A 144,179-nucleotide genomic window follows, 5' to 3' on the forward strand; every position below is an offset into this window, starting at 1 on the left:
GTGTCTATTGGGATGGCAGAGAACATTACCTCAGCCACACCAAGTGTACTCCGCCTACCAAATTAAGATATGACAAGTGGTCCTGCGGTCATCTCTGAACATTGAAAAGAACAACTATCACAGCGGTGCTTCCAGAATGTCCACTATTGGTTTTGATGGCCATACAGCAAACTATTAAAGTTTTTTTAGTTTTTTCAAAAATAAACTCCCAAAGCCAGAGTCTGTTTTTGAAAAACAAGGTAAATAATGACCTCATATGTTTTCTTCCAGGATGTGGGGGTCATTATTGTGTTTTACTTTGCGCACTACCAGGTTTTTTCCTGGTGGTGACTGACTGGAAAGCAGGTATTACACAGTGCACCCTAAATAGGGCAGATGATGTAATGTCCTTCTTCTGACAGCCCCTACTACTTCGGACACGTCAGAGGAAGTATTTTATCGATGGAGCTTACGGGGGCTCAGTTGATGGATGGAATACTTAAAGTCTGCCTGTCTCTAAATGAGGTGGGTGGACTAAGGGTTTAGTCAGCAGGGTACTTCATTGTGTTTATTGTGGTTGTGAGTACCTAGTCTGTCAAACCCTTGGGGAATATTTACAAGGAATTGGCCCAGAGCAGCTCCACAAGCCTTTTCTGTGGTGCTGCCTACACCAATTCAAAAGGGCAGAAATGCAACATATTTAGAAGATACAGTGCATTTCCATTCTTTCCCCCTGCCCTGGTATGCCTCCCTGGTGCAGTGTAAGGCCACACAGCAACTTGCATTGCATTGCCCTACACCATATCTACAAGGCCATGAAAGGTCTTGCAAAGTGTCTTTGCATGGCCTTGTAGGTATGGGTCTGCACTATGCATCGCCAGTGCATCACAAAAAGTGACAGACCAGTGTTGCCCAGAGCTTAAAAATATGCCTCTAAATCTGGTCCTACGATTCTTGTGCTTCAAGACTGGTGAGGACAAATGACCAAACCACCCATATCAATGCTTTGAGAAAATTATGTTATTTCACCCCCTCAGACCAAGAACTCTATCTTGAAAATGTTCATCCTGATGAAGTCACCTGCTTTACAGTTATGAATGCCATTGACATACTCTCCTTTTCGAATAATGAGGATGGTAGAAAGCGTGAGCTAATTATCACCACATAGGAGAGGACGTTCGACAAAAATACGAACCTGCATTCTCAGTGGTTCTTCACAAATATTCAAAAAATAGGATAGATTGTAGATCCTTGGGAATTTCTGCAGCTGACAGGCTGAAGTCAGAATAAAAGTTTGAATATTAATACAAGTGGGATAAGATTGCTTAGAAAAGCAACCTAAACCACTGAAGCTCTTGGGCTGGTAGTCTTGCTGTCATGATATGTCTGACCCAAAGGGAATGACTAACTATCCCCAACACAGGCTAGAGATTAGGTAATACTTGATCAGCCTGTACACTACCAACCCAAATTTTCTATAATCGATGAGCATGACCAGGAGAATTGACTTAGGCAATTTTTACCGCAAAAGTCAGCCTATGGTCCCCAAAACATTAGAAAGCCACTTCACCAGATTTGTATTACAAATTTCTGATACAGTGGGAAGCATCAAGGGGTGCAATGAGATTGCTTTTCAAGCAGCTAGCTTCAGATTTTTTATTTAATTAGTGACATGATCAAGTGGTTGAACAACTGATGAGATTGTAGTTAAAATATTTAACTACTGGGGCAATTGCCTGAAAGATAGCAACCAAACACAGTTCACACATATACCAAGAACTACAACTCAAGAAGGAATTGCTATCTTCAGGTATCATCATAGTGGACCGCAAACTGATGCATGGTGGTTTTGTATAAATACCACCATATTGATTGTGCCACTAACTGGGATAGCCTTTTAAGTGACAAGTGAAGCAGACCAAATCATTAAATAGAAATTGAGGAAGACAATCATGAATGCATGATTCGATGCAAGGCATTGGTGGCAGATGTTATTCATGTTATTTATGATGATAGACCTAAATGTCTTCTACAGAAATATCTATGCACCAACAACATGTCAATGTCAAAACAGCAAACACCAGAAACTTTGCAATCTATGCTTAAATTAAATGACCTAATATTTATTAGCAAAATATACACTGTAAATACATTTTTCTACCACATTAAAGTACTTGTTTAAAATAGAAGAAATTGCTATTACTGTTGCAAAATATCATTAAAATAGGCCAAAATGTAATATATTTTTAATTAATAATAACTAAGGCCATGCTAAATAATTTAAAATTAACCCTGATTGGCTGGTGATGTGGTTCATGGATGGGCCAATCCTTGTCTATTTGTTTGTCCCGTGCAGGGTGGTATCTCTGCCCTTGCCTGAAATTCCAGCCTGTGGCCTGGTCACCCAAGTGAAACCTATTGCTTTAGCTGCCTCTCACTGCGGATTATTGCAACTGTTCAAACTAGAGGGTCCTTTTACTCTGCCTTGGTCAGGCACCATTTTGCCATGGCAAGGGTAGCTTGCTCTGCCTGGTGTCTGAAGCCCTGACTGAAGGGACTGGCCTACACGGGTGAGTTCCAGGGCTCCTCCCACTTCTCACTTCAATTATTGGAGCTAGTTGCCCTGGAGAATGCCCAGACTCTTACCTAGTCTTACCCCACCCTGCTCTGGGGTGGAAAGGCCACTTTGTCCAGTGCTTGCAGGATCAGGTCCCATCTGGCATGAGTGCTGGCTTCACCCCAGCTTTCAATAGCAATTCTTCAAGCTGGTTAATCCAGATGTCTAACAGCACTCTGCCCTGGGTAGGGAAGATTGCCTGATTTCCCTGGCTGGCTGCTGCAAATCAGTCATTTGGATTAGGATGTTCAGAGTTGATAACTACCTTGTTAAATTTTCAGCCCTGGTTATCTGAGACGGTATTAGCCCCTCTGGGCCTAGTAAAGAAGGCAATTTGATTGACTAATTAACCCCACAAAGTGAGGGCTTATGGAACACAAAGGAAGCAACAAGATGAAACTGTCCCCTGCTCCCACAACTACAGACTAGATGGACTGGACCGACCATATGACACAGGCACATGTGAGCCACCAACCAGAGTGGTCATGCACATTGCAGACAGGAATTGGAAGCCTCCATCCCACAAGGCCTTACCTCAAGCCAACTACTTTCTTCCCAGTACCTCTGCTAGTTCCTACTCAAGCCATCTGGTCATCCTGATGACCAGCAAAGAGCGATAACTCTAACCTTGCATTGCTAGGAGGTCCATGCACCCCATGGCATGTGGAGACAGACCTCCATGGAGCCCCATTCACCAGCCCTCTCATTAACAACAGGAGAGGCACACCAGCATTCAGGCACCCACAAACAGAGACAAAAGCATACCTCAGCTTTGTTACATTGCCTGATTTCAGGTGATAGCCAGATGTAAAGCTTGGGGAGTCGGACCAAACTCCTGGGTGCAGGGGATTTCCACCAAAGGGAGGAAAACCCTTTCACACAGTGGTTGCTTGCTGCACACCGTTTCCAGGATTGGAGGCATGGGATCACACAAGCAGTGTGAAACACTATAGACAGTGATGTGTGGCACTCAGCTAGTCAAACCAGGGGTGCAATACCCCAGGGGAGTTCAGGTATCTGTCCTCCAAGAGGAGGATAGGAGCCGAGGTGGCATAGCTTTGCATCAAGACCAGGGAGACAGTTCTGTGATGGACGATTAGGGTAGGACCATGGGGGGGAGAAGGGAGTAGAGCCTTATGCAACAGCACCAGCCATGCCCTGACTAAACTGAAATGTTGACAGAAGTTGCGAAGAACCATGATCCTGTGTCAAAAGGAGACCTCAGGGGCAGAGGAGCAGTCAGTCCAGAGATAGCAGGTACTCTTTCAAAAAATATTGAAAAAGAGTGTGGCTCCCCTCACTTTGAGGGGGAAATGACTGATGAGCAAAGGTCAAGAGTGGGGCCCAATGCAGTGAATCTGGGAGAAACTAACTGTAATGTAGAGCCCCGCAGCTTAATTCTGGACATTACCTCACAGGAAAATGAGGACATGGTCAAGTCTCTGTCAATATCTGGGCCCAAAAACCTGAGCCTAAATCTGCGGGGGAAGGAGGAGCAACTTATAGGGATCAAAGGTGGTCATGGACTGTTAGATACAATTGAAAGCTTTTTCTCCTTGTCCGATCAATCAAAAGACTCAGATTCAGATGAAGAAATCCCACTAACAGAGTCTGATTTAGAAGGTAGCTCCTCAGCTAACATCTGGGCATCAAATCATCTGACATGCAGAAGGAAATCTTTTGAGCAGCCCAGCTCCAGGGGCAACTTGGGGACAAAATTTAGCGGGGAGCCACCTAACACTCAAGATGAAGTTTGTGAGATGCAGTGGGACTATACCACCACCCAGCAGGCTTTCTTGAAGGTAGATAGCACTAATAACAATTCAATGGGCCCCGGTGTGGAAGGTCCGGCTGAGACCCCTTCGTTGGAACCTATTTACCATACTATGGTGCATAATCATGAGCAGACTCAGAAGGAGAGCAGGAAGGGGAAACTGGCTAATAGACAACTTCAATTATCTATCAAAAAGGTGGTCAAATCTTGCCAGTACATAGGCACACAAATTGCTTCAATGGAGACTCGCACTGAGGAGTTGGAGACAGAAGTTAAAGCTGCAGCCGCGCAGACGGTGACACAGGGACAACAGATTTTGGACATCCAATGGATACTTGAAGATGCAGAAAACCGCCAGCGACTGAACAATTTGCGGATCTTGGGCATCGCAGAGGGGCAGGATACCAGGGCCTATATAGTATCACTCTTTAAGAAAGCCTTCCCAGATCATCTTGAGTGGAACTGGGAAATAGAGATTCAGAGAGCACATCGATTTCCGTTGATGAGAAAGAAACAAACGTTGGACGCTAGTAAAGAACAGAGTTATCCAAGGGCCATTGTTATTTAGGTTGGAAACTTTTTATTGCGGCAGGTGGTGTTTGAGAAGACTCATCCCAATTCGAAGATAACTGTGGAGGGGGTGTCTTTCTTTACCAGACCAGACTTTGCTCATGCCACGGTAGAGAGACGGTGGCGACTCAGGCAGTTGATTGCACATTTCAAGCGTTGGGGGCAGAAGCATACCTGCTGAGCTCCTCACGTTTGAAAGTCATTTATAAATCAACTATGAGATTTTTTTTATCAGAAATCAAAGCAGGGGAATATGTGCAGCAATTGAAAGATAGTAAAATTTAGAAATGGTGCTGTGAGGCTGGGGGACAAGGTCGATTAGGGGGTTGGTGGGTTTTACTCCCTTTGAATGAGGTTTCTTCTATTCCCCTAACCTGCAGTGCTGGCCCGCTAGCTTGTGTGGGTATTGTCTCCTCTTTTCAATATGGATAAGGCAGGGGCGGGGTGGGAGCGGTCATGATGCTATAAGTATGTTTGGGTGGGCAGTTTTTTCTTTCAATGCACGGGCGGGCTGATGGGGTGGACGAACTCCATCTTACAGGCTTAGCGGCCTGGCGATTCCAATTGTAGGGGCCTTTAGGGAAGGGAGGGCTGGTCCTAAGGGGAGGGGATGGGGGGTTTCCAGGGGTGGTGGTGGTGGTAGAGGGTGTAAAAGGACACACAGCAGGAAGATTGGTGATGCTGGCAAACAGCTGCAGGGCGTCTTGAATGTGGAATCAGGAAGATTGATTGGTTGGCCTAGGGAAGCTATGAGGGATGAAATGCAAAATAATGGGTCGGAAAAGTGAATTACGCATAGCTACAGTTAATGTCTGTGGACTTAATAATGGTAAAAAACGTCAGAAGGCAGGGGAAGTTTTTAAGTCCTGGAAAGATGATGTTATTTGTATGCAGGAGATGCATATTGCAGGTACACAGAAGCATTTGATGGAATTTTATGGTTGGAAGTTAGTGGCATACACACGCCAGAATACCACTACTAGAGGGGTGGCCATACTTACACAAGTTAGATCTCTGGTTATCCACAAACAATTGACGGATAAGTCAGGCAGGCTGGTTTTGCTGGAATGTTCTGCTAGAGGGTCAATGTTCACTATATGTTCAATTTACGAATCAAATGTAGACGATCCGGAAATTTTGGAGTTACTTGATCTGGAACTTGCATCATGGGCAACCCCGGCCATAATATGTGGAGATCTGAACATACATCTGGACAATGCAAGTCCCATACAGGAACAAACGATATATCAGGGTAGAAAACACAAAGTTTTTATGGCACTTCAGACATTAATTGTTAATCATGGTTTGATCGATGCTTGGCAGAGGTGCTGGCCGCAGGATCCAGGGTTCACCTTCTTTTCCTTCCCACACAAAAAGTTAGTTAAGCTAGACAATTTTTTTGTATCAGCATCCTTGCAAAAGGGAATACGGGTTGATAGATCTCCCAGAATCATATCAGATCATAATCCATTGGTCTTGGCGATGGAGGTTGGGAAAGAGGGGCCCCAAGTTAGGTCCTGGACGTTTGACAGGACATTATTAGCGGACCCAGTCTATGTACAAAAAATTAAAGAGTGGATCCCGCAGTTTTTTTAGGTGAATCAGGGTTCAGCCCCCCGGCACGTAGTATGGGATACATTCAAAGCAGCCGCTAGAGGAGAAACATTGAGATATGCAGTAAGGAAAGAGAAAACACGTACGGATCAATTAAAATCAATACAGACGAAACTGAGCATAGTTGAGCAACACTTAGGGGAGGCGATCTGGTGCAAAGCGGAGACTCCAGACATTTTGTGTGAATTAAGGGCCTTATTTATACTTTTTGGTGCAAAACTGCACTAAGGCAGTTTTGCCCCAAAAAGTTTTGCACCGGCTTGCACCATTTTTTAGCACCAGCTGGGCACCATATTTATGGAATGGTGCAAGCCGGTGCAAAGGGTAGGCTAGCTTAAAAAAAAATGACGTTAGGCAGTTTTGAGTCAAAATAAATGATTCTGACCAGATTAGCATCATTTTTTTACGCTAAGGGGCATATTTATACTCTGTTTGCACTGAATTAGCATCATTTTTTTTTAACTCTAATTCAGTGCAAAACTAACTCCATATTTATACTTTGGTGCTAGACCCGTCTAGCACCAAATTTATGGAGTTAAAGTCATTTTTTGGAAGTGGAAACCTACCTTGCCTTAATGAGATGCAAGGTAGGCATTCCCGTGCAAAAAAATTACTCTATGGCCTTAACACCATATTTATACTCCCATGTAAAAATGGTGCAAGGGAGGGAGGAGGGGTCAAAAAATGGGGCAAAGCTTGCTTTGCCCCATTTTTTAAGACCTGGGTCAGGGCAGGTGTTAGGGGACCTGTGGCCCTATTTCCATGGTGGAACACCATGGAATAAGCCCAGAGGTGCCCTCCCTAGGCCCTAGGGGCACCCCCACCCACACTAGAGGGACTGCAAGGATGGGGGACCCCATCCCAGGTAAGTACAGGTAAGTGCATTTTATTTTTGAAAGTGCCATAGGGGGCCCTGAAATGGGCCCCCATACATGGCACCGGGTGCAATGGCCATGCCCAGGGACCCCTGTCCTCTGTGCTGGCCACTGGGGTGGTGGGCATGACTCCTGCCTTTTCTAAGGCAGGAGTCATGTGGCATGGTAGGTTTAGCACCATAAAATGACGCTAATCTGGTTAGAGTCATTTTTTTTTACTCTAACCTGCCTAAAGCCATTTTTTAGTGCTAAACCCTCTTCTTCTATACTGCCAGCCCCATCCGACTAAAGTCATTTTTTTAAAACTCTAGCCTACCCTTTGCACCGGCTTGCACCATTCCATTCCAGAAATGGTGCAAGCCGGTGCTAAACTTTTTGGTGCAAAACTGAGTTAGTGCAGTTTTGCAGCAAAAAGTATAAATAAGGGCCAATATTTTGTAAGTTTGCGCCACTTTTGTGTCATAAAATGACGTTAATGCAGTGCAAAAAAAGTTTAAATCAGGGCCTTGGTGCTAGATGGGTCTAGCACCAAAGTATAAATATGGAGTTAGTTTTGCACCAAATTAGAGTAAAAAAAAATGACACTAATTCGGTGCAAACAGAGTATAAATATGCTGCAGAGTATAAATATGCCCCTAAATATGGCGTTAAGGCCATAGAGTCATTTTTTGCACAGGAACGCCTACCTTGCATCTCATTAAGGCAAAGTAGGACTACACTTTCAAAAAATGACTTTAACTCCATAAATTTGGTGCTAGAGGGGTCTTGCACCAAAGTATAAATATGGAGTTAGTTTTGCACCGAATTAGAGTAAAATAAAATGACACTAATTCGGTGCAAACAGAGTATAAATATGCCCCTAAGTGTTATCAAAGCGGAGGCCGTTAAGATTTTTATGGAAAAGGCGGCTGCAACATTTTTGGTACATCGGCAGGAATGCTATGACTATAGCGGGAAAGTTGGGCAACAGCTAGCATTGAAAATAAGACAGACTACGCCTATAGTAGTATTAACAGCTTGGAAAATGAGGAGGGGCAGATAGTACATAGCGGTCCAGAGATTATAGAAGTATTCAGACGATTTTATCAAAAACTATATACACATGAAGGGCAATTTCAGGAGGATGACTGGTTTGGTATTATGGGCAATATGTCACTAGGCCAGTTACAAGAGGAAGATAAGGAGGTACTGGAAGCTCCTTTGCCACTTAAAGAACTAGGCATAGCAATTCATTCTTTGGCAAGCGGTAAGGCGACTGGGGGAGATCAAATTCCACTTGAGTTCTATAAGGTTTTCTTCTTGGAACTACGTAAGGAGCTATTCAGCTTATTTAGTGAAATACAGTCAGGGTCCCCCCAACCGACCTATTGGGAAGAGGCCAAGATCATTTTTTTTTTTTTAAAAGGACAAGGAATCACATCTTCCTGGTTCATATCACCCGATTTCGCTGATCAATAGCGATGCCAAAATCTATGCTAAAATTTGGGCCAATCGATTAAGTTCAGTGATTTCTAGCTTAGTATCTCCATTGCAGCATGGCTTTATCCCGGGGAAAAGTACGGCTGATCACGTGAGACGGGTTATTACATTGCTTGATGCCAGGGCTGTGAACAAGCTCCCAATGGCAGCCATACTGCTCGATGCAGAAAAAGCGTGGTATTGCATTATGCACAGACACTTTATGTCATGGATAGATCTTTACAAGACACCCTCACCTCAATCTACACATTAATCTTGGGTAAAAAGGCAGATGCAGTTTTCTCACGGATCTTGGAACCAAGCTATTATAAAAAGGATAAGTTCAAAATGATTAACTCTGCCTTTAAGGTTTGGACGCAGGTTAAGCGCAAGATAGGGATGGGGTGGGTCTGCTACTGTACACCTCTTTGGAATACCCCAATGTTTCACTCAATATTTAAAGATCATTATTGTATGAGATGGGCCAGCCGCGGTATTCAGAAAGTTGGGGATTTTTTCCTTCCTGGCGGCTACCTTAAGTCATTTGAAGATTTAAGGACAGAATTTGCTCTAGATAAAAAGATTTTTTTAAATTTCTACAGATTAGGAATTTTTTATGAACTTTTCCGAAACAAGGTATCTGTGTTGCCAAGATCAAGCTAATGGAGGTTAGCGGTCAACCCACCGGCTGTGTATTAAGAACTTGTATCCGCTTCTTCTAAATTCAGTACAGGACGACATGGCCCCCCTTGTCAAGAAATGGAAAGTACAGGTAGGTGCTAATGAACTTGAAGTTTGTGATTCTATAGAAATGGCGCAGAATCTCTTATTGTCGGCCGGCCCTCAAGCTCAGCATTACATGTTTCTGTATAATTTATACTACACACCGGCTAAGATTGCTAGTTGAGGGAAGACTCTTGGTACTACCTGCCCGCGATGTGGTAGCTTGAAGGTAGACCTTTGCCATATGTTTTTTGATTGTGTGAAATTACCAAGCTTGATCTTTGAAATATCCGAATTTTTGAAGAAAATTATGAAACAGTTTGTCGACCTAACACCTCAATTGGTCTTGCTGGGGGTTGACCACTCGGTTTGTAAGGATCAAGGCAGATACTTTGTGTTTGTTGCAATGTCTGTATTACGCGGATGCATTGCATCTGATTGGCGGAAATCAGATCTCCCACTGTATAGTCAATGGCTGTTGCAGCTCTTATCTATATGCCATTTGGAATATAGCTTATATGAATTAAAAGGTTTTAAAATTTGGGCACCTTTGGCCCTATGGCTTCAGGGCTCCAAGAATGGCCTAGTTAAAAAATGAATTCTACACTGTACACTGCTCTCTGTGCATGGTATAGATGGTAATATTTGATTGTGGAGATTTGTTGTATGAACTATGACACCTATTTATTATGATGAAACTTTGTGTACTGCTGTGTGACCAGAAAATTAAAAAACAGTAAAATAAAAAACAAAAACAAAAGGAGACCTCAAAAGCATGAAATAAAACAAGTTGAATTGGAAAGCACACAGGATATTGATTTTGACTTTTAATTGACTTGAGATGAGTGCCTTGGATTGTACTCAATCAGTCACTCACTGTTAGCGGAATTTTGGGGGGAGTTGGGTGGTTCTTCCCTTCCAGGAGCACTGTGTACACTTATGTGCATTTGAGACCTTGGTGAGATATCGTGAGCGCCATTACCTATAAAACACATCTCTGTATTTTCCATACTAATATGGAGGAAGGCCACTAGCCTTTTTATAAAACATGCATACTGGACTACAAGGCAAACATTTGAGTAGATGTATCCAACCTTTTTGAGCCCTGGCTGGACTTGAAGAATCAGGACTTCTAGGCATCCCAGAGGAAGTCACCCTATTCAGGATGTTCCATTTTACAATCCCTGCCTGTTTTCTGGGAAACCTGTTTCCAGCAGGCTTATCAGGCATGGTAGGAAAGCAGCTGTGGGCCCTACCACTGGATGCCTGGGATGGTACAGCCAGGGCCCTTGCAATAGTCATGGATAATCACCAGATAACCGACAGGTCCTGTGCACCTTGTCCTTAAAAGAATTGGAAAACTTTCTAGCCTTTCGTGTAATCTATGCACACCATGTGACAAAGGGGGACATTGGAGCAAATGTATCTGACCTCCTGGAGCCCTGGCTGGGCTTGAAGCTTTAAATCAGCCCCAGGGCAGCTCAGACATTTGGTTGTGCCATTTATTCCTATTGGGCAGGCCACACAGTGGCTCTGCCTTAAGAATGGCCATCTGGTCACATCGTGCTTTCTGGAAAGCACTTCTGCTTAAAGTAGAGGGGTTTGAAGGGACTTTTTCTGGAATGCCAAGAATCTTCTGTGGAACATCATGAACACAAGTCATCAACTTTCACCTGCACACAGAGTTACTCTTTGAAACAAAGATTTATAAAGTGCTCATTACCTCTATACACCGATGGTGCATCAGGAACACATGTGATTTGTAAACGCTTACACTGATTAGCTAGAAAGACTGTACAAAATTAGTTAGAAAAGTAATAATGTAGCATCCTGCCACTATGTAAACTATAAAAAAAACTAATACACTCATTGGATTATGTCATTGATAATGTAATTTGAGATGTCATCTGTGATGTCATAAATTATATCATAGAACATGCCATGAGTGATGTAATATGTGAGGTCATAAGCAGTGCATGGTAACTATAACCGGTCAACTTCTGTGTTATTTTAAAATCGGGGAGGGGGGCAGTGTGCCCCCTGAGCCTTATTAGGCCCTGGGAACCTCATGAAGAGGGCCTTTTTTATGAAAGTGGTGTGGGCACCATAGCCCTCCTCCCCACAACTTTTTTTTGTTTCACAATTCTTTATTCAGATTATTCTAAAAAAAAAGACAGTGCAGAGAACATGACACAGTAAATGGTACAAGGTCATGGCAGCTTGCTAACCCCAGGTTACACATGGGCCTCATAGTGACAAGGTGGTGGGAATGGTGAGCTCATATGGACAAGCCTGGGGTGGGCAGCAGGGTGCATGCTAACCAGAGGGTCAAAGGTGGGTGGACATCTAAAGAAGGGTGGTCGGTAGGGAAAGGATGTGGAGTGGCAGGCTAAGGCTGCAGAAGAGGGAGAAGGAGAATAGGAGAAGGAAGAAGAGGAAATAAAAAAGCAACAGAGGCAATAAGAAGTCAAGCACCAGTCAGGTGGTAGCATCAGTGGTCACCACCTTGTAAAAAGGGTGCCCTGTTTTGTCATATAGATTGTAGATGATGCATTAGTAGGAGGCAGTCTGATACATGGCTGAAAATCATTTCTTGTGAGTGGGAGGAAGTGGGGAGTGCCATTGCTGCAGGACACAATCCTTGGCCATTGTAAGTACCATGTGGAGCAGTCAGCCATCATGCCGGGATAATTCACAGTAGTTTGCTAGATCGTGGAGCATGAGGGGAAAAGCCAGGGGTACTGAGACCGGTAGAGTTATGCACAGCTTGGTGACTACCACCCTTCACAGGGGTTGGACGGTAGGGCAGTCACAGAGGAAGCAAGTCAAGTTGCAGCAACATTAACAATTGGAGTGGGGGAGCAAACCCACCGCCAACAATTTAGTCGGGGTCCAGTGCCACTCATAGAGGGATTTAAAGAGACAAAATGTCAACTGTGATTCCCTTGTTCAGTGGCCAATGTGCTACCAGTAATTCCTTCCAGTGTTCGGGCTCGTGCTCAACCTATAGACGGGTTTGCCACTGGATATAGAGGCCTTCTGCCACGAGTAGGGAGTAGAGCTGGTGCATCAGTTGGTAGCAGAGACCGGATATCACCACTCAGAAGCAGCCCCCAGTCTTGAGGCAGGAGACCACAGAGGAGGGCTGGAGAGACTGCGAAGTCACGCCAAGGTGCCGATTGAGTCAATGATGCAAATGGAGGAAGAACCATGACTGGTGGAGTGGGAGGCCATATTCCACTTGTAGCATCGCAAAGAACTTAAGGGCACCATGTGTTAGCATGTGGTGAAGGGAGTGGATCCTAGCAGCAAACCCCACAACCCAGTTAAGGACCTTGCAGGGTATTTCCGCATAGAGGTGCGTGGTCATGCAAGTGGGTGTCAACTGAATAGGGGTGATTTCTCTTGACCAGGATTTATCCATTACCTGGAGCACCGGGTTTCATACTTGTAGAGTGGGTGAAGACATCATGGGCACCTCAGAATGTTGCATTTGATATTTACCCACAGTGGTGGGGCCAGGATTTGGGGGAGCATGTAGACCAGTTGCACCAGATGCAGCACCAGGGCATAGTAATCCATTGTCATAGTTGGACTCTTGCTGTAGGCAAGGTTGCTGGTTTAAGAATGACAGTACTTATGTTTGTAGGCGACTATGCCTATCCTGCAACAAATCGCAACTGGCGTCCCAACCCTCGAGGCTTACAAGCAGTACCTAACCAAAAACCAAAACAGTAAAACTTGATTTGTGGCAGCCTTTACACACGGACTCAAGAGTGTGACATCTCAGGGAGTGTTGTGGTTAAACGCAGATTACCCCTTTCTCACATAAACACCATGTCTCAATCAAACACAGGCAAGAATAAGATGCAGTAAGGTTTCAATATGTTTTATTTAGCAAAAGCTGCAATCTGCAATAAGTTGTTTGGGCTGCAATGATTAGGATAATGAACAGTACAAGAAACAGAATGGTAAATACAAGAGTCATTAATATAAAGACCCCCACCATCTTGCAATAACATGAAATGCCATGAGATGTGAAATATGTCCTAATACCCTAGCATAATGAGCCTAACCTCTAACCTAAAAGAGACCTAGGTATGTGAAACCTAATCTGCCAATGCCATGTCCAGGAGGAGAGCCCCACAATCCTCGTTACCTTGGAATGAGGTCTCTAGCTCAGACTCCATAGGGACACAAAAACTGGGTCAGCATCAGGGTGATGTGCAGCATCGATAGCAGCGATGGCACCTGTTCGGAATCCCTCTGACTATCTGTTTAAGTGAGTAGATTTATACATATCTGCTTGCACCCCTGATATAGGTCCGTTCCCAAACAATAGATAGCAAGACATGCTTGGGACGGTAATTTAGATAAACAATTCCCTCAAAAGCTCAAAGAGGGAAAGTACCTAATGTGAACACCTACAGTTTGTTTATCTTTGTTGCTTGATATTGACGCCTTAGCAAGGAGGCACTGATAATGCAACTAAAACATGGGTCTAACTAGAAACAAGGCAGCCATTTTGAAAGACTTAATTAAATAAATGTGTTAAAACAGAGCAAGCTAAGTAGGGTAAAAGTCACTAGGTGACGGGCACAAGTCTGCAAGCCAAAGGCTAAGCTAAGTCCTGTTTCCCATTAAAACAAACTAGGATTCACTACACCATGAAGGGGACACCCAGGAGCCCCACATAAGAGGTGGCAGTTGAGTCTACCGCTGGCTACTCGGGGTCGAGATGATATCCAAATGAAAGATCTGACACTCTTGTTCACAGTTTTCTAAGAGCAAGAATAGTACGAGCAGTGGCAGCATGCCCAGGACATGGGTGAACTGTGTTAGGCTCACGGAATGGACTTCCTGCATTCTGCCCCATAATGAGGGGCCCAGATGGGACCACTTGTCATAGTTTAGGGTGGCACAGGCCATCAGTGGCTCAAGGTTGTCTGCCACCATCCTCTCTAGGCCCAGGTTAATAGAGATCCCCAAGTATTTTAGATGAAGTAAGCAGACACAGTCGCACAGGTAGTCACCCAAGACATTGGCAAGACCTCACGCTTATCAGAATTTATCCTGTATCTTGAAAGGGCTGCAAACTCTGAGATTAGGTCTAATTGGGCTGGAATATTGTTTTGTTTTGTTTTGTTTTTTTTAACTCTTCATCAAGTCTAAAATGCCCATGTTTTAGATGGGTCATTTCCATTTGAACCTAAAGATCACAAACATTGTGAAAAGTGTATATATTGTTGTTGGATACGGAGATTTACTATTGTAACTCCAGTCCAATAAACACTGGGGAAAGTGCTTATATTTGGAGATCAGCTTTTCTTTTCTTATTTCAGTCCAACAATCATTATTGAGAGCACATGTAACTGAGGGTGGGCAGATTTATTCTTCTGAATCAAGTCCCAGGATCATTGGGGAAAGTTCAAATATATGAGATGGGAGCCAATTTAGTATTCTAATTCCAGTTCCTGGTACGCTGGGAAAAGTGCATTTTATTGACATTCTTGAAAGTGCATACATTTATGTTTAGGTAGGTATGAGTCTGATTTACACATCCAATTCTGCCAAAAGTAACTTTGGGGAAAGTGCATTTAATTAAAGGGTTCCAATTTAGTACCTGATTTAGAGTTTGTTCAACAGCGAACCCCACCTCAAATGAGACACATAAACTGACAGTGTGCCCTACCTATTTATAGTTGTCCGGACCACCTTGTTTTGTGATTCCCTTGCTGACTACAACCATTGTTGCAAACCCTAAACCCACAGCTCTATAGAGCTAGGGCCATCTGTGTAGATATATTAAATAGTCTGCCCTATTTATTGTGGATATTCTGATGTAATTGTGTTTTCTGTCAGTACACCAGAGAGACCCCAAGGCTGTCAGGACATTTTTATTTTATTTTACAGTTTGGGAGTTTGTTTTTGGAAAACAAAAATGATTGGTGAGCGGACATTTGAAACATAGTGGCCACTCACTAAGCATTCAGTGTTTTCAGAGGAGCCACTATGATAGTGACTTCTCTGAATGCAGAAGATGTCTGCAGGCTTGGCGGAGATCTTAAAATATGGTGGGCAGTAGAACAAGCAGGGTGGTAGAGTAAAGAAATGGCCAGCTAGGGCTCAATGATTGCTTGTCCACAAATGGCACAACTTAAATAGGAGGGATAAAAAGGACTTTCATCTGATACTCTTACTGCTCTCTGTGAGAACATGCTGTTTTAAAAGAAGGTTATTTCAAGAGTAATTCTTCTAAGAAACAATTAAAACTAAATTATGTAAAATGTGTAAAACCTTGTTTAATTGAAATTGTGGAATAACTGAGCTGAATGAGGAAGTCCCCTAATGTTTTGACCCCATTTTTCACATATACTGGTGTTTTTCTGACTCTGGAGGTTTCCTGGGCACTGCTTAACAGTCCCAGGGCCTTTGCTCTGATTAAAATGGATATGCAAATTAGGCTAATTATAATTGGCTGTGTCAACCTACCTATAAGTCCTTAGAATATGTTAGGGCATGTAGGTTTAGGGCTCCAGCATAGGTAGTACACCCATAGGTGTACTGCTGGGGTGCACAGTGTCATTTTACAGCCATGCCTGCCGTGCTGCCTGCTTTTAAGTTAAAGTTAACCCTAAATTCGACTTTAGAATAAAAAGTACTTTCAAAGTCCTAAGCTACCTTATTTTTACATATCGGACACCCCTAAAGTATGCCCTAAGTGCCTCCAGGGTTGAGTGCAGTGTAACTATAAGCAGGGACTTTGTAAACAATGTTGTATAAGCCCTGGTGAGGTAAAGACTACTACATTTGTTTCTCCTCATTGTAGTGAATGGGATCCATTGGCTCACATTGAGAGACTTAATTTTAAAATAATAAAGTCTTATTTTCAGTGGGAATTTGCTAAATTTGGCATGTTTAGTATCAAATTAAAAGTTATAATAAATTCAACAACTTTCCACTGTTTAATTTAATATAACTTGGACCGAGAAAGTGTTTTAGATCTCTTATGAAAATTTAACAACTTCAGCCTTGTAGCGCCCTTCTCTGATTGCTCATCCTCTGGCTGCCTGAGCCAGGGTGCCTTGATGAGGTGTGGAGTGTCCTGGGCTGATATAAGGAAGCATTTGGTGGGAGGAGATCTGTCTTAGCAGATGGTAGACCAGGATGAGGGGAGAGAAGCCAAACTGGCTTTCAAAAGAGGAAAGGACATTTGAGACAGCAACTGTAACTCCCCCATTTCCTGCAAACCCAGGCAGCCAGGTGCCTACTGATTAGATTAAGGAAAGGGTGTGTTAAAGCAATCTTGGCCACACCAGTGGGTGGACTTAGCCAGACCTAAACTTTAAGATTTAATATTTGCCATCTTGGAATTTGGAGGAATGTTGCTCCCTGGGATTGATTTTTGCCACACTTCCCAGGAAGAGGTCACTCAAGAGGGTGATGGCTTGCTTGTCATTGGACTGAGGTCCCCCTTGCTTTCCACCCCAGGAGCAATGACAAAATTGGCAGAGGTGCACTCCACCTCAGATCTGTACAGGAACAAGACAAAAAAAAGAGGGACTGCCCTGCTGGACCCCTGGCCTGTACCAGGACCTGGCACTCAGAAGGACTGCACCAGCTGCACACTTGGGCTTCACCACTAAAAATGACTTTGCCTGTCTTCTACTGCTTCAGGAAGGGACACCCTGTACGCTACAGGTTGAAAGTAGCTGACCAGCATCACGTGCATTAAGCCCTGAAGAAATTGACCAGCTGACCATTGGCCAGTAGTCATTTTGGGATTTGAGCAAGGTGCATTCTGGGAGTTGGGTCCTAACCTCCAAGGAGCAACTCAGAGCTTTCGGAACCTTGGGGTGAGTTGTGGACACCTATAGAATCTTAGAAGAACTTCTGAAAGAAGATCAAGACGTTTGGAGCAACTTTGGAAAAAAGCTCCTCAAATGGATCGACCCGACATCGGGAGTCAAGCTGGCTTACGTTGACCATGACCTGGCCTGACTTGCAGGCTAGTCCCGCTGAAAAGTTCCTGAGCCCCAGACTTCCAAGATTTCAACGGAGGCTCGAGGACAGGCAATTCAATGATGCTGAATCAAAATTGGACATCGGAGAGAAAAAGCTCCAAAAACATTTCTAAGGCAGAACGTAAAAAGTTGACCAAGGCTTCCTGTGCAATGGATCCAAGGAGGGGTCCGGAGAGGTCGGCTTCAATTTCAACTTGTTCCTGGAAGAAGATTTCTATCCTGAAAAATTGCATAAGTCAGAACGTAGATTCCTTGACTGAGGTCTTCTGCGACACGTATCTGAAGAGGGCTCCAGAGGTCGGATTCGACTTGTGACTTCGTCCCGGTCCAGAAAATATTTAACAAAAGACTAAGTCCGAAGGTAAAACTTTAACCAAAGCCTCCAGCTCTCTGTAACCGAGCAGGGCTCCATTGTGGTTGGCCTCAACTTTTGCCATTGTATGACTAGATGTTCAGATTGGCACTTTTGATTTTATGTACTAGAAAACATATAGGGTCATATTTATAATGCCCTAGCGCGACCTTGCACCACATTAACGTAATTATTTTTTAAGCTAATGTGGCCTAACGAGGCCGAAATCCCCACGCCTTATTTACAGTGTGGCGCAATGCATGCATTGTGCCACTCTGTAACCCTTTGTGCTACATTATGCCTGCACCAGGCATAATGTATGCAAAGGGGCATTCCCCCATTAGGGGAGCCGGAAAAATGGCTTAAGGAAATCTATGAGATTTTCTTGTGCTATGGTTCGCGGTACTTTCAACGCCTGCTGAAGAGCAGACATTAAAAGGGGCCTTCCATTCTTTAGAATGGGACCCTATTTACCCTGCAGGAGGAGTGGCAATATTTTGGGGCTACTCCTACGGAGTACATCAATAGCGTCATGAAAAATTATGCTATTGCCCCCTACCCTGCACCATGGTGCGCCGTATTTTAAATACGGTGCACAGATGGTGGCTGTAGGGAGTGCTAAGGGGCGCAGGGAAAGTGGTGCTGTACTCAGTGCAGTGCCACTTTTCATAAATCTGCCCCATAATCGTTAAAACTTAATATCTCTGGTTCCTTTTAGTGGATTTTTTTCATTTTTGTGTCCTTTTAAAGATAAAAATAAAATCTATGCTTATAAATTGGTGTTTGATTTTTATTGTATTTTGTGTTGTACTTGTTTACTGTTTTGTGATTTTTAAATGATGTACACACCTGTGTCCTAGGTTAAGCCTAACTGCTCATTGCCAAGCTACCAAAGTTTGAGCTAGGATTAATTTATTGAGACCCTGACTTGACCTAGTCAGGGTTTGTGGCCTATTGCCAAGTGTAGGTACTTGCCTGCCCTTACCAATAATCCACTTTCCAACAGAAATCATGTAAGGTTGTAATGGTTTAAAGCTTGTTAGAAATTTAAAATCCTCCAGTTGCTGAAATAAATGAACCATCCTGAACCAAAATGTGGAAGAAAATTCAGCTGGAGGATTTCCCTATGTATTCTGCATTTCATCCAGAAAACGTGGGACCCAGAAAATGAGGACTATTATTCACATATTCAGATATTGTCTGAGGCAATAATACAAATATCTTTAGTTGAAAACCTAAATATATACCTGTGAGTAAGAGAATATGTATGTACTGTGCATGTATAAGAGTGTGCATTTTATAAGAAAAGAACAGTTGCAAAATTTAGGATGATGGGTGAAAAGAAAAAAATAATTTAAGATCATAGATTCTTGCGTCTCAATCAAAACAGGGAATAAGACTGGCATTTGTCATTACCACTTTTCCACAGATAGCACAGCTGTTGGTGACAATTAGTATGCCAGAGCAAAAATGTACATTCTTTCTCCTTCCTTTGACTGCAAAGGAGTTTTGCTTAAGTGATTTACTCTTTTTATTTGGCATTTTGATATTCACAGACTGATTACCTCGTAGGGGAGAACATAGACCAAAATTATTGTTCGCGTATAGAGCAATAAAAAGGCTTCACAATCGTGTTGATCTATTTCTAAAACCTGTCACACGTTGTTTAAACATGTATATTTAAGAAAAATAATACAATAGAAAGTTGAGGAAAAATTGTGTGTGTGTCAGTATATTTTAAAGGCACTTACATAGTGTGTCTTCTTAGGTTTCCAAAGATCATGTAAATGAAATCATTTAAAAAGCCAATTATTGTTGAGGACGTTTTTTAAGCATGCTGCATCTCTTTTCTTATGACCTGCCTGTTGGCAGTCATGACACAACCCTGGTACCTCTTGCCTTTGGATTGGGAGAAGTCTCAGGGCTCACCGTCCTGAGAAGTTTTTTGGCGGCCTTTAGAGAACTCCTTAGTTTGTTGCTCACCTCTTACCTCTGCTGGAAAGCCAGTGAACCCTTTTTCTGGATCTGACCCATTTATCAGCTGTATTCCCTATCATATTTGCCCACTTTATTGCATTTGACCTAGCCTTCTACTATTTTGACTAAAGAGTCCACAAAGTCCACCCATGGTTAGTTCTGACATTTCTGAGTGTGTCAGCATGTTACCCTGTACTCTTCTGAAGTGACTCCATATCATTCTGTCAATGTCCTCTTCTTATGCTACTCCTCAATAGGAGTCAGAAGTTTATCTCTGCTCCAATGTAGGGAGCCCAAGTGTTGGGATGGTACCACATTCTATAAGCCCTCTCAAAGGCTGCAAACCATTTAACTATATAATCTCCATCTTCATCCGTAGGCATAATCCCTTTGGGGATTTTAAGGTCAAAGGATTCTGCCCTCTCCCAGTTATGTTGATTGCTGCCACCATCTTTGGGCCTAGGGGCCTTAGGACCCAACTTAGCTCTCCTTTCCTCTAGAGCTAGTCTCCTCTCATCAAGTTTGAGTATTGTCTCCTTCAGGGAGAGTAAATCCAAATCTTCCTACCACCGTACCAAAAAGGGGTTTGCTAGAGTGAATTCTGTCACTTCCCACTGGTGAAGGAGAGTATTTGTTTCACCTTTTTACCCTGCATGTGATGGGTCACTCTCTGAGGAAGTGGCCCCCTTCTCTGCTCTCTCCTGTGATCTTATTAAAAATGTTGAAAAACGTTAAAAACTTTTTCCTAACTTACTAAGCCTATTTGAATGTCTAGTTGGATTTGGGTCAACACAGAGCCCTGACAAACCAATTATAACAATCAAAGGATTTATGTAAAAAAACATTTTTTATGCTAAAGTCAATTTAGTGGATTTCTCATGCATGCACAAATCCCTTATGACCAAGTAGTAATGCAAAACACAACATCAATAGCCCACTGCTGTCACCAATGCAGGAAAGTGGAGTACTATTTGGTCTGGGGGTTAGCCCTCTCCATGTAATACTCTCACAATACTCCAAAGATGGTCCTTGGATTCACACTAACAAATCCTTTACTCAGTCCTGGTAGTGTGGTAAATGGCAGACAGGCTTTACTAGAAGAACATATTAAGCATTTCAGAGCACCAACATGAATAAGTAATTGACACCAAAATATGACACCAATTTTTAAAAATAGAGCTTATTTCTAGCCTAGTTTAGACACCAAAATGAGAGAAATTGCATCAAATCAACTGGAGTTATGGATTTCAGAAGAAGCAAAATTAAATCAAAACCAAAATGCATATATAAAACTTAATGTTGTGGTCAATGGGAAAAAGAACTAGTAAGGATGAGTTACTTGGACTCCTTATAGGGGTAAGGTGGTGCAGGCCCTAGGACCAGGCCACAACAGTCAGTTCAATTTTACCTGGCCAGTGGAGTCCGGGTGCAGAGTTGTCTTGGCTCTCCAGGGTGCTGAATGGGACCCACACTGATGCTGAATTTACACTCACACTATACAGCAAGGAACAATGTGGAAAAGCACAGATGGGGCTGGGTTGTCAATGTCAGACGCAGGCTCATGGTGTGCCCTGCAGATGAAATGTCAAGTGTGGGGGTCAGGTACCGGATTGGCAACCTGGAAGCCTTGGAAGCTATAAACATAAAGAAAAACATTGTAAACTTCATCGGGTCTGGCGGAGTGTTGTAGCAGCCTGAAACTTTGGAGCAGGTGAGACTTCAACTCCAAGATGACACTGGACCTCCTGGATTTGGCCTATCCCACGGAGGGCCCGATGGTCGGTGAATCTTCAGATCCTTTGAGTGTTTTTACCTGCAGTTTGCAGGGGACTAGTTCCTCTAGTCCATGAGAGACGAAGGGTGCTACAGGCGCCCACAGGGGTCTTTTCTGGCTGGTAGTGCTGAGTTTGAGCAAGGGTCAAGAGTCATTCACACAGTTCCAAGTCTGTTGCCACAGGGAAACAGAATCCCTCTTTTTCTTTTCTGAAGTGGGCAAAGTCTTGTTGTCGGTGACACGGCACTCCTCTTGATCATTCCTTGCAGTCAGTTGTTCCAATCTGAGTTTCTGTTGTCAGGAGAGTCCCTTAAATCCTGAATTTAGGGAAGTTAGGGGTGCGAAGGCTAGTGGCCAATGGGCAGCTAACTCCTGCAGCTAATCCACCCCTAAGGTGACCACATATGGTGGGGTTGGTCACCTTTTACTATCCAGAACCTTCTATTCTGCACTTCTAACAAGGCAGAAATCTAAAATTAGTGCGCAGACCATGCTGCTCCCCCTTGAGGTGTGGTCACCCTTCTGGGGGTATGCACTACCCTTCATAGCTATATTACCACCTGTCCATGAGCAGATGTGCATGGGATGGGAGAAGGCTGTATCCTCCTCTGGGTGATAGTACAGATGCCTAGCAGGGGTGCAGAAGCCTTTGAAGCTTACTGCCCAGAAGTGCTAATTCACTGGCCCGGCTGGGGGTAGAAGGTGTTAACTCCTTTCTGCCTCAGCCTTTTTCTCTGACTCCTGGGGGTGTTTACCCTGCCTAGCAGGAGGTGAAACTGCTGTCTTGGTGGCAGCAGGGGGGGGGGGGGGAAACACATGCTGACCAACCAGAGCACAAAGAAGTTGGGCAAAACAGGTGGGTAACCTCTATGGTGCCAGCTGGCACAATGCCCGCCATCCCTCAACACCAGATGTGTGTCAAGGGAGAGAAAATGTTGTTTGACGCCAAACCTGACATAGCTAGGTGTTACCATATTGGAGCGAGCAACCCAGGCCTGACCTGGTGCAAGTCCCATGTTATCCTATGCACTGACTATCACTTATAGGGTACTTTAATGATAAAGACACTATAGAGACTAATAAGCTTGTGCTTTCATATCTATGCCTTAAATATAATGCACCCTGCCTCCTGGGATGAGGAGGCCTCCCAATAGGGTGTCTGACATATATGAAAAACAGTGCATTGGGCTGTGCCACACATGGTGAGGGCACAGTTAAGGTCAAACAATTTACACTGCTCCTGCAGCCTACAATGGCAGGCCATCTCTCAGTAGTTTGCCTAGGTCACCCAGGATGGCACAAACTAATGCTGCAGCACTGGGGACCCCCTTACTACCCATGCTGTGGGTACCACAGGGACTTAAAAGGGGGTGAAGCCTAAGCCAATTAGAGAATTACTAAGCCAACAAATCAGCTTTGGGTGAGTGAACACCAGCATTGTGGTCTGGACAGCTGGCTCCAGTGCTCTAACAGAGTCATAGCCATCAGCAATGAGGCAAAAAGTGGGGGTGACATTACACAAAGGGGCACTTTCCTACAATTGCCAATTATTAAACATGGTCAAATAGACTTTTGGAACATAAGGTTTCTTAAAGCCCTTCATTGCTCTGCACCCCAGACAAGGAGTCTGCTAGATAGGTTTGTCTAGAATTATCATTTCTTTCAGTACTATGAAGGACCTAAATAAGGCTTTTTCACCTTGGATCTGCCAAAGTGTGTTTCCCCAAGTGCTTTTCTCATCAACATTTGCTTTTCAATACTCATGTGCTTAAATAGCCAAGTTTTCACTAGACTCAATAGCATAAACAAGCTTGGTAGTGATAACATTTTTCCTCCTTCACTTTTTCTACTGTATTTCTCTTTTCTTCTGTACACAAATCAGGTCACCCTCTCTGTTCTTTTATCTTCAGTGACCTGAAAACGATGTCAAGAGCAGCTCTCAGAATACTGATACCATTCAGGCTTTTTTATTTTCTTGCTTTTCTTAAGTTATAACCACCTCTGTCTATTTTTGCCCTTCTGTTTCCTTCTGTTGCTGATTTCTCTTCAACTGAACCCTCAGTTTCATTTTCGGGTTGAGTACCCAGGGTATCTCTGCCCACAGGGGTATAATGCCTGTGATTATTTTTGGTGCTTCCCGTTCACTATCTTGAAGTTTCTGACGCATGGCAAGAACTGAAGCCTCTTCCTTGAAATTTCTTAAGAGGATAGAGGATATTTTAGAAAAGTTCCACATTAATTTACTTCCCAAATCCAGAGCTGAAGCAGCTCCTTGCTCATTTTGTACTTATCTAAGTTCATTAGGAAGGACCGCCAATGAAGGAGTACCATGCTTACCAAATCCAAATGCATGAAAGATGCCTCCACAGGTGTTAGACTTATCTATAGGAGACATCATCCAAAGAGGGAGACACATACTCAATATTCTGTCTTTACCTTGAGGGGTAGTGTATGGATACACTGCTTCTAACTGATTGTCGTACAAGCAATCCAGGAAGCCAATTTGTCACTTTTCCCAAGTGATTTTCCATGATAGTGTTAAAAGTCTGTAAGCTAATAGTTTGCATTTGTGTGGGAACAGCAGTTCCAGCTGTGAGAAACTGTAGTAGTCTCCTTTATTAGTTGACTGTATCATTTAACCCACTACCACCTCAGCATGTTTTAAGTTATCAGGGTGAGGAACAGGAGAGTAGTCAGCCAAGGCTGGCCATGTAGCCCAGTCATTGCTCAGAGCCCCCAGAAGGACAGTTCTCTGCTACCAAACCAATTCTGGTGTTCTCGATAAGTTAAAGGGGTTTCCAAGTCTTGTTAAGCCCTGTAGTGTACCAGAAGATATACTGCGTATATTCTTAAAACTGCCCTGAGGCAGCATCAGAAGGCTCAAACTGCCTCCATGAGTAAAACCATTCAAATGCATACGCTGGATCTGCAGATATTACAACAGTTCCTGCTCCATCCTGCATTGGGGACACCTTGGGCTTTGAGATGCTAAGTGATTGCTTACGTACAACTGACCCCTATCACAAAAGGTAGTGCCGTTATGAATGGATTCAATTGAACATTGGAGACAACAAATAAGAAAACCCACAGAATGGGGAATAAGCTTTCATGATAAATCTATGGCAATAGGTACTTCCTTATCCCCAGTAGGAGATAACATGGATTGCTATGGATTTCATCATAGTGATGTAATAATGCTTCACGTGCGTGTGAATAAGGAGAAAGCTACTCAAGGAATAACTGTTAGAATCAAACTGATGCTGGTTACTTTCTGGGTTACGTGACAATGTGAGCATGATGGCATCATGAGTCCAAGCTTTCCTTGATGCAGCATGATGACTATGCACGTCTGAGAGCCCTTCAAATTAATGTGTTGTAATTGTCAGACCAGGTTGGGGGCCCAGAATTGTTTGGAAAACATTGTGGTGATTACCTTATTCATTACAAAAAATAGTATACTTAGAAGTGACCTTATCCTACACGTGTCACAGTTTAAGTCTTCTGATCTTGCTATGAGATGCAGTGCTTAGTAGTGTGATGGATGGGGAAATGTGAGACACAGATGCACTTTTTATAATTATGTTGAATGCTGGTAGCTTTGTGGGTCCTATTATCATGCATGTTCACTTGACCAAAATGAAATGACACTGGTATTATTTTTATGTTGACTGCATTAATACTTTTTATAGGGAGTGTTGCTCCATAGTACAAGGGTACATGTGTTGGCGCAAGGCAGCACATTGTGCGCTAGACCTGGGAAATGACAGGAATGTGTTGTACAATGTTCAGTATGGCACATTCCTACCCTTTCCGTTTCTGTATTTCACAGCTCAGCAAGATGACTTGCTGTGCTGCATGATACATTGGTAGATGTGCCCCATAGGGCTTGTTTTACTAACAACAATGTTCAGAAATGCAGGGCAGTATTTACCTTTTTGTGCTTTGTGCTCTGCTGTCAACAAAACATACACTAACTCAAATATATATTTAGTATTGTAGGTGCTCAAGACACCAAAAGAAACTCACAGATCCCCTTGGAGCTGGCACAGCCAGGAAATTGGATCATAATATGGCCCAACTCAAGTTTGATTGTGTTTTTTGTAGCAGCTGCAGCTCCTCCACAATGGCGGAGGAGAGTCGCCCTACTAACTAAGAGCCAGCAGAAAACAATTAAAATGCTATTTTATTATTTTTTTATTTTTCAGCAGCTGGCTGAGCCAGCGTGAGCAGGGAGGGGTGGGGCTGGACCATGGGAGGTTGGAGGGAGAGTGGAATGTACTTAAAAGTGTGCATGTCAGTTTGGCAGGCTGTGTTGTGCGTCACAGGAGTGCTGGGGACCTGGGCTACACTGTGCATGAATGATTCATGGAAGACGTGCACAGAAGCCCAAGGAGCTAGAGAAGATGGGATGCACAGGGGTACTATCGCAGTAAGGGGAGGCAAGCTCTTACATCCACCAAATTCGGACAGCTGGATCTTAGGGCAGTGTGGGTCACTTTGGTCCACCACCTGTGTTCCAGGGAGCAGGCTCATGGTCATGAGAGGAGTCCCAGAGTACAGGTCATCATCACTGAAGGGTGCCTGAAGAAGCAAGGAAGCAACTCTGTCACTTCACAGGAGATTCCTTCAGTTCTTCTGGTCCGGGATGAAGACAGGCTGTCCTCAGAGTGTGCACACCTTGGAAACTGTTACAAATGCTGGCTGGAGCTGAAGTTGCAGGTCACAGGAGTCATCCTGGATACTTTGTTGCAGTTAAAGTGGATCCTGGAGCAGTCTGCGGTTGATTCGACGGTCAGGGGCTGAAGCAGAGGATGCAAAGGATTCCCGGAGGAGACATTCAAGCTGAATTTGAGGAAACACCCAGTGGAAAGACCCTAAATAGCCCAGGTATGCACCTATCAGGAGGGGTCTCTGATGTCACCTGCTGGCACTGACCACTCAGAGGCCTCCAGAGTGTCCCCACACCTTGGAAAACTAGGTGGCTGAAGTCTGGGACACACTGGAGGAGCTCTGTGCACCACCCCTGGTGTGGTGATGGACAGCTCAGTGGTCACTCCCCTTTCCTTTGTTCAATTTCCTTCCAGAGGAAGGACTGGGGGTCCCTGAACCTGTGTACACTGACTTATGCAAGGAGGGCACCATATGTGCCCATTCAAAGCATTTCCAGAGGCTGGGGGAGGCTACCCCTCCCCAGCCTGTTACAGTCCTCCCAAAGGAAATGCTTTGTTCTTCCTTCCTGGGACTGAGCTGTGCAGACCCCAGGAGGGCAGAACCCTGTCTGTGAGGTGGCAGCAGCTGCAGCTGCATTGCAAACCTGAAGAGCTGGTTTGGCAGTACTGGGGGTCCATGGTGGGGCCCCCAGGATGCACAGAATTGGCTCCCCAATACCAGATTTGGAATAGGGTGATAATTCCGTGATCTTAGACACCTCACATGGCCATATTTGGAGTTACTATTGTGAAGCTAAATATATGTTTTGACATGTGTGTAGTGCACGCATGTAATGGTATCAACGCACTCACGAAGTCTGGGGAATAGGCCCTGGACAACGTGGGAGCACCTTTGATAGTGCAAGGGTGCCCTCACACACAGTAATTTTGCACCTAGCCTTCAGTAAATGAAGGTTAGACATATAGGTGACTTATAAGTTACTTAAGTGCAGTGAAAATGGCTGTGCACTATTTCACTCAGGCTGCAGTAGCAGTCCTGAAGAAAGGTTTGTCTGAGCTCCTTATGGGTGACAAAAGAAATGCTGCAGGCCATAAGGATCTCCTGGAACCCCAATGCCCTGGGTACCTAGGTATCATATACTAGGGACTTATAAGGGGGGTCCAGTGTGCCAAATAGAACTGGAATATTGAGTCACAAAACTATAGTGACAAATGTGGTAAGTAGAGAGAGCATAAGCACTGGAGTTCTGATTAGCAGAACTTCAGTGACACAGTTAAGCATACTGAAAACACACACATAGGCCACAAACTATTAGCACTGGGGTCCTGGCTAGCAGGATCCCAGTGAGACAGGCAAAACATACTGACAAACAGAAGGAAATTGGGGGTAACATGCCAAGAAATATGGTACTTTTCTACACATGGGCATTCCCAAGTGACCATCCATGGGTTTTGATGCAAATCCCTAACTACAAGGAATTGAAGATAGGGATTTGGACCAAAATACTGTGTCTTAGTGAGGCAGGCACTTATGTTATGAGGAGAGGAGTTTTCATTTCTGCTCTTTCCCACCGTGCATGTGTGCTGCATTGTACAATATACATACATAGTGGGAAAGGTCTTAAAACATACCTTTTGTTCTTTCAAGGGATCCCTTTCAGCACAAAACCTATGCTCCCAAAGCACAGACACCATTGTACTGTGGTTTAATGTCAAAGCTGATGTAGTATCGCTGGTCAGACTCAACCTGTTGGCCTTCACTGCTGAAAAGACTTACATTTCCAGAAAAGTCAGAACATAGAGGGGTTTCACTAAGGCCAACATCAGGCAGCATTCCACCATTTATGAGAACTTCCTGGTTACAGAGTCCAGACTTTGCCCACTGGATGCTTGCTTTACCACTTTCAACAACAACCAAGCCAAGTTTTCTGCCGGGGTCAAGGCTCCCACTGACGACCTGCAATTCACCATGCTGCAGGCATCAAGCTTTTCTTTGGATCCTTCCTGCAACCTGGCCCACCGACAACCTTGTTGATGAGGACATTTCTCTAGAAAAATAACTAAGTCAGAAGGTAAACTCTCCACCAGGACAAACCTGGTCCCTGTATCAGACCCATACTCCATTGTTGTTGGCCTTAACGTTTGACTTTTAAGTGGTCTAGTTTAACTGGATGCCCAGAATTAGCACTTAGCTTTTTTGGTGCTAGGATTAATTAAAATGCCTAAAAATAAAATCTCTGGTTCTCTACATTTGATTTTTGCCGTTTTCATGTCTAATAGCTCATTAAAATGTACTCTTGTTATATACTGGAGTGAGTTATTGTGTTGTGTTGGGTTATTTATGTGTTAACAGGTTTGGTACTGATAAATGCTTTACACATTTCTCCTAGGTTATGAGTGCCACCTCTGTTCTACATTTATCAAGGGATGAGCTTAGGTGTACATTAATGAGATGTAAATAGACCAGGAATTGAATTGTGACAGTATTACTTGGTGAGGACTCACATCCCACCAAAAAGCAGATTACTTCTCCTCAGTGCTTGAAGGGTTGAGGACAGATTTGTCCTTTGGGGTATTCAAAAATTTAAATGATGCAGTTTAAAAATGTAGTTAAAAAAACAGACATCTATTTATTTCTTTAATAATGTCAAGATCAAGGATATTTTAGAGAAAATAGGACAGAAAATTTTAAAATCTTTGAGATGACTACAGAAAAAGATTTGGACTAATACACAGAGCTATTTTAAACCTAGTGGTTCCGTAACAAGAGATTCAGAATCACAGGTCGAACACGGCCCTCATAAAATGTTGTCATTTTTATGGATGTACCAGTGAATATAAAATTGTGTATGACAGAAGGCTGCTTTGTAAAACGTTTGACAGTGCAGTCATGATAGAATTAAGGTTGTATTTTATCTTACAGAAATTAAAAGGCACCACTGCCTTTAAGACAACATTCAGAGGGGCTAATGTGATTTCGGATACCATTTATAGGGAGTTTTTCAACTCAAATCTCATCAAAATGAAAGGCTGTACTACTGTGTTGAGGTCTTAATGAAGAAAGAATGGTTTACCTCCCTATATTAATCTCTTTTGCAATTGAGCACTCTTAGACACGTTACTTCTGTGATATTGGGAATGACATTTTTAGGGAGTGGGTTTTGAACCACCTAACCCCCAGGATTTTTCTGATTTTGGATCACTGGGATTTAGACTCCTGCTTTTAGTGAATCTCGTCTATTGGGTCACACTCATAATAAGACCCTGTTAAGAACAGACTTGAGTGATGCCCACCCTTATTAGCCTTTTAAAATAAGTCCCTCTGCTAGATAGATGGGCTAAGGGCACTGAGCAGGTCACATGTGAACATGTGTACGCTAAGCGAGGAAGACTACTATAGGAAAGTCCTCCTTTTTGCCCTGGTCACTACCAATCTTTTTGGACAGATACTGTTGGTTACTGACTCTTGGCCAGTGCTGTGTGTAAATTGGATATGCATTTTAGGCAAATTATAACTGGCAATATTAACCTACCTATAAGTCCTTAGTATATGGTAGAGCATGTAGGTTTAGGGACCCCAGCATAGGTTGTTCACCCATAGCTGCACTGCTGAGGTGCCCAGTGTCAATTTACAGGCAGGCCTGCTTTGCTGGCTGCATTTAAACTAAAGTTCTATTCAACTTCGACTTTGGTGTTAAAAGTACTTCCAAAGCCTTAAACTACCTCATTTTTATATATATGTCACCCCTAAGGTGTACTCAATGTGCCCCTAGGGTTGGGTGCCATGTAACTATAAGAAGAGACCTTATAAAAATTGTTTTATAAGCCCTGGTGAGGTAAAATAGCCAAATTCATTTTTCCCTCATTGCAGTGAATAGCTGCCATAGGCTAAAATGGGGAGACTTTGTTGTTATTAACAAAGTCCCCTTAAGTATCAGATGAAGCAAGTTCGGTATCAAATTAATTGTTATAATTAATCCCACAACTTACAATTGTTGGATTTAATTTAACTTGTTCAGGTAAAGAGTTTTAAACTCTACCTAAAAAGATGACAACTTCAGCCCTGTCGTGCCCTTCTCTGATTGACCAGCCTCTGGCAGCCTGGCCAGGCTACCTTGATGATGTGTGAAGTGGCCTGAGCTGAACACAAAGAGATGTGCTGGAGGAGAACTCCCCTCAGCAGATGGAGAAGCAGGAAGTGGGAAGGGGTGCCAAACTGGTCTTCAAAGGCAGGGGAGGTCATTTGGAGCAACCCAGCACCTTCCTTACATCCTGCAAACCCAGACAATTAGGTGGCCCTTTAATTAGATTAGGAGAGGGCAGGAGAGGGGTGTGCCACACTAGTGGGTGTGCTCATTCAGATGTATCCTCCAAAAATCAGTTTCAGCCATAATGGATTTTTAAGGAATGTTGCCCCCTGGTATTGATTTTTGCCACACTTCCCAGGAAGTGGTCATCACAGGGTTGAGGACCCTGCATTTGACTGGAGAACCAGGACCCCTCTGTTTTTCACCCAGGAGCAAGGATAAAACTAGCACAGCTGCACCCACACCTCAGAACCCTACAAAGAAGAACAAGAGAAGAAGAAGGACTGCCATGCTGAACCCCTGACCTGCACCTGGACACTGCACTCTGAAGGACTGCACCAACTGCACACTTGGACTTCACCACAAGAAGGACTTTACCTTGCTTCAACTGGTTCACTGAGGAACTCATTGTGTGCTGCAGGTGAAAACTTGCTAACCAGAGTCCCCTGCACCAACTCCTGAAGAAACTGACCAGCTGACCACTGTTCAGTTGCCAATTTGGAGTTTGTGCCAGGTGCACTCTGGTAGTTGTAGTCTGCACCCTCAAGGAGCAACTCAGAGCTTCTGGAACCTTGGGGTGAGCTGTGGACAACAAAAGAACCTTAAAAGACCTTCTGGAAGAAGATTTAGAAGTTTGGAGAATTTTTTTGAAAAAAGATCCATAAAGGGGTAGACCCGCGGCAGCAACTCTAGCCTTCTAGCCTCAACCGTCACCCGGCCTGACTTGCAGGTTCATCCCAGTGAAGAAAATCTCTGAAAAAGTGACTGAGTCTGAATATAGGAAGATGACCGGAACCTTCCGCACAGGGTAACCGAAGATGGCTCCAGGGACACTGGATCAAGATTCAGGTTTGCCCTGGTCGAAGGATTTTCATCTCGAAAAATCATCTAAGTCCGAACGTAGACTTGGTCCCGCTGATCAAAATCTTCAAGAAAATGACTAAGTCTGAAGATAAGCTTTTGACCAAGGCCTCCTGCTTGCTGTAGCCGAGCAGGGCCCCATTGTGGTCAGCCTTAAACTTTGACTTTGCCCCGGTCGAGGTGCGACCAGATGACCAAATTGGCACCATTCATTTCTAAGTGCTAAAAAACATTAATTGTTTAAAAATTCATATCTTCGGTTCCCTTTATCCGATATTTTTCACTTTGGTGTCGTTTTAAAGCTAAAGATATTTCCTATTTTTATAAATTAGATATGGATTTTTAAACTGTTTCCTGTGTTTTATTTAATTACTGTTGTGACACATGAATGCTTTATGCTTTGTCTCCTAAGTTAAGCCTTGCCGCTCGTTGCCAAGCTGCCGAGGGTTGAGCTGGGGTTAATTTAAAGAGACCTAACTGAACCTAGTGGGGGTTAGTGGCCTTTTGCTAAGTGTAGGTACTTACACGCCCTTACTAATAACCCATTTTCCAACAACTACTTTCTTACTTGTCTTGATATCTGCATAATGGAAGCCTAGATAAGTTGGTTATCATCTGAGCAGGCCTCATAATTCAATGGACATCTATAAGAAAGGTCATATTTTGTGTTGACTAGAGTGTACTTTTTAATCTTTTACTGTGTTCACACTATGTGTGGAAACTGTCTTAAATATTACATTCGGACTGTCTCAACATACATAAATGATTAACATGCCTTTCATGTTTCTAAATGTCCCAGAAACAAATTAGCTGTGCATTTGGCAATATTTGTGCTTCTTCATACTTTATTTGATGCTATATTCCTCTGAGCCAGCCCAAAGGGTAAACTATGGTGGCTGGATAGAACTCCCTTGTCCTGTTTACTCCTGCCTCCCGCCAGCATCACATCATAGAATTGGAGAAACTTTTGCAAGGTCGGCATCTGCCACATGGGTATCAAGGGTAGGTATGGAGAGGGGCACTATGACTCTGAATGAATTTCTTCCAGCAACACCAGGGTATTATCATTTGTGGTGATTCTCCTGATAGCCTGGGGCTGGGGGATGGAAGCTAGGTATACATGAGGATACTGTGCAGGAGGCACGTGACCTCTGCATGCTCATCACATTGGGAAGTCCCCAGCCACCACAAAGGCCAATTTAGTTGGGTGGCTCCGAAGTAGAATTCAAAGTTAGGGATGCCAAGCCCTCCCATCTGTAAGAGGCTGTGCAGTTTAGCAAGGGCAACACTGCACTGACCTTTGCCCTATATTAGTTCCACAGAAAATGATCGAAGTTCAGAGAAAAATGTGTGAGTACATGAGCAGAAGAGCAGAGAAATAATACAAACACTATGGCAATACCGGCATCTTTACTATGGTCACCTGGTGAATTGTTGATAGAGAGAGCAACATCCAAAATGTTAATGATCCACGCACAGAGCCAAGGGTCTTGTTGATGTTCCTCTCTAGGAGTTCGGCATTGGAGCGGTATACTTGTAAGCCTACGTATTTAAAAGTCTGGCATTGCCAATGGAGATGTGCTTGACGGAGAGCACTCCTTGCGGGCTCGGGAGTGGGGGGGAGGGGAAACAGGCAGGATTTGGCCCAGTTTACACACAGACCTGAGTTAACTCCAAAATAGCCCAGCATCTGCATCATTCTTGGTAGTGCAAATTCCAGGTCCCACAGATAGATTAATAATTCGCCTGCATATAGCGAGAACACATGGCGAATGCCCTGCACCTCTATACCCCACTCCTCTGCATGAATGTGCAACTGACAGGCGAAGGGCTCCATGCCTAAGGCAAAGAGCAAGGGAGACAAAGGGCAGTCCTTCTGGTTGACCCTGCAGATATCAATTAAACCAAATACATATTGACCTTTTTTTTACCTTAGTGCATAGTCGCTCATAAAGAGTTTTAACTCACTTGAGTTCTAGTCCCAGCCATATTGTTTTGAGTGTCACGAACTGGCAGTCCCATCCCAAGGTGTTGAATGCCTTTTCAACATCAAGCGACATCACCACCAGAACACCAGTGGCACTGAAATCCATGTGCTTCATTCACAATAGCGAAAGACAGTGAGGAAAGTATTCCAGCCCAGTATGAAACCATTTTGATCACTATGTATCAAGGTGCCATGGAGGGGATTTTACAATCTAGGTGCAGCATTGAGAGTGGTCTGTAGGACCGCACATCGAGGGTATCCCAACCTGGTTTCTGGAGGACCACTATAAGTACCTCGCTGAGTGACAGAGGAAGGTATCCAGCATCTCTTCCCTCACTGTGTACCTCCAGGAATCTGGGCATTTGAAGAGCAATGTAAGTGGAGTAGTATTCAGGAATCCATCAGCACCCAGCATTTTGCTGTGAGCAATTTGCGATACAGCCAAGCGCACTTCATTGAGATGAAGAGATGCATCTAACTCCCCTATCTGTGCCGCATTAAGCTCAGGAAGTGGTAGCTCTCATAGGTAAGCATGCAGGGTGTAGTTGGAGGGGCCCGGTGCTGCCACGTAGAGGGAGCTGTAATAATCGATGAAGGCAGTGTTGATGTCATGTTGCATGTCACCTGTATCACACCTAGTTGGGGATGTCAGCAATCGCGCACAATCCACAGTAGTTTACCTCCGTGATCTCCCTCCCCACAGTGTGGTGGGATAGTGATTGTAGTCAGGTCTTTGCAGTCTCTGTTCTAATTCTCTCTGTTTCTATTGCAGCAGTAATAGGGGGTTCATTCTAGGAGGGGATTGAGGCTAGGCTATATCCAAGCTGCACGTCTTGTTCTTTTGACAAAATATTAATGCCCAGCATCTGCTGAACCCCTTAGGCAGTAGCAATGCAGAATCCATGTATCATAACCTTGTGGGCGTCCCATTCGGTCACCTGTTTGGAAGCCGAGGTGGCATTGGCCTTGAAGTACCCTGCAATCTGTTCAGACAGTCCTTACGGAAAAGAAAGGTCAAAAAGTGAGTTTTTATGCAGCCTTCACGTTGGAAGGCAGGGGCAAGTCTGGCCCCCATTGAGCATCAGTAAGTGCGGGCAATTGTCTGAGAGCGTGCTCACAAGATATTCTGTGCGAAGGACCAAGGGGATGAGAGGCAAACTTCAAAGAAACAAGTCCATGTTCTGGTTGTGCTGCAGTACTGGTGTCAGTTTGTCCATAAAGGCCGGATGGCCTGCACTGGAGGCACATACCTTCACCATTGCCTGGGCCTGCCACCAAATCACCCTTTGACTCCAATATAGATAAAATCTGAGTCAATCATGTGCATGTCTGGGACAAATGGAACTCCCAAAAGAAGTGATACACCCCCAAGTGGAGGGTTTGGATAGGTTAGGAAGAGCCAATAGGGAACAAGTTTATTTTGTGGCACCCAATGAGGAGGTATGCAGTCAGCTGGTGAGTGTTGCTGAGTCAGTCATTCCTAGGTATCACAGAAGAGAGGGGTCGGGGCTCCTCTCCTCACATCTGGCTCATGGGACTCCAGAAGGCCCTGTGTTGTGGCTCCATCGCCAAGCTAGGCATGGGCAAATAGATGCTCAGCAGGACCCTCTAGGTGTACCGCATGCACAGGGGCAGCAGACGAGGGCACAGGACCAGTCTTACAAGGGCCGCAAATGTTCAGTGCTGGACAAGAAAGGTCGCACTACAGGCGTCTGCCAGGGCCCCCAGGAGAACCAGAGGCAATATGGCAGAGTCACATGGAGCCCTCCCACTGGGTTGCCCACTCCCGTAGTTGGGTCGATGGTAAGCGTGCTATAGGAAGGTTGTGACCACACTTCAAGGGCTCAGAAGTGGGGGCTCCAGTTTTGCACAGTACCTGTTCGAAAACTGGGTGCAGGTTATGGCCCTGCTCAATCAAGCCCCACCACTGCTGTTGGGTCTGCGATCAGGGCCCCTGCTGCAGGTCTACTTGGCAGTACTCCTTCTCTGGACTGCATGGGCCACCAGGTGTGTTAGGCCACACCTGCATCTCAGACCCAAACTGGCTGGCGGAAGGGGCACAGGCAAGTGCCAGAGCCAAGTATTGAGGTAAGTAAGACAGATACTACACGCGGGTCCCCAAATGGCAGAGGGACCCTCTAGGCCACCTCACAGCTCTCAGGCCACCACTTGGTGCACCACCATAGCCAGGTTCTGGCTGAGGCCTCCACAACCATGCAGGCAAGTCACCACTGCACTGATAAATGCTCTCAATGCACATGGTGCCCAAGTATGTGGGTGTTGCCAAGCACCAGATTGAAAGATTGTGCACCTTTCTGCTTTGCAAATCAAGCCAGAGGGCCCATGGATGGTGTTAGATAATGCAAGTCTCGAACATAGCTCAGGAAGAGTTGACTGCCTCGGCAGTCATCTGGGCGAGGTCACCATGACAATCATAAAATTACCTGGAATAGAAAGGGATAGGATTGGTAAACTTAAAAGGTGTGCAGTGGCAGCTGAGAGCAACATTATCACTAACCACTACATGGTGGGATGACACTTTCAGGGCAACACAAGCAAAGCATATGAATCTGTGTTGCAAACACAGTTCTGTGTCTGGCAACAGCTTGAAGTTTTATGGAACTCCCCTTTTACTACATATAATTCACCCCCAAGGTAGGCCCTAGCTAGCCCTATGGGCAGGGTGCTGTGTATGTAGGAGGCAGTACATGTGCCTGGTTGTGTTGCCTAAACTGTTAGTGACAAACAGTCTATTTGGTTTCTCACTACTGAGAGTGCTGCTTTGCTCATAAGATTGCATTGGAAATGCCCTCCTTATGTCTAGATGGTATTGTCTGATCTATGAGGGGTAGCATAGGAATGTTTGGTATGGTTGTAATGGTAGCTGGTGTAGGTGGATTTTTTATTACCATTATAGAAATGCCACTTCTAGAAATTGAGCATTTATCTGTGCTTATGACTCTGGTGTTTTGCAGCTTGACTTCAATCCACGTCTGGGGCAGAGTGACAGCCGGGCTTTGTGCATATTTTCAGACAGCCTGTACACAGGGAGGGTGGAGGTGTCACAGAGGTGCATCTGCATATTGAATGATCTTCCTGGACTGAGAGAAGGGGAGGCAGGGCACGTCTACATTTGTAAAGGCTATGCCCTGGCCTCACATAAAGGGTTCATTTACCCCCAACTGATGTCTAGAGCCTGTGCAGGAAGGTAGAGGGGACACTCCTAGAACCAGTTGGAACTGGGTGGAACCTCATCTCCCCATTTTTGTAAAAGTTGTGCAAAATTAAGTATAATTACAGGGGGTTTTCCCTATGTTAGAGGGACACTTTGAGACATTCTTGAAGAACCAACCTGAACATAGAATACAGCTAGAGGGACTCACCAGGAACCACACTGAAGTGCTGCTGTCGTGCTGACTTGTAACCGGCTGGGTCACCAGAAGGAACTGCCACTGACTCCAACTCTTTGTGCTGGCCTGCTTGTTGGGCCCACCACCCTGTGCTCCCTTTTTCTGTCTCCAGGCAGGGGCTAGGTGCTGTGGCCCATGTTCCCCTGCCATTTTATTGCTCAAAGCGCAAGGACAGGTCTCTGTTTGAAGGCTCCTGTGCTAGAGCGTATCGCTTGCTGCTGAAAGCACTTCCTGAGTGAGCCCTGGAAGTGCAGGAGGAACGCTTTGTTGCCTTTGTTAAAGCGCGTGCTGAGCACTTTACTTACTAGGAAAGCATGTATTGGAGCACTTTTCTTCATTTGTTTAAAGTGCATTGGAGCACTTTCTGCCGTCTCCCCAAGGGAGTAGTCACCGCCGCAACATTGGCAGGCTGCGAGGATCGAGTACGTCCAAAACACGCTTTGCAACGTATCCCAGGAGCACAGGAGAATGAAGTCTGGGGCGAAAGCACTCCCTGTAGTACCCCGTAAGGGAGGAGCGCTGTAACCTGGGAGGGCTATTGAAGGAGGATCATGCACGATGTCAGGTACTGGCGCATCAACTGGTGGGGTGCAGTTGCCTGAAGGAGAGGAGACCTAATCGGAGGTCCTTTGCTCCCGGGCCCCCATGCTGTCATAGAGGCTCACGAACAGGAGGGAAGCCCCATTGGAGGACCCTGGGCCCCCATCCCCTGTTGTTCTGGAGGCTTGCGATCGAGAGGTAGACCTCATCGGCGGTCCCCTCATTACTGCTGGGGCCCCTCCTCCTGATTGTATTTTGGTGGCACATAGAAGGCCGGGATGGTGTCCCTTGATGGAGGTCCCCGGTCCTACTACAGATAAATCGACCACACCACGGGTGAGAAGATCAGAGCAGAGGAGCGTTGTGAAATGTTGTGTTTCCTTTGTGGTGGGGATAGTACATCATGTGTGTTGTGGGTGTTGTACAATCACTTTACACATTGCCTCTAGGATAGGCCTGACTGCTCGTGCCAAACTACCAAGGGGGTGAGCAGGGGTTATCTTGGGTGTGTAACTCCCTTGCCCTGACTAGAGTGGATGGGTTCTGCCTGGCTTAGGTACATACCCCAGCCAACCTAAAACCTAATTTCTAACAAACTTTAACTTGCACCCTCAACATTCAAAGTATTGTCACAAATTATGTATTTGCAGATGTGGAAATGATGTTATCAATGGTTTCATGGAACATGTGATGAGTGATGTGATATGAGAGTAAATTAGCAGTCCAGGGTGAGGGCATGTGTTGAAGTTACTTTAGGACACAATGGCATCACAGGAGCCTGAAAGAGGCTCAGGGAGTGGAGCCACGAGCTCCCCCTCCTTAAATATTGACAAACCTGCGGAATGGGGTTTCTAGGGTATCAGGGAAGGATCCATGAATGCCCTTTCTCTAATTATCAAAATTGCCCTGGGGGCTGCATTCCCCTCTCACCAAAATAAAACTATGAACCTTACCCCTGGGCTCTTACCAACCCCAAGGGGATTTTAAAATAAAGATGACAACCTCAATATTTTTCTTATGGGATTTGCAGAGGCTCTGTGGATTCATAGCAGCACTTCCAAAAATGCAATTTTTACCCCCTCTGGGACTGCCTGTGAGTCTTATGGAGAAGGGTATCCGTACCCTGCCCTTCTGTATTTTGTTTGTACTTTTTCTAGAAAAGGTGACCCAGGGCCAGATTTGTCATAGTTTTGTGTTGCCCTTGCGCCATGCAAAGTAACACAAGGGCAACACAACACTCAAGTGACATTTACCAAGCAACAGAAGGCCACCTAAAGTGGCCCTGAGATGCCTGATAATTTGGAGGAACACAAAGCGAACACAAAGCAGCAAAAGTCGCTTACGTTGCTCTGCCCGATGGAGGATTTTGGTGCATTCCCAAATTTACCAAGTGTGATCGACATGGGAGGCATTCAATGCCAGACCATGCTTGGAAGGATGGATACAGGGACTGGCTGCAGGCAAGAGTCAGCAGCCAACCCCAAGCCATGCATGGCTGAAGGCTGTACGTAGCATGGGGGTGGGCAACCTGCAGGGGGATGATTAGATGCAGGGCCAGGACACTACTAGGCCCAGTGTCCATTCTAACGTTGTGAGCTGCATGGGTTTGGCTGCCCTTGGGGCATTGGATGCAGCCCCTGCATGGTGTGAAGCTGGCTTTAAGTCTGGTAAAAAATATTATATTATATTTTCAAAAAATATAAATCAACTGGAAATAAACATAAGTTAAAGTGACCTTATAGCTAGGAAATGTAAATATATCATACTTTACATTAAAAACAAACCTTTGAATTATTTAGAGCCCAAATTAAGGAATACACTTCCCCTCAGACTTAGAACCCCCACCTTCTTGGAGCTCGTTTGGAGTAGCTGAAGACCAGTCTAATTTAGTTACCTGATGGCTCCCTCTCTAATTTGTCTGCATTTTCGCTAGAAGAACTTTCAGGCAGCCACATGCTTTATAAAAAAAAAGGAAATAAATAAACTATAACTTGGGCCCTACAGTAACTATAGCTAGTGCTGCTGCTATACATAGCTAAATATCCCAAGTATAACTTCAATCATCACATGTTCTATAACTTAATTGATAACATCAACACATCATGAGAAATTGAATGATTAATGGCAAGACTGAGCATGGGGGGTGCATGGGATATAGTTACTTTAGGACATGAGTTGTAGTTACTAGAGATAACTGTAAATGGTGGATTTCAGTGTTTTGTGAGTTTAAAATGTTAAGTTGTTGTTGAAAATTTCACCTAACTAGAGCCCTGCTTTAATCGTTGTTTTATTCAGTCAACACCCACACACACATATGTTGGCACTGTTTAGTTATAGTTAGGTCAGAGTCCATAGGCCACTAAACACTGCCATTAGGTGCACCTAGGCTCTTAGATAACTGTCTGTCAGTTGCCAAAAGCCAGAGCTTGGAAGACAGGGACTAAGGGACATATATGAGAAAAATGGCACTGCACACAGTGCGCCGCCACTTTTCTTGCATCCCTTAGCTCCACCCTAATGCCACTATTTTTGTGCTGTATTCAAAATACGACACACGATATCTGTAGTTAGGGGACTGGCATCAGAAGTTTTGGCGCTAGTCCGGCGCTTTGCAGGATTAGCATCAAAAAATTTTACGCTAATCCTGCAAAGTACACAGAGGCCCATTGTAACCAGTGGAAGCCTCCTTTTAATTCCTAGTCTGACCAGGCGTTAAAAGTGCCGAAAAAATGGTGCAAGGAAATCTCTTAGATTTCCTTGCACCATTTTCTTCCCCCCCAACAAGGAATGCCCCATTTGAATACATTATGCCTGGCTCAGGTAATGTAGTGCTAATGGTTACAAAGCAGCACAATGCATGCATTGGGTCACTTTGAAAATATGTTAAAGTGTTTTTGGCCTTCTAACGCCATATTAGTATAAAACAAATGACGCTAAAGTGGCGTAGGAATGGCAATTGGGGCTCTTAAATATGCCCATAAGAGTGATGCATCTTTAAGACTAGGGGTAAGGAGACCAATGGGGATCTCTAAATCTAGGCTTATCCTAAAAGTATCTGAAAAAGGGACTCATTTGTAGTTTGGTGGGTCCTAAAGGATTAGAAGCCTCACAAACTTTTGCTTAAAAAGAGGGTGAACCCCAGCAGACAAAGCAAAAACTGGTGAGATGCCAGTTGTACAGATTGGTGAGAACTTTTGTCCTTACATGCACAATGTGTATGTAAATGAACATTCTCAAACTTGTGGGTTTGTTAGTACGTAAATCTCTTTTGCTGGAAGGTTCCATCCATGCATGCAAATTCACTTCTGCGAAATGCATGAACAAGTGAGTTTCCAGTTGGAAATGTTTTATACAAGTGTGCACAAAGAAGTTTCTATGTGATGTTTCTACATATTTAAAAATATATTCCCTATCAAATGCAAATTTGCTTCACATTTATGCCTGGAGTATTTTCCACCTGGAATCGTTTATAACTCTGATGAAAGTCTTAAATTTGCTCCAAATATAGGAATACTACTATGGAAGAAAATGACTCACTAAATGCACAAGCCCTTTGTTACTGGAGATTACCTTGTGGAAGCAGTCTTTTTTTCATTTTGCAATCTGTCAAGTCGGGCAGGTTTTACTTTTCGGCTGACTGCTATCTGCTACTATATGAAATGACAGATTGATTTTAGCATTAGGTATCCTAAAATAGATTATGATGAAATGATCTAGCCTGTTGTTACCCTGAACCTTCTCTCGTTTCTTCTCGTCCCTTCGCTTTCCCCCTTTCTTTTTGGTTCTCTCTCTTGCTTTCTCTATTTCGTTTACTTCCTGTCTTTGTGTCAATTGTGTCAATCTCTCTTTCCATGTCCCATTTTCAGACACATTTGATAAGAATTTGGATACTTTTGTGAACGGCAATGCATATGGTAAATATGTTATTGATGTAAAAGAAAATATCACAGCATTTGTAAGAAACCATATCGTACTGGTGGCTTTTCAGCTTTCAAAAGAAAACTCAAGTGTTGTGCTATGGACAACTGCAGTTTGTGATGCGACCTTTCAGACAAACATGTCGTTTACACTAGCCTGGTAATTAACAACCCCTGTAAAAACATATATTTGCTTAGTTGTAGCAGTTACAAGCAGGTCGAGGTTTACCACTCCTGATAATTCCCAGGTGTGATAGAGAACACACCCTTCAAATAAATTTTGGGAGGTAAAACATGCCACATTTTAACTAAGGGTGGGTGGAAATGGCGAAGTTTAATTATGTGGAATTCTGCATAATTACATTAAAATTCTGCAAGAGTCTGTGTAATTTCGCGGAGGGTAAGAGTAGGCACAGCAATGTGCAGTGCATACCCTTACTTGCCCTTACATACTTACGTAAGCGCATTAAAGGGTATGTGCTGCACTGCGGTGTAGTGCATACCCCTTAGTGTCCTTACATAGGTATGTAAGGGCACCGAGGGGTATCCACTCCAATGCATACCCCTCAGTGCCCTTACATAGTTATATAAGGGCACCAAGGGGTATGCACTACAGTGCAGTGGTTTAAACAGGACTGGAACAGGAAGCAGTCCTTCTATATTTAAATCACTGCAGATTGAAGTTTAATCTGCAGTCGTATTCAGGGACTTCTCCCTCTTCAATCCCTGTTTAAAAATAAATTACAGTGCTGATGGATTCCACCTGCAATCGGCGAATTACTTAGTAATTCCGCTTTACATGAGTAACACGGAATTACTAAATTCCTCCAATTCCATCCACTCCTACACCAAATTTAAAAAAGGGAAAGTGTCTGAGAAATACTGGGAGATTGGGACTTCAGTGTGGAAAGCATCCGAATCGGCACATTATTCCCAATTTAAATGGGTAAAACTTTTAAAAGGCGATAATTAGTGTATTCATTAAATTCCGAACACGTGCTATTGGATTTCATTGGGGTCCCATAAATATCATATTTCCAACCGGTTAATTCATATGGAGCACTATGTAGCAGTACCGCGGCAAGTGTGTCATTAGCCCTAATGTAAGGAAGATGATGTTTGAACTGTAAAATATAGCAATATTCGGGGTTCAGTGGGTCCATCAGACCTCTAAGGCCCGGTGCCACAGCACCTGTTGCAGCAGTGAAAGCTGTACCCCTGTTATGCAGTCAAGGAGGGAGGGCATCTACATACGAACAACCTGCCTTCTGCTTCAAATGCCTGATATTTCTTTAAAATGTTTTCTTGAGTCACATAGCTCTGCAAAAAATCCATTACATATATCAATGCGCTCTAACTCTGTTTTTCCCATTTGAATATAAGTTAACTTTAAGCTAAATAATTTTAGGATTTCAAAATCAAGGAAATAGCAGTATATAATAAAAGAACATTCTGATCTTAATTCGCAAAAAAAATGTTATTTTGTGAACTAAATTACTTCTGGCCAAGCAGAGGCGCATCCTTCAATGATGCCTTGTTGGACAGAGATTCAAGTTGAGACAGGTGAGCCGTCTATTGATGTGCTAATCAGCTGTGACCTACTTGTTATTGCTACATAGATTTTGTGAAAGCAAGCAGAAATAATGATCCACTGAACTTTGCCTTAGTGCGTTGGAGATCGCGAACAGCGATTTCGAAATGCAATGACCAGATCTAGTCTCTTTAGCCAGGCTGATTGCCAGCGTGCCTTGGACATTCAGCTTCTATCTCGATCCAACAGACCGAGCAAACCTCTGGCACCCGGGCTGTGCTCATATTCTGTTTCACAACTGATAAGTTTAAACTAATGACAAATTGTCTGACATGCTAAAAGAAGTACAGAAATTGTGATGGAGATTGTAGATTAGCAACATACAAAATTCATTAAGGCAATTTATTTTCTGTTATCGCCACTGCACACAAACTGGAGCAGAGGCTCCATGCAACTCATGGCAAAATAAGCGGGAGCGAAAGTGCCGCTGAAAACAGTTGTGTCAGTTTCGCTCAGTATGATGTAAGTTTCATGTGTTTTAGAAGCATCATTAAACCAGAATGAACAAAACTGACACTAAGTTATAGAGGGCGTGCCAATTTCAGCTCATAGGTTCCCTTAATGTTTTAAAAAAATAAATACAAAATAAAACTAGAAAACTAGTAAAGCTGAAAAAAATCGAACCCCTTTGGTTGAAGCCATTTGATTGCACGGTTTCCAGTTTTATTGATCGCGGTGCTAGGCCAGTTGCAAGTTAAGGGAAATTTACTGCACCAGGGTAATTGCCAGGAGCTATGAAATCTGCATCCCCCGCCTTCTGGATTTATAAAATGGCAGGTCAAACCTGACAAACCTGTAGCATAGGATTTTGGCAGTAATCCTCTTTCTACCAGTGTTTGTCAATAGGGATTTGTTTTAAAAACCATGCGTGGTTGCTTGGGAACACCCATGGAATGACACCTTGATGCAAAACGATGGAAAGAAGCACATAACGCAACTTTGCATTACATTGAGATACTATCCAACGCAAATCTTGATTTGCGTTGGCTAGTAAGTCCCAGATTTAAGAGGACCTAGCGCCTCCTTGCGCCACATTAGCGTAGTTTTTTAGGCTAATGTGGCCCAAAGAGGCCAAATTGGCCGCGGAGATATACAAAGTGGCACAATACATGCATTGCACCACTTTGTAACCCCTTGCAGCACCTTATGCCTGTGCCAGGCATAATGTATGCAATGGGGGCATTCCCCAATTGGGAGGGGTGAAAAAATGGCGCAAAGAAATCTAAAAGATTTAGGGGCAGATTTATACTCTGTTTGCGCCGGATTTGCGTCTTTTTTTTACGCAAATCCGATGCAAAACTAACTCCATATTTATACTTTGGCGTTAGACCCGTCTAGCGCCAAAGATCTTGGAGTTTGCATCATTTTTTAGCGTGGACACCTTCCTTGCGTTAATGATATGCAAGGTAGGCGTTCCCTTCTAAAAAATGACTCCGAGGCATGTGCGCCGTATTTACACTCCCGGGCAAAAATGACGCCCGGGAGTGGGCGGGTCAAAAAAAATGACGTCCAGCCGCTTTAGCGTCATTTTTTACTGCCTGGTCAGGGCAGGCGTTAAGGGACCTGTGGGCTCGGAAGGAGCCCAGAGGTGCCCTCCCATGCTCCCAGGGACACCCCCTGCCACCCTTGCCCACCCCAGGAGGACGCCCAAGGATGGAGGGACCCATCCCAGGGAACTTAAGGTAAGTTCAGGTAAGTATTTTTTTTTTTTTTTTTGGGTGGCATAGGGGGGCCTGATTTGTGCCCCCCTACATGCCACTATGCCCAATGACCATGCCCAGGGGACAGAAGTCCCCTGGGCATGGCCATTGGGCAAGGGGGCATGACTCCTGTCTTTGCTAAGACAGGAGTCATTTAAATGGGGGTTGGGAGTAAAAAAAAATGGCGCAAATCGGGTTGAGGTGAAAATTTTGCCTCAGCCTGACTTGCCCCATTTTTTGACGCCCAAGCTCCATTTTCCCCTACGCCGGCGCTGCCTGGTGTAAGTCGTTTTTTTTGACGCACACCAGGCAGCTCCGCCGGCTAACGTCATTCCATAAATAAGGCGCCCGCATGGCGCTTTGGAATGGCGTTAGCCGGCGTTAAATTTTTTGACGCACAACTGCGTTGGCGCAGTTGTGCGCCAAAAAGTATAAATACGGCCCTTAGTTGCACCACTTTTTTGTAGCATTTTTAACTCCTACTCAAAGCAGGTGTCAAAAGGGGGCAAACTATTATTTATAATGGGCCCCTAGATACTGTTCAGGGTTAGTGCCAAAATGTTGGCGCTAACCCTGAACAAATGATGACAGCTAGTGCCCTGCATTCCCTCTAAACAGACACACACAAAGGAAGGGTAGGTGTGACTGAGAGGCCATCTGCATGTTGATGGGCCATTCTGAGCAGGATGAGAGGGAGGAGCTGACACACATGAAAGGGTTGTGTCCTGTCCCCACACAACCCATTGTAGTGAGTCTGGAGTCAGGTCAGGAAAGAACGGTGCTTGTGCCCTTCAAAGGCCACTCTTTGAAGTCTCCCCCACTTCAAAGGCACAACTGGGTGTAAGTACTGCACGGCAAACACCAAGAACTCACTACACTTCTGGGCATGAGGACATTCTGCCAGGGAGAAGGACAGCTGTGCTGCTGAAGAGACTGTCACTCTGCTTTACTCTGCTGGACTTTGCTGGACTCCTGCTCTGCTGTGTCTGCCCTGCTGGCATCCTTGCATGACAGTGAGAAGGACTTGCATCTCTCCATCCCCAGAACCAAAGTGGCTCCTAGGCTTGCTGGATTGCCTTCTGTTCTGAAGTCTCAGAAACCTCGAAGACTTTTCTTCAGCCTACAAACAGCACTTGGACTTTGCTTGCTACAAGTCCTACTCTGCAAGTGGTGTCAACCCAGTCCAGGGCCCTTGGAAATAATTCTAAAGTGCTGCATCTCCCAGAACCTGTGCATCGATGCCATTGTGCAATCACAACCAACAAATTGCCTGCTGGGAGGTCAGGATCTCAGCATCACAGCTGCCACAGGGACCAAACCAGCACATTGCATTGGGAACTGCTGCATCGCCTCCATAACCACCACTTTGGAACCAATGCATCGCCATGAATGCCTGGAAAAGATTGACGCATTGCTCTCTGGCACAGATTAACCCAGTACATCGCATTCGGAAACACCGCCCTCGGGACCAGTGCTTTGCTCAATGACACTGGCACATTGCCTCTGTTGTGTGTAGACATCTAGCCAAACATCCCAACTGCATGAGGATCATCAATGCATCTCGTGCAGCAAAAAGGATTAAGGTACTGTTTCTCGCCGGGCCCTGCATGGGTCCTGTAGCCGGCCTATGCTCAATCGCTGGTGGCCTGACCTCTTAACTTTGACACAGTACAGGGCAACCAGATACTCCAAAAGATGCTTAATGCTTCTAGGCGCTATTTTAACACTCATTCTCTAAAAATTCACATCTCAACTTTTACTGGTTGAATTTTGTTGTTTTGGTCGGGTTTTATTCATAAAAAATATAATCCATTTTCCTAGCTTGGTGTGGAGTCTTGTGGTGTTTTCACTGTGTTACTGTTTGAACTGTTGAACAAATACTTTACACATTGCTTTTTAAGTTATGCCTGCCTGCTATCTGTCAAGCTACCAAAGGGTGCATCCTGTTTGGTCAGGGTCCATACCTCTACCAACAAGAAATCCAATTTCTAACAGTTTTCTAACAAGGTACCCAAATAATAAATAACTAATTCAACTATAAGCTGAGGCTGCATGGATATTTCACTTTATATCTCATACTTTAAATTAGTACTTTGACAGTGAAAACTCGTCCTGCCTTTAGTGTATTTAACTGCCTCTGAAATCCGGACTTGGGTACATAATTAAACCCAACAAACAAATGGACAAAGCTGTGAATTTGATTCCCACAACTAATGAGGTGATTTGTGTCTGCTAATTGCAACACAAAAATGAGCACAAGTGGTTCTAATGCTCATTTGGTCAGAGTATCAATGGTGTCATAATGATCTGATGCTTCCTTAGGATAAAGCTCTCGGCAAAAAACAAAAGACGCGTTTTTCAAAGAGAGGAGAACATTTGAGCAGGCGTTTGCTTCAGTGCTACCAGCCATATTCCAGCATAACCTATTTTACAGCGCACGAATATGATCCCTTGAAATACAGTATTCTGTCACAAAGCGGTACCTTTGCTTTGTGAGATTCAATCCTCTACACCTATCCATCACCAAGTGTTTTCTTTGAGCACATCAAGTGCTGTTCCAGATATAGCAGCTCTATTGCTAGGTGAATAATCCCACTGAAAGGAATTGCAGGAGCCACTCAGAGCCTCACTTTTCTCAAAATGAACCCCTGACATGATTCTGATTACATGTTTTCGGCCTAATTTTGTGGCTGCCAGCAGTGTTGAAAGTGAAAGGGCATCACCTGCGCACTGCAGACATTGATTAAATGGACGAACCATCAGGAAAAGCAGTAATCAGTGTTTTCACTGCTTGCTTTGACAGTGAATTTCTGAGAAGCAAAGGGATATTTTAGTTTGTTTATTGACCATTTTCCACTTTCAGAGCGTTGTACTTGTTGAATGTATATTTTCCTTTTTGTGAGGAGCATATTTGCAACTGAAATACCCTTGCAAAACATTAATATTTTGCCACCAACTCAAAGTAGGTAGTAACCCATTTCCGTTGGTGCCCCCTTCTATGGGAAGCCGTTCATGTCAAAATTACAGCTCCCTATATAGGATACCTCCTGAAATGCATAGCGTGCTGCAAAATGAATATTACCAGAATTAATGTAATATGTGTCAAAATAAATATGATACCTGGCAGAGTGAATCTGACTTGAACCAAAACAAATATGAAACCAGGCAAAGTGAATATGCTACTTAGTGGTTATTATGAATAACTCACACTCAGAATTGATTAGGAAATACACTGAAATATATATAAATCATACTGAAATAAATATGGCTTTCTCTGTAAATAATAGAGCAACCACTGAAGCACATATAATATTCATAAAAAAGAATGAGACATTTCTTGAAATGACTGACACATGGCAAAAGGAATATGACACACATTGAAATGAATATAAGGTACTGAAATGAAAATGCATTATTCTGAAAGGAATATAATGTGCAATGAACATTATATTTAGAAAAAAATGAATATGGTTTGCATTAAAAGTAATATGATACACATTGACATGAATATGATATGTGTTGCAATTGGTGTGAGTCATGTTAAAATCGATATCATGCGTCAATATGAATGAGACATCTATTGAAAGGAATATGACACATGCTAAGATGAATATGGCATGCATTGAAATGAATATGAGCCCCTTTGAAATTAATTCAACATGCCTTAAACTGAATATAACCAATGCTGAAATTTAAATGAAACTTGTCAAAATGAATGTTATGCTTTGAAGTCAATATGATACACATTGACATGAATATTACAGCTATTGAAATGAATTTGACCTATGTTGAAATGGATATGACCCATGTTAAAATTATAATGTCAGTTGTTAAGATGAATATGACATCCATTGACACAAAAATGCCATTCATTAAAAGCAATATGACACATGTTAAGATCAATATGAAATACTCTTAAATGAATGACATCTGATGAACTTGATATGACCCACATTAAAATTAATATGAAATTCATTAAAATTAATATGGCACTTATTGAAACGGATATGCAACTATGTGAAATAAATATAGCATGCTTTGAAATGAATAAAGCACACATCGAAATGAACACAAGCCATGTGTAAATTAGAATGACCACTGTTTAAATAAACATGGCTTGCCTTGAATCGATGTTGATTTGCTTTCAAATTAACATTACACATTGAAATTATTATTACATATTCTCAAAGGATATGATATGAAGAAAAATGTATTAACTAAAATAAATATATGTTTCCGACTATGTCCTACATTTCGTTTTTTCCGGCTTTCGGACTCTGAGCACTTTACCACTGCGGACCAGTGCTAAAGTGCAAGTACTCTCTGTCTAAATTGCACTAATGATTGATTTATCCATGATTGCATATTTGTTTTACCAGTAAGTGCCTAGCATAGTGCAACATGTGTGCCCAGGACCTGCAAATTAAGTGCTACTTTTGGGTCTGCAGCACTGATTGTGCCACCCACATGAGTAGCGCAGTAAGCATGTTTCAGACCTGCTACTACAGTGTCTGTGTGGGTAGTTTTAAACTGCCATTTCAATCTGGCAAGTGCACCCACTTGCCAGGCCCAAACATTCCCTTTTACTACTTGTAAGGTACCCCAAAGGTAGGCTCAAGGCAGCCCCATGGGCAAGATGCAGTGTATTTAAAAAGTAGAACATATACTGGGGTATTTTACATGTCCTGATAATGAAATACTGCTATAATCGTTTTTCTCTATTGTAAGGCCTCTCTCTCCCATAGGATAACATGGGGATTGCCTTGAAATGTATTTTAACTGTAATTTCCCCTTTGGAGCAATGTGGAGTTTGGGGTCTCTGAACTCATAATTAAAAAAATACATATTTTGGTGTAGTCGGTTTTCAAACTGTAGGTTTTAAAATACCACTTTTAGAAAGTGAGCATTTTATTGCTTAACTATTCTTTGTCTCTGACTGGCTGTGGAATACATGTCTGGGTCAGGATGACAGTTGGGCTGTTTGTGAATTCACCCTTAACAGCCATATAAAGGGATCAGAGGTGTGCCATGCATATCCTGAAGGGTCTTCCTCAGCTAGGATGGTGGGAGGACCTGACACATGCACATGAATGCGGCTGTGCCTGTCCTGAAACATAGCAACTGAAGTGTGTCTGGAGCCAGGGCAAGAAAGGCAGGGTCCTGTGCACTACACACACTTCTCTCTGACATTTTCCTACTTCAAAGGCAGAAATGAGTAAGAGGACTGGACCTCTGACACCACAAATTTAGAATCCTTCTGGACTCAGGACATTCTGCCAGGAAGAAGAGCTGGATGCTGTAGCAGGGACTGCCACTGTACCTGTTGCTGTGCTGTGCTGGCCCACTGCTTTCTGCTTCTGTCCTGGGATTGAAGGAAATGGACTTTGCTTTCTACATCCTGCTTCCAAAGGTTCTCTAGGGGCTTGGACTGAGCTTTCCTCCTGTTAGAAAATGTCAAGTTATCAAAGACTTCATCTGCCAGCACATGGGCTCTCTTGCTGAGAGTCATGACTTGCTAAGTGGTGCCAAATCCAGTTCCTGGACCCTTGGGAGTGAGTTCTGATTCAACCAAGATGAAACCATGTACATTGACTCCAGAGCGACTTTGGAACAGGTGCCTCTGTCTGACTCCGCTCAGCTGCCGAGACCCGAGCTGTGGCCCCCACTGAGGGCAACAATGAGTTCCGAGTGCAATGTCACTGACACCTGTAACACCCAACTCTGATTCCACTGCAGTACCATTGGCCCCATGGTGTGATTGCTACACCATGAAGTCGACGCCTCATGTCTTGACCTGCTGGATTCATCGACCCCACCTTGTCGAAAGGAAGCAATGCCTTGCCACTGATGTCACATCACCTCCCTACAACCGTAAGGAACCAATGCCTCAACTCCCCTGCCTAGCAGTAAGGAAGCAACGCCTCCTTTCCACGATAGCAGTAAGGAACCGATACGGCACTGACTCCAGTGACGCCTCACCTCTGTGACTCTATGAAAAGTCTTTGTTTCCTCATTTTCCAAGCTACTGTACCTGGGGTCCGTGCGACTCAGTGACAAGCCACAGTCCCACGCAAATGGCGTCGGACTGTTGCAAATGATTCTGTCAAGATGTTGTGGTAACCCCAGTTGGAGCTAACGGCTATACTAAGATTTAGGGCCTGATTACATGTTTGGCGGTCAGGCCACCAGACCGCCATGTTGGCGGTCCCAAAACGATCACCGCGCTAGTGGTTCCCAGACCACCATATTATGATTCATACAGGCAGGACCACCATCCGCCAAGCAAAAAAGACAGACTGCCAGCAGCGCAACAGCTTGGATTTAGGTGGTCTGACCTCCAGTGCAATAATTGCAGCAGCAAACACCAAGCCTACTACAAACACACAGTTCCCGCAGCAGTCAGCCAGTGGTGGTCAACCACCGCAGTCTGGATTCAGCAAAGTAACAGACAAGTGCTCTCTGGATGTTGGCTAAGTGGATGCACCTGCAAAGGACGCTATAAAACCCCCTTCACAGACCACAATCGTTTGCATTTCCACTGCAGCACAGCAAGACAAACCACACATGATTTCGTCCATTTATTGTCATAAGGCAGCCATTTCCCCAATCCCATTTTACACCTTTCACGCAATCGTCTTTTTTACCCCCATATTCACTTTCTTGTTCAGTTAGTCGCTGTCACCCTCTTTAATTTCCAGGCATGTCACGGGCCAAAAACCCATGATTTTCAGAGGATGAGTTGAGAGTCATGGTGGATGAAATCATTATAGTAGAGCCAAAAATATTAGGAGCCCAAGTGCAGCACACTCCTCTCAGCAAGGAAATGAAAATATGGGACAGGATAGTTGACAGAGTGAATGCTGCAGACACCACCCTGCGCACAATGGAGGAGATTAGGAAGAGGTGGAATGACCTCAGGGGCAATGTCAGTTCCATGGTCTCCAGGCAGCAGGTAGAGGCCAAGAAGACTACTAGTGGCTCTCCCATTGCCCTGTTAAGACTCTTTCCCTGGGAGGCCATCCTGCATCCTCAGGGCTTGACAGGAATAACTGGGGGAGTGGGGTCTTGTAAGTCACACACAAATAATGTCACAAAACTGTAATGCCATGCATGTTCACAGCTGAGCTGTTGCCACTGTCTTGTTAATATAACTCACCACAATTCAATGCCCAGATTATCTGAGATTGTAACACTGTCAGTCTGTATAATTGAACCCAACATCACAGCTACCAAGGCCCATCCCATGCCATATGTCAGAATGGTGTTTGGAAATCTCCCAAAAACACTTTCCAGGATTCATTGTATGTCCCAAAATGTAGACTTATGCTAAAACCTAAATGCAGCCTACATACATGTGAGGTTTTGGGGAGTAGAGAGAGTGACCTGACTACAACTCACAGGAGGCACTGTTCCAGTAACTCTAAACACCAGCCCAGTGGTCACTTGTCCAAATACCCTTGTTTGTGAACTCTCAATTATAGTGTACTCACCAGGAAGGATACAATTTGTCAAGTGTGTGTAGTAGAGGGAGTGACCGCACTACAACTTCCAGGAGGTCCTGTTCCACTAATTCCAAACACCAGCCCAGTGGTCACTTGTCCAAATACCCTAGTTTGTAAGCTCTCAATTAAATTGTACTCACCTGTGAGTAGAACATCTGTCAAGTGTGTATAGTAGGGGGAGTGACCGGACTGTAACTCCCAGGAGGCACTGTTTCAGTAACTCCAAATACGAGCCCAGTAGTTACTTGTCCAATTACCCCTGTTTGTGAACTCTCAATTGAAATGTACTCACCTGGGAGGATACCATTTTTCAAGTGTGTGTAGTAGAGGGAGTGACCTGACTGCAACGCCCAGGAGTCACTATTTCAGTAACAAGAGTGATCCGACTGCAAAACACAATAGGCCCTGTCCCAGTAACTCCAAACACCAGTCCAGTGGTCATTTGTCCAAATACGCTAATTTATGAACTCTCAATTGAAGTGTACTCACCTAGGAGTGATCAAGCTACAGATCATGCTCAAATCAAAGAAGTGTTTGTCTGCTACGTAGCTCCATCTTGACGTGCTAACCCAAGATGAAACTATTGAGGACAGGAATGACACTTTACCCAGTGTGTACAACAAGTATTCCTAAGGCCTCAAGATGCATCACCAGATTGGTATTGGCAGCATACACATTAACATAGCACTGTGTACACAATGACTCCAGTCACATATACAACAAAGTCCTGGGTTTGCTTGCATCTCACTCAACTAGGCCTCAAAATGGTCAAAGCCATATCTTGCCTCTCCACTGTGTTGGCTACACTGGGGGGAAAATGTCATTTCCAGGCCATCTTCCAAAGTGCAAGCGATCTGCACATCTCATCAGCTGCTTGAGTCAAATTGCATTGCCATGCTTCATACATGTCATGCCAAATCACCCAATACCATGATTACTTGGCAGGATTGGATTACCTACAACTTAAATTTGTCCAAGGTCTCTGCTTACTGTAACACAAAACCTTTGGAGGTAAATTTCATAATTCAACAAGTAACAATGTATGCTTTTTATCAACAGGTGGATCTGCCGGCAGGCATACTGAGGCCACAGAGCAAACTAACACCTCCCCTAGATGAAGCCCTGAGTGATGCCAACACTCCTGGACTTGTGGACGTGGAGGATGGTTTTGGCCCTTCGGGGCAACCTGGTCAGACGGCAACAGTGAGTCTTGCTCTGCCCAAAACATCACCTCCCAGCCCTGTTCCTTCAATATCACAGGAAACCATTTGCTTCCCCCAAACCTGTGTAACTAGCACAATTTTCAGCATCTTGTGGCCCCTCAATCCTGGATCCTGAGTTGCAGCGCAACACTTTGTGCAAAGAGGGTCCATTAACAAGTTGGAGAGGTCACCCTGTGGCAAGAGCACATGCCCTTGGGATTAGGGTACGTGGGAGGGTGCTCTGGGCCAGTGGGGTGAGACCACTAGGGCTGTTCTTGGCCCGGACAACTTCAGCCATGTCTTGGGGGTCTATCAGGAGTCCAAAGGAGTGATGGGCCAGGTGTTGACAGAACTCTGGGAAATCAAGCAGCTACAGGGGACATGCATAGGGATTTGCGTGAACAGATGGATGCCCACAATTCCAACATTGCCTCCCTAATAGGAGTGTTGAGGGACATGCACACAACCCCAAGTAGCGCTTTTCAAAACCAATCTTCTCCTGCCTTTGGCTCATCAACAACAGGCCCATCAACATCGGCAACAGCCACAGGAAGGGATGCTCTGCCAGAGGAACAACCAGTCACAGACACCCCTTCCTCTGTGGCAGCTGATCCCCTGCTGATTTTGCTTTGATATTTAGCCATGTAGTTATATCACATCATGTTAACCATACAATGATGATCCAAGGTACTTGTTTAATAAGGGCTATGTTGCATGTACACAGTTTCCAGCTCAGGATTACAACCATCCCATACACACACTTACATACAAGTGTCTGGTCAAACTAAAAAATATATTTCAGTGTTCAGCACATAGGCTGTCAATATGTCTGAACTCTTGTAAATCATAAATGATTGTCTCATACTAAGCAAATGAACACATTTACAGAAACAGCCCTTCAGACCACCATAGGAAGGGATTTGTCAGACATCGTCCTGTGGAATTGGCAAACATGAAGTGGTTGATGTCACCAGCTTGAGCCTTATCACATACCACACCAAAGGAATCCAACACCACATAATCCAAGATTCAGACAGATGGCAGTACAACAGTTCCGGATCACAGGGCCTTTATAATCCAACGCTCATGCATCTGGTGATATGACTCAAACATATGTCAGTGCGTTGTCACAGGCACTGTGGCCTACAATATTGAAACACATCTACAGCTACATACAGGTCATACAAAAAGTGTTTAGTCAATGTGAGAGAACAATGATTTGGTCGTAAGATAGGACTACATATTTGATGACGACGTGAGGACATGCAAGATGCATCATGCCCACCACAGGACACAAAACAAGTGCAATGGGGACTTCTGAACCTCCACACAAACACTGTGCAAACTGTCTTGGTACAGGTCTCATGCACCCAAATTCTGCGACCTACATTACCTGGAACAATCCATGCCCACTTTGTATGTCAAGACAGCATCACATGCCTGCCAATGTCACAAAGGTCCCCATGAAGATGTCATGATGAAGGTACATGTACAAAGAACAAAACAAGGAGTATATTCTTAAAACCATATAAATGTCACAAATTACATTGCAAAGAAACTGACACAAACAAAGTAACATCATCAAGGTGGGGATGTGTCAAAAGCTATCTTATCAATCAGCCTTTGGCTGATTTTTGCAGAATATCAGCTCCCTCACTGTTTCAAAAACACTAAAACTCCACACATTCCCACAACTACAGTTCATTTTACAGTCACAGTCCATACATCACATGACATACTTACACTCACAAGAAGTAGCTGTGGATGAGATCTTCTCACAAGTCATCTCCTTCTTTTTACCACTGTCACTTTCATTTGGCATTTCAGGATTCTCACCGGGTGGCACTGCAGACTCCCACTCCTCTGGGATGTACGGGATATTTATCCGCAGGGCAATGTTGTAGAGCACTCAGCGTGCAACAGTGATCTGACACACTTTCCCGGGTGAGTAGAGGAGGGCTCCACCAGTCCTGTTAAGATAGGGGAATATAACCAAGGACGGTTTGGATATGCTAAGCCTCCTGTTAAGGAAAGTGACAAAAGTGCAACAATGAGTCACTCACTTCATGATTGTAGCACCTGACATTGCTCACACACAATCAGTACAGATGTGACTTACCAACCAGCCAGGCTTTTTCTGGTTGCAGTTGTGACATCAGCTGGTGTATGGTGCTGTTCTGCATTACCAAGGAATCATGGGCTGATCCAGGATAACAGGCATACACATTTTAGATGTAGAGATCCGCCAAACAGACAACTTGCACCTTGATGGAATGGACATTTTTTCTGTTGCAATAGACTTGTTCCATGGCTTATGGTGGCACTAGGCCAACATGTGTGCCATCAATGGCCCCCACCACATGTGGGATGCAGGCAAAACCTTAGAAGTCAGCCTTCACATTGCTTAAATCCTCACGTAAAGGGAACATGACATAGCTGTCTATATGTTTCAATACTGCTGATAGGAAATCTTTCAACACCAGACTGAACATAGGTTGGGACATACCACCAGATAGGGCCACTGTATGTTGGAAGGCCCCTATTTCCAGGAAGTGCAATGCTGACATGACTTGTACAATGGATGGTATGCAGTATGGATTAATGTTAGCTGGCATCAGTTCTGGCTCCAACTGATTGCACAAATCCACTATTGTTTGCTTATTCAGGTGGCAGAGCTCGATTAAGTGGCATTCCTCCATGGTCTGAAGGTCTGGCAATGGACGGTAGACAGGAGGTTGAGAAGACTTATTTAGTTTTTGTGATGCATATAACAGGGCCATATATAGCCTTTCAAGCTGCCAAAATGGCTGATGCCTGACGTACTCTACTGGACATCAGGAACCGCCCACGGCCGGCGGCAGAAGTCATCTGTGCGGTAGGTGGTTTCAAACAGCGGCAGACAGAGTCATAGGCTACATTGTTGCCTGTAGTGGTAGCTGCCCAATGGCTATGTCCATCTCCGGTGATGACTGTGTATGTGGCATAAGTGTACGCCGTGTTGTGCAAAATGAACCACTTGATCTCCACCACTTCAGCTGCTGTGTGCCGCCTCTGGGACCAATCATGCTATGTCCAGCAGGTGAAAGGACCACTGCTTTCTCTCCAGAAGAGTTGGAAAGGCTTGTGAGCAAGGTTCTTCCCCTATAGTGTCCGCTCTACTGCTCACTAGAGGAGCAGGCAAGTACCTCATAATTGACTCTGTTCAACACCTTCCTTTCCCTCCGCACAGGGTACAAAGTGCCCCTGTGTGCCAGTTAGACTTCTTGTGTGCCTGTTGTGGCAGTCTGTGTGGCACCAATGGGATGTAAATAGTACAGGTAGTGGAGACCAGTACTATATGTTGTGCTCATTCTCATTGTAATGTGTGATTTTTTTGGGGGGGCCTAGATGCTCCTTGTGGTAGAAGCACATAGCTAGGCAAGCAGACTTTACTGCCATCCAGTGACTTTTTTTGGTTTATGATGGCTATAAATGTTAGACAACATGTATGTGCATGACAGCATGAGCCATGTATGCATCTTGTCTGAGTCATTGAGGATATTGCAAGCAATGTGTATTGTGCCACAGATCTTTCACCCCACATCTGGCCTTGCCAAACCGTTGTCTGGAAGGCATATCATGACTCACTGTGTCCTTCAGGTTGCCCCGCAAGCCACCTTGCTGATGGCCAAATGATGTAGTCATGCATGGAAGTGATGGCAATGTGAGTGTCATGTAGGTTCTGTATGCTCAGCCTGCAGAGATCAGGGCCTGTCAAATGTATCTCCCAATATGAAAGATAGTCCAGGCTGTGGGAGAGTGACTGTGGCTAAGCAACTGTGGCACTGTGCCCACTTCCTGAAGACATGCAGATCCTATCAGGTGGCCAATATGAGATTCAAGTGGAAACACTTGCCCTGAATTCCTCAGTCCATTGACTGGATTAGGAATGGGTACTGAGGTAAATCCCTGAACTAGCCCATATGTGCATTTTGCATCATTATCAATGTGTGTCTTTGACTCATGACAGGTTCCTTACTACCACAGCTCTGCTGTCACCTTCACGGAAGTCATATTTGTCCTGTACAGGCTTATTGTACAAATGTCAGACCCACAGTGCAGACAGTGTGTAGATTCCTTTGGGGGCCATGACATGTGACTCAATAGCTTGGTTACATAGCAGAAAATGTACAATGCATACCTTTGTATGTTGGATGCTGTCTCTGTAGGTTAAAAACATATGTTTAAAGGAGTGTTTTGTGGTACAGGTATATACCACCTAAACCTACTCTGAAGTGACATGAGTCTGCATTTGGTAGGCCACATGTCCACACATGCACAAGGAAGGCACATTCCGTACCCACCATGCCAGCCCTTTCATTGTCACTCAAGTGTAAGGGTGAAGTTTGTTCTATGATATTTGCCTGTAGGGACTGTATGCATTGAGTCAATGTTGCAGAGAGTAAATGTGTTTTTCCAGTCAGGCCTAAGGAGTTTACCATTCAGAAACCACATTGCTGTGTGGTGTTTCATTGTGGCTCACATCACAGTACATGTTGCTGGAGCATTGAATACCTGATGTCATTAGGCTTCCTTAGTCATTGTAGGCGTTGAGCAGGGTAGTGGGTTACTCTGCAGATGAATTCAAAAGTGTGTAGTCATGTCCCTGTACTTCACACTTGTGGTGTGTTGACAAATTGCCCATTTTATGCTTGGTGTTTCTGATGTGTGACACAACCAGTTGAGCAAAACCTTGTGTTTGTAATTGCTTGATTTGTCTCTTGCATCCATATAGGTAAACACCCAAGAGAAGGAGATTTGGAGAGCCATCGCCCAGGAGGTGCAGACCCTGGGGATCCATTGCCGGCAAAGCGCCCACTGTTGCAAGAGGTGGAGGGACCTGAGGTGCTGGGCCAGAAGATCTCAGATGTTCAGCTGGGGCTGTCCTCCCAATGTGGGCGGACACACCTCAAAGCATGTCCCCACTAGGGGCCTGCATTCTGGCAGTAGCGTACCCGGACCTTGATGGGCGTTTGCAGGGAGCACAGCAGCCACAAGCGGGTGAGTACAGGACATACAGCCAAGTTAATGTGTTAGGTTCTGACATCTCCTCCTGATGATTGGGGATGGACCATGTGTGACACACAAGATGAGTAACTGTTTGTGTAGATATGTAGGCCCATATTTATGCTTTTTTGTGCTGCATTTGCGTCATTTTTTTACGCAAAAGACGCTTTTGCATCAAACAATGACGCAAATGCAGCACAAAAAAAGTATAAATATGGGGCGTAATTTGGTGCATATTGATGTGCCTTGCCTAGTAGTCCAGGTACCTAGGACACAACTGAGTACAATCCACAAAACAATTGCTCTCCAGGGACAACACATTGCTTTGTACAGTGATCAGTCACAGAAGGTTTGTTGTTGTAGTGGGTCTAAATTCTACACAACAGACAACTACTCCTCAGTGTTACAGTCCAAAGAAAAAGAAGTGATGGATCACTGTCCTCAGCCATGTGTCTGGTCAAGTGAGTAAATTGGCATCTGCTCCCCAGAGGCCACTTGTTTTCAATGTCTGATAAGTCCTGGTGCCTCACTGCTGTCTGACATGTGAAGGTGGCATCACACATGTGACAGAGCATACATTGGTCTTGCAGCTACAGATTAAAACTTTCCCTTGTTAAGTGGGGAATGTCCATTGACATGATTTATGGCCCATCACTGTTGCCAAAATTCTTTGTGCCGACATGTTAGCATGTGTCCCATTCTCTTTTAACAAAATGTGTACACTGCTGTTTTATGCTTTGTCTACCTGTGTTCATGGAAAGATTTCTGTATTCCCTCACATATAGTTGCATGCCAACCTGTCTTTGGAATTGGAAATATGCAATGGGGCTACATCTTATGTAGTGCCACAGACAGGAGTGAGTCACCATTGATTGTTGGCTCACGCATACCCTCACCCATCATTGCATGTCATTTGGCATGTACAACTGCAGTAGCAATGAGAGACATGACAGGTAGGACTAGAGTTTTTACACACAATATCCATGTCCATGCCATTGATGTGGCATCAAGTGGCAAAGTGCACCGCACATGTGAAATGGGAAAGATTTGTTACCCGACTGTTGGCACACGTCATGGAGTGACTTGCAGTTATGTTGGAATCACATGTGGTTGGGTAGAACCATCCATCCACAGACATCTGGGTTTGCAGGACCAAAATGGAGACAGAGATGTAGCTTCCCTTTGGGCAACATGTCCAGGGCCTTCTACAAGTGCTTGTAAAGCCCTGGGCCTCTCCAATATACAAAGGAGTAATGGCTTCTACTGATGCAATCAGAGTTTGTCATTGTAAGGGGTGCCATATTATAGTGGTGATTCTCCTGGGGCTAGCAGTTTGATTGTGTTTTGTATTTTAGCGACATATCTCCCTGTCAATTTGCACATCTTGAATACAGTGTACATTTCCATGCCAAATATGTAGTACATCTGAGCAACATTAATACTACGTCCATGACGAAATTAGGACAATTTACACATGGTGAAGTGTGCAATGTTGACATGTTTCCAGTGTGACATGATTATTTCCATGTCACCTTCTTCAGGATACTGTACTACTGTCAGCAACATGGCAGGATTTGGAGCACCATCTCTTATTGTTGTGTTATTGCATATGTGACAAACACATGTCTGCATGACATTGTGTGGGATATGTTGGAATGAACTTGGCATTGGACTACTATTGTCATTGGACTACTATTATATGACAACCGGTAATAGGTATGCTCCATGAGGCAAAGCATAGAAGGTGAGATGGTTTCCTACTTGTTCAATGGTTATTGTGATTGCACGACTTCACCCATGCAATTGCAGATCTGAGACCTGATTTTCCTATAGGCAACTGTTGACAGTTCATGTAGCGTGCATGCATATGGTATGGATCATGTAGGAGCCACCTTGAAGTAGTTTGTTGCTGGAGCCTACTTGACATCATGGTACTGGTTGTAAATCACAGCTTTTGTTCAAAGTGTGATCAGGAACACGTGGAGACCCTTTTTCCCTTTGCATTTGCAGCATCATCCCAGGCAAGCGAAGGAGACAGGGTGAAATTAAGTGGGGAAGCATCTGACCACGGTACCTCCAGGCATGATACCATGACACAGAGGGACCCAGTGGCCTGGAAGGTGAGGAGAGTGCCACCGAGGACACAGGATCAACCTTGTCATCTTTAGATTCTACCTCCAGTGGCCACCTCCTAGTGATGGGGGGCCCATCAGGACCTATTCCTGTACCATCCTTGTCCACCACCCCCAGTACTAGCACCACCCTTCCTGTTGCTCCCCACCCAGTTGGCCATGCCCACTCACCTAAGAGGGTGGGAGTCTCCTTTGCCCTAGCTGCCTCAGCGCCAGCCCCTGTTACTCCTGCTGCCCTGAGTGAGAAGGCTATTGACCTTCTGAGGAGTATCAGGAGGTCAATAGCCTTCTGTTGGGCAGACTGCCCTTGTGAATGCCATCCAGGGGTTGGAAAGCCAACTTCAGACAAATGCCTTCCTGGAAGACATTCATAGTGACATGTCTGGCCTACAGAGATCTTTTCAGGCCCTTGCCTCCTCACTGATGACAGCAATCCATCCCCATTCCTCCCTCCCACCACCTCAGTCTTCCCTATCCAAATTCCCTATTCCCCTACTTGTCCTAAGCACACAGACACATCCGCATGCACCAACCTCAACATACACAAGCATCACACAGCGACACAAACTCTAACAGCCACACCGGCATGCAGGCACTCAACATTCACTCACAGACACCACACCATCGACCCACACACCACATCCACAATACCCACAGACACCACCACAACACCCAGTGACACATCCAGCACACCCACCATACACCCAGACAACAGCTCACAACCCAGAGCCCCACACACCTCAGACACCATACCCCAGACACCACCACAACACCCACAGACGCATCCACCACATTTGCTGTTGTTTCCAATACCTGACTTTGTGGGAAGTGTTGATCACCCAAGACAAGGGTAGATGTTCACTGTATGGATATGTGGGTGTTGATCTAATTGGGGTGGCACTGCATTGTGTTATGCTTGCTAGGGTAAGTATTTCATCTTTTGCTGGCCAGTGTCAGCATGTTTGGTGTAGATTTGTCCCCTGATATGGATTGTACTTTCGTCTCATGTGCGGGAGCTAGAGTTTTGTTTGTCCACACATGGAGGGTGTTCAATTGTGGTAGCTTCCTTTGCATTTGACTGACCATGTGTCCATTTTCATGTGTGTACCTTACAGCTACATCTTCTAGATGTCTGGACCATGCTGTTGCCGTTGTATGTGTTTTCTTGACATGCACTTACACATTTGGCAGCTAGGCATATCATTTGGCTCAAATATTGTTTGTCACTGAGATACCTAAAGGGCCGGTTCCTATGCAAATACTGTTTTAGGGGCATGTGCAAAATGAAATGTGTCCAGGAATGCTCCTGATGCCAACATCACTATTTTGCAGATATTGTTTGCATTGTGACCTTTGGATATTTGTTTCACAGCCTATTGTGCATCCTATTGACCTTCCATTGTGTTGCAATGTGGGTGCTGTGTGGGTCCATCAATGAGCAGCACCTGCAGCAGGACGTGTGTATGATGGGCTTCATGGCGGCACAGGTCATGTAACACTGCCTGCAGGTGAGTTGCTTCCTTTATGCTTTCCGTTTCCATCTGCTGGGAAGTGGTGGTTGGACTGCCACGGTCACACTGGAGGTAGGCAACATCATAATGTTTGCATATGAAAAACTGGCTTTGCCTGCCTGTTTGGCTTGCCTCGCCAATGCGGTGGTCTATGCTGCCTAGTGGTGCTGGCGGGACTGCGGCAGTCTTTCCCTATGGGATTGCCAGCATCGTAATACTGTGGTCCGACTTCCAAGCAGATGGCGGTCAGGCTGCCGCCATGGTGGTGCACAAACCATCAAACTCGTAATGCAACCCTTTGAGAATATGTAACATTAATTTCAATATGTAATATTAATTTTAAAGCAAATCAACATAAGTTAAGAGCAAGCCATATTCATTTAAACATGGTTTGTGTTCATTTTGATATTTGCTTAATTAATTTCAAAGCATGCTACTTTTATCTCACAGTTTCATATTCATTTAAAAAAGTTTCATATTCATGTTACAGAATGCGATATTACTTTTGATGAGGGCCATATTAATTTCACCAGGTGTCATATTCATTTTAAAGTGGCTCATATACACCTTAACAACTGTCATATTATTTTAACACGGGTAATATCCATTTCAACATAGGTCATATTAATTTCAATATATGCAGTATTTATTTTTCTGTGTATCACATCAATTTTAAAGCATAACATATTCTTTTTGACAAGCTTCATTTTAATTTCAGCATTGGTCATATTTAGTTTAAGACATGTTGAATTCATTTCAGTGGAGCTCATATTTGTTTCAATGCATGTCATATTCATTTTAGCATGTGTCATATTCCTTTCAATAGATGCTTCATTCATATTAACACATCTTAATTTTAACATGAATCATAGCCATTGTAACATGTATCATAATCATGTCACTGTTAATCATATCACCTGTCAAATTCATTTAAAAGAAGGTCATATTCATTTCTACTCATGTCATGTTCATTATGACATCTGTTATATTCTTTTCAATCAAGTTTAAATTTATTTCAATGGATCTCATATTCATATTAACACTTGTCATATTAATGTTAAGATGCAACTTATCAATATTAGCATATATCATAATAATTTGAATATGTGTCATATTAATTTCAAGGCTTGCCATATTCATTTTAACAAGTGACATGTGAATTTCAGCTGTAGTCATACTCATTTGAAGGCATGTCAACTTCAATTTAATGGGATTACATTATTTTCAACACAAGCCACATTAATTTTCAATCCTCTCCTATTCATTTCTGAGTGTCTCATATTCATTGCCATCTCGGTAATATTCATTTCAACACAATTCAAATTCATTGCAACATGTTTAATGTTCATTTCAGTGTACATTGTATTCGTTTCAATGTGCATTGTTTTCTTTTCAGAATATAATATATTCATTTTGTATTTTATGTTATTTTCAATCTGCCATATTAATTTCAGTGTATGTCATATTTCTCTTGGCATAAGTCAATCATTTCAAGAAATGTCCCATTCTTTTTGGTAAATATTGTATTCGTTTCAGTGATTGCTTTATTGTTTACAGTGAGGGCCATATTAATTTCAGTATGATTTATATATATTTCAGTACATTTCTCATTCAATTTGGTGTGTGTGTTATTCATCTTAATCACTAAGTAGCATATTCACTCTGTCAGGTTTCATATTTGTTTTGGTTCAATTCTGCTTCACTTTGCCACGTATCATAATAATTTTGACACATAGAACATTCATTCTGGTGTGTGTCATATTAATTTTGCAGCACTCTATGCATTACAGGAGGTGTCCAATATGGGGAGCTGTAATTTTGATATGAACGGCTTCCCATACCCTTCCTCTTTGTAAATGTTGGCGAAAATGTTTTCTAGGTCTAGGCAGTGGTCCGTGGGACCACTTTCTAGTTCTGGACAAGGTTTGTGTAGTTTTCCATATCTTTTAAACACATCCCAGAATTATGTAAAGCAATGTGTTTTGACATTTTCTTTCGGGATTCGTTTAATTTTAGAAAAGTAATTAAGAAAGATATATAGGCGTCACTAGAGTTGGTTATAAAAGGCACCATATCCCGCCTGATACATTTTTCTACTTTGGGGCTCCTGCCCTGTACTTACTGGCTCCATCCGAAGAGAGGAGACATGTTGAACAGGTCACACAACAGGTGACTTTATGGAACTCCAACTTCATCAGCTGGAGGAGAAGCTGCTTCTGGGGATCTGCTTCACGACATTGAGTATGTTTATCATAACCGTTTTCTTTGGCATCCCGCTGAATTGTTGTAAATGTTCTGTAATTGTGTTGCTGACTCTGGATGTCCTAACACTTGCAATTAGTGGATGGGACTAGCTAGAGTGGGTTCATGTGCTTCCTGTGCTAAGCAGGTTTGTTGTATTTGATTTAGGGGATTGTTGGTTCTGCACTGATGGGTGGGGTGGTCAGTGGGGGAGGGGAGTGATAAGTTGGTTTCTATTATGTTCTGGCAGTTGTATGTTTCGATCCTATATTGCTGTAGCCTTCAGGGCAAACTAGGCTCCTACAGAATTTCCATTAACATGTATTTTCTTACACTGTTAGTTCCACAATTAGTGCATCACTTGGAATCTCAGAGGACTCGGCTTTCCCCAAAAATAGAGACTGATGCTTGCTTATTTAGAGAGACACAGGGAAGAGCTGACATTACTTCAGAAACCTCACATGGTGTCAGGGATATGACCAACTTTGCAAATCGACAGGGGACTACAAACTATTTTGCATAGTTCACATGCGACTAGAGTAGCTATCTTAATCCAAAAGATATCATGCTTTATCGTCAAGTATTCATACTTGGATCCCTCTGGCAGATGTATATATTGACCATGCCTATTGCAGGACTCCTTGATAACACTCATTAACTCATGTGCTCCCAACTATGACTCACTGGAGATTTCTGAAAATATTGCAAATTACTGCAGACACAACATTATTTCACGGGAAGATTTTAACTTAGTACTTGGCTCAAGGCTTGATATTAGGACTCACCGTAGGACCAGTCACCCCAGTGTAATACATGCCGTTTCGCAGATACTCATGCCCATATTTATACTTTTTGACGCAAAACTGCGCCGGCGCAGTTTTGCGTCAAAAATATTACCGCCGGCTAACGCCATTTAGGTGCGCTGTGCGGGCGTCATATTTATACTTTGACGCACGGCAGCGCAAACCACAGGTGGGAGTCATTATTTTTGACGCACACGGCAGCATCAAGTCGTAAAGCAAAACAACGTTAACGCGGCGGAAATGACTGTGGGTCGATTTACGACCCCGCAAACCGGATATGCACCGTTTTTTGACGCAATAGCGTAAAAAAAAAACGCGAACACTGCCATTTCACCAGAGGAGAGCCAAAATGGATCCCAGATGCCACTACAGACCCCAGGAAGATGACAGCAGACCAGGAACCAGCCAGGAGGACCCAAACAAGAACCAGGACACTTTTAAGAAGAAAATAAAGTGTCGCTTTAGTGCAGAGGAGCAGGAAATTCTGGTTAAAGAGGTAACGGAACACCAGCACCAACTGTTTGTCACCTCAAAGTTGCCAATCAGTAGGAGAGAGGCTATATGGCAACAAATTGTCGACAAGATTAACAGTGTGGCTGAAGTACGCAGAACTGTCATCGAGTGCAAGAAATGCTGGCATGACTGCAAGCGCAGGACCAAGGAAAAGATGGCCAGGAACAGAAGGCAGCACTGTAGACTGGAGGGGGGAGTCCAGCACACCAGGAGGCCCTGGACCTCATGGAGGAGATGGTCACAGCCGTCATCACTGAGATCGTCACAGGGATTCAAGGACAGGACAGCGCAGACTACCACGAGACAATGCACATGCAGGGTAAGTCGCATGGGGAATTATAATGCAATAATGTCAACTGTGAGCAGGGGGGGATACCGACCACAAAATGCATGGAAGTCATCTTATACATGGAGTGGCATGGGTAAAGGGGCACGGCAGGGGGGCATGGCCCGTTCTGAGAAGACCTGGGGCACACCATTACACAACACCAACAACAGTCCCATGGGGGCATGCTGTCATGCCAACGATGCAGCAAAGGGAAAGCCACGCCAGGAGGGAAGGCCACAACGTCAAACTGACATCCCGGCAACACGTCAGCCACCATACCCCTACATTAACTAGGGCCCTCTTAACAACCTCTAGCCATACCGACAACTGGAATGTAACTGCGACAACAGTTGCCACTACCACCTCTGCTCTGTGTGCAGCTCAAGTAGCCAATGGCAGTAACCTCCCATGGATCATACACACCTGAATTAGGGGGTGAGGACGACAACTTCAACAATCCCCAGAAACAAGACAAAGGCCCCAGTACTGTCATAGGTCAATGCCCATAGTTGTCGCAAACATCAGCCAATGTAAACTACAATAGGAGCTACACAGCACTAAGGACATACCCATGCTGCATATGTCTGGGTCCATCCTGTGCCTGGGTAACAATGCGACATCCCAAATGTCATACTGCTCAGACAACAGCATTGAGGGGGACACACATGTAACTGGTCACTGAAATACACCTGCACAGTCAGAGGAAGAAATAGGACACTGATACGATTATCAGGGCAATCCAATGTAACACACATTCCCCAACATCAGCAGGACACATTACCAATGTCAACATCCATATCAGATCATAACATTGCCATGCATAGGATATGCCACATGTCAAATACATTTAAGTGGATGTGAAAGATCAGAGATTGGGGCACGTCCAGATTGTTAAGTGTGCTGCCAGGGCCATCAGTACACCCAAAGCCAGTGAAAGGTCTCACCATGAGAATGGATGTAGACGGAGGGTTGAGTAGGAAAAGAAGGTGGCAATTCTCTATTTGGCTTAAACCAACACCTAGAGGCGATGAGGCTGACAAGTCTGATAACTGAATAACATACATGTGACATGCAGGTGGGCCACAGGCCTGGAAGAATGCCCATCTGAAGGACTGGAGAAATTAACACAAAACAAGATCACAAAGTGAATTCATCAAAAGGCAGGCACGTCACATCAAAATTGCCACAACACAGACACACTAATTGTACCCTGTTTCATTGCAGAGGAAGCTGGCTCTCCTGCGGATATGCCTGTCCCAGATTTCCCTGATAACATGGATGACGAGCCGATAAACATTCCCCAGGAGACTATCCAAAAGGTCCTTGAAATCCTTCAGACCCCACCTTCAGTCACAAGGAGGAGCACAGAACAAGCAGCCATCGCAGAGGATCCACCCACTACCCCAATTGTAAGACCTGCCAGCTCCAATACAGCTGAGGACTCAGACGACACTGGCACCAGCTTTGAGAGAACTGTAGTTGGAGTACAGCGGGAGCTGGCCAAGGAGGTGCGGGTGGGGATACAAACTATGGCAGCCAGCCTTGAGGGGGTGCGTTCGTGCATGATGTCATCTGCAGATCAGGCAGCAGCTATGCAAGCCCTAACATCCATCCTGCAAGGACTACAAGAAACTGTCAAGGAATTCACCACTGCAGTAAGGGAGTTGCCACAACACCTTGCACCCCAAACCTTCCACTGCATGCACGAATTCCATCATGACCCCCTCAGGGCCGACCTGGCTGCCTACCATTGTGATGTGGCTGCTATTCTCAAGAACCAGCAGATCCTCCTTGCTGCAGTACTGCCCTTAAGACCTTCACAGGGAGCAGCGACCGGGATGTCTAACTCCACTTCTTCTAACACTGAGGTGTGTGTTGCCCCTTCACAACCAACAACAACAAGGACAGAGGAGGCAACACACACATCAGAAGAAGAAGACATGGAACGGATCACATTCACAAGGAAAATGACCCGGAAGCACTAGTCCATGCCACATGGCCCACATTTACCAAGGTCCTGCGCTTTGTAACTTGCCAGTCTTGCAACAACTTTACTCAAGCACTGTTCTGCAAACCACTGTATATCTTGTCACCCAGCCCAGTGATTGTCTCTCTCCAACTCATTGGCAAATTCTGTCCCTCTGCACTGTCTGAAACATCAACCCCAGTATGTCAAAAGCGTTTTGGTAAACCCTTGTGTTGGATCACAATGCAAGATGTCACTATAATGGACTCACAATCATGGACAATGTACAAATAGCACTACAGCACTTTTCAATAAATAGCACTTACACAACAAATCTGTCTCTGGGTAATGTGACATATCAACTGTGCAGCAGATAACTGAAATGTGCCTACTGTCAAATTACATAGCTTGTCAATACAACTGTCCTGATAATATGTAGTCAGAGAAATCTGCACAGTGCCCATGATTGCATCATACTCTGCCCATCCTGAGGGACAAATCTGATGAAGTGAGAAACCATACACCATCATGCTGTGTTGGACAGAAGAATGCTTCCTCGGGGGATAACTAAGTCATCAAATAGTGGCCGCAAAATGTTGTCAACATGCAAAAATAACACAAATAACATGGCACACTAATCTAAGCAAACACTACAAAAACTGCATAAATGAAGGTGTCTGAGTTTACATACAGATAGGTAATCATGCTGAACTGTATCACAAATGATGTATGAGAGTCATGAAGACAAGAATACAAGATTGCCAATGAGAACTCATCTTATAAGGGTGTCCATGATCATCACACTGCAGTCAGACCTAAAACTGTTTCCCCAATACCAAGTCTGGAAGCACTGTTTGTGACTTTCAAAACACACTTATCAACAGAAACACATTGTCATCCATATTAACTGTGATTGGTGGTTGCAACAAAGGGTCAACACTTTGCAAGGTAGCTCTGGGGTAGCTGCCAATCGTACAGCTCAGTTGGGATTTGTTTGTAGCATATGACACAGATGTTATAGTGCAAAATTAATGTACACTGAATCCAAACCCACGATCAATTACCATTCAACAAATACTATTAAGGGTTAACCAAATATTTATTAAATGCTAATCACAGTTGAGGAAACTGAGGGAAAAATCTTACCTACCCTAATCTACCCTGACTACTCATTAACCACAACTGTCCCTAACTAACCTAAGCTACACTTACTTATCACATGTAACGAAACGTTCTAAACATCTGCCCCCCACCCCCTTTATGAGACGGGACACATGGAGGACAACACCTACTAACCTAAACACATACTATACTATCCTATACAAATATATATATATACATTTTTTTGTAATTTTGTTTTTTGAAAAAACACACAAGAACCCCAACTTAGCCCCCCACCCACCCACACAGTTAAGAAGTAAATATATAAAGATTGTGGACCCCCCACCCCCACCCACTAACACTAACTAAACTAACAGTCTATACTAACCTAAAGCTAAGCCGCTCTAAGCCCACTAACTATAAGAACAAGGAAAGAGGAGGGAGGGGAGGGAATCATGTCCATCTAAAAATGTCTAGAGGTTGGCCCTCCGGAGGGTCCCCTTAATAGACTTAACACGCGGGTTAATGTGGCGCACATCCTGGCTCAGGTGGCTCAACTTGCGCAGCACTCTGTCCATCTTACATTCCATTTGGTTGAAGGCTGCAGGGTCAACAGATGGAGCTGTGGCAGTCTGGGTACCGGTGGAGGAGGTCTGTGTGTGTGTGTGGTGCCAGGTCTAGTGGGCTGTCCGGCACCAGTGGCAATGCTGGGGCCTGGAAGTCCAGCAGATGTTGAACCAACAGCCCCAGCTGTGGGTGGGGCCACCTGGCTCGGATTGGTGGTTGTGCTGGTGGTGGCTGTGGTGGGCAAAGTAGGCCCACCCTGTGGGAAGGCTCTCCATGCCCCGGAGGCCCGTTCATGGCGATATCGCCGGGCCATCCTCCAGAACCCCGACTCCACCAGCAGGATGGATTGGACAATTTGAAATTATACTAAAATTGGTTGCTTTGTTTCTTTAAGTATACTTATTTGTGTTAATATTTACTATTGTTGTTGGCAAATGGGGTAACGCACATTGTTTCATTGATTGTTGGGGTTTATTTGAACCTTTGAGGGTTGGGTGAGTTCCCTCGTGTAGGCACTCCATCTTTGTTGTGAACATTTTCTGCCAATTTGTATCCTGAGCGCCTGCACAACCCTAACATTTCACCCCATTAGTAAGACTGTGCTGGTATCTCATGGCCCGTACCCAATCCCTGCCTACGGCCCTGGGACACTGTCACACTTTGTCAATCATGCATAAATGCAACCCAGACAAAGGATGGGCCATGAATTTTGCCTTTCCAAGAGGATGTAACTCAAATGGTACAGTTAAAAGGCAGATGATGCTATACAATGTATTTGTGTATGCATTGAAGAAGCCCATGCCCAATTCCCCCTGATGAATGAGAGGTTTGCTAACGCAAGTGTGGTACATATGTAGACACAGGGATACTTTAGTGTGACGCACAGACAGTTGCCAGTCAGGCTGAAGGAATGCAAGGTGATTCAGGATCCAGCTACTTGACAAGTTACATAATCAGTGGTCTGACTAAGACTGTTTGGAGTCTAACTAGAGAGCTGACATGTCAAACTGTGTATGTCCCGTGTTTTTGAAGGTGACAAATGAGCCCAGTGACTGTGTTACACGGCTTAATTAGTATCAATGCTTAACGGTGTATTTGACATAATGGCAACTCCTATGCTGTTCCAGGCATCAGCAGGGGCAGTGCTTTTTGAAATGGGTGGTGTGCATGGAGGTGATCACAGGTGTGGGCTGCATCTGTTTCTCAACAGTCCTGTAGGTGAGACTTGCATTCTAAGGGCCAACAGACATTTTCACACGGGAAGCAATCTACAGGTGCTAACAGGGCTCTGAAACTAGATAACAGTGTATAAATTAACCTGATGTCCATGCAGTCAGATGTTCTATGACAATGGCATACCATAGGAAAGGGTGTAGCACACTGGTTTGCTAATGTTGGTCTGTGTGTGTAGAGGAGGGAATATCAGGGTACACGTCTTGGTATTCCAGGGACCTCTTCCGACAGGTGGGTTGTGACCAGGTGCATGGGTGTGTCAGGACTTAGGAAATGGGCTGACATGTACATAGAATGTCATGTGTGCAATGCTGCTCATATGTGTGGCACTTGTGCTGTCTATGTTCTGCTTCTATGGGACTCTGGTCACAGATAGTCCTTACAAATATTGGATGCAGTTGGACTTACTGCTGTCAAGGGTCTGGTCAGGCATTCCTGTTACTGATGCCAAAGCACATTGACTGCCTCATGTATGAGGCTTGTTTTCCCCTTATTGAGTGATGGTGTCTTAGTTGTGTGCCATATGCTGCGATGGACCTTGTTTCAACATGTATGTGTGAAATAGTTGTGGTCTTCTGCTATTGGCCTTCAAAGGAGAAATGTACATGATATATGTCATTAACAGTGTGTGTGTATGTGACCATTGTATGTTAGGCATTACATTAGCTCTGGGATGTTCAGTGTCCTACTCAGTATATCAGCAATGCTCCATGAGGCAACACTCTTATTCTGATAAGTAGAGAAGAAGGTGTGCAAAAAGGAATGGCCAGACCATTATATGGTGATTATAATAGGTGTTTATTTAAAATTTTTAACTAAAGCGGTGAAGGTGATCATATTCAAAAGAAATTGTTGACGATCTGTTGCTGCCTGCGTATACCAGCGGCCGTGTTCTGTAGTTCCCCCTCATGTTGCAGGCCAGCATCCTCCTCTTCCTCCTCCTCAGGCATGTGTGGCTCTGGTTCCAGGAGGGGAATGTTCTTTTTGATGCAAATGTTGTGCAATATTGCACATGTTAGGATGATCCTACAGACCATCTCCGGGGAATATAGGAGGCTACCACCAGTGATGTTGAGGCACCGGAACCTTGACCTGAGGATGCCAAAGGTCCTCTCGACAATGCTGCGTGTCCTCCTATGTGCGTTATTGTAGGCACGCTCTGCAGCAGTACTTGGGTTGCCAAATGGGGTCATAATCCATGGCTGGATGCCATACCCCTTATCAGCTGCAATAGAAAATGATTGGGGTCATGTTGATGTAGCTGGCCCTATTGAAATGACCTTTCAAGGAAGTAGTTGTCTTGTGTTGTCTGTGACTCTTTTGTGTAATAATGTAGCATCCTAGGCTTGTAGGATGTACCATCTGCATTGTGTTGTTTCCTTGGATGAACGAGTGTTTGTCTGCTAACTGTTTGTCAGCAGTATGCTTTGGGATTTGCAGTACAGTGTGCCCTCCCTAGCATTGTGGCTTGTGATACAGGTGTCCGTGTGTCTTCACTGGGGGTGAGATGATAGTTCCATACACATTTAAAATTGACAGTGTTGTTAACACGTTCATATCAACGTACTCTGGACATCCCATACCTTTAGACTTAGGCAATGGATTATTGTAAAGGTCATTGGGACACTTACATTTTGCAATGTGACATTTGGGCAACCCACTCCACACGTTGTGATCTTTGACGTCTTAACATTAGGCTGTACACTAATTTCCAATGTGTGGCAGGTTCAATGGTGACCTAAGAAACATGGCTAGCAATGTCACGACCTCAGTATGTTCCTGTTCACATGTTGCTGTTGTGGTGTATGTGTTGTGCGTCCTAGAGGGTTGCTGTGCAGTGTGTATATAAGTAGGTTTTTGTACTTACCAACAAGTAGTCCATTGCCATACCGTCCATCCTGGAAGTGTTCATTGATGGTGCAGTGACGGAAGATGAATGAGTTATGAACACTCCCAGGATATTTAGCCACAATGTTGGTGATCAATCCCTGGTGATCGACAATGGCCTGCACGTTGATGGAATGTGTGTGCTTCTTGTTGCGGTAGAGGTGTTCAGTTGCAGCAGGTGGCATAAGGCGTACATGTGTGCAGTCGATTGCACCAAGGACGTGTGGGAAGTCACTGATGAGGTAGAACCCCTGTTTTGTTTCCTGCTGCTTCTGCAGTGTGTTAGGGAAGCAGATGTGGCGGGTGTCAGTCGAATGATGGCATCCAGTACTTTGGGCAAAAAGGTGCAGAATGATGGATGTGATATTCCGCCAACCAGGGCACCAGTTGTTTGGAAAGAGCCACTTGCCAGCTTATGAAGTACGGAAAGCAGCTTGGTTTCTGTTGGGATGATGCGGGGTGTCAGCAAAGTGGGGGCCAACTGTGGTTCAATGTTGCGCAGCAGCTGCTGAAAGGCCTGCCAGTTCAACCGGTACCTCTGGATGATGTTGTATTCCCTGAGGCCCTGAAGGGTGGTTCTGGGGTGGAATATCCTCTCCTTCCTTCTGTGCTGCCTTTGGGGTCCCTGCTGGTGTTCTTGTAGCTGCTGTTGTTGCTGCTGGGCTCTGCGTCTGCGTGCATGCTGGATTAGATTCACCTCCATGGCACCCTGTTGCTGCTCTGCTGCTCTGCTGTTTGCTCTGTGTGTTCTGATTAAATACAGGTGTGTTTGCCCCATTTTAACCCCTGCCCTGACCCAGGCGTTAATTTTTGACGCAAATCGGGCAGTGCGTAATTTTCCGGCACCGCCTCCCGGCTGTGCGTCATTTGTGCCCGAAAGCATAAATATGACGCACGGCCGTTTAAGCCATTTTTTGGATGGGAACGCCTACCTTGCATATGATTAACGCAAGGCAGGTTGCTGCATCCCAAAAATGACGCACACTGCGGAATTTTGTCATCTGCGGGCTTGGGCATCAAAGTTTAAATACGGGGCAACGTTTGCGCTGAATGTGCGTCAAAAGTTTAGACGCACAATCGGCGGTGATGGAGTATAAATATGCCCCTCAGTTCCAGCCGTCTGGTAGGTGTGTAGCACGTTCTAAATGTCGACACTTCTGGCTACTACTTATATTTCTCAGTTTATAACACATATGTGAGAATAGATTTCAGGCTTCAGTCACCAGAGGCGGACCCTTGGATCCAATCCCTCCATTACTTACTTTTTACATTTTCAAATCATTCCAAAGTAGCTCTCGCTAGTACCCAATCAGATCATTTACAATGTCATAGGCCATGGATATTTCCATCAGCCGCATTCAGGAATGCTGCTTTTAAGACACACATGGCCATAGCCACTGAAGAATGGTGCAATAATAACATGGGGTATCTGTCCTCCTATCAAACTGTCTGGGAACATTTAAAGGTTTAAATAAGGGACATAGCAATTTCAAAACATGTGAGAGTGCTTAAATCCATAGAAACCCAATTATGCACCCTCAAAACAGAGCTAGCTGATGCTCCTCATTGCTGTTGGTCAGCTTTGAATACATTCAAACTCATGGTACTCGAGAAGTTACGAGCACAATTTAAAGCACTAGCTGAACAAGAGGTGGCCTAAATTGGGAAACATGCAGAGGCTCGGACATGCAGGAAGGAAGAGCAAACCAGTCAAACTTTGGCCTGGCTATTGAGAGGAGCACTACTTAGGACTGTGGTGCAATCTCCGATGTCAGCTGATGGGAAGCCTATCCTAGGGAATACTTTAATCCTGTTGAGTTTTCAGAGCTATTATCAGTCACTGTATGCCTCTGGGTTGACCCTCTCTAAGGAAGAGCTTGAGGATGAGGAGTCGAGTGGGGTAGATGCAAATTCCTGCTCACCCCAATCACCCTTCAAGAAATACTTGTGGCCATGGATAGCTTTGCAGGTGTCAATGCCCTCACTTCAGACAAGTTAACAATGGAACTTTACCAGCACACCTATGAGACTGGATCCTTGCCCTGCACAATGATGGAGGCTCCTATCTCTGCTATCCTAAATTCAGGGATGAACTTGAAAGGCATGGGGTCTTGTAGGCATGAATCACCTTTAAATGTGGATAATAATATCCCAGAGAGAGTTCTGGGGTGCTGGCAACAGACAAAACCCCACTGATATTGGAACTGGCTCTGATGGATCAGTCAAGTGATCCCTCAGACAACATGAGAAGACAAATGGGCATGTTCCAGTCATATGAGACCTGTCTGGGGACTTCCCTCATGAGCCCAATGAGTATCTACTTCTGACACAGATGTACCTGACTGCTACCACAAAGTACGGGGGGAGTGACTAGACTATACCAAGTAACAGATGTAACATTACAAGTGATTGAGAGTGAGCTCAAAGAAAGATAGAAAGATATTTAGGGGTGACACTCCCTCTAAAAACCTGATGCTGTTGCTGTGTGCAAACTGGATTCATCTCTACTAATTAGAGACATGGGCTTATACACTCCAAGTTTCTCAGCAAAGTGGTTATGTCTGATGGATGAATGGCAGATTTTATGCATTTGGCTTTTGATGACCTCCCATTCGGGCCTTCTGGTATGAATCAGTTTCTGTTGTCACTGAGATTGCTGATTCTTTCTTTTCCTGCACACCACTCTCTTTATTATTGGGCTTTGTGATGGATGTCCCTCGGGGTAGATGCAGGCTGATTTCCCTACTGTTGGTGCAAGCCAGGTGCCATGTCGCTAGGGCAAGGATCAGAGACCCTATACATAAAATCTGTCACTGGTTGCAGGACGTTGTGTTCTGCAACAAAAATGCAGAATTGTATATAACATTGCAGGCATTGTGAACACAGCTGAAGGATATATGGGGCCCTGTCAGAGATTATTTGGCCTGAAAGAAGAGACCAATGCTAAACCTGTTTTGCAGAAGGTTGCTAATTTTGCTAATTGTGATAGATGAATGAACTAAATAGAAACTCACCTGCTTATTTTAGTTGGATATTTTTGGTATGAGAGTGAGAAATTAATTTTGATTATTATTAATTGAGAGATGACGGTATAAAAATAATTGAATGCACCTGTGTCAGAAATTGGATTTTGGTTGAGGGAGGGTGTGAGTCCTTCTCAAGCAACAGTGAGTCCTCCTCAAGCAACAGCCACAATCCTTGTCAGAGGGAACCACAAAAGTTGCTACATCAACCTGTGCTTGACCCTCTGGAATCTTGACATAAAAGCACTCAGGCTTAACTTGGAGGCAATGTCTAAAGTACATATGCAGTACACAAACAGCAATAAAATAAAATAAAACACATAAGAACAACCCCACATCAATTTAGAAACATTGAGTACAATTCAATAAATCATTTGACACCACTGCAACAAAAATCTAATCAGTAGATCCAGAGATATGCAGTTTCAAATATTTAAGGTAATTATAATGCCTAAAAGTACAACGTGCCACTTGGGGTTACCTGGTCATATGAGACCGCGTGAATGCCACAAGTTCAGGCTGAGCACGATGAAGCAAGGGCACTATACAGGGACCAGGTTAGTCCTTCTAAAAAGTTACCTTCTAAAGTGCAGCATGAAGAGTTCAAATCATGGTGGGGGAGGCTGCTATGAGTAGGGAGTGTGTTGCAGGTGGTTGTTGTTGTGTGAAAAGCAGGCTGGGCATCATGGACAATCATAATTGTAACACAAAGATCCATTTGGACATCCAGATTGGTCATTGCCCAAGATTTGCTTTGTCAGTTACCACCAGCTGTCAATGCTGCAGCATCAAGTGCAGATCTTGCGTTGCTAGTCGCACTGGCAGTTGTGGTAGTGTGAAGAGTCACATTCACCAAAGCTTCACATTGGTGCTCAATGCAGGAGGCAAGATCTTGACACAAACGGGCCGGTTTGCACTCAGGGAGAGCTTGAAACTGCAGGGTTTCCCCTTTTTGAGTCAGAAGAGTGCTCTCAGGTGCTCACCTGTGATTTTTTTGCAGAAGTGAAATGAACCAAGAGGAATATTCCCTAATTTCTGTCAAGACAAGAAGTCCCAACAAAAGTCAAAGACTAACTTGATCAGCGTGGAAGAGTGGATGGAAGGAGACAGGTTATCGTCATAAAAGGTTTCTACTTCTGGCCATCTGGATACCTCACACTCTCTCCTCCTAGAATTAGACAACACTAGTGAACATAGGTTAATACTGCTAAAAATATGTGTGCAACATATGCAGTAGATGAATGTAACATAAGTACCTGGTATCCTTTCCTCCATCTATAAGATAGTAGTGAGCTGCTCAACAATGTAAGTGTTCTTTCTATAACATAAGAAAATACTTTTTGCAATTCTTGGTGTATGTGAATAATCTTATAAAACATTTTGTAATGTTTTAGTGATTGCATACCTATGTTATTGAGTGGGCCGTGTCCTGATAGGTTTTAAGGAACTTGCAGATATCTGCAAGCATAACAGTAATGTAAATACATCCACAAATCTGTAGATGAGATGCATATACCTGGGCATACCACTAACATAAACAATTGTTTGGAATATTCAGGATTCAATAATTTGTGTTAACCTAGAATCAGTGCATTCAGTTCATGGAACAACTCCTTTAAGCATGAAAATCCCAAATAGATAACATTTAAGCAAACTTTCCCTTTCTGTTTTTTCAGACTGTCAGATCTTAGCATCTTTCAATACATAAATAGCAAGAATGTCCCAATCAGCTAGAGGTCAACATAAACATGTTTGCGCACGAAGTGTGATACTCCAAGAAAAACATTATCAAATAAGCATCACATAAACCTTTTTGTATATGAAGCGTATTACCCAAAGAAGAGCATTGAAGGCTTTTAACTAGTTGTCTCTGTTTTGTTTGCTTCTGTAGCACAAGGGAGAATTCTTTGGAGAAAACACAGCAAGAAATCTGACGCAACCCGATGTAAATAAAAGGAGATAGATGAGAAGGAATCTGCGAGAGGCCAGGAAGTTCTCAGCATGAAGAAACAACAAAGAGATTATTTGTGTATCCCTGATGAAAAAGACACAATAGATGAGGGGAATGAACATGACCTTCAGTTTCCCAAGTGTGATCCTCTGGTCCATACCCTTTACAGTGAATATAACAATACAGCCTGTGTCATATTCATTTTGATTCCAAAATAGTTTCAACTTCGAACTCAGGTACATTGTCAACAATAATGGCAGGTGGTTTTGACTGAAGAACAGTTCCTGGAGCAATCAGCTTCAACAATGACACATGGAAAACTGGGTGCAATTGCATGTTGGGAGGTAACTCCAACTTCATAGCTACCTCATTAATTTTCTATATGATAGTGTAAGGGCCAAGGTACCCTGGTTGAAATTTATGAGGCTCCTTCAAATCAATGTGTTGTTTGGTTGGGCATACTGATCACCAACCTGGAATTCTGGACTTGGTTTACAATGTTGATCAGCATTTCTTTTATAAATGAGTTTGGCCAGTTCTAAACTAGTTTGTGAAAGTCTGCTGTAAGTCTTTGATCATTTCAAAATAGTTCTGTACTGCCTGTAACATGGAAGCAGGGGAAGATGAAAACAACAGAAAACGTGGATGAAAACCATAATTACTTTGAAAAGGTGATATTTTAGTTGACCGGTGCTGCAAGTTATTGTCGGCAAATTCTGCTACCCAAATAAACTTGTCCCAATTTGCTGTACTGTTGAACATCTGGCACCTTATATATTGCTCCAAACACTGGTTTACTCTATCAGTCTGTCCAGTCATTTGGGGATAGTAATCAGTGGACAGACGAACATCAATTTGCACCACCCACACAGGGCTTTCCAAAATTTTGAGATATAATGAGGGCTACAAACAGACACAATTGTTGAAGGAAGACCGTGTGGACATACTATTGCTTGTAAAAGGACATCGTCAGGTCCCTTAGATGTTGGTAAATCAGGTAAACAAATAACATTAGCAAGTTTGGATAGCAAGTCTACAGTAACCATAACTTTAGTGTGTCCTTGCTCTGTCTTAGGGAGATCTACAATAAAGTTCATGGAAGGTGTGTGCCAAGAGACATTTGGATTAGGAAGCAGAATCAACAGCCCTGTAGGTGTGTGACGTGTGTCCTTGCTTTATTCACAAATGCTACACTTGTGTACAAAACTTTTGGTGTCTTGAATGAGCATAGGCCACCAAAAGTGTCACCTGAGAAGCTTTAAGGTTTTCTTTTCACTAGAATGGCCTGCAAACATTTGTGTGTGACACCAGTTCAATGCCTTTTGCTGTAAATCATAGGTGGGAACAAAGATTCCTCCCTGCAGGTCACAAACATCATTTACCTTTAAGTTATCATGACTATGTATGATAATTTTGTCTTCTTTAGTTTTTTGTGCTGTAGCTACCTCAGTTGAAAAGGTTTCTTCTGAGGCCTATGCCCTCAAAATTAATTCAGATGGGATTATGGGTGGGTTATCTTTTCCCTGTCGGTGACTTCCATAACCCAGGTGTGACAATACATTGCCTTTATTATGCTGACCACCTGATTGAAATTGAATGATATAATTAAAATCATAAAACAATTGTGCCCACCTATATTGACGCATAGATAAGGACCAAGTACACTAAGAAACTTCAGATTTCTGTGATCAATGACCACAGTAATAGTTTATTAGAAACCAACTAAGCAGTGTCTCCATTCCGCAAATGCCTTTTTAATAGTTAGTAATTCCTTGTCCCCTACAGAATAGTTCTCTTTAGCAGGATGAAATTACATGAAAAATAGGTTATGGAATGGAGCATTCTTGTCTCTTTATTTCTCTGTGAAAGGATCCCACCTATAGCTGTAGCTGCCTCTACTATAAAAGATTGTGAGGCGTCAAGGTGTTGTAGGATGGGTGCACTGACAAATGTGTTTTGAATTGCTAGAATCCTGTTCTGTGACCTCATTCTATTGAAAAACTGCCCTCTTCTTCAATAACTTTGTTATGGGAGTTACCAAGGTGGAAAAGTAATTTGTAAGACGCAGGTATAAATTGGTGAACCCCCAAAAATCTTTGTGCTCCTTTCACAGATTTAGAGGACTTCCATTGCGGAACGGGGAAAACCTTCTCTGTGTCCATACTAACCCCATGTGCAGACAAAATATAACCCAAAAAGCAGACCTTGGGGGCATGAAATTCACATTTTTCTAATTTAATAGACATATTGTTATACCATGATTGTTGCAGAATGCTTTTACAAGTTTCCCATGATCTGACATAGAAGGGAAGAAAATCAAAATATCATCAATATAGGCCACAACACAAACATCCCAAAACTCACTTAAGACCTCATTGATAAAAACACTGAAAAACTGTGGGAGTGTTGCACAACCCAAATGGCATTTCTAGATATTTGTACAGGCCATACTTAGTACAAAATGCTGTCTTCCACTTTTCTCCCTCTCTTACATGCACCAATTGATAGGAACCCCATAAATCCAGTTTGGTAAACACCTTAGCATCCTTTATTGATCTAGTAGAGTGGAGGTGAGGGGTGAAGGGTAACGGTTCCTAGCAGTTAACTTTGTTAAGGGCTCTGTAGTCAACAGGAAACAGGATCAAACAATACTCTTAGCAAAGTGTGGGACGAAAAGTAATGGAACAATTTCCTCTGTCAATATTTAGATTATGAGTCTCCAGCCAAGGAATTCCTAAGATAACTTCGATCTGCGAGGCTTAAGTTAAATCAAATCTTCACCTCTCCTTGTGAATCCCTTGCATAGTTAGCCACACATCTGCTAGAGAATTAGTGATAGGACCTGACATAAGGTGCTGCCATCTATTGTTTTACTTCATCTATCTGGTCTTTGGGCTCCAATGGTACGGCATGTTGAGTAGATAGAGATGTATCCATAACATTCTCAGTTGCCCCTGAATCTAACAGCAACTGAAAACAAGCAGTGCCATTTTCCTAACTGAGCTGTCACATAAACATGGAGATACAAGTATATTTATGTTATTTGTGCCAGGGTTTTGAGGCTAGGTGATATTAAAGACCTGAAAAGCTTGCCTCCCTAGGACTCAGGTCTCCTAGTTTCCCACCTCTCCTTTTCTCTCTTGGCTTTCAGAGTGAATCCTGCAAAAATTGCCCTTATTACCACAGTATAAACAAAGTTTTACTACCCAATGTGTTTGTGCTTCTTCTTCATTCAACGGGCCTCCAAGACTTCCTACTTGTATAGGTTCAGACTCATCAGTCTTCTCGGGATCCGTCTTTTTCCCCTTATAAACTACAATTTTGGTATCAGGCCTCCCTCTATCACAACAACGTTCTGCGAAACAATGGTCTAGTTTCCCCACTTGATCTTTCAGGTAGCTAGAATTCTCTGGAGGGTCCACTACTTGGGTCAAACTTTAATTCATCTTGGAGTCCTCCATAAAAGAGAGAACTCCTTTTACTGTCTGTCCAACCCACTTCAGCCACCAGGCGATTAAATGTGGTGATGTATGTCACAAGATCTTTATTACCCTGTCATAGATTAAGCAATTTAGCATCTACTGATTGAATAAATGTTTGGCAATCAAATAAACTCTTTAACTCTGCTTTAACGGCTGTAATATTATACAACAACAGGTTGTCTCTTTTGACTAATCGAATAAGGTAAGCAGCCACTATACTCCCCAAGTATGACAATACGAATGCTACCTTTGAGTGCTCATTTTGAAAACAGGCCACTTGTCACATAAAATATAAGTGACACTGGTTTATAAAGGTAACAAATATCATAGGATCCCCAGTGAACCATTTGGGAGGTGCTAGAGGAATGTTTGGAGGAGTAGTAACTTGAATCATAGTGGCACTGACTTGTTCCAGCTACTGCAAACTGAGTAAAAGTGCCTTCAGAAGGTTTACGTCCGTGTCCCATACTCTGACTACTAGGACCTACATTTGCTGTTTCCTGTAAAGCTTCAACTCACTATGCTAATGCCTGAATTTCTTTTTGTAAATTGCCAATTATGTGAGTCAAATCCATGAAAGAATTGTTGCATGCCTCGATATCACTCAGGTGAAAACGTCAAGTAGGTTTGTCAATCTGTCAGGTTCTCCCCTATAATCTTTTCGCAGGAGTGAAATGAACCACATGGAATATTCCCCAACTTCCCTGCAAGACAAGAAGTCCCAACAAAAGTCAAAGGCTAACTTGTCCAGCAGGGAAGAGGAGCTTGAAGGAGACAGGTTATTGTCACAAAAAGTTGCTACTGCTGGCCATAAGGATTCCTTACTGCTAAAAGAAGGTATGCGACCTGTGCAGTAGATGAATGTAACATAAGGACCTGGTATCCCCTCCTGTGTTTATCCAGTAGTAGTTATCTGCTCAAAGATGTAATCACTCTATCTGTAGCATAACAAAATACCTTTTGTAATTCTCAGTGTATCTGAATAATCTCATAAAAACATTTTGTAATGTATTAGTGATTGCATACCTATGATCTTGAGTGTGCTGTGCCCTAAAAATGTTTTAAGGAACTTGCAAATGTCTACCTGCATAACAATAACGAAAATACTTCCACAAATCTGTAGATGAGATGCATATACATGTGCATACCACTACCATAAACAATTGTAGAAAAATTCAGGATTCAGTAAGGTATGATAGCCTAGAATCAGTGTTGTGAGTTCATAGAACAACTCCTTCAAGCATGTGAAATAAAAATACATGAATTCTAAATAAACTTTCCCTTTGTGTTTTTTCAGGCTGTCAGATCAGAACATCTTTCAATAGATACATGTTAGACTTGACAGCCTTAGGGTGGTCGCACCTAACGTTTTGCCTGCCTCCCTCCACTATTTGGACACTGTTTTTGCTGGTTTTAGGACTCTGCGCACTTTACCACTGCTAACCAGTGCTAAAGTGCATATTCTCTCTCCCTTAAAACATGTTGACATTGGTCTATACCCAATTGGCTTATTTAATCTACTTGTAGAACTCAGTAAAGTGCACTACATGTGCCCAGGGCCTGCAGATTAAATGCTACTAGTGGGAATGCAGCACTGATTGTGCCACCCACATAAGTAGCCTCTTAACTATGCCTCAGGCCTGCCATTGCAAAGCCTGTGTGTGCAGTCTCACTGACACTTCGACTTGGCATTTAAAAGTACTTAACAAGCCTTAAAACTCCCCTTTTTTCTACATATAAGTCACCCCTAAGGTAGGCCCTAGATAACCCATAGGGCAGGGTGCTATGTAGATTAAAGGCAGGACACATATCTGTGCAGTTTATCCTGGTAGTGTAAAACTTCTAAATTCGTTTTTACACTGTTGCGAGGCCTGCTCCTTTCATAGGTTAACATTAGGGCTACCCTCATATACTCTTTGAGTGGTAGATTCTGATCTGAAAGGTCATATTTAGGATGGCCAGAATGGTAATACAAAATCCTGCTGACTGGTGAAGTTGTATTAAATGTTACTATTTTAGAAATGCCACTTTTAGAAAGTGAGCATTTCTCTGCACTTAAATCCTCTGTGCCTTACAATCCACATCTGGCTGGGTTAGTTGACAGCTCCCTTGTGCATTCCACTCCAAATCCCAAACACAGGATGCTCAGTCACACTTGCACACATCTGCATACTGAATAGGTCTTCCTGGGATGGGAGGGTGGAGGGCCTGACACTTACATGTCAAGTAAGGCAGTAAGACAGTAGTCTGCCCTTACACAAAGGACTTCCACACTCCCTACTGGGACCCTGGCAGACAGGATGGAACTGAAAGGGCACCGTGTGCACTTCTAAGCCAGTCTTTGAAGACTCCCCGACTTCAAAGGCACATTTGGATATTTAAGCAGGGTCTCTGACCCTGCAAACTCAGACACTTCTGGACAAGATACCACTGGAGAAGAATCCCTGAACCAGAACCTGCAACCTGCCCAGAGGAACTGCCTTGCTGCCCAAAGGACTCACCTGACTGCTTTTCTGCAAAGGGCTGCTGCCCTGCTGTTGTACTGCTGCCTTGCTACCTTCTGGCTCTGCTGAGACGTGCTCTCCCAGGGCTTGGATAGAGCTTGCCTCCTGTTCCTTGAAGTCTCAGGACCAAAAAGACTTCATCCTGCAAAAGAACGCCATGTGCGGTGAAAATTCAATGCACAGCCTGCAAGAAACAATGCACAGCCTGCATCACAGTGAGATCCCCGCAACCGAAAGAGGATCCAGGTCAGCGCACCCGAATTCGATGCAAAGCCTTCCCTGCGTGAAAACTCAATGACGCATCGTCTGTGTGCACCGGAAAAATCGACGCACACCTCCCTGTTTTCCACGCATCTCCTCCTCTGCGGCCCCTTGCGGAGAATTTGAACGCAAACCAGGTATTTTGTGCTTGCAAGAGACATTTGTTACATTTTTAAAGACTAAAGACTTCTTTTATCATTTCCTACAGTGATGACTCAAAGTGTACTTTGTGTCATTTTGACCTGCATTTAACCAGATGAATGTTATATATTTTTCTAAACACTGTGTGGTGTATTTTTGTGGTGCTATACTGTGTTATTGCATAATTTATTGCACAAATACTTTACACATTGCCTTCTAAGTTACGCCTGACTGCTCAGTGCCAAGCTACCAGAGGGTGGGCACAGGATAATTTGAATTATGTGTGACTTACCCTGACTAGAGTGAGGGTCCTTGCTTGGACAGGGGGTAACACCACTGCCAAACAAAGACCCAATTTGTAACAATAAACAGCAAGAATGTCCTAATCAGATAAAAGTCAACATAATCACATTTGCACACAAAGGGGGTCATTCCGACCCTGGCGGTCATAGACCGCCAGGGCCGGGGACCGCGGATGCACCGCCAACAGGCTGGCGGTGCATCCAGGCCAATTCTGACCGCGGTGGTAAAGCTGCAGTCAGAAAAGGGAAAACGGCGGTTTCCCGACGGTTTTCCCCTGGCCTGAAGAATCCTCCATGGCGGCGCTGCAGGCAGCGCCGCCATGGGGATTCCGACCCCCTTCCTGCCAGCCTGGTTCTGGCGGTTTTGACCGCCAGAACCTGGCTTGCAGGAACGGGTGTCGTTGGGCCCCTGGGGGCCCCTGCAGTGCCCATGCCAATGGCATGGGCACTGCAGGGGCCCCCTAACAGGGCCCCACAAAGATTTTCAGTGTCTGCATAGCAACTGCACCCGTCGCACCCTTTCCACTCCGCCGGCTCCATTCGGAGCCGGCATCCTCATGGAAGGGGGTTTCCCGCTGGGCGGGCGGGCGGCCTTCTGGCGGTCGCCCGCCAGCCCAGCGGGAAACTCAGAATGACCGCCGCAGTCTTTTGACCGCGGTACAGTCTTCTGGCGGTTCCCGCCGCCCACCAAGATTAGAATGACCGCCAAAGTGTGTTAACCCAAGAACAGCGTTATCATATAAGTATCACACAAGAATTTTTGCGCATGAAGTGCGTTACCCCAAGAATAGCATTGCAGGCTTTTAACTGGTTGTCTCTGTTTTGTTTGCTTCCGTAGCATAAGGGAGAATTGCTCAGAGAAGACGAGGCAAGAAACCAAATGCAACCCAATGCCAAAAAACGAGTCGTACACAATGGAATCCACAAGTTGCCAGGGAGTCCTCAGGATGAAGAAACAACAAAGAGGCCACAGGAAGCATGTAAGAATCAGTAAGCTACCAAATAGGAAATCCCTACACCAAGCTGCTTCCAGTGGTGTGGCATGTAGTCTTAAGGCTCCACCCCTTAAAGGAACTGCAAATTTTGGAGTCTGCATTCCGGCAATCGCAACAGGTGCACTCTAATGCCAACCAACAGTCCAGGACGCAGGAAAACTCTTCTTGGAGATCAGAAACTCACTCTTGCAGAGGTCGGCAGGGCTCAAGCAGTTCTGGTTGCAGGTTCAGGCAATAGGTCAGTTGGAAAGGTGAATATTCAGGGAGGCGTCTGGAACTTGTTTGGTCCCAGTAGCACAGGGCTGTAGGTCAGTAAGCTGACCCTTTGAGTCACTTCTGCCTGGGATGGAGGCAGCAGGTCTTGTCTTCCTTCTCAGCCGAAGGACAGGCTTCAAGGAGGAGGGCAGCAGGGCATCCTTCTTCATTAGTATCCACAGGTACAGCATGAAGAGTAGATCTGAGGGGTCTATTGTCATACCTGGTGCCCCCTTTAAAGTGGAAAAAGCTTCTAAAGATTTCCTCCTTCAGAGGCATCTTCAATTTCCTGTCTTCCTTCCCTGGTCCCAGTTGGTTGGGGCACAATAGGCTTGTGTGAAGTCCTTTGTGTTTTGGCTGAGGAAATCCATTGAAGTGCAAACATGGTATGTGACAACTCCACTCACTCATCCTACAAGAGATGGCCCATCCTGCCAACACCTATGGGCAGATTTATGAAAAGTGGTGCTGTACATAGTGCAGCACCACTTTTCTTGTGCCCCTTAGCGCTCCACTAAGACCACCATGTGTGCTCCGTATTTAAAATACAGCGCACCAGGGCTCTTGAAAATAATGGGAGCCTCCCTTTAACGCCTGCTCTTAGGAGATTTCAATTCAAGGTGCTGGTCCACACCTACAAAGCCCCGCACAACCTAGGACCTGCCTCCATCAACCTCCTCCTAAACTTCTACAACCATCCGGAGTCCTGGCTCCACCCTCCGTGCGCTCCCTTCACCTACCATGGGGCTAAATCCTGGAGCAACCTCCCACTACACCTCTGGACCTCCACCTCTTTCCTAGAATTCAGGTGATTATCAGCACTTTATAAATCTGCTTTTGATTTGATTTAATATTATCTTCAGGAATCTCTCCTTTATGTTGTGCCACCAGGCATGCCAGTGTTTCTATGTGCGCTATTGTTAATTATGGATATCTGTCATCTGCCTGTCTTGCCTTGTCCAAGTTTCTATCTCTTAAATGTGTTGATCTCATGGTGCACTACTGACTCCAGATAAGAGGCAGCAGTATATACCATTACACTGCAAGGGGTAAGGGGAGATTCCATTACAAAATTTGGCCTACAAAACTGCAAGCTTTGAAAGAGAGATTGAGTCTTATGTCTTGGACAGTAAGACGTATGTCCTGTTAAATCCACAACAACAACCTGAAAGTTCACCATTTTCAGCTTCAGTGCCCAAAGGGACTAGATTAAATATGGCTGGATGTAATTAATGACTATTATTAAATTTATCAAGAGGTTTATAAAGAAAACTACAAAGTGTCCAGTCACAGCGGCTACAAGCAATAAAGCTTTGTATGGAAGTACTGCATACAGTAACATGATTCTCTTTGCATCCTTGTGCAGCAGCAGGATTACCTTTATTGTGCTGCCCCCAATTGGCTTCCATTTAGCTCAGTGTGTGTATGTTCTCCTTAGGTAGATAAATCAAAGTCATCTGCTGTATTGTTAGTCGAGTACAGCTCTCAGCCAATGCTCTCAGCCATTATTCTTGATCTGCGGTATCTTCAGAGCTTCCATTCTGCTGTCCATACCTGCTAGGCCCTCATTAGTGGGGCTTCAAGTCACATCGGGCCACATTTTCACTGAATGTTTCACACCAGTGCTCCAGCTTGCTATCATGCAACATCCACCAACCAACCTCCACTGGGCAGAGGTATGCAAGTCAAGAGGAAAATAAGCAGAGCTCTCTGGTGGACTCACTGAGGACATAAGCATGCCTAACCGCTTTCAAACTGAGGCCAGAAGCTGCTAATTGTGACTCTACGCAAATATTCAAATAATGTTGAAACCAGGATCTCATATGTGTAGTGTCCTGCTGAACATGTCATATAGTAGTCTCTCTTGTGGTAACAGAAGATTGTTGGTAACGTGAACAGGAACAAAGGCTCACAACCTGTAATTTGACATTGGTCTTTGTTGAGCAAGCAGTCAATAGTACAGGAACATAGATCATCATGGATTGCAACAGGATTGTGTATGCATCTCACATGAGACCAAGGGGGTCATTCTGACTCCCGCCGGGTGCGGTCACCGTGCGCCCGGCGGGAGCCGCCAAAATACCGTACCGCGGTCGGAAGACCGCGGCGGGTATTTTGAGTTTTCCCCTGGGCTGGCGGGCGGCCTTCAAAAGGCCGCCCGCCAGCCCAGGGGAAAACGACCTTCCCACCATGAAGCCGGCTCGTAATCGAGCCGGCGGAGTGGGAAGGTGCGACGGGTGCTACTGCACCCGTCGCGTATTTCACTGTCTGCTATGCAGACAGTGAAATACAAGCGGTGCCCTCTTACGGGGGCCCCTGCAGTGCCCATGCCATTGGCATGGGCACTGCAGGGGCCCCCAGGGGCCCCGCGACACCCCCTACCGCCATCCTGTTCCTGGCGGGCGAACCGCCAGGAACAGGATGGCGGTAGGGGGTGTCAGAATCCCCAAGGCGGCGCAGCATGCTGCGCCGCCTTGGAGGATTCTGACGGGCAGCGGAAAACCGGCGGGAGACCGCCGGTTTTCCTGCACTGACCGCGGCCAAAGCGCCGCGGTCAGAATGCCCTGCGGGGCACCGCCGGTCTGTCGGCGGTGCTCCCGCCGACCCTGGCCCCGGCGGTCTGAGACCGCCGGGGTCAGAATGACCCCCCAAATCTCAAAGTATTGTCTCTATGGAACCCCCACTATACAAGAGTCCATGATGTCATGAAAGAGAAGCATGACCAGATACTGATACCATATGACCTATCTATTTTCTTCGAATGCTTTCATGATTGTTTTTCAGTTCTTTTCCTGGTAATTTCTGCTGGTGACTTTCCTGAGAAGATTCGATTTGCTGCTGGGGGAAGTTAATTTCAGACTCACTGCTGTCCATGATTGTAGTTACTGTCATTGGTTTTGGTTTGGGTGGTAGTGCCTTTGATCCAGGGATGAGCCTCCTTTCAGCCTCTTCCTGCCCAAACAAAGGTGCAGCAGGTACATAGCATTTCTAGCTAATTAGGAGGTCTTAATTATAGTGTTTCCATTGGCAACAAATGCCTTCTTCTCCTGATTGTCTTGTCCATTTTATTAACAGGAATCTACATTTCAGCCAGTTTAGTACAAGTGATCATCATCATCAGCATAATTATAAATGCATAATAATAGTGTACCCATGAATAATCAAATGATTTTGTAATAGTCATCGCACATGAAAATCTAATTTGGTGTCCCTGCAGGGTCCATAGGGACCCTACGGCAGGTAGGAAGGGGCAGCCGTAAATTGAACAAATTAATTAGATACTTGATGGTGTCCCCAAATGGCCATGAAAACTCTATGGGATGCAAAAAAGAAAACACAAATCAAATAAATGAATTAAATAATTGCCGGTGTCCCTTTGAGGTCCATAGGGATCAAATTGAAGGCAGAAAAAAAAATGGATTAATGAATTTCTGTTTTCTCTCCAGGGCCCTCGGAGACCCTGTGGAAGGCTGGGGCAGATAGAAATCAAATTAATGAATCAAAAACAACAACTGTGTACTACAATTAGTTACAGGCACAAATAAATATATTAGAAAAAATAAAAAAATTGACAAAAATGTCATAGCCTTTTCATTATTACTAGAACATGGATTTGAAATGTGGATTAAAAGGAATGAAACAATGACTGCACAAAATGGTGGTGATTAGCTCACCCACCACAACGACAGTGAAGAAGGGAACATAGAAAACAAAGATAAAAAGACCACCATGCACACATTCGTATTGCCTAGTCAAATTGGTGTTTATGACATGGCCAGCCAAGAAGGAGGGTTTGAGAACAAAAAGAAAACGGCTACCACACATACACAGACACACACACACATACAAACACTTCACACATACTAGCTACACAAAATGGCCAACGCTGCATGGCTAGCAAAGAAGGAAGCATGGAGAACAAAGAAAAAAGAGTGGCCTATGACAAACACACACATGGGCTTCTTAAAAAGCTACCACCCCATGGCCAGCAAGGTGGGGGCATGGAGAACCAAGAACATGGTTGCCCTCTGCTGCCTGAAGGATCCCCCCAAAAAATATATATATAATTATGGGGAATGGATTGATCAGATAGATATTATTTGCCCAAAATGTACTTGAGCCCACACAGAGGATTGCCTTTGCCCACCATGAGTAAATCAGCAATGTGAGAAAAGAAAATTAATTAAACTTTAGAAATGCCCCAACCACAAACAGCCCACGATAACATCAATTACCCCTCAAGATTACTTTTAAACAGCATAGTAAAAAGTAAAATACAATATCAACCATGTCATGCGTGCACAAATTAACAAAATGTGTTGGGCAAGGACATGTGGAAGACCGTAGCTGAAAACAAAGGAGGCTTCATGAGCCTGGACTTCACAAATTGCCCTGGCCTAGCTGCCACTAGGCACATGCAGACAAATAATAACTTACATTTTCAATAAAATAATAATAAAATAATAAAAATACAACATGATTCACAAATCTTTACAAAATACACAAAAATCACAAGCAAATGCAGGAAATTGTATATACCACAGGCTTCCATATTCCAAAAATGCGCACATGATATCCATTAAGAAAACATAACTAAACAATGGCCCTACTCCAACCTCCAGGCAATCAAGCAACAAACAAAAAGAAAAAAAAAAAGGATAAAAAAAGTGGTGCCTGCGCTCCTTCAAACAACAAACATTTTCCTAAGTATGTACTTAATAGATTTTTCTGAAAAGATTTCAAGGGTGCGGGTACAGCTGAGATTATAAACTAAAAGAAAATTATGCTTTCCCTTAAAAATCTAAATCTAAATGACCAAGGGCTGAGCAAAGTGGAGGTAGAAGTCTGGAGGCTGGAAGAGAAAGTTGCTACTGTATGTACAGTAGTCATCTAGTCTCCGTAACAGTTTCTTCCTGTTAAACAAACGGAAAAAATACATTTCATGTTCAAAAACTGCCCAACTCAAAAATATATGTTTAGGATGAGTTCCCAGTTTTTTGCATTAGAAGAACTGCATTTCCCATTCAGAATTGTTGCTTTAAGCTCAGAAAAGTACTGAGCGTTCTGCTTGGTTGAAATAAACATACTGAAATGTTTGTGACTGCCCATGTTAAAGAATTACCGCTTGTGTTGGGCAGATACAGCTTCCATTCTTTCTTATTAGGCTGCATGCTTCTCACTTTCACGATTTTTCCTCAAACTAGATTTTCTTTATGAGACATGACATAATGGCATAATCTCTGTAATTATGCATAACTTTTGTTGTACAAAATTACCAAGATTATGCCAATTATGCTGGTGTAATTTGAATTTCATCTGGGTCTACAGAAAAGCCAAAAGAAGGTCTCCCAGGTCACTTTTGTGTCTAACTGGGAGACCTTGGGTGACCCTTCAAATTTGTAATCAAGGGCCCTAAGGTGTCACAACGTACTTGAAACCTCCTAGAACTGGCAGGACTTCAGGCATTAGTAGCCCAATATGTAAATTAATTCTAGCTTGCCATAAAATGTTTGGGGCAATGTCCGGGATTATTGCCCACAGCAAGACCTTCAAAACAGGTGCTGTCAGGAATCCTTTGTTTTTTTAAGGGCTTCTGTTTGTTAATAATGTCGGTGACCCTGCCCCTCCAGTGGGGCACTTGTGAATGTTGCCGCTCAAGGACTGTGCAGGAGTCCATTCCCATGTGACCTGTGCTCCTTCTAGGAACCTTTTCTGGATTAGGGTGCAGTGGTCCTCCACAGTAATCCCACAACCCATCCATTCTCAGGGTTGAAAATCCAATGGGTGGGCGGGAAGCACTAGGCACTCAGAGTCACACCGAGTCTCAGGGTCTTGGTACTGGATGGGATGACTGCTGTTTCTCTCCACAAACTCCACAACCCTGGTCCTCCTAGGAGCTAAATTATGAAACCTTCCTGGCAAGTACAAATGAACCAGCTTGGCAGCACTGGGTGCCCACTGACCAGGTTAGAATTTAATATTTCAGACTACAGGTTGTTTTTCTGGCTCTGTTGATTAATTAGCAGAGACATTTCTGCACCTGGCTCGTGGTGGTGCTCACAATCCACCAGGAGAGTTGATTTCAGGCCTCCTGGTCTCTAAAGTTTGGTTAACCATCAGGAGCTGATTAGTAACTGCTATTAATCAGATGAGGGGGAATTCAGGGAGTGTCCTCCTGCTATTAGGTCCGCACCTTGGATGTTAGGCTATTCTCAAAGCTCCAGGATCTATCTGCCTCTCTTCAATGGCTTCACAGGACTCCGGACCTGTTTTGTTTTTATCCTGATACTTTTCTTTCACCCAAGGTCTCCACAGCATTAGTTTTCAACCATCAATTTAGATTACCCTTGCTGCCTGCACTTCCAATGTCCCACATCTTCCTGGACACTTGCAGGTTACCTATGTGTCAAGCAGGAGTCGGCTGTCAACGTATGGGACCAGTCCATAAAACTGCCAGTGGAACACTCTATCACAGTGTCCCTTAACACGTCAAGAATCCCGTGCTTATCACAGTGTCTACTTTATGAAAGGAATTTTTTTTTTGGGGGGGGGGGTAGAAAAGTACCAAAAAGAAGGTGGCTCAGCCCAATCTAATGGGAAAACATGATAATTCCACCCCTGTACTTTCGCTCCTGCACAGCATCTTAGCATCTTGGTACTTTTGAAAATGATAACTTAATGTGGTCACTGGTCACAGTGTATGAGAGCTCTAAACCTAGACTCTGGTGCGGTCCTATTCATCTCCAGGGAAATGCTTAATCACTTCAATATGGACCTATCGAGGGGAAGCCTTTGATCTACGTACTGGGCAGCAGAGTAATTACATTTGCTTAGCCGGGTAGTTCAAATTCTGAATCTTACTAACGGCAGACTCGGAGAAATATGACCACAATTAAAGCAGTGCTTAATTTGTGTCTGTTTCCGGTGCGGAGCACTGGCATTTATTTTTGAGGGCCATCACTTATTTTTCTGCCGCAAGCATTTTCTGTGAGCAAAAGACTCATATGGAAAAGCCGGTTGAAGAGAAAAACGAAAAAGCGTCACAAAGGGAGAAAGCAGAAAGCTGCAGGAGTGAGCTGAGGAGGCAGGGAGTGGTTTTAAACGAATTGAAGAAGCCCGAGGTGGCTTCAGGATTACGCTGCCTCATTATTCCGTGTTCACACACTTAATTGCAGCAGCCTCGTGTTTAAGTGGAGGGCTCTGGGCACCGGCACGTTTATTTACAAATTAAGCACTGAATTAAAGTATTTAAAGGAGATCAGTTATGATTAAAAATATATATATTTGTATTTAGTGACCTTGCTTACTTAGGGACTTACATGTTGAACTTCTCTCTAGATCAGCTTTAGTGTAAAATGTAATTATGGTGGAGCACCACAGACTTTCAGTGGAGAACTATAGAGGCATACTTTAGTAAAAACATGAAAACATTACTTTTTGAAACCCTAATTAAATTATAAGATCTTCACAAGCCAAACACAATTAAATAAAGTTCAGTCTGTGACAAGCTACATGTGAGCAGAAAGCAAGTGGTGTTAGACAAAAGTCCCACTCACACAGGCCACACAACTATGCACCATAGCCAAAACTTCTTACGCCACTAACACACGAAATTACATTATTTTAAAAGGCAGGAACTGTGAGCACTAAAATCCAGTTTAGTAGAACTTAGTGTGAATGACAGTTAATAAGCCTCGCAGTAGAAATCAGACAGTCAAGTGATTCACAAAGCAATAACTCCATGGGAGGCTAAATGAGTCAGAACCATTCTTCACAACTGTCATAGTATTGTTTCTCATGTTAGAGGAGAGTCTAAATATTTGGTGAAAAGGTTAGACTTCTTACAGAAAGAAATGTATTTTTTCCACCAGCCGAGCTACCCTAGTTCTGAAACTGTCAAAAGGTTAATGAGAATAGAATAAATGGTTCATAATGATATACAACTGTCTTGTTTGATGATGATTTAAGTACAATTGAAGATTATGTTACCCTCTATGGAAAACTTTGTTGAAAATGAAAAAAATGGGCTTATTTGGAGTTCGAAGAATGAAGATGAGCTATCAAAACGTGGCAGTTCATCTGTCCTCTGCCATTAAGTGTCATCCTCCATATTTAGAGTTTTGTGGCATGGAGAAAAACCCATAATTCTTCTGTTTGCAGCCTCAACAACCTTCTACTATTTCTGTTGATAGTTTTCAACGTGAAAAGCGAAGGATGAGTTGCTCAAATTAAATTACTCTATCAATTGCATTTACAGCACACCGTCCATCAAAAGTTTCACGAAGGCTAAAACTTCATACCTGTTTTGAAGGAAGCAAAGTACAGCTCGCCAAATTCTCAACACACTCGCTCTACAGCCAACACAGATAAGACGGCCCTGTTGCTCAGACGCATTGGAATGAATGTGGTAGAGGTGTGAACCAAATAACTGCTGTACTACAAAATTCAAGGTAAGTCCAGAAGAGAACTATTACTTAAACTTATATATTAAATCGTAAGTTCCAAACAGGCCAAAAGCAATACTTTAAAGTTCCCATCTGTGACAGGCTACCTTTGTGCAAATAGCAAGTGGAGTTATACAGTAGTCCCACTCACACAGCCCACACATGTATGCCCCACAGCCAAGAGCCTTTTACCCCTGTAATCCCCAAAATACATTATTTTAAAAAGCAGGCACTGTGAGCACTAATATGTATTTTAGTAGATTATAATGTGAATGAGGCTTAATTAATAAGACTCATAGCAGAGCTCCAATAACCAGGTGGCTCACAAAACAAAAACTCCAGGGGAGGCGAAATAAGTCAGAACCATTCTTCACAACAGTCATACTATTGTTCTTTGTCAGAGCAGAACTAAGGGCCAGATTTAGCATTCTTTCACACAGCGAAATGCAACAAGCCACCTTGCTGCACTGTGTGAAAGGGAAAGGGCAGGAATGTGCCTTATTTAACATTATACAGTGCATTCCAGTTACTTTTGACTACCATGGTGTAAAGGCACCTGTGTTGTAGGCAGGATTCTATTTTGCACGAACTGAAACCTTCCTGCACATAAACAATCCAAGAGGCATTTTCCTTTTTCTACATGTCTTGCAGAAAGCAGCACACATGGAAAGAGAAACAACTGGGGATAAACAGGATATTTACTCACATTATGCCTCACCTGGGGAGGTAGAGCATGTTGGCTTATTCCCAGGTATATCACTATTTGTAAAGCTGAGAATGCACCAAGATCTGTGGGTGAGTGTGCAGGAACACCAATGTTTCTCCCAAGGAATGCCTCCCTGCTTTAGAGTAACACAAGGCAGTGATTTGCGCAACTAAGGTTTTGCGTCGCCCTTGCACCCCCTTGCCTCGAGCAAGGTTGATGTAAAACCTAGATAAATCTGTCTCTCAATATTTCATGAAAAGGTTAGACTCTTTATAGAAAGAAATGTATTTTCTACACCTGCCTGGATATCCTGGTTCTGAAACTTTAGAAAGGTTGGTGAGAAAATAATAAATGAATGGTAATGGTATATAACCGCCTTGTTCCATGGTGATTGAAATAAATTTGGGGTATAAATATTACCCTCAATGAAAAATTACAGTTAAAATGAATAAAAGGGTTTATTTGTAGTTTGAAGAATGAAGATCAACCATCAAATTGTGGCAATTCACCTGTCCTTTGCCATAAAGTATCATCTTCCATATTTGGAGTTTTGAGGCATGGGGGAAACATCTTTCAAAGCCTCAATAGCCGTTCAGCCTTCCACCATCTCTGTCAATGGTTTTGAGCACGCAAAGGGAAGGACGTGATGCTCAAAATACATTACTCCATCAATCGTATCTACAGTTCGTCATCTACCAAACGATTCATGGATGCTCAAATCCCACACCTGTTATATAAGAAGAAAATTCAAATCTACAAATTCTCCACCCCTTTACTCTACAAACAGCAAGGAAAAGATGGCCCTGTTTTTGAGACTCATAGGAATGAATGTGGTAGACGTTGTGACTCAAATGAGTGCTTTGGTGCAAAATCTAATGTACGTCCAGAAGAAAACTATTACTTAAACTTATACATTTGCTTCTGTGGAAATGGTGAGAGTTATACACTTTTGTATCTACATAAAATAGGTTCAGGATAAAGCAATGAATTCCTCACATTTGTGATTTTAACCATTTCACTTAAAAAAATGTAAACTAAATTAAAAAAAAATCTTCAAATTCCTTTTTATTTAGGAAATCCTAAACTTGTGTGAATGTTAACACTTTTAAAAATGTTTAAAGGCCCACTAAACAATCCCAATTGTAAAAGAACACAGGTAATTTTAGTGTTCTGCAGCCTGACACTAACACCTCCTCAGAATGGCTCCCGCAGATGCATTAACACATAAACTAAAACAAGCCACTTGGCCCAGACACATAGAAAAAAATGATGTACACAATTGTTCATTGGTTCACACCACTTCAGACTCAATAACCACCCTTCCCAAACACGAAAACATACAAAGTTGAAACATATTTTATACACTTAATAAAAACACAAAACAACATATCTCATATCTTACAAGAAATTAGTTTTTACTGTTATTCATGCGGCCCTATTTTAAGCCATATCCGCCATATATTTTCATCAATATCTTGCTTTGTATACGTATTTACCTAATTTGTAATAAAATGTTTTCTAACTTTTAATGAATTATTTTTATAATTTCTGTGTGAAAACAGTGTTTCCAGTTTCAATTTGAAACAAATGAACAAGTGTGGCTCATGTTTTACTTTATTGTCACCAATTTCTCATCAGACCCTAATTTATACAGTCCTAATTTGTACATAATATATCTAAAGAAAATGAGCACAAACGCATTCTCGTCTTCTTTGTATCATGTCATAACCTAACCATATAGTGCAAACATATCATAGCTCAAAATATAGATCAATATGGTAATCAGTTAACTCTGTCTTTCTCCCTTAATCTTACCTTAAAGTAATTCATCTGTAGATTCATAATAATCCTAAAGATCCAGCTTGCCCACAAGGCAGCATACAGGAAATTGTTTTCACCAGTTTAATTCCAAACTTTCTGTATGAAAAGATTCCAAAAAGATACATGTAATACATAAAGTCCAATTTAAGATTGATGCATTAATATGTATGTGTATTCTTATAAACCATCCAAATATATGCTAACAGGTATTAACTATATAATCTATTTTTCAGTAGACTTTCAAATAATTGCAATGTTGTCCTGTCTCGAAGATGACACAATAGGTTAAAACCCTTGCCTCCTGTCCTATCTTAAATACATGTGTTTGAGATTCTGAATCCAAAGTATGTATCTCTAGGATTTTCTTAGGGTGAATATTACTATTTCAACTGAAGAAATGTTAGAAATGTTTCTAGTTAAGGATTAAACGAATTTAAAATATACTTAATGGTGAGGTAATAGATCAGTGACTATGGGGGTCATTACGAGCTTGGCGGGTAAACGCCGTGCGGCCGCCAATGCGGCCGCACTCCCGCGGAACCCATTACGACATCCCCGCTGGGCCAGCGGGCGCAAACCAAGTTTACACCCGCCGGCCCAGCGGGGATGAGGCCGCAACATAGGAGCCGGCTCCTAATGGAGCCGGCGGTGTTGTGGCCGTGCGACGGGTGCAGTAGCACCTGTCGCGCTTTTCACTGTCTGCTATGCAGACAGTGAAAAGCTGTCCGGGGCCCTGTTAGGGGGCCCCTGCACTGCCCATGCCAGTGGCATGGGCAGTGCAGGGGCCCCCAGGGGCCCCAGGACACCCCTTACCGCCAGCCTCTTCCTGGCGGTGCAAACCGGCAGAAACAGGCTGGCGGTAGGGGGGTCATAATCCCCAGGGCAGCGCTGCTTGCAGCACTGCCCTGACGGATTATCACAGCCGGGGCTAAAACGGCGGGAAACCGCCGGCCCCGGCGGTGCAACCGCGGCACTACCGGTCGTAATACTGGTCTAGGTACCGCCAGCCTGCTGGCGGTACGGACGCCACATTACCCCTGGCGGTCTCTGACCGCCAGGGTCGTAATGACCACCTATGACTTTTAGCAGCATTTGCAACTGTTAAGATTAAATTACTTGAAGTGATATTTCCATAGCGCAAATGTAGCCAAACACTGCAAAGCTCTGTAAATAGTGAAAGTTCATCATAAAGTCAAAGAGAGGTAGGAACGGTAACTGCACTGTGCGCTATTAATGTATTGTGATGCACTGTTCTTTAAATCGGTGTGTTAAACTCTGTCATAAATTGGAGCAGTGTTGGGGAGGCCATCAAACACATTTAAATAATGATATGTTCTTCCTGTAGTAGTAAAGATCTTTGTCAGTTATGAAAAACCATAAAAGCACACAATGCAGATTGGCTGAAACCATTGACCAGGCAATACACATCGACCAGAGGAGCTTCATCCCAGGCAGACAGCTGCATAATCTAACTCACTTATTGGCCTCAATAGATCATAATACATCAAATGTAAGCCCTCTTGTGGCGATACTTGTCAACGCAGCATTCAACAGGGTTAGCGGGAAATATCCTTGGAAGGAGATGACAGTTATGGGTCTCCCTCAGCTATTTATAAAGGGGGTGCAAAGGCTATATAAGGTCCCAATGTATTTCTAGGGGCAAACTCAAGTGTGTCCACTGTCCCTACTTCTATTTGACATCTATATCAACCCCTAGCACAGCTACTTAGGGACAACCACGAGGTTGTTGCATTTATTGGTCAGAGCCTGGTAAACAAAATCGCCCTTTGAGCGGATGATATCCTCATATACACAAGTGATTTAAATAAGGCCTTCCAGTGGGTATACAGATGGTTGAATGTTTTTGAGCCATTTCAGTATATGCCATTAAAAATTTAAAACTGAGATTATGACATGGAATATTCATCCCCAACCTCCCTAGTTACATCCTAAGGTCAGATACTTTGGGATCTAAGTTGTCTCTGTCTTAGAGGAAATCCCTAAAGTCATTTTGACTAGGATCTCTAGATAGATAAGTGGCCAGTTGAACAAATTGGAACACTTACACCTGACAATATATGGGAGGGTGAACCTCGTGAAGATGGTTACCATGTGTAAGTTGATGTTCCATTTTAACAATATCCCCTTCTGTATGCAAGGAACCTGCTGGATAAGTTTGAAGTGATTGGCTTTTATTTGGTCCTCAAAAGGCCCTAGATTGTCCTGGAGGAATTAGGAAGGATACTGGAGATGAGTGCATTGGTTTTCCCGAAATACAGAGGTACCACTATCCATTTAATTTCAAGACTGATAGAATAATATCAAGAGATTAGGAAGGCACATGCAGGGGGAGACTGTAAGGCAGCTTGATTGAGGACCTGGGGGAGCAAGGCTTTCTATATAGATTTGGGTACTCAAAGTTCTTTAAAAAGGTGAGGCTGAAGGTTCCAAAGACATTTTTATCATTGTGGTGTAATATAAGGGGGGTTGTTGTGGATTGGTTACTATTTGAAGTTTGCACCTATTTGAAAATATCCAGGAAATCAGGAAACTTTGCAAGATAAACCTAATTTGTGTTTATTTAGGTCCAGAGTATAGCTGTGGGGGAAGCTGCAAGATGGCACCAGTGATATTTCATGTAATGCGTTAAAATTATTGACAGAGGATGAGATATCCAGATTCAAGTACTGTCAGTTAAACTCATGGCAGCAGAATTAATTATGGATGTGGAAAGGCCAATAGGAGTATGAGGAGAGACTGCACTATTCAAATCCCCTACCCAAAGAAGTGCCAGTTTGGTATTAGGAAATGGTAAACGCTGAGGAACTAATCAAGGTGATTCCAGAAAATGCACTTAATGAACATCGGTCAACATCGAAAACACAGCAACTTTTGGCAAGTATCATTGAATTTTCTCTACATGATTGTAAAATCTACGCATATTTTAAGAGAAACCACTTCTGTACTCTGCACATGATATACTGGACACTGAGTAAACTGGAGGGAATAGCCCAGGAGAACGTTTCAAGATGCTTAAAGTGTGGAGAAGGCAGTGTGAATGACGTCCACATGTTCGTAAGCTGTTTGGAGCTCCAACATTACTGAAAGGCAGAAAGTGGTGGGATCTCCCAAATCTTAATGCAGGGAGTTGAGGTAAGCTTCTATTTGTTTCTCTTTGCCAGAGACCCTCAGCTTGAGGTCTTGCCACCAATTTATTGGCAACATCCAGGAACAGATTTATCAAGGTTTTGCGTCACCCTTGTGCAACTGAGATTTATAAAGCCAAGCACGGCCACCTTGCATGGCCCTGCATGGCTTGATAGACCTGGAGTATTGCTTGTTTTTTACCCTTTCCCTGTGTGCTGCTTTCTCTTGCACACATAGAAAGAAAAAAATGCCTATGAGGATTGTGTTTGTGCAGGAAGATGTCCCTTCCTGCACAAGACAATTATGCCTACAATGCAGACACCCTTGCACTATGACAAAAGGGTGCCTGTGTTTTCACAAGGCAGCCAAATGTGCCACAAGTGCTAGGAAAGGATAGGAATGTGCTGTATAATGTTAAATATAGCACAATCCTGCTCTTCCCCTTTCATACAGTGCAGCAAAACCTAGTATTTTGCTTAATGCTTATAGCCGGCAGTGAGATCTGCAGTAGATAGTAATCGGAGATGTCCCCCACTGTTCATCAATGGTTGATATCAGTAGGCAAAATCTGCAAATTAGACAGAGAAAGGCTCCCTAATAGTAAGAAAGTAAAAGAATTATGGACAGAGTATCTGAAATGAAGAGAGACAATGTCCAATGATTAAGCCTGGCAGGGTTTTAAAGGCAAATGGTGGTGCGCAAAGCAGAGGTGGGTGGAAGTGGTCTAATAGTGGTAATTTGATTGAATGACGGGGCACTACTATATACAGTAGTATTTATGGAACTTGTGAGAGTGTTTGAGGGCAGACCAGACAAGCCTGATTCTGTTATGTATCTTTTTGGCTGTCTGAAAAGGCAGGATGGTTATTGCACCTATTCAAGGCTTGTGATATTCCTTCCGCAAATGGTGTTAACAAGAGTGTAGACTGTGACCAGTGTTGCATTGAACCCTAGCGTAGAAAATGTTGGATTAGCACCTGCAAAAAAGGTGATAAAGTGAAAAATGTATTATTTATTTAATAAATCAGGAAATATAAACCATAAGAATAACCTACGTAAATATTGTGGTCTGAGGCATGTTTGGGTGGTGTCTATTCCGTGGGTGAATGTAGGCATTTGTGTTTTGTGAGGGGCTGTCATATGGAGGTGCTGGGTGATGTGGAAGTGGTGGCTGTGTGTGTCGGTTTTGGGGTAGTATCGGGGGTAATGGTGGATATGGTATCTGTGTTTGAGTGTGTTGGGATGGTGTCTGGGTTATGGTGGATGTGGTCTCTGTGTGTGTCGGGTGTTGTCTGGGGGTATGGTGTCTGGGGTGTGTGGATCAGTAGGTGTTGAGGTGGTGTCTGGGTGTACGGTGGGTGTGGTGCATGTGTCACTGGGTGTTGTGGTGGTGTCTGCTTGTGGGTCTTGTGGTGCTTGTGTTTATGTGTGTTGCTTGTGTGTGTTGAGGTGGGTGTGTGTGGACATGTCTGTCTGCTTGGAAAAGGTAGGGGAATAGGGAATTTGGGTATGGAAGAGGTAGTTGGTGGGGGTGGATTGGAGGGGGTTGTGGGTGTGGATGGCTGTCATCAGGGAGGAGGCCAGAGCCTAAAAAGATCTTTGTAGGCAAGACATGGCACTATAAACACTTTTCAGGTACGCAACCATCTGCTGGAGCTGGGTGCCCTTCACCTGGATTGCAGGCTGACCCACAGAGATACTCCTCAGGAGGTCAATAGCCTCCTCACTCAGGGCAGCGGGGGTTACGGGGATAAGGGATGAGGTGCATGCAGTGAAGGAGACTGCCACCCCCTTTGGTGAGTGGGCATGTCCAACTGGGTAAAAGCACCAGGGAGGGTGGAGATGGAAGTGAGTTGGGGTGATGGACAAGGATGGAAGGGGAGCATGTCCTGATGGGTCCACCACCACTAAGGAGTGACCACTGGAGGAAGAATCAGAAGAGGATGAGGTTGATCCTGTGTCTTCTGTGGCACTCCTTTCACCCTCAGGGCCACTGGGTCCCTCCGTGTCTGCCGTCACATGAATGGAGGTACCACAGCCAGCTGCTTCCCCACTTGGTTCTGCCCTGTCTCCTCCACTTGCCTAGGATGATGCTGAAATTACAAAGACAAAAAGGGTCATTTAATGTTCCAGATTGGTGGTTCTCAATCTTTTGATTTCTGTGGACTCCCACTTTAACATTAATGGAACCTAGGGACCCCCAATGAATCATCATGGAAATCCGATACCCCCGCCTTAGTCATTACTGGAAGCTGGGGACCTAATTTATCAATATTTGTTAATATTTTTTAATTTTCTAGGCTCTCGCGGACCACCTGAAAAGGCTTCGCGGACCCCCAGGGGTCCCCGGACCACAGGTTGGGAATCAATGTTCCAGATCACACTTGAACACCAGCTCTGATTAGCAAATATTACCATGACGTACAGTAGCCCCAGCCACAAGCTCCAGCAAAGCATGAACTTTCAACAGCTGTCCATGGGAAATTCAGAATCACTCTCAGCTCCAATTGCATGAGTGAAGTTGTGCAATCACAATATCCGTTGAACAGGTATGAGACCTTATCACCTTCAATGGTTTGCCCCATGTAGCATCCCTCAGCTATCTGTTGTCATACAATAGTAGGGCAATGCCAAGTGTATTTATACACATCTCACACACGATCATGCATCCAACTAATCTTCATATACCCAATGCCACATCATGAAGAAATGTTGGCCAAATAATCCAGCCATGTGGCTTACAGAAGTACAGTAGCGTGAATAAAGTGACATGGAAACACCCAAGTCACACAGGAAACAAATAAACAATGGTCACTGCACTATGTGAACTTTATCTAAATGGACTCATGCAGGTTGTACTAATATTGCTCAGACTGATAACACATCTTGCATGAAAATATACACTGGAGACTAGTTGGGCAAAATGTCAGGGACAGACCCAGGGATTCTCAAGCACTTGTATAAGACGCTTAACATGCTCCCCAATGGGAAGCTATATCACTGTCTTTTTTTGTCATGCAGACACAGATTCCCTTGAATGAATGGTTGTACACAACCACATATGATTCCCACATAACTGCAAATTACTCCATGATGCGTGTCAACACTTAGGTAACAATCTTCCCCATTTCACATCTGCAAAGCACTTTGCTACTGATTCTACATCAATGGCATTGAAATGCACATTGTGGGTAAAAACTGTATCCCTTCAAGTCCTTCATTGCTACTACAGTTGTACCAATGACACCTTCCTGTCATGGGCACCACATGAACTGTAGCCCCATCACATATGTCCAATTCCAAACATTATGTTGGCATGCACACATATGTGAGGGAATTCAGTCATCATCACATGAAGACAGGTAGACCATGCATAAAACAGCAGGGAAAATGATTTGGCAAAAGAGAAAGGAACACATGGTAACACGTAGGTACAAGGAATGATGGCAACAGTGATGGCACCATAATCAATGGACATTCAGCACTTACCAAGGGAAAGTATTGCTCTATGACTGCACCCAAAGAGCAATGTATGATCTGTCACATGTATGATGGCCACCTTCACATGACAGATAGTGGTGAGGCACCAGTATTTGTGACACACTGAAGACAAGTGCCCTCTGGGGGACAGATACATGGCTGAGGACAGTGGTTTATTATTTCATGTTGTTTGGGCTGTCACGGTGAAGAGTAGTGGACAACAATGAACAACATGGCCTGATTGATCACTGTACTCAGCCTTGTATTGGCCCTGGAGAGTAAAATGGTTGTGGATTGTACTCCTAGGTGACTGGGCTAATAGGCAAGGCACATCAGCATGCAGCAACTTCCATAACTACAATAACAGTCACTCATCTTATGTGTCACACATGGCCCATTCCCAATCTTTAGGGGGAGACACATCATCTAGGCAATGTTACTGGTAGGAATAGGCCCTGGACTCACCGCCTTTTAGCTACTGTGCTCCTCTCAAATGCCTATCAAGCTCAGGGTAGGCGACCACCATAATATGGGCCATTGGAGGGCCAGGCTCCAATGTGCACCCTGCCCATGTTCGGAGGACAGTCCCAGCTGGATATCAGCGTGCTTCCGGGCCCAGCGTCTCAGGTCCTCCCCCTTATTGCAGCAGTGGGTGCTCCGCCGGCTATGGAACCCTAGGGTCCACAACTTCCAGGTGATGGCTCTCCAAATCTCCTTCTGATGGGCGTTGACCTGTATGGATGCAATACACAAATCAAAAGGTTACAAACACAAGTTGTTGCCCAAATGGTTGTGTCACACACGTCAGAAATACTAAGAGCAAAATGTATAACTTGTCAACACACCACCAAGTGTAAAGCACCCATGCAGATAAGTACAGGGACATGACTACATACATTTGGATTCATCTGCAAATTAACCCACTACCCTACTCATGGCCTACACTGACTAAGCAAGCCTACTGACATCAGGTAGCCCAGGCTCAAGCAACATGTAATGTGATGTGAGTCACAATGAAACACAACACCCCATTGTGGCCTTCTGAAGGGTAAACTCCTTTGGCTGGACTGGACAGACACTATTACACTCTGCAACATTGACTCATTGCGTAGAGTCCCTACAGGCACCTACCATAGTGCAGACTTCAACCTTACACTTGATTGACAATGCGAAGGCTTCCATGGTGGGCATGGCAAAGAATCTTCCCTGTGCATGCGTGGACATGTGGCCTACCCAATGTAGACTTGTGCCACTTCAGGGCAGGTTTGTGTGGTATGTACTTGCATCACAGAAGACACATTTGACCATATGTGGCAAACCTACAGAGATAGCATCTAACATACTAAGGTTTATTTAGTCTAATGTTTGACATGTAACAGAGCTACTGAGTCACATGTCATGGCCTCTCTGGAATCTACAAACTATCTCCACTGTGGGATTCTCACTTGTGAAATATGCCTACACTGGAAAATGATGATTTATGTAAAGGTGACAACAAAGGTATGGGAGTAAGTGACCTGTCATAAGTCAAAATGTGCATATGTATCAGTTCAGGGATTTGCCTCAGTACCCATTCCTAATCTAGTCAATGGACTAAGGCACCCAGGCCAAGTCTTGCCACCAGAGCCCATATTGGCCACATCAAGATCTGCAGGTCTATAGGGAGTGGAGTGGGCACAGTGCCACAGCTGCATAGCCACAGTAACTCTACCCCAGTATGGACTATTTTCCATACTGGGAGATACATTTGACAGGCACTAGTCTCTGCAGACTGAGCATACAGAGCTTACATGACACTCACATTCGATTGATGTGGGCTGTGTGGCACTCTGAAGAGCACAGCAAGTCATTATATGCCAAGAGTTTGGCAAGACCAGATGTGGGCTGAATGTTCTGTGGCACTACACACATTGCTTATAAAATCCTTGAATGACTCATACAGTATGCATACACAGTTCATAATGTCATGCACATACATAATGATTGACATTTACAGCCATCATAGCCATTGTTGTGTCATTGTCTGGCTGTAAAGTCTCCTTGCCTAGATATATGAAAGCAACACAAGGATAATCTAGGCCTCAAAACACATCACACAATGTAGGAAACTGGCCTGGTTTGTAGTGGGTACTTACACCTTATACCAGGTCCAGTTATCCCTTGTTAGTGAAGTAGTAGTGTTCTAGCAGCTTAGGCTGATAGAGGAAGCTATAGCATAGCAGCTTAGGCTGAACTAGGAGACATGCAAAGCTCATGGAATACCACTTATAGTTACTCAGTACTTATACACAAGTAAAGACAATACTCAGTGTTAACAAAAATAAAGGTATTTATTTGGGTGACGCAGTACCAAAAATATCTTAGAGGCAATATTCCTTCTGGAGGTAAGTATTATACACAAGGTATACACTAGACACCAAAATTAGACAAGTAATTAGTCATAGGACAGTGCAAACGATAGGAAATACTATAGAATGCAACAGGAGAAAATAGGTCTAGGGGCAACACAAACCATATACTAAGAAAGTGGAATGCGAATAAAAAATTCCCACTAGACAAGTGTAGTGTGTGCAGAATCTCTGGGAGAGTAAGAATACAGTAAATTACCCCACCCCAGAGCCCAGAAAAGTAGGAGTAAAGTACTGCAAGTTTTCTTAGGACACACTACACCTTGTGATTTGGATTTTGCAGCAACCAACTAAGGGCCTGATTCTAACTTTGGAGGACGGTGTTAAACCGTCCCAAAAGTGGCGGATATACCACCTACCGTATTACGAGTCCATTATATCCTATGGAACTCGTAATACGGTAGGTGGTATATCCGCCACTTTTGGGACGGTTTAACACCGTCCTCCAAAGTTAGAATCAGGCCCTAAGTCTGCAAACAACAACTGCTGAATTCCGGGACCTGAAGTCCTGCAAAAGAAGCGGACCAAGCCCAGAAGTTGAAAGAAGTTCCAGGAGGGGCAGGAGCCCCTGCCAACCCAGAAGAGGGTGCAAAAGAAGAGTCCATGGTTAGTCAAAGACTGCAGGAATGCACCATAGGAAGATGCCAGATGGTTCCTGCATGATGCAAAGGATGTCCAATGATGTGAAGATGGATGCAGATGTGATTTTGTGTTGGAAGTCGCCAACAATCCTTGGTTACAACAAAAGTGCGTTTTGCATCAAAATGGTGCTGACCGGACCCAGGAGGGACCCGGGGGCCTCACCTCTGTGTGAGGAGGACGAAGGGGCTCTCAGTACCTTAGAGAGCCCTTAGGATGCCAGACAGCACCTACAGGAGTCCCAGGCCATAGGGACAAAGGAGTCGGACACAGCAAGTTGAGCATCACAGGATGGAGTGCTGGGGAACTGGGCCAGGCTGTGCAGAAAGGAATTTTGCGAATAGTGCACAGAGGACTCAGGAGGTGAAGAAGATGCAGTACAAAGGGGTACCATCGCTCTCAGGGTAAGCAAGGTATTACCTCCTCCAAATTGCGTCAGCAGGACCTCAGGAAAGTCTATCTCGATGGGATCCACCATATGTGTCCTTAGGAGCACACTCGTTGCTGTGAGAGGAGTCCAAGGGTACCGGTCGTCGTCCTAGAAGGTGGCTGCTGGAACAGGGGAGTGACTTGGTCTCCCCGCTGGAGATTTATTCGGTCCTTCTGGTGCAGGATGAAGACAAGGAGTCCTCAGAGTGGGCACACCGTGGAAACTGGTGCAGTTGCTCCCTGGAGCTGAAGTTGCAGCGCAAATGTATCCCTTGTGGATACTTTGTTGCTGTCACAGAGGTTCCTGGAGAAAGCTGCCGTTGATCCGAGGTCAGAGGATGAAGTAGTAGTTGCAGAGGATTCCTGAAGGAAACTTGCAAGCAGAATCTGAATAGAAACCACAATAAAGACCCTAAATAGCCATGAGAGTGGGATTGGCTACCTTATCAGATAAGGGCCTATCAGGAGAGGTCTCTGACATCACCTGCAGGCACTGACCACTCAGAGCACTCCAGAGTGCCCCCAAACCTTGCAAAGCAAGATGACTGAAGTCTGGGACACACTGGAGGAGCTCTGGGCACCACCCCTAAGGTGGTGATGGACAGGGGAGGGGTCACTCCCCTTTCCTTTGTCCAGTTTTGCACCAGAGCAGGGGACAAAGGGTCCCTGAACCGATGTAGGCTGGATTCTGCAAAGAGGGCACCATCTGTGCCCTTGAAAACATTTCCAGATGCTGGGGGAAGTTACCCCTCCCTTCTCAGCCTGTGACACGTATTTCCAAAGGGAGAGGGTGTAACACCCTCCTCCCAAAGCAAATGCTTTGTTCTGCCCTCCTGGGACTGAGCTGCTCAGATCCCAGGAGGGCAGAACCCTGTCTGTGAGGTGGCAGCAGCTGTAGCTGCAGTGCAAACCTCAGAGAGCTGGTTTGGCAGTACTGGGGATCCATAGTGGAGGTCCCAGGATGCACGGAATTGGCTCCTCAATACCACATTTGGAAAGAGGGGACAATTCCATGATCTTAGACATGTTACATGGCCATATTCTGAGTTACCTTTGTGACGCTACATATAGGTATTGACCTATATGTAGTGCACATGTGTAATGGCGTCCCCGCACTCACAAAGTCCCAGGAAATGGCCCTGAACTATGTGGCGGCACCTTTGCTAGTGCAAGGGTGCCCTCACACTTAGTAATTTTGCACCTAACCTTCAGCAAGTGAAGGCTATCCCTTATTAGTGAAATGTAGTAGTGTTCTAGCAGCTTAGGCTGATAGAGGTAGCTGTAGCAGAGCAGCATAGGCTGAACTAGGAGACATGCAAAGCTCCTGCAATACCACTATAGTTACAAAGTACTTATACACAATAAAAAACAATAATCAGTGTTACCAAAAATAAAGGTGCTTTATTTTACTGACACAAGAGCAAAAATATCTCAGAGGCAGTACTCCTTCTGGAGGTAAGTATTATACACTAGACACCAAAATCAGGTAAGTAAATAGTCATAGGATAGTGCAAACAATATAAAATATCATAGAATGCAATAGAAAGAAATAGGCCTAGGAGCAACACAATCCATATACTAAGAAAGTGGAATGCGAATCACAAATTCCCCCCTAGGCAAGTGTAGTGTGTAGAGGGTCACTGGGAGTGTAAGAAAACTACAAAGGTGAGTAAACTACCCCAACCCACAGCCCTGGAAAGTAGGAGTAAAGTACTGCAAGTTTCCTTAGGACACACTAAAAGTCGTGATTAGAGTTATTGCAAGAACCAAGTAAGACTGCAAGCAACAAATGGTGGATTCCTGGATCTGAAGACCTGTAAAGAGAGGAGACCAAGTCCAGAAGTCACAGAAGATCCCAGGAAGGACAAGAGTCCGTGCCAACCTAGAAGATGGTACAAAAGAGAATTCTCCAGTTGGAAGAAGTCTGCAGAAGAGCACCAAAGAACATGGCTGCGGGTTCCTGCATGATGCAAAAGATGTTCCATGTGGAAATGTTGGATGCAGGCGAGGTGCAGTGCTGTATTCATCCAACATGCCTTGGTTCAAGCAATGTCGCAGATTGCATCAAAATGGCACTGCCTGGACCCAGGAGAGACCTGGAGGCCTCAATTGGATCTGAGGAGGCAGATGGGGCTCCCAATACTGGAGGGAACCCACTGATGACCAGGCAGCACCCACGGAGGTCCCAGGACACTGGGACAAAGATTTTGCAAATTGCGGTTGCTGCAGCACTGCAAAAGAAGGTCCCACGTTGCTGGAGAACAACTCAGTGAGTTGAGCATCGCAGGATAGAGTGATGGTGACCTGGGTCAGGCTTTGCACGAAGGATTCATGCAAATAGTGCACAAAGAATTCATGCAAATAGTGTTTGCTGCACTTGAGAGGGCCTGTGTTATACAGGATGTCCCTCAAAGGCAGTGGGCTGCTATCCTATGGCTATCATTTAGTGGAAAAGGTAGGGATAGGCTCCTTACTGTGAAATAAAGTGATGCCAATAATTTTACAGCTCTTAAGAATGCACTCCTGGATGGTTATGGCTTAACCACTGAACAATACAGGATAAAGTTCAGAGAGACCAAAAAGGAGTCTTCACAAGACTGGGTTGATTTCATTGACCATTCAGTGAAGGCCTTGGAGGGGTGGTTACATGGCAGTAAAGTTACTGATTATGACAGCCTGTATAACTTGATCCTGAGAGAGCATATTTTTAATAATTGTGTGTCTGATTTGTTGCACCAGTACTTGGTGGACTCTGATCTGACCTCTCCCCAAGAATTGGGAAAGAAGGCAGACAAATGGGTCAGAACAAGGGTGAACAGAAAAGTTCATACAGGGGGTGACAAAGATGGCAAGAAGAAGGATGGTAAGTCTCCTGACAAGGGTGGGGACAAATCTAAAAATGAGTCTTCATCAGGCCCACAAAAACACTCTGGTGTGGGTGGTGGGCCCAAATCCTCTTCTAATCAAAACAAGGAAAAGAAACCATGGTGCTATTTATGTAAAATAAAAGGCCATTGGACAACAGATCCCAGTTGTCCAAAGAAAGGCACCAAGCCTCCTACAACTACAACCCCTACTGCTACACCTAGTGTCCCTACTAATAGCAGTGGTGGTGGGAGCAAACCTACTAATAGCCAATCCAAGGGAGTAGCTGGGCTCACTATTGGTAACTTAGTTGGAGTTGGTCTTGTTAGGGAGACCACAGAGGCTGTGTTAGTCTCTGAGGGGGCTATTGATTTAGCCACCTTAGTTGCTTGTCCCCTTAATATGGATAAGTACAAGCAACTACCCCTAATAAATGGTGTTGAGGTTCAGGCCTACAGGGACACTGGTGCCAGTGTGACTATGGTCATAGAGAAACTGGTCCACCCTGAACAACACCTACTTGGTCACCAGTACCAAGTAACCGATGCTCACAACAATACACTTAGCCACCCCATGGCTGTTGTAAATCTCAACTGGGGGGGGTTACTGGTCCAAAGAAAGTTGTGGTAGCCACAGATTTACCTGTAGACTGTCTACTAGGAAATGATTTGGAGACATCAGCTTGGTCAGATGTGGAGTTGGAGGCCCATGCAGCAATGCTGGGCATCCCAGGGCATATTTTTGCTTTAACCAGGGCTCAGGCCAAAAAGCAAAAAGGATAGGGAAGCTTGGATCCTGGAACAATGGACCAAGTGCTCCCTAAAGCTAGGGCTAGTAGTAGTAAACCACTTCCTACTATCCCTCCCTCTACAGTGGATTCTAATTCTGAGGAAGAAGAATTTCCACCCTCATCAGAACCTACACCAGAGGAGCTGGAAGCAGACACTGCTGAGCTTTTGGGTGAAGGGGGGCCTGCCAGGGAGGAGCTGAGTGTGGCACAGCAAACCTGTCCCACACTAGAGGGTCTAAGACAGCAAGCTGTCAAACAGGCTAATGGGGATGTCAGTGACTCTCACAGAGTTTACTGGGAGGACAACCTCTTGTACACTGAAGCAAGGGATCCTAAACCTGGAACTGCCAGGAGGTTAGTGATTCCTCAGGAGTACAGAAAGTTCCTCCTAACTCTAGCCCACGACATTCCCCTAGCTGGACATCTGGGACAAATGAAAACTTGGGACAGACTTGTTCCCTTGTTTCATTGGCCTAGGATGTCTGAGGACACAAAGGAATTTTGTAAGTCCTGTGAAACCTGTCAAGCCAGTGGCAAGACAGGTGGCACCCCAAAGGCACCCCTTATTCCACTGCCTGTGGTTGGGGTTCCCTTTGAAAGGGTAGGGGTTGACATAGTTGGCCCCCTTGACCCTCCTACTGCTTCAGGCAATAGGTTTATCTTGGTGGTAGTGGACCATGCCACAGGATATCCTGAAGCTATTCCTTTAAGGACCACTACAGCACCTGCAGTGGCAAAGGCCCTCCTGGAAATATTTTCTAGGGTGGGCTTCCCAAAGGAAGTAGTATCAGACAGGGGAAGCAATTTCATGTCTGCATACTTAAAGGCCATGTGGAAGGAGTGTGGTGTGACTTACAAGTTCACTACACCCTATCATCCACAAACAAATGGACTGGTGGAGAGATTTAACAAAACTCTCAAAGGCATGATTATGGGTCTCCCTGAAAAACTCTGCAGGAGATGGGATATCCTATTACCATGCCGCCTTTTTGCCTACAGGGAGGTACCCCAGAAAGGAGTGGGCTTCAGCCCCTTTGAACTCCTCTTTGGACACCCTGTCAGGGGTCCACTAACACTTGTCAAGGAGGGTTGGGAACAACCTTTAAAAGCTCCAAAGCAAGATATTGTGGATTATGTACTTGGCCTCAGATCAAGGATGGCTGAGTATATGAAAAAGGCCAGTAAAAACCTTCAGGCCAGCCAAGAGCTCCAAAAGCAATGGCATGACCAGAAGGCTGTTTTGGTTCAATACAAACCAGGGCAGAAAGTGTGGGTCTTGGAGCCTGTGGCCCCAAGAGCACTCCAAGATAAATGGAGTGGACCCCACACAATTGTTGAAAAAAAGGGTGAAGTCACCTACTTAGTTGACTTAAGCACTGCCAGGAGTCCCCTTAGGGTGCTCCATGTCAATCGCCTAAAACCCTACTATGACAGGGCTGATCTCACCCTGCTCATGGCAACTGATGAGGGACAGGAAGAAGACAGTGATCCTCTACCTGATCTCTTCTCTTCCACAGAACAAGATGCTCTTGTGGAAGGGGTAGTTTTGGCTGATTGTCTTACTGCTGAGCAGAAAGACCATTGTATAAATCTCCTGGGTCAGTTTTCTGAACTCTTCTCTACTGTGCCAGGTACCACTTCTTGGTGTGAGCACACTATAGATACTGGAGACAGCTTGCCTGTCAAAAGTAAGATCTATAGGCAGCCTGACCATGTCAGGGACTGCATAAAGCAAGAAGTGCAGAAAATGTTAGAACTAGGAGTGGTTGAGCACTCTGAAAGTCCATGGGCTTCTCCTGTGGTACTTGTACCAAAACCCCATTCCAAAGATGGAAAGAAGGAAATGCGGTTTTGTGTAGACTACAGAGGTCTCAACCAGGTAACCAAAACTGATGTTCACCCTATACCCAGGGCAGATGAGCTCATAGATACACTGGCATCTGCCAAGTATCTAAGCATTTTTTATTTGACTGCAGGGTATTGGCAGATCAAATTATCAGAAGATGCTAAACCTAAAACTGCATTTTCAACTATTGGAGGACATTACCAGTTCACAGTAATGCCTTTTGGATTGAAAAATGCACCTGCCACTTTTCAGAGGTTGGTGAACACAGTCCTGCAAGGGCTGGAAGCTTTCAGTGCAGCATATTTGGACGATATAGCTGTCTTTAGCTCCAGTTGGGATGATCACCCGGTCCACCTATGGAACGTTTTGGAGGCCCTGCAAAAGGCAGGCCTCCCTATCAAGGCTTCAAAGTGCCAGATAGGGCAGGGTAAGGTGGTTTATCTGGGACACCTTGTTGGTGGGGAACAGATTGCACCACTACAGGGGAAAATCCAAACAATTATTGATTGGATTCCCCCTACCACTCAGACTCAGGTGAGAGCCTTCCTAGGCCTCACTGGGTATTACAGGAGGTTCATTAAGAACTATGGCTCCATTGCAGCCCCTCTTAATGACCTCACATCCAAGAAAATGCCTAAAAAGGTATTATGGACAGCAAACTGTCAGAAAGCTTTTGAGGAGCTGAAGCAGGCCATGTGCTCTGCACCTGTCCTGAAAAGCCCTTGTTACTCTAAAAAATTCTATGTCCAAACTGATGCATCTGAATTAGGAGTAGGGGCAGTCCTATCACAACTTAATTCTGAGGGCCAGGATCAACCTGTTGCTTTTATTAGTAGGAGGTTGACCCCTAGAGAAAAGCGTTGGTCTGCCATAGAGAGGGAGGCCTTTGCTGTGGTCTGGGCTCTGAAGAAGATGAGGCCATACCTGTTTGGCACTCACTTCATTGTTCAGACAGACCACAAACCTCTACTTTGGCTAAAACAAATGAAAGGTGAAAATCCTAAATTATTGAGGTGGTCCATATCCCTACGGGGAATGGACTATACAGTGGAACATAGACCTGGGAGTAGCCACTCCAATGCAGATGGACTCTCCAGATATTTCCACTTAGACAATGAAGACTCATCAGGTCATGGCTAGTCTTATTGTCCTTCGTTTGGGGGGGGTTGTGTAGGAAAGTACCATCTTGCCTGGCATGTTACCCCCATTTTTCACTGTATATATGTTGTTTTAGTTGTATGTGTCACTGGGGCCCTGCCAGCCAGGGCCCCAGTGCTCATAAGTGTGCCTGAATGTGTTACCTGTGTAGTGACTAACTGTCTCACTGAGGCTCTGCTATCCAGAACCTCAGTGGTTATGCTCTCTCCTTCCTTTCAAATTGTCACTAACAGGCTAGTGACCAATTTTACCAATTTACATTGGCTTACTGGAACACCCTTATAATTCCCTAGTATATGGTACTGAGGTACCCAGGGTATTGGGGTTCCAGGAGATCCCTATGGGCTGCAGCATTTCTTTTGCCACCCATAGGGAGCTCTGACAATTCTTACACAGGCCTGCCACTGCAGCCTGAGTGAAATAACGTCCACGTTATTTCACAGCCATTTTACACTGCACTTAAGTAACTTATAAGTCACCTATATGTCTAACCTTTACCTGGTAAAGGTTAGGTGCAAAGTTACTTAGTGTGAGGGCACCCTGGCACTAGCCAAGGTGCCCCCACATAGTTCAGGGCCAATTCCCCCGACTTTGTGAGTGCGGGGACACCATTACACGCGTGCACTACATATAGGTCACTACCTATATGTAGCTTCACAATGGTAACTCCGAATATGGCCATGTAACATGTCTGTGATCATGGAATTGCCCCCTCTATGCCATCCTGGCATAGTTGGCACAATCCCATGATCCCAGTGTCTGTAGCACAGACCCTGGTACTGCCAAACTGCCTTTCCTGGGGTTTCACTGCAGCTGCTGCCAACCCCTCAGACAGGTTTCTGCCCTCCTGGGGTCAAGCCAGGCTTGTCCCAGGATGGCAGAACAAAGGACTTCCTCTGAGAGAGGGTGTTACACCCTCTCCCTTTGGAAAATGGTGTGAAGGCAGGGGAGGAGTAGCCTCCCCCAGCCTCTGGAAATGCTTTCATGGGCACTGTTGGTGCCCATTTCTGCATAAGCCAGTCTACACCGGTTCAGGGACCCCTTAGCCCTGCTCTGGCGCGAAACTGGACAAAGGAAAGGGGAGTGACCACTCCCCTGACCTGCACCTCCCCTGGGAGGTGTCCAGAGCTCCTCCAGTGTGCTCCAGACCTCTGCCATCTTGGAAACAGAGGTGCTGCTGGCATACTGGACTGCTCTGAGTGGCCAGTGCCACCAGGTGACGTCAGAGACTCCTTCTGATATGCTCCTTCAGGTGTTGCTAGCCTATCCTCTCTCTTAGGTAGCCAAACCCTCTTTTCTGGCTATTTAGGGTCTCTGTCTCTGGGGAAACTTTAGATAACGAATGCAAGAGCTCATCCGAGTTCCTCTGCATCTCTCTCTTCACCTTCTGCCAAGGAATCGACTGCTGACCGCGCTGGAAGCCTGCAAAACTGCAACATAGTAGCAAAGACGACTACTGCAACTCTGTAACGCTGATCCTGCCGCCTTCTCAACTGTTTTCCTGGTGGTGTATGCTGTGGGGGTAGTCTGCCTCCTCTCTGCACTAGAAGCTCCGAAGAAATCTCCCGTGGGTCGACGGAATCGTCCCCCTGCAACCGCAGGCACCAAAGAACTGCATCACCGGTCCCTTGGGTCTCCTCTCAGCACAACGAGCGAGGTCCCTCGAATCCAGCAACTGTGTCCAAGTGACCCCCACAGTCCAGTGACTCTTCAGTCCAAGTTTGGTGGAGGTAAGCCCTTGCCTCCCCACTCCAGACTGCATTGCTGGGAACCGCGACTTTTGCAGCTACTCCGGCCCCTGTACACTTCCGGCGGAAATCCTTTGTGCACAGCCAAGCCGGGGTCCATGGCACTCTAACCTGCATTGCACGACTTTCTAAGTTGGTCTCCGGCGACGTGGGACTCCTTTGTGCAACTTCGGGTGAGCACCGTTTCACGCATCCTTGTAGTGCCTGTTTCTGGCACTTCTCTGGGTGCTACCTGCTGCTGAGAGGGCTCCTTGTCTTGCTCGACATCCCCTCTGTCTCCTGGCACAATTTGCGACATCCTGGTCCCTCCTGGGCCACAGCAGCGTCCAAAAACACTAACTGCATGATTTGCAGCTAGCAAGGCTTGTTGGCGGTCTTTCGGCGGAAAAATACTTCTGCACGACTCTCCACGGCATGAGGGGTCCGTCTTCCAAAGGGGAAGTCTCTAGCCCTTGTCGTTCCTGCAGAAACCTAAGCTTCTACAGTCCAGTAGCAGCTTCTTTGCACCCACAGCTGGCATTTCCTGGGCATCTGCCCATCTCCGACTTGCTTGTGACTTTTGGACTTGGTCCCCTTGTTCCACAGGTACCCTCAACTGGAAATCCATCGTTGTTGCATTGCTGGTTTGTGTCTTTCCTGCAGAATTCCCCTATCACGACTTCTAGGTCCTTTGGGGAACTTTAGTGCATTTTGCACTCACTTTTCAGGGTCTGGGGGTGGGCTATTTTTCTAACCCTCACTATTTTCTAATAGTCCCAGCGACCCTCTACAAGGTCACATAGGTTTGGGGTCCATTCGTGGTTCGCATTCCACTTTTGGAGTATATGGTTTGTGTTGCCCCTATACCTATGTGTCCCCATTGCATCCTATTGTAACTATACATTGTTTGCACTGTTTTCTAAGACTATACTGCATATTTTTGGTATTGTGTATATATATCTTGTGTATATTTCCTATCTTCTCACTGAGGGTACACTCTGAGATACTTTGGCATATTGTCATAAAAATAAAGTACCTTTATTTTTAGTATAACTGTGTATTGTGTTTTCTTATGATATTGTGCACATGACACTAAGTGGTACTGTAGGAGCTTCACTCGTCTCCTAGTTCAGCCTAAGCTGCTCTGCTAAGCTACCATTATCTATCAGCCTATGCTGCTAGACACCCTATACACTTATAAGGGATAACTGGGCCTGGTGCAAGGTGCAAGTACCCCTTGGTACTCACTACAAGCCAGTCCAGCCTCCTACAACAGAGGCTTCAGGAAGTGAAGATGACGCAGTCCACAGGGGTACTGTCGTAAACAGGGAAGGCAAGCTCTTACCTCCTCCAAATATGGACAGCAGGACCTTAGGACAGTGTGTGTTGAAGGGGTCCACCACCTGTGTTGCCAGGAGAGGAGTCCAAAAGAACCAGTCATCATCTTAGAAGGTGCCTGCTAGAGCAGGGAAGTGACTCTGTCACTCCACTGGAGATTTCTTTTGTCCTTCTGGTGCAGGGTGAAGACAGGGAGTCCCCAGAGTGTGCACACTGTGGCAAATGTTGCAGTTGCTGGCTGGAGCTGAAGTTGCAGAGTTGAAGTAGCCCTTCTGGATACTTTGTTGCAGTTACAGCAGTTCCTGGAGCAGTCTACGATTGATCTGAGGTCAGAGGATGAAACAGTAGTTTCAGAGGATTCCTGATGGAAACTTGCTGGCATAATCTGAAGAGGAACCCACAGGAGAGACTCTAAATAGCCCTGAGAGGGGGATTGGCTACCTAACCAGCTATGTATCTATCACGAGGGCTCTCTGAAGTCACCTGCTGGCACTGGCCCCTCAGAGATCTCCAGAGTGTCCCCACACCTTGGAAAACAAGATGGCTAATGCCAGGGACACACTGGAGGAGCTCTGGGCACCACCCCTGGGGTGGTGATGGACATGGGAGTAGTCACTCTCCTTCCCTTTGTCCAGTATTCCACCAGAGCAGGTGGAGACTGGCCTATGCAAGGAGGACACCATCTGTGCCCTTCAAAGCATTTCCAGAGTCTCTGGGAGGCTACCCCTCCTAAGCCTGTAACACCTATTTCCAAAGAGACACCCTCCTACCAAAGGAAATGTTTTGTTCTGCCTTCCTGGGACTGAGCTGTCAGACCCCAGGAGGGCAGAACCCTGTCAGTGAGGTAGCTTGCCGTGCAAGCCTCAGAGAGCTGGTTTGACAGTACTGGGGGTCCATGGTGGGGCCCCAAGGATGCATGGGAGTGGCCCCCCAATACCAGATTTGGAATGGGAGGACAATTCCATGAACCTAGACACCTTACATGGACATATTAGGAGTTACCATTGTGAAGCTACATATAGGTATTGACCTTTATGTAGTGCACATGTGTAATGGTGTCCCCGCACTCACAAAGTCCGGGATTTGGCCCTGGACAGCGTGGGGGCACCTTTGCTAGTGCAAGGATGCCCTCATACTTAGTAACTTTGCAGCTAGCCTTCAGTACATGAAGGTTAGGCATATAGGTGACTTATAAGTTACTTAAGTGCAGTGAAAATGGCTATGAAATATTGTGTGCACTATTTTGCGCAGGCTGCTGTGGCAATCCTGCGAAAGGGTTTGTCTGAGCTCCTTATGGGTGGCAAAAGAAATGCTGCAGCCCATAAGGTTCTGCTCGAACCCCAATGCCCTGGTACCTAGGTGCCATATACTAGGGGCGTATAAGGGGTTCCAGTGTGTAGGACGCTGGCCTGGCTTGTTGTGGGTTCCAGTGGTACTTACACCTTGTGCCAGGTCCAGTTATCCTTTATTAGTAGAGTGTAGTAGTTTTCTAGAAGTTTAGGCTGATAGAGGTAGCTATAGCAGAGCAGCCAAGACTGAACTAGGAGACATGCAAAGCTCATGCAATACCTCTTATATCATATAGGTACTATATCATAAGAAAGACAATACTCATAGTTACTAAAAAATAAGGTACTTTATTCTAGTGACAATGTGCCAAAAATATCTCAGAGGATATACTCCCTTAGGAGGTAAGTAACATACACAAAATATACACAACTAACCAAATCAGGTAAGTAAAACAGTCAGAAAGTAGTGCAAACACTGTAGGACACAATAGGATGCAATAAGCCTAGGGGCAACACAAACCATATACTAAGAAAGTGGAATGCGAACCACAAATGGACCCCTAGGCTAGTGTAGTGTGTAGAGGGTCATTGGGAGTGTAAGAAAGCACTAAGGCCCAAATTTGTACTTTTTTAGCGCTGCGTTTGCACCGTTTTTTGACGCAATATCGCTGCAAACTTCCAAAATACAATTGTATTTTGTAAGTTTGCGCTGATTTTGCGTCAAAAAACGACGCAAATGCGGCACTAAAAAGGTATAAATATGGGCCTAAGGGTGTAAAAGATACCCCACACTAAGACCCTGGAAAGTAGGAGTAAAGTACTCCTATTTCCCCAGGAACACACTAAAGTCATGATAAAGGATTTTTAAAGGACCACAACAGACTGCAATGCACTGAAGATTAATTCCTGGACCTGAAGACCTGCAAAGGAAGGGGACAAAGTCCAAGAGTCGCTAAAGTGTCCAGGGGGGACAGGAGTCCACTAAACCCTGGATGAAGGTGCAAAGTGGCTACCTCTGGATGGAAGAAGCTACAGGATTTGCAACAACGAAAGGAGGTAGGAAGTTCTTCATGCAGAAGATGTCTCATGGCCTGCTGGAGGATGCCGAGTTGTTTTCTTGGCAAAATACCACAAACAAGCCTTGCTAGCTGCAAGAGTCGCGGTTGGAGAAAAAGGGTGCGCCCGGGCCAAGGAAGTACCAGGAAATCGCCAGTTGGGAGAGGAGACAGAGGGGGCCCTCAGCAATGTAGAGAGCCAACGCACAGGCAGGAAGCACCTGCAGAAGTCCTTGAACACGGGTTCAAGAAGTCTGAACACGGCTGTCATCTCAACACTGCAAAGATGGGTCCCACAACACCGGAGATCAACTCAGGGAGCTGAGCATCACAGGGTGGAGTGCTGGGGCCCTAGCCTTGGCTGTGCATGCAGGATTTCTTGCAAATGTGCACAGAGGCCCTTGTAGCTGCAGAACACGCAGTGCACAGGATTACTGTCTGGGGCGCGGGCAAGGACATACCTCCTCCAAATTCAGACAGTTGGACCACTGGACAGTCTGGGTCACTTGGGTTCACCATCTGTGTTCCAGGGCCCATGCTCATCAGGATGAGAGGGGACCCAGATTGCCGGTGAAGCTGAAGTTTGGTGCCTGGTGGAGCAGGGGGGGGAGATTCTGTCGACCCACTGGAGATTTCTTCGTGGCTTCCAGTACAAGGTGAAGGCAGGCAGCCCCCAGAACATGCACCACCAGGAAAAAGTCAAGAAAGCCAGCAGGATTAGGCGCTACAATGTTGCTGGTAGTCTTCTGGTTACTTTGTTGCAGTTTTGCAGGTGTCCTGGAGCAGTCAGCGGTTGATCCTTGGCAGAGTGATAATCTGAGGAAAAGCCCACTGGAGAGACCCTAAATAGCCCTCAGAGGAGGATTGGCTACCTAGTCAGGTATGCACCTATCAGGAGGGGTATCTAACATCACCTGCTGGTACTGGCCAGTCAGAGGCCTCCAGAGTGCCCTCACACCTCTGGAAACAAGATGGCAGAGGTCTGGGACACACTGGAGGAGCTCTTGGCACCACCTCTGGGGTATTCTTTGTTCTGCCTTTCTGGGACTGGGCTGCCCAGACCCCAGGAGGGCAGAGCCCTGTCTGTCCATTGGCAGAAGCTGTAGCTGCAGAGAAAACTCCAGAGAGCTGGTATGGCAGTACTGGGGGTCCATAGTGGAGCCCCAGGGATACATGGAATTGGCACCCCAATACCAGATTTGGCATGGGGGGGACAATTCCATGATCTTAGACATGTTACATGGCCGTATTCGTAGTTACCATTGTGAAGCTACATATAGGTGTTGACCTATATGTAGTGCACACATGTAATGGTGTCCCCACACTCACAAAGTCTGGGGAAATTGCCCTGAACTATAGGAGGGCACCTTTGCTAGTGCCAGGGTTCCCTCACACTTAAAGGGCAAACCAAACCAAAATCAGGGAAGTAAACAGTTAGAAATGTAGTGCAAACACTGGAGGACACAATAGAATGCAATAGGAGAAAATAGGCCTAGGGGCAACACAAACCATATACTCCAAAAGTGGAATGCGAAACACGAATGGACCCCAGGCCTAGTGTAGTGTGTAGAGGGTCGCTGGGAGTGTAAGAAAACACTAAGGGTGTCCAAGATATCCCACCCCAAGTCCCTGAAAAGCAGCAGTAAAGTGACCCTACTTCCCCAGAAACACACTAAAGTTGTGATAGGAGATTCTGCAAAGGCCACAACAGACTGCAAAGCACTGAAGACGGATTCCTGGACCTGAGGAGCTGAAAAAGAAGTGGACCAAGTCCAAGAGTCATGAAAGTGTCCGGGGGGGGCAGGAGCCCATTAAACCCCGGATGAAGGTGCAAAATGGCTGCTTCTGGGTGTTAGAAGCTGATTATTCTGTAACAACGGAGGGTGCCAGGAACTTCTCCTTGGCACAGATGAGGTCTCACGGTGTGCTGGAGGAAGAAGAGTTGTTTCTTTGGAGAAAGACCACAAACAAGCCTTGCTAGCTGCCAAGATTGCAGTTGAAGAAAAAGGGTGCTGCCTGGGCCCAGGAAGGACCAGGAGGTCACCACTTGGAAGAGGAGACAAAGGGGGCCCGCAGCAATACAAAGAGCCCATGCACCAGAAGGTAGCACCAGCAGAAGTCCTTGAACACGGGTTCAAGAAAACTGGGCATGGCAGTCATCTCAACACTACAAAAGAGGGTCCCACGAAGCCGGGGATCAGCTCAGCAAGTTGAGCAATGCAGGGTAGGGTGCTGGGGACCGGGGCTAGGCTGTGCATAAAGGATTCCTTGCAAAAGTGCACAGAAGCCATAGCAGCTGCAGTTCATGCAGTACACAGGATTTCTGTCCGGGGAGGGGAGGCAAGGACTTACCTCCTCCAAATTTGGACAGATGGACCACTGGACTGTCCGGGTCACTTGGATCCATCAGCTGTGTTTCAGGGATCACGCTTGTCACGATGAGAGGGGACCCAGAGGACCGGTGAAGCTGAAGTTTGGTGCCTGCATTAGCAGGGGGAAGTTTCCATCGACCCACAGGAGATTTCTTCTTGGCTTCCAGTGCAAGGTGAAGACAGACAGCCCCCAGAGCGTTCACCACCAAGAAGCAGCCGAGAAAGTCGGCAGGATCAGGTGCTACAATGTCGCTGGTAGTCTTCTTGCTACTTTGTTGTAGTTCTGCAGGCGTCCTGGAGCAGTCAGCGGTCGATCCTTGGCAGAAGTCGAAGAGGGAGATACAGAGGAACTCTGGTGAATTCTTTCAAGTCGTTATCTGAGAAAAAGCCCACAGGAGAGACCCTAAGTAGCCCTCAGAAGAGGATTGGCCACCTAATCAGGTAAGCACCTATCAGGAAAGGTCTCTGATGTCACCTGCTGGCACTGGCCACTCAGAGGCCTCCATTGTGCCCTCACACCTCTGGATTCAAGATGGCAGAGGTCTGGGACACACTGGAGGAGCGCTGGGCACCACCCCTGGGGTGGTGATGGACAGGGGAGTGGTCACTCCCCTTTCCTTTGTCCATTTTCATGACAGAGCAGGGACTGGGGGTTCCCTGAACCGGTGAAGACTGGCTCATGCAAGGAGGGCACCATCTGTGCCCTTCAAAGAATTTCAAGAGGCTGGGAGAGGCTACTCCTCCCCAGCCCTTAACACCTATTTCCAAAGGGAGAGGATGTAACACCCTCTCTCAGAGGAAATTCCTTGTTCTGCCTTCCTGGTAATGGGCTGCCCAGACCCCAGGAGGGCAGAAGCCTGTCTGTGGGTTGGCAGCAGCAGTAGCTGCAGAGAAAACCCCAGAGAGCTGGTTTGGCAGTACCCGGGGTCCATAGTAGAGCCCCGGGAATGCATGGGATTGTCACCCCAATACCAGATTTGGCATGGGGGGACAATTCCATGATCTTAGACATGTTACATTGCCATATTCGGAGTTACCATTGTGAAGCTACATATAGGTATTGACCTATATGTAGTGCACGCAAGTAATGGTGTCCCGCACTCTCAAAGTCTGGGGAAATTGCACTGAACTATGTTGGGGCACCTTGGCTAGTGCCAGGGTGCCCTCACGCTTAGTAACTTTGTACCTAACCTTCACTAAGTGAGGTTTCGACATATAGGTGACTTATAAGTTACTTAAGTGCAGTGTAAAATGGCTGTGAAATAACGTGGACGTTATTTTACTCAGGCTGCAGTGGCAGTCCTGTGTAAGATTTGTCTGAGCTCCCTACGTGTGGCAAAAGAAATGCTGCAGCCCATAGGGATCTCCTGGAACCTCAATACCCTGGGTACCTAGGTACCATATACTGGGGAATTATAAGGGTGTTCGAGTGTGCCAATTAGAATTGGTGAAAATGGTCACTAGCCTATAGTGATGCTTTTAAAGGCAGAGAGAGCATAAGCACTGAGGTTCTGATTATCAGAGCCTCAGTGACACAGTTGGTCACTACACAGGGACACACATTCAGGTCACAAACTATAAGCACTGGGGTCCTGGCTAGCAGGATTTCAGTGAGACAGGCGAAAACAAACTTACATACATGTGAAAAATGGGGGTAACATGCCAGGCAAGATGGTACTTTCCTACAGTACTTCTGTCCAAAGAGGTCTTGTGCAGGTGACACCAGGTTTTCAGTCACCAAAGTGATACTGGCACCTCTGTCCCTGTAGGCCTGGGCCTTAACACCATTTATTAATATTGACTGCCTGTATTTATCCATGTTAAGGGGACAAGCAGCCAAGGTGGCAAGGCCAATAACACCAGGTGTGACAGAAACTGCCTTTGGAACTGTCTACCACAGTTTCTACTATGGTCCCAAAAGTGAACCCAACTGCACCTTTAGTTTGACTATTGTCAGTAATCCTACCACTATTACCACTACTGCTAGGGGAACTAGAGTCTGATGTCTTAGTGGTGGTAGGCTCAGGGGCTTTACCTGGGCAGGACTTATCCCCTGGCCAATGGCCTTTACCTCTACACACATAGCACCAATAATTTTTCTGATTGTGTGAAGAGTGAGAAGAAGATGAAGAAGTTTTATCCCCACCCCAGAGGAGTGTTTTGGACCTGAAGGAGGATTTTTGTGTTTACTTTTATCCCCATGCTTATCCTGAGATTTTTCACCATCTTTCTTTTTGATGTATTTGTCACCTCCTGTATGAGCTTTTCTGCTCACGCTTGTTCTGACCCATTTGTCTGCCTTTTTCCCAATTCTTGGGGTGAGGTCAGAACTGAGTCTACCAAGTGCTTGTGCAACAAGTCAGACACACAATTGTTAAGAATAGGGTTTCTCAAAATCAGATTATATGGACTCTCATAGTCAGACACTTTGCTGCCATGTAACCAACCTTCTAAAGCCTTCACTGAACAGACAGTCCACAAAGTCTACCCAATCTCGTGAAGACTCTTTTCTGGTTTCTCTGAACTTAATTCTGTATTGTCCAGTGGTTAAGCCAAACCAATCCAAGAGTGCTGTCTTTAAACTTCAAACCATTGTAGTTATCTGAATCCTCCTCTCTGACAGGAAGGAGTCTGTCTCCCCCCTTTACAGAAATGGACAACCACAGAATTGCAGCCCACTGCATCTGAGGGACCCTTTTGACTTTACAGGCCCCATCAAGTGCAGCAAACCACTTGTAGATATCGCCCCCCTCCTTGTAGGGGGGAACAATCTTGTACAAATATCTGGAATGAAAAGTGTTCTCCCTAACACTATAACTCCCGAACCTTCTATTGCTGCTGCCACCTTGGGGAACTAACCCCGACCCCTGCCTTTCCCTTTCCACAGCTAAGGCTTCCCTATCTAGGGCCAACTGTTGCTGTTGCAGCCGCAGTCGTGCCTCCTCCAATCTCAGCTTTCTGAGTTCCCTGTCTAGGGAGTTATCCTCAGGATTGGCTGTGTGGGACAAGACACATCAGAGACTGAAGTGACATGTGAATGAGGAGAGGCATATCTTTCCCTAGCTTTTGTAACCCTAGTAACCTGGCCTCTAGGTGTGAAGGGAGCTCTACCTGTGTGTAAACCCCTCCAACTGCCAGCCACACTAGATGGTTTGCTAGGGGGAATATTTTGTGAATGACCCTCCCCTAAATCCTCAAGCTGCTCCCCTGATTCTAATGGGAAAGTATCATCTTTCTTGGCATGTTACCCCCAATTTCTGCCTGTTTCTCAGTGTGTTTTTACTGTCTCACTGGGATCCTGCTAGTCAGCACCCCTGTGCTCATAGTTTGTGGCCTATATGTGTTGTCAGTATTCTTGACTATGTCACTGGAGTTCTGCTATACCAGAACTCCAGTCCTTATGCTCTATCTGTACCATATTTGTCACTATGTTTCAGTGACCCCATATGCCAATTCTGATTGGCACACTGGACACTTCTTATAAGTCCCTAGCATATGGTACCTAGGTAAAGAGGGCATTGGGGTTCCAGGAGATCCTCATGCGCTGCAGCATTTCTTTTGCCACCCATAAGGAGCTGATACAAACCTTTCTTCAGGACTGAAACTGCAGCCTGACACTGTACCAGGTAACGTATAAGCCACCTATATGTCTAAACTTCATTTACTGGAGGCTAGGTGCAAAGTTACTGTGCGTGAGAGCACCCTTGCACTAGCAAAGGTGCCCCCACATTGTCCAGGGCCCATTCCCCAGACATCGTGAGTGAGGGGACACCATTTGAAGCATGCACTACATATATTTCAACACATATATGTAGCTTCATAATGGTAACTCCGAATATGGACATGTGAGGTGTCTAACATTGTGAAATTGAACCCCCAATCCAAATCTGGTTTGGGGCGGTCAATTCCATGCACCCTGGGGGCTTGTAGGAGGCTGGCCTGGTTTGTAGTGGGTACCTTGGGTACTTCCACCTTATACCAGGTCCAGTTATCCTTATTAGTGAAACGTAATTGTGTTCTAGCAGCTTAGGCTGATAGATGTAGCTATTGCAGAGCAGCTTAGGCTGAACTAGGAGACATGCAAAGCTCCTGCAACACCACTTATAGTTACAGAGTACTTATACACAAGTAAAGAGAAAACTTAGGGGGTGATTCTGAGACTGGCGGGCGTCAGTCTTCCCCCGACAAAATACTGCTCTGCGGTCGCAAGACCGCTGAGGGTATTTTGAGATTTGCCCTGGGCTGGCGGGCGGCCGCCAAAAGGCCGCCCGCCAGCCCAGGGCAAATCTACCTTCCCACGAGGACGCCGGCTCAGAATTGAGCCGGCGTAGTGGGAAGGTGCGACGGGTGCAGTTGCACCCGTCGCGTATTTCAGTGTCTGCTTTGCAGACACTGAAATACTTTGTGGGGCCCTCTTACGGGGGCCCCTGCAGTGCCCATGCCATTGGCATGGGCACTGCAGGGGCCCCCAGGGGCCCCGCGGCACCCCCTACCGCCATCCTGTTCCTGGCGGGAGACCCGCCAGGAACAGGATGGCGGTAGGGGGTGTCAGAATCCCCATGGCGGCGGAGCGCGCTCCGCCGCCATGGAGTATTCTCCCGAGCAGCGGAAAGTCGGCGGGAGACCGCCGACTTTCCGTTTCTGACCGCGGCTGAACCGCCGCGGTCAGAATGCTCGAGGGAGCACCGCCAGCCTGTTGGCGGTGCTCCCGTGGTCGGTGACCCTGGCGGTCACCGACCGCCAGGGTCAGAATGACCCCCTTAGTGTTACCAAAAATAAGGGTAGTTTATTTGGGTGACACAAGGCTAAAAACATCCTAGAGGCAATGCTCCTTCCGGAGTTAAGTATTATACACAATATATACACTGGGCAGCAAAATAAGGTAAGCAATTAGACATAGGACAGTGCAAACAATAGGAAATCCTATAGAATGCAAAGGGAGAAAATAGGTCTAGGGGCACCACCAACCATATACTAAGAAAGTGTAATGTGAATCAGGAATTCCCCCCTAGACAAGTGTAATGTGTACAGAATCACTGAGAGAGTAAGAATACCACAAAGGTGAGTAACATACCCCACCCCAGAGGCTAAGAAAAGTAAGAGTAAAGTACTGTAAGTTTCCTTAGGACACTCTACAAGTCGAGATTAGAGTTACTGAAAGAACCAAGCAAGACTGCAAACAACAACTGGTGGATTCCTGGACTTGAAGTCCTGCAAAGAGAGGAGACCAAGGGGGTCATTCTGACCCTGGCGGTAAATACCGCCAGGGCGGAGGTTGGCGGTAGCACCGCCAACAGGCTGGCGGTGCACCGCCGGGCATTCTGACCGCAGCGGTACAGCCGCGGCCAGAAGCGGAAAGCCGGCGGTGTACCGCCGACTTTCCGCTGCCCATGGGAATCCGCCATGGCGGCGCAGCTTGCTGCGCCGCCATGGGGATTCTGACACCGCATACCGCCATCCTGTTCCTGGCGGTTCGCCCGCCAGGAACAGTATGGCGGTATGGGGTGACGTGGGGCCCCTGAGGGCCCCTGCAGTGCCCATGCCAATGGCATGGGCACTGCAGGGGCCCCCGTAAGAGGGCCCCACAAAGAATTTCAGTGTCTGCTTTGCAGACACTGAAATTCGCGACGGGTGCAACTGCACCCGTCGCACCTTCCCACTCCGCCGGCTCCATTCTGAGCCGGCGTCCTCGTGGGAAGGGTGTTTCCCGCTGGGCTGGCGGGCGGACTTTCGGCGGTCGCCCGCCAGCCCAGTGGGAAACCCAGAATGACCGCCGCGGTCTTTTGACCGCGGTACGGTCTTCTGGCGGTTCCCGCTTGGCGGGCGGCTACCACCGCCCGCCAAGCTTAGAATCACCCCCCAAGTCCTGAAGTCGGAAGAAGTTCCAGGAAGGACAGGAGCCCCTGCCAACCTAGAAGAGGGTGCAAAAGAAGAGTCCCCGTTGGACGAAGACTGCAGAAATGCACCAAAGGAAGATGGCTGCGGGTTCCTGCATGATGCAATGGATGTCCCACGGAGAGATGTTGGATGTAGGCGAGTTTAGGCACAGGATTCGTCAAACAAGCCTTGGTTCAAGCAAAGTCTCGCTTTGCCTCAAAGTGGCGCTGCCTGGAGCCAGGAGGGATCTAGGGGTCTCAAATCAGACTGATGAGGCAGAGGAGGCTCCCAAAACTAGGGGGAAACCACAGATGTCCAAGCAGCACTCACTTAGGTCCCAGGACACAGGGACAAAGAAGGTGCAAATTGCAGTTGTTGCAACACCACAAAAGAAGGTCTCACTCCACCGGAGGACAACTCAGCGAGTTGAGTGTCAAAGGGGAGAGTGCTAAGGACCTGGGCTGGGCTGTGCATGAAGGATTCTTGCAAATAGTGCACAGAAGCCTCAGGAGGTGAAGATGATGCAGTGCATAGGGGTACTGTTTCAAAAAGGGAAGGCAAGCTCTTACCTCCTCCAAATTGGGACACCAGGACCTGAGGACAGTCTGTGTTGAAGGGGTCCACCACCTGTGTTCCAAGGAGCACGCTCGTCAGCAGGAGAGGAGTCCAAGAGAACCAGTTGTTGATTTAGAAGATGCCTGCAAGAGCAAGGAAGTGACTCCGTCTCTCCATGGGAGATTTCTTCGGTCCTTCAGGTGCAGGGTGAAGACAGGGAGTCTCCAGAGCGTTGACACCGTGGAAACTTTTGCAGTTGTTGGATGCAGCTGAAGTTGCACAGGAAAAGTAGCCCTTCTGGATACTTTGTTGCTGTTACAGAGGTTCCTAGAGCAGTCTGTGGTTGATCCGAGGTCAGAAGATGAAGTAGTAGTTGCAGAGGATTCCTGCTGGAAACTTGCAAGTAGAATCTGAAGAGAACCCCACAGGAGATACCCTAAATAGCCCTGACAGGGGGATTGGCTACCTTAACAGGTATGGACCTATCAGAAGGGGTCTCTGGTTTCACCTGCTGGCACTGGCCACTCAGAGGCCTCCAGAGTATCCCCAAACCTTGGAAAACAAGATGGCTGAAGTCTGGGACGCACTGGAGGAGCTCTAGGCAACAACCCTGGGGTGGTGATGGAGAAGGGAGTGGTCACTCCCCTTTACATTGTCCAGTTTTGAGCCAGAGCAGGGACTGGGGGTCCCTGAACCAGTGTAGACTGGCCTATGCAATGAAAGCACCATCTGTGCCCTTCAAAGCATTTCCAGAGGCTCTGGGAGGCTACCCCTCCCAAGTCTGTAACGCCTATTTCCAAAGGGAGAGGGAGTAACACCCTCCACCCAAAGGAAATGCTTTGTTCTGCCTTCCTGGGACTGAGCTGCTCATACCCCAGGAGGGCAGAACCCTGTCTGTGAGGTGGCAGCAGCTTTAGCTGCAGGGCAAGCCTCAGAGAGCTGGTTTGGAAGTACTGGGGGTCCATGGTGGAGCCTGCAGGATGCATGGAATTGGCTCAGGACAATTCCATGATATTAGACACCTTACATGGCCATATTCAGAGTTACCATTGTGAAGCTACATATAGGTATTGACCTATATGTAGTGCACATGTGTAATGTCGTCCCTGCGCTCACAGAGTCTGGGGAATTGGCACTGGGCTGCGTGGGGGCACTAAGTTAGTAACTTAGCACCTAGACTTCAGTAAATGAAGGTTAGACATATAGGTGACTTATAAGTTACTTAAGTGCAGTGAAAATGGCTGTGAAATAGTGTTTGCACTATTTCACACAGGCTGCAGTGGCAGTCCTGTTAAAGAGTTTGTCTGAGCTCCTTATGGGTGGCAAAAGAAATGCTGCAGCCCATAAGGATCTCCTGGAACCCCAATGCCCTGGGTACCTAAGTACCATATACTAGGGACTTATAAGGGGGTCCACTATGCCAATTGAAATTGGTGAATGAAGTCACTAGCCTATAGTGACAAACAGAAGCAGCGAGAGCACAAGCATTGATGTTCTGGTCAGCAAAGCCTCAGTGACACAGTTAAGCACTACTGACAACACACACATTAGGCCACAACCTAGAAGCACTGGGGTCCTGGCTAGCAGGATCCCAGTGAGACAGGCACAATACACTGACATATAGGGGTTTCACTATGAGCACTGGGGTTCTGGCTAGCAGGATCCCAGTGACACAGTAAAAACACACTGACACACACTCACAAACAGGCCAAAGGTGGGGGTAACCTCGCTAGAACGAGGCGACTTTCTCATAGGACCATACCATGGACCCCCAGTACTACCAAACCAGCTTTCTGAGGATTCCACTGCAGCCCGAGCTGCTGCCACCTCACAGACAAGTTTCTGCCCTCCTGGGGATTGAGCAGCTCAATCTCAGGAATGCCAAACAAAGCATTTCCTTTGGGAGGAGGGTGTTGTACCCTCTACCTTTGGAAATAGGTGTTACAGGCTTGGGAGGGGTAGCCTCCCAGAGGCTTTGGAAATGCTATGAAGGGCACATATGGTGCCCTCCTTGCATAATCCACTCTACACCAGTTCATGGACCTCCAGTCCCTGCTCTGGCATGAAACTGGACAAAGGAAAGGGGAGTGCCCACTCCCCCATCCATCACCACCACAGGGGTGGTGCCCAGAGTTAGCCATCTTGGATTCCATCTTGGAATCCAAGGTGTGGGGACACTCTGGAGACATCTGAGTGGCCAGTGCCAGCAGGTGACGTCAGCGACCCCTCCTGATTAGTGCATACCTTGGTAGGTAGCCAATCCCCCTCTCTGGGTTAATTAGGGTCTCTCCTTTAGGTGTTTCCTCAGATTCAGCTTGCAGGACTCCTCCAGGATTCCTCTGCATCCTCTGCTTTAGCTTCCGACAGTCGGATCAACCACACACTGCTCAAGGATTCGCTGTAACTGCAACAAAGTATCCAGGAAAACACCTGTGATCTGCAACTTTAGCTCCAGCCAGCATTTGTAACAGTTTCCAAGGTTGTGCACGCTATGAGGAATGCCTGTCTTCTCCGTGCACCAGAAGAACCGAAGGAATCTCCAGTGGAGTGATGGAGTCACTTTCCTGCTTCTGCAGGCACCCTTCTGCGACGAAGACCAGTTCTTTGGGCCTCCTTTCTTGACGACGAGCGTGCTCCCTGGAAAACAGGTCGTGGACCAATGTGACCCAGACTGTCCTAAGGTCCAGTTGTCTAAATTTGGTGGAGGTAAGAGCTTGACTCTCTGTGCTGCGACAGTACCCCTGTGCACTGCATCTTCTCCAGCTCTTTGGGCTTCTGTGCACTTCTTCCAAGAATCCTTCATGCACAGTGTAGCCCAGTTCCCCAACACTCCATCCTGCAATTCACAACTCTGGCGGCGTGGGCCCTTCCTGTGTAGTGCTGCGACAACCACACTTTGCATTTTCTTCGACCTTGTGCTCTGGGACTCCTGTGGGTTCTGCCCTGTCTTCTGAAGGCTCTCTGAAGTACTGAGAGACCCCTCCTGGGTCGAGGCAGCTCCTTTTGTATGCAAACCACGTACTTGCTTGAACCAAGGCTTGTTGGCAGAATCCAGTGACGCAAACAGCCTGCATCCAACACCTAGACGTGGGACATCACCTGCTCCACGCAGGAACCCGCAGCCATCTTCTTTGATGCTCTTTTGTACTCTTCTTCTTACCGGAGAATCCACTTTTGACCTTTTGACCATCTTCTAGGTTGGAAGGGGCTGATGTCCTTCCTGAACTCTTCTTCGACTCCTGGACTTGGCCTCCTCTCGCCACCGGTCTTCAGGTTCAGGAATCCATCCTTTGTTGCTTGCAGTCTTGCTTGGTTCTTGCAAAATCTCTTATCAGGACTGGTAATGTGTCCTGAAGAAATGTGCTGCACTTTACTCCTGCTTTCCTGGACTCTGGGTTGGGGTACTTTACTTACCTTTGGTGTTTTCTTACACTCTCAGCACCCCTCTACAGACTACACTTGCCTAGGGGGGGAATTCGTGATTCGCATTCCACTATTTTAGTATATGATTTGTGTGGCCCCTAGGCCCATTGCAATCTATTGTATTTTCTACTGTTAGCACTATTCTATGACTGTTTACTTATCTGATTTTGGTTACTAGTGTATATATTGTGTATAATACTTTCCTCCAGAATAAGTATTGCCTCTAAGATATTTTTGGCCTTGTGTCACTAAAATAAAATACCCTTATATTTGGTAACACTGAGTATTGTCTTTTATTGTATATGAGTACTGTGTAACTATAGTGATATTGCAGGAGCTTTGCATGTCTCCTAGTTAAGCCTAAGCTGCTCTGCTACAGCTACCTCTAGACAGCCTAAGCTGCTAGAACATTGACTACATTTCACTAATAAGGGATAACTGGACCTGGTATAAGGTGCAAGTACCTTAGGTATCCACTACACACCAGGCCAGCCTCCTACAGCATCTGAGTAGCCAGTGCCAGCAGGTGACATCAGAGCCCTCCCCTGATAGGTGCTCACCTGTGTAGCTGACTAATCCCCCTTTCAAGGCTATTTAGCGTCTCTCCTCTGAGATTCAGAATGCAAGACTCCAGCAGGAATCCTCTGCATCCCTTATTTCACCTTCCTACCAAATAAACCTAATCTGGACCCTCCAGGAACTCTACAACTGCAACAAAGAAGCAAAGATGACTTCTGCAACATTGTATCTTCCGTTCCTGCCAGCAACTGCGACTGTTTCCTGGTTGTGCATCCTCAGAGGTCAGCCAGTCTTCAGCCTGCACCAGATGAACAAAGGAACCTCCCTTGAAGTGAAGGAGTCACTTCCCTGCTTCAGTAGGCACCCCTCTGCAGCAACGACCATTGGCTTGGATCCCCTCTCCTGAAGAAGTGCTTGGATCCAGCAACACAGGTGGTGGACTGAAGTTGTTCCGACGTCCAACTTTGGTGGAGGTAAGAGCTTGCCTCACTAAGCATGACAGCACCCCAGTGCACCACATGTTTTGCAGTTGCAAAGGCTTGTTGGCATCCTTCCACGAAGTTCTTTGTGCACCATGCAGCTCCATCCCCCAGCACTCCTTCCTGTGATGCACAGCCTCCTGTGAGGTTCTCCGGCTGTGTGGTATCCCTTTGTGTAGTGCTGCATGGGCCTCTTTTTGCACCTTCTTTGTCCCCATGTTGTGGCATCCTATGTTTGCTGCCTGATTTTCTGAGGGTTCTCTGAGTTGCTGAGACCCCCCTCTGTCTCCCTCTCGTGGGTAGAGGCCACCAGGTCCCTCCTGGTCCCGGGCAGCACCATTTTCCGCCAACCCCGAGCTTTGCATGTGCCAAGGCTTATTGGCAGAATCCAGCGACGCAAACCAGACTGCAATCATCCATCTGGCATGGAACATCATCTGCACCAACCATGAACCTGCACCTGTCTTCTTGGGTACTGTACTGACTGTTGTTCTTCACCGGTGGTTCTTCTTTTACACCTTCATCCTGGTTAACAGGGGCCCCTTTTGTCCTTGGTCTCTTCGTTGCTTCTTGGACTTTGTCCCATTCTTCCACAGGTCTTCAGGTCCAGGAATCCATCAGTGGTGTCTTGCAGTCTCTTCTGGTTCTTGCAAAATCTTCTATCACGTGTTCTTGTGTGTTCTAGTAAACTTACTGTGATTTATTCCTGCTTTCCTGGCTCTGGGGTGGGCTCTATTACTTACCTTTGGTGTTTTCTTATACTTCCAGTGCCCCTCTACACACTACACTTGCCTAGGTGGGAAACCGACTTTCGCAATCCGCTATTTTAGTAGATGGCATGTGTTTCCCCAGGCCCAATGCCATCTGTTGTAATTTTCAATATTTGCACTGTTTCCTAGCAGTTTTTACAGCTATTACTGCATTCTAGTGTACATACAGCGTATATTACTTAGGGCCTGATTCTAACTTTGGAGGACGGTGTTAAACCGTCCCAAAAGTGGCGGATATACCACCTACCATATTACGAGTTCCATAGGATATAATGGACTCGTAATACGGTAGGTGGTAAATCCGCCACTTTTGGGACGGTTTAACACCGTCCTCCAAAGTTAGAATCAGGCCCTTAGTCTCTAAGGTATTTTTGGCATGTGTGTCACCAAAATTAAGTACCTTTATTTCTGTAACACTGAGTATTTTCTTTGATGTGTGTGAGTACTGTGTGACTACAGCAGTATTGCATGAGGTTTGCATGTCTCGTAATTAGTGTAGGAGGCTGGACTGGCTTGTAGTGAGTACCAAGGGGTACTTGCACCTTGCACCAGGCCCAGTTATCCCTTATTAGTGTATAGGGTGTCTAGCAGCTTAGGCTGATAGATAATGGTAGCTTAGCAGAGCAGCTTAGGCTGAACTAGGAGACGTGTGAAGCTACTACAGTACCACTTAGTGTCCTATGCACAATATCATAAGAAAACACAATACACAGTTATACTAAAAATAAAGGTACTTTATTTTTATGACAATATGCCAAAGTATCTTAGAGTGTACCCTCAGTGAGAGGATAGGAAATATACACAAGATATATATACACAATAGCAAAAATATGCAGTATAGTCTTAGAAAACAGTGCAAACAATGTATAGTTACAATAGGATGCAATGGGGAAACATAGGGATAGGGGCAACACAAACCATATACTCCAGAAGTGGAATGCGAACCACGAATGGACCCCAAACCTATGTGACCTTGTAGAGGGTCGCTGGGACTATTAGAAAATATTGAGAGTTAGAAAAATAACCCTCCCCAAGACCCTGAAAAGTGAGTGCAAAGTGCACTAAAGTTCCCCTAAGGACAAAAGAGTCGTGTTAGAGGAATAATGCAGGAAAGACACAAACCAGCAATGCAACAACTGTGGATTTCCAATCTAGGGTACCTGTGGAACAAGGGGACCAAGTCCAAAAGTCACAAGCAAGTCGGAGATGGGCAGATGCCCAGGAAAGGCCAGCTGCGGGTGCAAAGAAGCTTCGACTGGACAGAAGAAGCTGAGGTTTCTGCAGGAACGAAAAGGGCTAGAGACTTCCCCTTTGGTGGACGGATCCCTCTCGCCTTGGAGAGTCGTGCAGAAGTGTTTTCCTACCAGAAGGACGCCAACAAGCCTTGCTACACGCAAATCGTGCGTTTGGCGTTTTTGGACGCTGCTGGGGCCCAGGAGGGACCAGGAGGTCGCAAATTGGACCTGCAGAGAGAAGGGACGTCGAGCAAGACAAAGAGCTCTCACTGAAGCAGGTAGCACCCGGAGAAGTGCCAGAAACAGGCACTACGAGGATGCGTGAACCGGTGCTCGCCGAAGTTGCACAAAGGAGTCCTACGTCGCCGGAGACCAACTTAGAAAGTCGTGCAATGCAGGTTAGAGTGCCGTGGACCCAGGCTTGGCTGTGCACAAAGGATTTCCACCGGAAGTGCACAGGGGCCGGAGTAGCTTGCAAAGTCGCGGTTCACAGCAATGCAGCCCAGCGAGGTGAGGCAAGGACTTACCTCCACCAAACTTGGGCTGAAGAGTCACTGGACTGTGGGGGTCACTTGGACAGCGTCGCTGGATTCGAGGGACCTCGCTCGTCGTGCTGAGAGGAGACCCAAGGGACCAGTAATGCAGCTTTTTGGTGCCTGCGGTTGCAGGGGGAAGATTCCGTCGACCCACAGGAGATTTCTTCGGAGCTTCTGGTGCAGAGAGGAGGCAGACTACCCCCACAGCATGCACAAGCAGGAAAACAGTCGAGAAGGCGGCAGGATCAGCGTTACAGAGTTGCAGTAGTCGTCTTTGCTACTATGTTGCAGGTTTGCAGGCTTCCAGCGCGGTCAGCGGTCGATTCCTTATCAGAAGGTGAAGAGGGAAATGCAGAGGAACTCGGCTGAGCTCATGCATTCGTTATCTAAAGTTTCCCCAGAGACAGAGACCCTAAATAGCCAGAAAGGAGGGTTTGGCTACCTAGGAGAGAGGAGAGGCTACTAACAGCTGAAGGAGCCTATCACAAGGAGTCTCTGACGTCACCTGGTGGCACTGGCCACTCAGAGCAGTCCAGTGTGCCAGCAGCACCTCTGTTTCCAAGATGGCAGAGGTCTGGAGCACACTGGAGGAGCTCTGGACACCTCCCAGGGGAGGTGCAGGTCAGGGGAGTGGTCACTCCCCTTTCCTTTGTCCAGTTTCGCGCCAGAGCAGGGGCTAAGGGGTCCCTGAACCGGTGTAGACTGGCTTATGCAGAATTGGGCACATCTGTGCTCAAGAAAGCATTTCCAGAGGCTGGGGGAGGCTACTCCTCCCCTGCCTTCACACCATTTTCCAAAGGGAGAGGGTGTCACACCCTCTCTCAGAGGAAGTCCTTTGTTCTGCCATCCTGGGACAAGCCTGGCTTGACCCCAGGAGGGCAAAAACCTGTCTGAGGGGTTGGCAGCAGCAGCAGCTGCAGTGAAACCCCAGGAAGGGCAGTTTGGCAGTACCAGGGTCTGTGCTACAGACCACTGGGATCATGGAATTGTACCAACAATGCCAGGATGGCATAGAGGGGGCAATTCCATGATCATAGACATGTTACATGGCCATATTCGGAGTTACCATGGTGAAGCTACATATAGGTAGTGACCTATATGTAGTGCACGCGTGTAATGGTGTCCCCGCACTCACAAAGTTCAGGGAATTGGCTCTGAACAATGTGGGGGCACCTTGGCTAGTGCCAGGGTGCCCTCACACTAAGTAACTTTGCACCTAACCTTTACCAGGTAAAGGTTAGACATATAGGTGACTTATAAGTTACTTAAGTGCAGTGTAAAATGGCTGTGAAATAACGTGGACGTTATTTCACTCAGGCTGCAGTGGCAGGCCTGTGTAAGAATTGTCAGAGCTCCCTATGGGTGGCAAAAGAAATGCTGCAGCCCATAGGGATCTCCTGGAACCCCAATACCCTGGGTACCTCAGTACCATATACTAGGGAATTATAAGGGTGTTCCAGTAAGCCAATGTAAATTGGTAAAAATGGTCACTAGCCTGTTAGTGACAATTTGAAAATAATGAGAGAGCATAACCACTGAGGTTCTGGTTAGCAGAGCCTCAGTGAGACAGTTAGGCACCACACAGGGAACATATACATGCACACCTATGAGCACTGGGGCCCTGTGTGACAGGGTCCCAGTGACACATACATATAGGCCACAAACCTATGAGCACTGGGGTCCTGACCAGCAGGATCCCAGTGACACATAACAACCATACTGAAAACATAGTGTTTTCACTATGAGCACTGAGGCCTGGCTATCAGGATCCCAGTGAGACAGTGAAAACAGTGACAAAACCCTGACATACACTCACAAACAGGCCAAAAGTGGGGGTAACAAGGCTAGAAAGAGGCTACCTTCTCACAATTAGACCTTGGCTGCTCATCCACACTACCCCTAGGGAGCTTGGCTTCTAGACACTGATTAAATTTCACTAGTGAGGGATAACTGGACCTGGTAAAAGGTGTAAGTACCTTTGGTACCCACTACAAACTAGGCCAACCTCCTACACTGGCGCAGCAGTCTTTTTCGGACAGCTGACATGGCAGTCTGGTGAAATGACCACCAAATTTGTATTCAGCCCATAGTTTTTTATACATTTTCCAGAGGATTGTCGGTAAACATTATGTTACTATGAATAGAATGCATGTAAAGTATATTTTTATTAGAATATATCCACATCCAAGAACAGTGAAATGCTCACACCACACCGACAAAAGATCTTGATCATTGACAGCCCCAGAACTAATATCAATATATAATCCAAGACCATAGAAAGTGTACAGGGTGAAATAACTCTACATAGAGAATATTCACTATCTTGGAATTGTCAAAAGGCAGAATAAAACAATTGCATACAGCATCCAAACAAATCCAATATCCAGGAACAATGTATGTTAAAAGGTAGACAACAAGTATCACAATCTCCATTATGTCATCAGAGCAACATGTTCAAGAAATCCAGTATATGCCCAAATAATACCCTAAAACATTGAATAACTATATGTGGAGGGAAATATACAATCACATGGAATAATGTTGCACTAATCAATACATTGAATAACCCTCAATTTAATAAAATGTATCACTTATGGACATGGATGAATTAAACATTCCAGAGTGAAAAGTATCCATCATTGACAATGAGATAAAGCCCATTTAGGCAAATTCTAAAACCTACTGTGTGCTTGAAGCTGAAGGGTCCAAAAGAAAACACTTCAACCTGAAATCCTACAAAACAAAGGGATAGGGGGAGGGAGGCGGTAGACAGAAAATCTGGACCCACAAATATATGTACAAGTGTGGGAAGCACTCCTTGCCTGGATAGAATGCATCAAAACGTGTGGCCATCCAGACACCAGTGAGCTCCAGTGACAGTAATGGTGGCACATGCCACACTTTAGGGGTTCATGCAGTCTGTGTAGGAAAAACAGAGACGGTCCTCCCACCCACAGCCCCAGGTAAGTAAGGGAAACAAGCCAAAGCAGGTATACAATGTCACTGTAAGTAAAATTATCCTTCCCAGCCAGGAACATCCATCCTTCCTTAGGTGCCCATAGGAATCCCAAACCCGCATGAGAGACATTTAGTGTATGCTGTTGCCTGTGTCCAAGACAGTATGAACAATATACAAAACGCACACAGCAATCTGAACCATCTTATCGATGACTTGGTATGCAAAACATCAATGAGCAAACCGGATGCAAAGGTTAGGGGATACCTATTTTACGAAACACCTCAACGGTGTGCCTTCAATTCTTCCTCAGTGTTCAGACCTACAGGACTCTTTGTTTTAAGGTCAATTATATATCTTGATTCCTCCCTTCTAAGCAACATTGTCCTGTCCGCCCCCCAGTGTTGTGTGGTATTTGTTCTATTGCAAAATTAATCAATTTGAATCTATCACCACTGAAATGTTATTCTACTGAATAATGAGGGTCCCAGTTATCTATTGCCCTCATGCGTTTATGTGATCCATAACATGTTTTTATGGCACTTGTCTCAATCTCTCTCTCTCTAAAAACACAGAAATTCACTTAAGAAAAACAAAGGTTACAGTGACATTATAGTCAGGCTCAGATTTTAACCGTACCAAACCACAGAAATTCACCAGTTATAGTTAGAGTTACCTCAAGTAACTATGACTCATGCCCCAAGGTAACTATAACTTGCGCCCCCTTGCAAATATTTTTGGAAAGTTTGATGAAGATGTAGGCAAGTAAAAAAACACTTTTTATATAGAAATTAGGTCCTAACCATAACTATCTAGTGACAACCATCACTAGGCAATAACTAACTTTGTCGTATCCCTTGCTTTCCTTGAATGATGATGCTAGCATTGTGGGGCACTTGAAGTTACCTGTATTCCTTGGGGTCAGTTAATTCCTTTTTCAAATTATTTAACATACTTGTTCACTGCCCATGGGTTTGGTTTCTGTTTATTAGTGCTTGGTTTTAATAGATGTTGGGCTCGTAAGTGTATCTTTTACAAGATATGTCTTCATCTATGGAACACTCCTTATCATACTGCAACCCTTGTACTAATCCTATTGCGATGATTATACCAGCTGCCATATGTTATATATAATTTGGAGATCACGCATTTCCAGATCTTGCTCAGATCACATTGCAGTTGTACAACCATCCTGCCTTTATTATGGGGTCAGGTTACAATAAATAGTTTATCTTACATTTAAGCTACCAAAATCTACATGGTTTATGATCAAGTATAATTTACCTGAACTGGATGAAGTAAACTAACTACCAATTTGTTCTACCTTGATAACCAGAACGATTTAGCTTCAATTGGACAGGTTAGTTGCAACGCTGATGACATTACAAGTATAACTTATAGAGTAATGTCATCACAAGATATGAGATTTAATTAAGTATGTTTCTCCCTTTTTCTTAAATAGCATTTTTTAACTTATACAGCATAAAAGTTATTTCATATCATTTGCTCAGGTTACAAAATGCTTTAGGCAAGTCTAATAATTAATGAACATTAGATCTTTTAATTGACCAGATTTTTCATGGGATTCCTTTGATTGCTCTGGCAGTTTCAAAATACATTCACTTTATGGCTCTGCTTTGGTTGGCACTTTATACTATTTGGTGGCATACCCTTGATCAACCTTTCCTATAAATACTTTATAGTATTTCAGACTGCTTTGTACATTGAGGACACTTTCTGAATCTGTCCTACTTATTCTCTGGCATGGCGGGTCTGTTATTACATTATTACATGACTGTCTTTGTAAAGACAATTATCAAGAGTATTATCCCAGTTCATATATGTACATAAACGTAATTTATATGCTTACAGCCTTGAAAAATTCACTTGTAGTGACTAAACACATGTTGGCTGCCTGTCTAAATGATATACCACATTTCTGAGTGCATTAAGGGCAGTCCCACTATTTGATAAACTTTGGCTCCATGAATTTATGGAAAATAAAATATGGACTACTGTCTACTTACATTGATGTGAATGATCTCTACGTTCTTAATTGAATGGATTGTTCTGTGTGCTGTGGTACGAACATTTGCAGTTCGATTCTGACAGATGATGGAGGTAGGTATGTTTTGATAGGGGGTAATTTGGCACCCCAGACTTCTTCAGCACTCTGATGGCTCATATCGGGCGCATGGAGTTTGACCATGTCCTGATGGGAGGTGATTTGAACCTCCTCCTGGATCCCCATTTGTACTCCAATGCCCTACCCCAAAAAACAAACCCAAATCAGTTCATACTGGCACTCATTATGACATTGACGGTGACTGTAAAAGTGGCAGTAATACCGCCAACAGGCTGGCGGTAATTGCCGCCAAATTATGACCATGTCGCAGATAACTCAGATAGACAGCCAATGTATCACACCAACCGCCAGGGGGTTAACAACACTCAAAACTGCAGTAGCCGTCAACAGCCAGGCGGAAGACAAAGTACTGCCCACCGTATCATGAGACAGGAAACCACCACGATTTCCGGGGCGGTACTAACGCCATCAAAAGCCTGGCAGAAACACATCGCAGAAGACGAAATACTCACCATTCGAGATACAGAAAAGGCAAAGCCGCCATGAAACCAGAACTGCAAGTCTTTCCGTGCATACTACTTCCCAAGAAACACACTAAACTTGTGAAAGAGGATTCTGCAAAGACAACAACAGAATTTAAAGCATTGAAGACAGATTCTGGACCTGAGGACCTGCAAAGGAAGGGGGCCAAGTCCAAGAGTCGTGAAAGTGTCCGGGGGGGGGGGCAGGAGCACACTAAACCCCGGATGAAGGTGCAAAATGGCTGCCTCAGATGGAATAAGTTATTGATTCTGCAACAAGGAAAGGTGCTAGGAACTTCTCCTTTGTGCAGAAGATGTCCCACAGAGTGCTGGAGGATGCAGAGTTGTTTCTTTGGAGAAAGACCGCTAACTAGGCTTGCTAGCTGCAAAGGTCGCGGTTGAAGAAAAAGGGTGCTGCATGGGCCCAGGAAGGACCAGGATGTCGCCACTTGAGAGAGGAGACAGAGAGGGCCCTCAGCAACACAGAGAGCCCATTCACAAGAAGGCAGCACCTGCAGAAGAACTTGAACATGGGATCAAGAAAACTGAGCAAGGCAGTCATCTCAACACTACAAAAGAGGGTCCCATGAAGCCAGTGGTCAACTCAGCAAGTTGAGCAATGCAGGACAGAGTGCTGGGGACCATAGCTAGGCTGTGCACGAAGGATTCCTTGCAAAAGTGCACAGAAGCCCTAGCAGCTGCAGTTCACGTAGTGCACAGGATTACTGTCTGGAGAGGGGAGGCAAGGACTTACCTCTTTCAAATTTGGACAGTTGGACTACTGGACAGTCTTGTTCACTTGGGTTCACTACCTGTGTTCCAGGGGCCACGCTTGTCAGGATGAGAGGGGTCCCAGAGGACCAGTGACGCTGAAGTTTGGTGCTTGTTGGAGCAGGGGGAAGATTCCGTCAACCCACAGGAGATTTCTTTGTGGCTTCCAGTGCAGGATGAAGGCAGGCAGCCCCCAAAGCATGCACCACCAGGAAACAGTTGAAAAAGCCGGCAGGATTAGGAACTACAATGTCGCTGGTAGTCGACTTGCTACTTTGTTGCAGTTACAGGCGCCCTGGAGCAGTCAGCGGTCGATCCTTGGCAGAAGTCGAAGAGGGAGATGCAGAGGAACTCTGGTGAATTCTTGCAAGTCGTTATCTGAGGAAAAGCCCACAGGAGAGACCCTAAATAGCCCTCAGAGGAGGATTGGCCACCTAGTGAGGTAAGCACCTATCAGGAGGGGTCTCTGACGTCACCTGCTGGCACTGGCCACTCAGAGGCCTCCATTGTGCCCTCACACCCCTGGATTCAAGATGGCAGAGGTCTGGGACACCTGGAGAAGCTCTGGGCATCACCCTGGGGTGGTGATGGACAGGGGAGTGGTCACTCCCCTTTCCTTTGTCCAGTTTTACGCCAGAGCAGGTGCTGGGGGTTCCCTGAACCAGTGTAGACTGGCTTATGCAAGGAGGGCACCATCTGTGCCCTTCAAAGTATTTCCAGAGGCAGTGGAGGCTACTTCTCCCCAGCCCTTAACACCTATTTCCAAAGGGAGAGAGGCTCTCTCAGTGGAAATTCTTTGTTCTGCCTTCCTGGGACTGGGCTGCCCAGACCCCAGGAGGGCAGAACCCTGTCTGTGGGTTGGTAGCAGTGGTCACTGCAGAGAAAACCCCAGAGAGCTGGCTTGGCAGTACCCAGGGTCCATAGTGGAGCCCCGGGAATGCATGGGATTGGCACCCCAATACCAGATTTTGCATGGAGGGACAATTCCATGATCATAGACATGTTACAAGGCCATATTCAGAGTTACCATTGTGAAGCTACATATAGGTATTGACCTATATGTAGTGCACGCGTGTAATGGTGTCCCTGCACTCACAAAGTCTGGGAAAATTGCCCTGAACTATGTGGGGGCACCTTGGCTAGTGCCAGGGTGCCCTCAAACTTAGTAACTTTGCACCTAACCTTCACTAAGTGAGGTTAGACATATAGGTGACTTATAAGTTACTTAAGTGCAGTGTAAAATGGCTGTGAAATAATGTGTGCGTTATTTCACTCAGGCTGCAGTGGCAGTCCTGTGTACGATTTGTCTGAGCTCCCTTTGGGTGGCAAAAGAAATGCTGCAGCCCATAGGGATCTCCTGAAACCCCATTACCCTGGGTACCTAGGTACCATATAGTAGGGAATTACAAGGGTGTTCCAGTGTGCCAATTAGAATTGGTGAAAATGGTCACTAGCCTACAGTGCTATTTTTAATGGCAGAGAGAGCATAAGCACTGAGGTTCGGATTATCAGAGCCTCAGTGACACAGTTAGGTACTACACAGGGATACACATACATGCCACAGATTATGAGCACTGGGGTCCTAGTGAGACACATAAAACACACTGCCAAACAGAGTTTTCACTATGAGCAGTGGGGTCCTGGTTAGCAGGATCCCAGTGAGACACTAAAAACACCCTAACATATACTCACAAACAGGCCAAAAGTGGGGGTAACACTGCTAGAAAGAGGCTACCTTCCTACAGGCTCCATGCCTATTTCTCACTGCTGGGGAGTGCAAGGTCACAGTCTCTCAGGTGTGTGACTTTCCCACTGCTTCTGGAGGGGGCTCCATGCCCACTTCTCACTGCTGGGGAGTGCAAGGTCACAGTCTCTCAGGTGGGTGACTTCCCCACTGCTTCTTGAGGGGGCCCCATTACATAGCAGTCCTTGGAGGGTGGCCTACATGCCCTCTGCTGGTGGTGAGGGCTGCACTGTCTCATCTGGAGGTGAGGGCTGCACTTTTTAAGGAGGTGAAGGTGCCTTCTGGGCAGCCTCAGCTGGCTGTGAGGGCTCCGTGACCACTGGTAGTATCACCCTGACAGCCTCTGCTGGAGGTGAGGGTTGCACTGTGTCAGCAGGTGAAAGTGCCTCCTGGGGAGCCTCTGCAGGAGGAGTGGGCTGCACTTCCTCAGCTGGTGGCAAGGGCTCTGTGACCACTGATGGTGGTGGTGGTAGTATCACCCTGATAGACTCTTCTGGAGGGGAGGGCTGCACTGTGTGAGCAGGTGAAGGTGCCTCCTGGGCAGCCTCTGCAGGAGGAGTGGGCTGCACTTCCTCAGCTGGTGGTGAGGGCTCCGTGACCACTAGTGGTGGTGGTGTCACCCTGACAGCCTCTGCTGGAGTCGAGGGCTTCTTTCCCTTCATTGCAGAAGGTGTGGGATCCTTGTCCTTCTTGGCAGGGGTTGAGGGCATCTTCCCCTTCATGGCAGGAAGTGTGGGCTCCTTTCCCTTCCTGGCAAGAGTCAAAGGCTTCTTCCCCTTCATGGCACGAGGTGTGGGTTCCTTCCCCTTCATGACAGGAGTTGAGGGTTTCTTCCCCTTCATGGCAGGAGGTGTGGGATCCTTAACCTTCCTGGCTGGTGTAGTGGCATCCTTCACTGTCTTGTCACCATGACTAGGAGGTGCCTCCACTGTCCACGTGGACTGTTTGGCTTATGTGCTTGGCTGGGTCATTGGGACCCTGCTCTTATGGGCAGGATTGGGGGAGGGAAGAGGTCAAGTTGGGCAAGGAAAAGCTTCTTAGGGATGGTGGAGCTGGATGAGGGGGGAGGGATGGGATGGAGGTTGTTGGAGGTGTATGTCTGCTGGACTTGGGTGCAGGCGCATTGGGCAGTGTGCTGATGTGAGGTGGATGGCTGTTTGGTGTTGGAGTGCTTGCATTTGTGTCCTTTAGGAAGGGGGACAGACAGGGTGGGGAAGGCCACAGGATGCGTTGATGAATGTAGTGGAGGTGTCTGCTAGTGAGGGATGTGTGCTGCTTTGTGTGGTGATGCTGATGGATGTTGATGCAGTGCATGCAGGTGTGAGTGTGAACGTGACTGTGAGGGAGGTTGAGGAGGAGGTGGAGGGGCAGACAGTGAAGGCAGTGGATGTGGTTGTGCCTGCAACTGTCTGGTGTTTGCTCGAGTGCTTGTGGGATGAAGTGTTGTGCCTGTGTTTGACTGTGCAACTCTTGCGTATTGTCTTGTGTGCATGCTTGTCTGTATGTATGCATGGGATTGGATGGGGT

Source organism: Pleurodeles waltl, chromosome 2_1 (assembly GCF_031143425.1).
Source record: "Pleurodeles waltl isolate 20211129_DDA chromosome 2_1, aPleWal1.hap1.20221129, whole genome shotgun sequence".
Lineage (NCBI taxonomy): Eukaryota > Metazoa > Chordata > Amphibia > Caudata > Salamandridae > Pleurodeles > Pleurodeles waltl.